This window comes from Sceloporus occidentalis, unplaced genomic scaffold (assembly GCF_023333645.1).
Source record: "Sceloporus occidentalis isolate IW3139 unplaced genomic scaffold, rSceOcc1.0.p SCAF_72, whole genome shotgun sequence".
Lineage (NCBI taxonomy): Eukaryota > Metazoa > Chordata > Lepidosauria > Squamata > Phrynosomatidae > Sceloporus > Sceloporus occidentalis.
Genome location: NW_028317052.1, coordinates 173,023 through 317,201, shown reverse-complemented (window position 1 = coordinate 317,201; position 144,179 = coordinate 173,023). Strand labels below are relative to the sequence as shown.

Below are 144,179 nucleotides of genomic sequence, written 5' to 3'. Positions count from 1 at the left end.
GGTGAAATTTAACCCGTTTTAATAAATTCATTTAGTTATGTTAAAAGTTGTAATGGTCATAATTCCATTTACAGCTGGTATTTCACTTAGACAAAACATCAATTTCAATCCTTAGTATGTTAAGTGATTAAACATTAGCAGATCAGTCATGTTATTCTTTCCTCTGAAAGTTTTAATTACATAAAAACAACAGAGAAACTTTTATAAAGTTTCAGTTTCTATGGCAACAAAGCATCAATGCCTGCATTTATGTCATATGAAAATTACTGCTAACAGCACCATTAAGTGTCACTGATGTGTAGCCCTCACTAGCATATTTTCCTAATGATATCTTGATGTAATTTATTGTTAGAAAATGCAATTGCCACAGCATTAGAATTGCGTGAAGTTGGAGTAATATTTTGCCATCCGCTTTTTCATTTTGTTTTCATTGCTTTTTTCATTACCCAGGTCCTGCTACTCTGACGCAACTCTGCCGTCTCTGCATCCGCAAGTGTTTGGGACCATCCTGTCTTAAATTAGTGCCGAAGCTACAATTGCCAGAAAGATTAGAAAGATATTTACTGTATCGATAGGACTTTAAATAATATCTCCATATGAATATACATGCAACAGAAAAATCTCAAGGGTTTAGAATTAGTGACCCTATAGGTGGGGGGGCTAAGGTACTAAAAGTGAAACTATAACCAAATTAAGCATTGCATCAATTTGATACTATAAATTTTTGGCAGCACACATTAATGCTAGAGTTAGTAAATCAATCTGTTAATCATATTGTGAAGGAGAGATAAATGCTTCTCGCGATACTAGATCCAACCCAATCAGAAAACAATTTTGCCATCAATTCTTGTCATATGTGCATTAAAACTATTTTCTTATAGTATTACTTATGTTTGTATTTTCTTAAATAAAGTAATTTATATGCCCCACATTTTCATTCCCTATAATACTGTGAAAAGGAATAATTTAGAAGCAATGATCTCATAATATTATTAGGCTTAATCTAATCAGGTGGTTTGGTACTTACTGTCACTATTAATGGAAACAACACTAATTGCAAAGACCCAGTTGATTTGAATTGATGAGAAAGGACAGGTGAGTAATAATAACAACATAATTACCATGGATTATATATGTCTGCATTTCCTCGTTAAACAAATACACCCATTTATGTTTAATTTTTAAAACCAATATTGTTCAAGAACAAATCCTTTACTTCTCTCAAACAATTATGTATACATGTTTGGATTATGAGAAATCATTATTAAACAGATAAAACATTGTCTTTTAATGGCTATGTAACACACACTTCATCCTGCACAACATTATCTAATGTTTTCATGAAACAACATTGGTCCTTTTTACAGACCTTAAGGGTACTATCTGCCAGCTCTACGGAGATCTTAAAGAAACATGGGCATGAAAGGGTTAAAAAAAGCGCCCACTAGTCACCATCCCCGCAGGGCACAGAGCAACAACACCGTAATATATACCTATTTACACATTACCCCAAAGCTTTACTTGCTGCCACCACCAAGTTCTATTTAATGTTTAAAAATACCTAAGGAGGCTTTGGTGACCCCCAGAATTATGTAAAAGAAAATCCAATTTAGCCAAAACAGTATAATAACAAAATTAGAAAAGTGATGACCCTGACTATCCCCATAAACTATGAATTCAATATTAGTGCACAAAGACATAACTGAATAATGTATGTTTAATCTGAATTAAAATGGTGACAGTATTTATACAAAAATAATGATACAAGAAGACATATACAAAGAAGAACAAATACAAAACAGCATTAAAATAAAGGATTCAACACAGAAAAGCGTATGTTGAAGGACTTAACGGAATTCAATGAGCTTCCATCAGTTTTCCATTTTCACAGGAATGATCTAGTCTCTGGGAGATGGCTTTGGTGTCACGGGGAAGGGGAGCAGCCCGGGTACTTTACTACCCTCTTAATGAGTAAGGTCATAAAGCCTGATGATTTTAAAATGTTATATTTTGTTATTGTATTTTGCACGATAATAACTGGGTCAATCCTGTCCCTCATGTTATTACATACAGGTACCAAATATCCCCCATCTTCATATGAGCTAGAGACCCCATTTACCCCCCTCATGCCATGTATCCAATGATGCTGGATGGCACACACTGAAGATACTAGGTGCTGCATCCCCTACGTAGTTTTATGGCACCAAGAAAAGAATACCTGGCATCTTTTCAAGATGCCCCACTTGGATGTTTCTCATGTTCCACTGACTCTACGATCAGTAGAGTCAGCTCTGAAAAACTCCCTATAGGGAAAATTTGCATAAATAGCAAACCAGGAAAACTGTCGTTATAAAGGACATAGTCCCATGGGGGGATATACCACGGACAGAGAAAAGAGTACAAGAGTATAATGAAAAATAGAACAAATTTCTTGCATAAAATAAACGGACAAATATATAAAGGCTAGCTCTCTTGCAAGTGGCTCAGGGTGGGGGTTACCCGTTATGAACTCCTTGCACAGACGGTATTTGCAGATAAGGAATAGTGTGTAAGGGCAGGGTAAATGAAATAACCTCTATAATAAAAATAGCAGGGGGGGGGCACAATTTTCTATTCTTGCCTAGGGCTCTGAGGGGTCCACATAAGAGTAATACCTATCTTAATACACAAACACTCCTGCGCTATATATACCCCTCCCCTACCATCCTCCAATTGTGATGCAGATCCAAAAGTGGCTCCAGCTGGTGAGTCCACGCTGAGACTGCACCTAAGCATAGGAACTAGACTTCGTCTTCAGGTGAACATGAAAATGAACACGAAGGGTGCGTTTTTGTTGTTCAGCCCGAATACAGAACATACAAACATGGCGGCGGCAAAACGTATACGACGACGAAGACACACAACACGAAGAATCTTCCTGTTCGTCTTCATCTACTATTCTCCCTGGTCCCTTCCTTATCTATCATACCTCATCTACGCAGCATCGCAGGGGTTAACGAAAGCGAAATCCATAGGTTCGCTATCATGGGTTAAAGGGTCGTGCGAACGACTCTATTGGCCTCCTCTGGCATCAACCAATTGGTCGTTCGTATGGACATTTAACTGTTGGCGCAGGCCAGCAGGGAGCTCGTCTGCCATCCTCCAATGAAGTACAGGTGTACTTCCAATAAATAAATAAAAGATAGTACCATAATAGAAGCACATGTTAAATATTTTACCAAAAGTGTGTAATGTTTTTCCAGCTTTTCTTTGTCTTCTGTCGCTCCAAAGAGACAATAGCAGGTATTATTACATTTACTTTTAGGCTTCCAGATAACATTTACAACAGGATCAGGCCTAAGAAAAAGATTTTCTGGCCAGGTTGCCTTGTTAATTCTTGCTATCCCTTGAATTTTGCATTAAAATGTCCTTTGTGGATTAAATTTCAACACCCTTCCTGAGAGAAGCTGAAGTGGTCCAGTAACTTCCCCCCTGTTGTTATTATTTCCACTGTTTTCCTATACATTTTGGACTCCTGACTCTTACCCACTGAATCTTATTACAACACTATACCTCTTATATCTCTATTTGTATCTACACCTCCTATAATAACTGCTTTCTTTGCAGTGCCCGCCATGCTTCTTCTTACATCATTTTGTGTCATCTGCAATCATTGAGACATTACTTCCAGTCAATGATAAATAAATTAAAATGAGTGGCCCGAGGAAGGAACCCTGAGGCTTCCACTTCAGACCTTTGTCCAGCTGGAAAACGTGCTTTTTTTTTTTTTAACAACCACCCTCTGTAATCTGTCTTGTAACCAGCTCCCTAATATTTTTTTCTTGTCCGATATGCCTTATTTTTCTCAGTAACCTATTGTATGGCATGGTATCAAAAGACTTTGTAAAATCTAGGCATATTACATCCACTGCATTACCTTGGTCTATATTGAAACTTGCCATTTCATAGAAAGCCAGTAAGTTTGGTCCATAGTTCCCAGCTTTTCTTCTATCCAATGGCACATTTCCATTTAAAATTGATTCCTTAAAAGTTGATTATACATGCTTGCCGATTATTGAGCTAAGTTCCCTATGTACCTGAGTAAATCACATCTGGTTGAGGAGTTTTATTGACTTTCAGAGTATTTAATCGCTCTAATATTTTGGCCCGTGTCAGCCATAAATATTTTGGTAGGTGGCAGTGAGGTCTCCTTTATGTGTGGAATCCTTGACACAATTCCTCGTGGGAATAAATTGAAAAGAAAATGAATGATTCGTCCAAACCGAACACAGGAACAGGCGAATATTTGTGGAATACGAAGATTTTTTTCCCAACGAAGACGAACACGAAGAGTTGGCAGGTGCCCAAGTCTACCCTCTACACCTTTTTTATACTGATGGTGTGAAGATATTTGTAGCCTTAATATATTGTGCTTAGTTGTGTTCATGCAGAAAATGACTTTATATTTAAAAAAAAAAAAAAAAAGTTTTTTTTGTGAAAATTTCATTATTGCAGAAAACAAAAGAATGCACAAAAAAAATATATTTGAATATATCCTAGTCATGCTAGAATTCAACAGTTCATTTTTGTTTTATTTTTAAAACATACATTCAATATTGAAAAGAAAATATATTTACTAATGAAAGAATAAACTTATTATTTTTACAGAATAATTAGTTGTATATAATCATGTTAGTGATATTGAGTGTTCATTATTATACGTATACATATTATTATGTAACATATATAACAAGTGAAGGAAGATTAGGCTCTATCTGTAATTGTGGGCCACAGGGGATGGAAGGAGGGGGATGGGGTGTTCTTACTATCTATACGCCATGTTCGCTCAGTGATTTTATTGTAGTAATCACAAAAATGCACAGAATTCAATAAAGCTGATTTTTAAAGATTAATGTTCATGTGTTTTTATTTATTTTTTAAATATTGCAGAAAGCTCTGCAACTGATCACTCCTCTAATTTGCTTTTAGGAGGGCAAGTTCAAACAAGTGAACCAAAAGCATTTGTCAATGTGTTGAACACATAATTGCCAACAGGAGCAGCACAAGTAAAACAGATTAAAAATAAAGATTTTGGCCTGAGAGTATATATATATATATATATATATATATGTCAGAGTAGCCCAGGGGGGCAATTGGCCCCCCTTCTTCCCCTTGCCAGCTCTGCTTTTTTGCCACTTTCTGAGCTGGCGGGTCCTGGTAGCATTCATTTCAGATCAAAATTAGTGTGCTCATTATAAAAACTATTTTTTAATACATATTAGGGTTTACTCTAATAGCTGCATCAAACTTAACTGCTAACTCTTATGAGAATGGCCCGCTTGGCCCTGGATACCATATACTTATATATTGCATGTTACCAATTTAACTATGTAGTGTACTTTGCAAGAAGAACTCCCACGACAAGCACTTTGTAAAGGAAAGCTTCATCTCCACTTGCCTGCAGTTCACACTTTAGTGAATACATGATGTAACTATCTGCATAGAAAATTATGTAATAGCATATATTTTTTGTAGTAAAAAAATAACCAAAATGTATATAACACACAAAATGATTGCACTGCATTTTGTGTCTTCTTGAGACCCGCACGTTGTTGTTTAAAGCTTGAAACACTGTAATTATGTAATTCTATACAAAGCTGTATGGGCGTTGTTAAAAAAACATAATAGGATTCTTCGGTGAATCAGCATTCTTTTCAAGGTTGTTTTTGAATAACCTAGGGCATATTTTGCTTGGCTAAGGTTGTCTAACTGGAATACTGCTTTTAATCCCCCGTCCCCCTCCTTCTTTCTTTCTTTTTTTTTTTTTGGCATAGTAATATTTTTTTAAAAAAAACAAAATACATGAAAGTCAAAGCCTGAGGATGATTGGTTGTGGTTTTTAAAGGATATGACATCAGAACAGCTTTTTAATTCGTTTCAGAGTTTGTCCGTCTTACTTTTTTCCCCGCTGCTAAGAGATTTTTGTTGTTGCTTAGAGCAAGCTTAAGCCAAACAGGTACTTTGCTCTGGTCCCTCACAGAGCTGCATCGGTCCCTCTGGACTGCATGACTTACTTAATACATCACTTGTGTAACTAAGCATTTCCATTCTCACTGGATTTTGGACTCTAACCGAAGGCAACAAGGAGGAGATACAGTTTCTGCTCAACATGGATGGAAGTGCGAGCGGTGATCCTTCGCAAACATACGTCTCAAACCCATTGATGAGCGGTGAGTATACTTTTACATAAGAAACCCGACCAGATAATCATCTAAACGCATAATGGGAAATATTGTTGTATTCTATTAAAGGTCGTAAAGCTTGTATTTGAAATTATATATTTTTTATATATTTTTATATTATATATATATATATATATTGTATATATTATATACTTTTTTCTATTGATACTAATCAATGACTAACACAAATTGTAAATTATTAATAGTTAATTTCTTCATATTAAGCCTACAAAAAGTTGCCATAGAACCAGTCCTAAAAAAAGATGAAGGCGCTTAAAAAAAGCCCAATAATAAACAGCCAATAATAAACAGAGTCAGTTCTTTATTATTATATTCATATTATAATATATTTTGTGAATATAATGTCACTTAAAAAACAAAACTGTCACCATTTCTTATCGTATTGTTCATTTTTGTACATAGAGCAGGAAATCAAAGGGATTTTAGAAGGAGATTTTTTTTTTCTAAAAACGATGAACTTTTACAGTTGACGCCAGATTTCTTCATTACAAATAGATCACATGAAATGAATTTTAACTATATCGCTGTAGACTTCATTTTATACATGTGTACGAAACCGGATTCGATTATGTACTTTGTTTATCAGACACATTTATGCATCCCCTATTTTTTTTTTAAGGCTGTTGGCTATATGAAATGCAGACCATATTCCCCTTTTTGAATGGGCTCTGATTATAGAATTGTCTCAGCACTGGCTGGAGAGAAAACCACGTCCAATTGTATGATCTGAACAACTTTAATCTGGGGATATTACCAAAGGGATTTAAAAAAATACATTTAGCCTCGCCCTTGGGGAATGCCAGATTAATTACCTTTGGTTGTATCTAAGTCATTGTTTGTTAATGATCACAACCAATTTGTGTGAGATGACATCTCATTTTAGAGTGATGTGGACATTGTGCTATGGAAATAATAAATAAACATTTTAAATAAGGCTTATAAAGTGTTTTCATAAAAACATAAACCAATCGTGTTCAATGTTTCTAAGTGAAATGATCCCGATAAAAGCAAACAAATACCGTCACCACAAAGACCATGCCAGTTTTGGCCCAAACCCAAGATACTTCATTGTCCATTCCTGCCATTAAATATTTTTGCTGGTTGGCCCCATAGCAGCACTTTGGGTTGTTACCTTTCGAAGCATAACCTTTTGTGTATTTTCAGTTTCTATGTAACATGTATAGAAATCTATCTATTTATTATTATTATTTATTATTTATTTAAAAGGAAAACTTCTGCATGATAAATTATTAATGCTTTTCCAGAAGCAATACGTGGGAGGTGCCATTGGCTACTGGCCCACCAGCATTTGCCCAGTGGCCCCAATGGCTCATCCACACCTAAATGCAAAGACCATAAATAATAACCCTTACTGTTTAAATGTTCATACATGGTTTCTAAAGACTATGGACAACCCCAGACAGGTATTTGTTTTAAAACCTAGAGAAAAATCTCCCCTTTATTATCTTAAGGAGCCTATTTAAGAAGAAAAAAAAACAGCTAAAAATGTGCTCATATTATTACCTAGGATTCACAGAACTAACGACAGCATGCTTTCTTTAGGCTGGATTCCTGCCATATAGATTAAAACGATAGTTTGTTTTGCATTATTTACAAGTAAAGCTTGTTCTGCAAGTCACACAATGCACATGTTTTCATTAAGTAGATTACTGGTTTTATGAGCTGGCATTAGCCTACAATACCACACAATTCATGAGAATGATTCAGTAACACTTAGCAACATCATGGAATATGCTTTACAATCATGCAATATTTTTTATAAGACAAACTGGGATATATTAGACTTGTGCAAATGGACCATTGTTTTTGGTCCATTAGTTTTTAGTCAACAAATGTTGGTTTCTGATGGTCTCTCTCATGCTCTCACATTTTCTCACATTGTAAGAGACCAGGAACCAGACTGACGCAAAAAATCTAAAACGAAAAATATCCTTTTGAACAATAACAAACGTAATGCAAAATCGTAGTCTGATAAACAAGATGGTGTCAGGAACCAGAACTGGAAGCCAGACGAGTGGGAATCGGGAATACGGAAGTAAGCGGCGTCAGGGTACAATAGCCACAAATACGGAGCCGGAAGGGTAGTCACACGATGCCAGGTCATACACAGGAAAATCAGGAACATGGAAACACACATGGTACCCAGAGCCAAACACAAGGGCAATGGAATCCCACAGGCTTCAAGCTAATATAGGCCAGAGCAAGATGGAGTTTCAAAGAACCCCCCCCCCACTGCACGCAATGAAAAGGTATAGAGCCAACAACACTAGAGAAATCTCAAGTGTGGCTGTGAAACCATGACGCATCTCTTATACTCTCATGCACTCTCTCATGCTCTCTGAAAGGCTCCCTACTTTCTCCTCCGACCGATTCTAAGCGGTCGGCAGAGTAGGTATGGAGACATTCAGAGAGAGCGTGAGAGACAGTGAACGAGAGTGTGAGAGTGGTTGAGAGTGTGACAGTGAAAGAACCAATGACATTCAAATGAAAACTTGGAGCTCTTTGCTTCATTATCCAGTTCCCTTCATTTGTTGGGTTCTCTTCTCGTTTTCAGAGATTCGTACAAATTGACAAAATTGGCAAATTGGGTACAAGTTACGAATCTGAACATCACAAACACAGTGCAACAGAGCTAAAAAAAAAGGACATATTGATAATCCAGCGCCTATACCGCACACCAGCAGCACTTAATATCTGTGCGTTTTCCTCTTCCACACAAAAAACAACAATCGTTAAACAATACAAATAGTGATATAGTGTTCAGTGAAATAATATACATATATATATATATATATATATATATATATATAGTATATGTGCTTCAAATCTGTATGGTAGGTCCTTGGTCCAGATGCATGCAATGACCAATCTTTCCAAAAGAAAAGAAACATTCTAATCAGCAGAGAATCGTATATGTGAAATGTAATAAAAAATTTAATCCTTACATATCAATTTGAAGTTATCAGCATCTATCATCTAGCAGTGATCTACAGATGAATGTCCACAAAATATCGACAGTAATGTCTAGAGAAACAGAAAATCTGTCCACAATGTAAGGATTTCAATAGTGTTGCAACATCCCCGCACTACGCATTTCACCCATTCCGGGCTTCTTCCAGCAGTTTTCTTGTGTGGAAAATGCACAGCTATTAACCTCAACTACACAACGTCTACACACCTGACTCTAGCATCAGTTGTAGGCTATAGTCTTTACCCCTTAAGGACCTGGTTGTTTTCATTTTTTGTACCCTTCGTGATCAAGGCTGTTTTAACATTTTTGCGGTGCTTGGGTTTAGCTGTTATTTTCTTTCGTTTCGTTTAGTGTACCCACACAAGTTGTATGTTGTTTTTTTCAGAACAAGAATATTCTTCAGATACCATTTTATATATATGGACAAAAACGTGAAAAACCACCCCAAAAAACATAAAAGAACATGACGTTTCAGCACACTATAGAGTCAATAGAGTCACTCGTACAGACTTTTAAAATCCTGGTGCCGAAACTCAGGCTGGGAGACCGCTGCAGGGCTTAACGGTCTGAAGGGCGCCGCCATCTTATGAGAGGCGAAATCTCTCGCAATGGCGCTTGTGACCTCTCTCCAGATCGGTCACTGTGAGTCCTGTGGTGGGTTTTCGGTGTCGCTGAATACTTCGCAATAAAGGCATTTCAGCTACACCATTTAAGGCTAGGAGGCGATCATTGATAACCTCCTAAGCGCTTTTAAATCAGATGTCCGCTTTCATATTATATTATATATATGGTGGACGTTAACGCCCCAGGGAATGAGCCACACTGGACCTCCGCTGTAGCTTTCTGAAAAGTAGTGCAAAAACAGGAGATTGTACACTGGAGTCCTGGAACTGAGTACTTTTTCCCCTACAATTAATCAATGAATATTAAAGTACTTACAAAGTGTGGCTGTATGGGATTTTTTTGTTCTTGTTGCTATTCTGTATAGTGTGTATGTGGGGGGGTTGTTAAAAAAGATCTGCTCCCAGAGCCATCCAGTCACCCTAGGCTAAGGGATTTATTAGGAAGGTTTTCACAGAGGTTCCAGAAGAGGTTATGATTTCTTTGTAATGGAAACTTCTCAGATCCACAGATGTGCACAGAGCACATTACAAGCAACTGTTTACTTTTGAGAAATGCCGAAAAACCTTTAAATCTTAATTTAGAATCAATCAAAAAATGCATACAAACGGGACGGAAATCAGACTGAGAATATATTTTTTAAGGACAAACTTAAGACATTTTTTTATACTTTGACAAGTTACATTAAAAAACAATGCTAAATTTCCAGATAACATATAAAGCAAAATGGTGGTTTACTTGCTCTTTTAATAATGATTCAGTAATAAGATACCAATTATTATTATTTATTACTACATCAAATTATGCATCCTATACATTTATTGTAGGCAACTTTTTCCAGTAACCAGCACCAGTCCCCTTTTGGAATCCAATTCTCTCTGAGTCTATCAGTGGCATATTTTGGCCTAAGCCAGCTGGCCTAGGGTGGAAGATCTGAAGGAGCAGCTGCCCCACTGCTGCAAAACGGGGGGCAGGTTGCCCTATTGGGCTCACCAGTGCATTGCTGCCCAAATGGAGATCAAACAAGGGAGATCTCCCCAACCAGCCAGTTTAGTCACACGTCGAATGCAGGGACAGGGAGAATAGAGAGAGGAGCCCTGCTAGGAGCAATAGAAAAAGGACACTATTGACTTTCCATACACAATGTGCCAGGCTTCAGTCTAAGCACGACATCAGTGATACCATACTGCCCTTGTGGAACCGCAAACAACAGAGCTCTAGGCAAACCTTAGTGAAAATGTTAATGGGGTATCTGTAGCAATTAATAAATTACTATTTTTGTTACAGATTTTGTTTCAGACTGGTCACTTCTACATGATACCTCTCTACACGGTCGTCAAGCAGCACTGAGCAAACTCATTATCCAGGTAATTAGGAATAGGAACATCATTATTGTTTAAAAATGTAAAGTTTTGAAAATGTGAGTATATATATATATATATATATATATATATATATATTTATTGCTGTTTAGTGAAAGGGTTAAGTGAACGCTTGCTATGATGATTAGTATAATTACTCTTTAGAACTAGGTTGAGGTTCAGTTGGGACTTGTTAAAAGAAGCCTAAATACCTGCACCTGTGAAAGGATCACTTTTTGTCTTCCAGGAGAGTTTTATTGTATTAACCAGAACTGTGCTTTCTGCTCGATCACATAAGCTATTTAGTATTGCATAAGGCAACAACAGAACATCATGTAATTGCATACGGGTGCAAGTGAAAAGATAATGATGGCATCATTTATTGCTCTCAATGGAGAATAGCTCATCTTGCTTTATTAGAGGATCACACCTGCCTGCCTTTCAGCCTAATTATATATATATATACCGTATATACTGTATATACATACACACATGCACAGAAGGTGATCTATAACAACAGGAAAAATCATGATTGTGTAAGTAAACTCTTAGTAAGCCGTGCTGAAGGTGTCATCTTTAAAAACAAACCTGATTTCTGTGCAACGATTGAGACCTGGATTTTCACACCCCTGGGGTAAAGTTAGAGGAAGTGGACCTACAAGTGAAGAGACATTTGAAGCATAAAATACTATTCTCAAATATATATATATACACATACACCATGACTGCTTTTCATTATTTCCTCTTCTTCTATTTCCATAGGGATATAATGTGAACCAGATTACTTCAGATCATGTATCGCCTCTTCATGAAGCCTGCCTTGGAGGCCATCCTGGTTGTGTAAAACTTTTACTGAAACATGGTGCTTATGTAAGTATTCTCTAAGCATTGGCGACTCTACAAAACAATATATAGGGGGCACATAACATACCACAGTCAAAACTGGGGGGGGCACTAATAAGTTTCACCACTAAATCATACAACTGAATAAAAAACTAAATACATATATATAAATAAGATGCCAAAATACCAAAGTATTGCAATATACAATGATACCTTTTTTATTGTACTAACATGATACTTAAAAGACAAGGTTTTGGAAGTTTTCCTCTCCTTCTCAGGTATTGCTGAAGACCTGAGAAAGAGAGGAAAACTCTCAAAAGCTTTTCTTTATAATTTACAAATAAGTGCAGAGACAAAGCGACAGGGTGTTGTGAGCAGAGCCATAGCTAGCTTCTTTTGCACCCATAAACACACCTGCCCATAAACACACACATATACACATACATTGCCCTTACACACACCTGCCCATGCATGCTGCCTTTACACACACACCTGCCCATTAATATGCATATACAAATACACTGCTCCTATACACAACTGCCCTTACACACTGCCTTCACACAACTGTCCATAAACACACATGTACACAATGTGAGCAATGCAGCAATGTGATTCACCACAGGGCCCCTATAATGCGGAACCCCTGGGCAACCGCACTGTGCCAATTGGTCCTGAAGCTGGAGTATTTATTCAGACATTCGGCTGACCTTTATCCTCATTTGTATAACTCCCTTCATTTGTCTTTAGTTTAATTATTCCTTGTTTATGTTTTTCTTCTCTAAAAATCGTTTTATCACCCTTTTTCATATTTCAGGTAAATCTTCCAAACACTGACTGGAAAACGCCAATTTATAACGCATGTGTCAGCGGCAACGTGGCTTGTGTCAATTTGCTGTTACAGCATGGGGCAAGCCCTAATGCAGTCTGTGATGTAGCCTCCCCGATACATGAAGCATCTAGGAGGGGTAATACCTTAATGCTGCCCCTTGGGCTATCACATGCTTTGCGTGCAATATACGTTTTCACTGTTTCTGCAACCACCCGCTACAAAATTTGGAGTTCTAGCTGCTGAAGATTACAAGACCTATAAAGCACAGATTAAGAATAATGGGAGTTGTAGTCTGCACCACTTCCTCTGGTAACATTCTAAACGTCTCACTTGTCAATCATCAAAATAAATTCCCTGCCTTTATTTTTATGGATTTTCAGTGTCATCAGCTTTTGAATGAAACAATAACTGGTAGTGCCGTTGTCTTTGAGCCCAAATCTCTTGATATATGTGGGTTTATTACAAATGTTTTTATATAATGTAAAGTACGTCATTATATTATTCTTCTATATGTTTAACTTACTTACTTATGCAGCTATCAAGCAGTCACAATGTTACATATAGAGTCTTGGTAAAGCCCCTAAGCCTACTAAGCCACTAAGCCTTCTTACCACTGACTAGGCCCAGGCATGGGGTGGCAAGTCCAGGGGGATGGCAGCTCCTCTGCCACATAAGAAGGTGCCTGATTGCCCTATTGAGCAATCAGGCTCCCTTTAATACCACTACTCAATGGGGTGGTTAAATGGGAAATTACTGGTTTCCTCAACCTTCCCATTAACACTATGGAGGGCTTTGCAGAGTCACAGTTTCCTTCCTTTAAAAGTGGAGCGCCAGGATATCACATCATAGCCCAATGGCCAATAGCATGGAGGGGGTGGCAGGCGACGCTGCCCATCTAAGCAAAAGTACCTGTCTTTGACCATTTGACGTGTTGGGAGGTATATGAAAAATATGCTACTGTATGGCCTAAACTTGCTGGTTATTGAATTTGTCAATCATTTTACAGATGCAGATTTGTTTTTAAAAAAAAAGTATTTTTACTTACATTGTAAGCAGTATCCTTTCTTAATGTTACCAATATTCTGTTTTCCAGGCCACACTGACTGTGTAGAATCTCTTTCCTCTGCTGGAGTCAGCCTACAGCAATATGTGAAACACCTGGGCACCCCACTTTATGTAGCCTGTGAAAATCAAAACGTGGACACTGCTAGAAGGCTGTTAGAGTTAGGTGAGCAGCAATGTTACTGTGTTTCCGTTCTATTGACTTTGAATATTGACTCTTATTGACTTTGAATATTGAACCTATTTTTGTCAGCAGTAGATCTGGGTTAATATTGTAGACACAATAAAAAAATGTAAAATGTGTTGACTAACTCACCAGATCAAAGGCTGTCCATGAGCCCTGGTAAGCAGCTATGATTCTTAGAACCTCCAGTCTAAGCTTGGAACATTTCAGGGTACAGAAATGGGTCTACTTACATCCTGATATTTTAAGATAAATTGTTTTGAGAAGTTGTGTTTGTAATTTTTAGGGGCAAGTGCAAATGTTGGCAAAGACATGGACTCACCCTTACACATGGCTGCAAGAACTACCAATACTCACCTGGTGAACTTACTTATTGACTTTGGAGCTGACACTCAGTCCAGGAATGCTGAAGGAAAGCGACCCTCAGAATTGGTTCAACCAAACTGCCCTTTAAATCAAGTGTTTCAAAAAAGAGAAGGTAGAGTGCATGCATGAAAATTATCTGGAGCTAGTAGCCTGGTTAGGGTCAGCATACCTTATGGTTTGATTAGAATTATTGCTGGTCAAGCTAAGTCCAAGAAAAGGTTTAGAGAAGTGCGAGCCATCTAACAATATATCTTTTTCAATTTGGTATTCAGTGGATGAATTTGGCACGTGTTACTCCAGGAGCATAAAAGCATCCAGAGCACACATTATTTTGATATTTCATTAATTAATTAAAATCAATATATAACTCAATTAGTAAAAACTTTATACTAATATATATATATTTATATACACACACATATAAAGGTCCGATAACCAGATTGAAACGTCGAGGATGTTCTGTGGATTGGAATTAATTTACTCGCTCTTATATGATTTCAATTCATGTGAGTGTGTGCTTACTATGGACTTGTATAATTATACAGTATCAATACGCCATATCTGCTTATCAGAAATATTAAACAAACCCTATAAGAAGACCACCTTAATACAGTAAATTGGATTGGTGCCGTAGGCCAAACCCAGAGAGTTCCCAAATATGCTTCCTCCAAGTAATCATTTTTTTTATAATCAGGTTAATGCGCTGTATAATAATACCTCTTAATTCACTTACTATCCAACAATACTTCCTATTAATATCTTGGTATAAATTTTTTCATTATCATGCAATATCCCCCTTTTTATGTTCCATACCTTTAATGCAACACTTATATTTAACAAACTCACATTATTTCAATATTTATTTAAATATTAAATATTAATAAAACATTTATTTATCTCAATTCTACATTTAGGATGCAAGATTGTTTTGGGAATTTTCCGAAGTGCATCAACATGTAGCTTTAAAAACTTAAAAAAATCAATGGTGGCAGGATAAATTATTAATTTCTAAAGCTCATAAACATAATTAATTTTTGTAGGGGTAACTATCATTTGGAGAAACAATATTTAGCCGCACAACAGAACGTCTTCATTTTCTACTTAGCAAAGTCAGAAGTCAGAAAAAATCTTTGGCCTGATTATGAAAAATAATATTTGTGAAAATAAAACCTAAACATAATGATTAAGATGGGAACTGGCCTAGTATATCTCTGTCATTGATATATCGATAAATACTTAATAAATCTGTGTTAATCCTTTGTAGTCTTGTTTTCCATCTGCAAAAGCTCTGTTCTCACTGTAATTAAAACGTATTATTTATGGATTCTTTTCCCAGGGCCTCTGAGTTTGAAGCAGATATGTCGTCTCTGTATAAGGAAGTGCTTTGGACAAAAACAGCACCATAGAGTATCTGAGCTTCCACTTCCAGACTCTTTAAAAATGTTTCTGTTATACAGATGAATTAATTTTTTGTTTTATACTTAATAAATTAGACAAACATGGCATGTTTCTCACGGTTTCTAATATTTTATATGTATATATATATATATATATATATATATATTGTATATAAATACATTTAATGCTCTGCAATTCCTACACTCTTCAGCTCTGCCAATATTCTACAATACACCTAGGAAGTTGGACTTTTTTTTGTTCTTCTCCCTCATTATATCACAACGTGTTTGTGAAACTTTATACACGGGTCAGCAATGTATTTATCTTTACTGCTGCCTTATGCTTGGTCCAAGGCACCACCTCCTGCACCTGCCCTTGTGTTACGTATTTTAATGGTGCATTGCACCTGGGAAGACCATACTATAGAGTCTGGGGAGATCAGGGTGATCTGCCACTTGAGGCCCATGGTAAGCATGTTTTGAAAATAAAGGGAACAAAGGTATAGGGTTTTCTAAATAATGTTTAATCAACAACATAAAAATTGTAACAATAGTTCTAGATCGCCATTCTAAAATAAGTATGTCACCACTTATTAAGTAGAAGGTCTAACAATCAAAGTGAACCCCGAAATAAGGGCTACCTTGTGTGTTTATGCAAGGCCGTAGGAAGGGTGAGGTGAGAGAGGCTTTATGGGCTCGTGTGTAAAGGCAGTGTGTATGGGGAGGTGTGTGTGTGTGTAAGGGCAGTATATGTATGCTAATGGCCAGGTGTGTGTAAAGGCAGTGTGCAAGGGCAGTTGTGTTTTAAGTGCAGTGTATGTGTATATATGTGTGTTTGTAAGCTGGTGTGTGTATGGGCAGTGTATGTGTATGAGCAGTGTGTGTATAAGAGCAGTGTAGGTATTTGCATGTTTGTAAACTGGTTTGTGTAAGGGCAGTGTATGTGTATATGCGTGTTAATGGGCAGGTATGTGTTAAGGCAGTGTATGTGTATATGCGTGTTAATGGGCAGGTATGTGTAAAGGCAGTGTATGTGTATATGTACATTTGCATGTAAAAAAAAATTCTACATTGCATTTTTATTAGAACTAAAAGCAATTTGATGATAATAAAACCCAGAAAAATGATATTATATTTTTAGAATCACTAGCACATCTTATAATGGCATTTCGATTATGCCCGTAACATCTTATAACACACATCCATTTTCTTGGTATTAAAATGACTTTCTACAATTGCAAAATTTACACATTTGACTTTCTACTAAATTAAAACCACTCTTCATCTGATTGAAACAACATGATTTCACAGGATTTCTTTATATATTTTTGTATTGTTTATTATTCCATACATTATGTATTTAATCACTTATTAATCTAAAGCAGGGAATAAATAAGGGGCCCACTAGTTGCATTAATGTACATAAATATCTGTACATCCCATAGGGGCAGGAATAGTAGAATGTTGCATTACTTTTTTAGTTGTATGGGTTTGACCCAATAAAGGGTAGGGAAGGACAATAATCAAAAATAATTGTTACAATGTTACCTCGAGCTTGGGGGCTCCAGCTGCCTATTCCACTAACCTCATCATAAGTGATGCATAGTAAATCTCTCTTTATCAGGGAGTTCTAAGCCTTCCCTGTTCTTTTGTCTCATCAGATGATGGTTTGAATTCAAACAGGGGTGTCTAGATAACCATATAAATTCACAGATGTTGTAACTTGTAGTGACACCAGGAAAAGGGGAACTCATTCGTAAGGGACTGTGCTTCCTGACCTGTTAACATTTATGTTTACTATCACTGATTCTTTCATTAATTCTAAAGCTAGATAGAAGACCACAATCTTTTAAAGCCTGCATAATGATAGGCACATATTTTTATTTAAAAAGGACCATCTTTTGGAGCCCTGACATCTTACTGTGATGCTGTAAGCAAAACATATGATCAATATGAGATATGACTGATTTTGTTTTGTCTTTCAGTTGTCTCCTGTCTCAAGTTTTTGGATGCTCCCTTATGGGCCATGTAAAAAAGGAAAGAATAAAGTGTTGTTTTTTTTAATGAAATACAAAATAAAAATGAAAAATAAATAAAATATTGATCTCAGTGATGTCATTGCGACATCACTGGTATACATAAAATGTACGAAATCCCTAAAGTAATATAGTAAATAAAATAAATGTTAAAAATTCAAAAATATATAATATTGTATACATTAATATAATATAATAAAAGCCCTTATATCCCAATGCCCTAGCACTACATGTAAAAATGTTAACCCCACCATTCACTTCTCTCAAACGCCTTAAGCTAGAAGTATTAAAAATACTACCCTAAACAATATAAATTTGGACATTGTTCATCAGTGGCACCTACTGCGTATAAGAAATTCTTAGCAAAATTGCAAAACATTTTTTAGGTTTTAAAAAGGTCATTACTGGCAATCTGTGGGTTTAGGGAACTGTATTTTATGTGAGCCATGCTCACACCTGCAACTATCTCTTTCAAACACCAGATGGCAATACAGTCTCACAATTATCCACCCTTAGGCTCCTATAGTAACCTAAAAATGCAAAATGCCATTATTACAATATTCATGGTATCAGAAAAATGCTGTATTTTTTATTGATCACAGCTCTGACCTCTACATTATGTGGGAATATGTGTTGTGAAGGTGCCTCTAGACAAAGCATGCTCTTCTATGTTAAACAAAAAAATAAATGATGTCATTTTTATCTTAATAAGCAATTTAATATCTGTGTTATACTTTCCAAAATAAATAAAGATGATAACCTTCCTAAATAAAGAACTCCCATCAGCTTCAGACTGGCGATCACGGGGCGTCCCTTCCACTTTAAGGCCAAAGACCCCCTGATGACATATAAGCGAGCCGCACACTATGTTTTTATTCTGTGCATCCTGCCATACCCAGCCGAAGGCTGCAGCACCCCACCTGGAGTCTGTGATGCTGGCATTTGCCTGGTGCGCCAGATGGTGAGTCTAGGCCTGAAGTGGCTACCACTGAAATCAGTTGGAGCCCATTTTGCACTGAAGCTGGATGGATAGTGCACGTGCCAAGGAGCTATATTAAAGTGAGTCAAAAAATAAGTGTCCCTTTAGATTTTACAATACATACAAAATGGAAAACAGTATAGTGCTTACTGTGGAGTTAAAAAAAGCCTTCCAATTTTGTAGTGATGCCTATTGCCTATAAACTAGAACTGTGCTGGTCCCAGAGGATTCAAATACAACATGGTGATGTTCTAAGGCTATATTTTGTTATAAGAATACTAATCTCTGCGGGTGTTCCAACAGCCTACATGTATTTTGATAATGAGAAAACCTTAGCTGGGATATAACCTTCTGAGAGCCTCCAGGACACCATTGCAAGGAGCCCTTCTTGTCCCTTTGTTTCTTTTCCCCTCTTTATGTCCCTTTCCCCTTTTTATGTTCCTTTCCCTTATTCCCTGGCTCTTGGAAAATTACTCCCTTCTGTGTTATCATATATCAACCTTATAAATTCATCTTAACAACAGTATACAAGGAGAAATTATACTGCTCAAAAATACTATAAAAATACTATAGCCAAAATGGCTTTAAATTATCCCGTCAAATGAAATGCTGACAAGAGTTGGAAAGGTCCAGGACCCATTTAGCTTTTGCTTGACCGGCTGATGTCAATTATATGTTAGAAATTGCTAAGTATTTTATCCATCTCGCCTACACTATTAGTGGCAAATAATTGGTGATGAAATTTACCTTTGCAATTTAGAGCTCCCTGTTTGTGAAGTAGCCAGGAGGAGATTCAGAGGAAAGAAAATGTTATTTGCTGCAGGAAAATGAAGTCTTCGCATTTGATAAACCTGTCTATTCCCTGCAGAGGAATCCTCTGGCATTTGACTGTCTGTACAGTCTGTACCACTTAATCAAGAAAATGATATGATGTTTACTTAGAACAGTATAAATATAATTGTATAAAATATAACTAGATATTTTCAACTCCATAAACTCAAAATAGCTAAAATGAACTGAAGAAATAGCTTCCTAGAGGCCAAGACTGATCATCTGGCAAACTGGGCAAAAGCCTGGTGGACCAGTAACCCATGATGCTCCACAACCTTATTTTACTATGTGTATCGTACTCACTGTATTGACCAAACAGTATTACAGCTCACTGTTGTGTTCATAGTCCCAGTGGTGTAGACCACTTACCTAATTCATGGAGGATTGTTCTAGTCTGTAGGATTTGGTTGTGATGTAGTTTACAACATGGGGAGGCATCTCCGCCTTAGCCCCTGATGCCACATGTAGCTGGCAGGACTTAAAATGTGAACTATGCATGCTGAACATAGTAGAATTTTAAAGACTCCCTACCAGGGCCGCCATCAGGGGGTACAACAGGTACAAGTGTACCAGGCCTGCAGGTAGAGGGGCCTGACAACCCTACTCTCTTACCTGAGAGAGCAGGGAGGGCAGGGGCCTTGTTGGCCACACTGTCTCCACTACTGCGAGGTCATGTAGGCCCCTAGCACCAGCTCCACCAACCCCTCCCTTGGACATATGTCACTTCATAAGAGGCTACAATGTTTAAGTGGGATATTGATCGCTTCTCGGCCTTTTGGCTAAGATCAAGTGTAGTTCCCTTCGGACCGGGGGGGGACTATGCTGATCCTCTGGCCTTAGGGTTCGGGAAAGCATGGAGCCCGAGGTGCTTAAATTGCCCTGACGCAAGTCGGAGTTACCGTGTGCAGACTTGCACGCCGCTGCACACGGTAAATGCACATTTTTTGCACCGGCGGATCTTCACACTCCCTCCATCGCACCATCAGGGCATGGAGTGGAATTTATTTTTGAACCTGGCTGGGTCAGTTATGGCCCGCCCCTAAATTATTTATATTATTTATTTATCACAATGTGTTTAAGCACGTGTGTCCATTAATTTCGATTGGATTTTCACGGTCACCAAACCTTTAAGCGAGGCCACGTTCACGATTTGGTTTTTCGATTTGGCACTTTTGTTTTCGGACACTACCTTTTGGTGGTGAAGCCAAGGGGGCTACTTCCCGATGGGAGTGCCCCATGGCGATGGGGTCTCACCCTTCGGGGAGAGTCCTAAGATCCGACCCTCCCATGGGGGGGGGGAGGAATTTGTCTGGGTTCCCCTTGTGGGGACCCAGTTTCGTATATGGCTTCCGCTGCCTCTTAGGAGCACGGAAAGCAGCACCCAAAGGAGCACGCACCTCGGGCTTCACAAAAAAAAAAATTAAAAAAAAAAAAAAATTGATGGATTATTATTGTTGTGATGATTGGATATACTTTGTTTCACGTTATTTATATTGTTACACATAGATATAAGGCAGGGGTGTCCAAGTTTTTTCTGCAGTGGGCCACTTCATCAGAATTGTATACGTGCGCGGGCCGCACTCATTTTTCACTGTGAGAAAATATGGCCTTTAATAAGATATGCAGATTAAAATAAAGTAAAATGACACAAAACCTTTACTTTTCCTCTCACTGATTTCTGGGATTTCTGGGCCTATAAATTCAGGATTCTGGATAAGTAAAAATAAAATAGTTCTATTTATTTTAGGGATGCACTAAAATGAAAATTCTGGACCAAAACCGAAAATTCAGGGTTCACTTAGCCGAAACTGAAAGTGACCCCCCCCACACACTTTTAATAAAAGTAAGTTACACACCAAAATTGTACAAAAAAATTATATATTATGATTGTTAACAGCAATCTCAGGCATACCCAGATTCCAGCATGTACTGGTTGGCTGGGCATTGTATTTTTTGTCCAATTTTAGTGTGTAACCAAACTTTTATTAAAAGTAACGCACCACAATTGGACAAAAAAATCAACAAACACACTCTTTTTATACCCAGGCAACCAGTGAATGCTGGAACCTAGGCATGATGGGACTGTGATTGCTGTTAGCAATCACACTCCTATCATCCCAAGTCAGCCAATACATGCTGGTGCAGGGTGGCTGTAAGTGCAGACCCCATACTGCTGGCAGCATCAATACACAAGGGGGGCAGCTAGCCAGGTTTCAGCATGTACTGGCTGACTTGGCATGATAGGAGTGTGATTGCTAACAGCAATCACAGTCCCATCATGCCTAGGTTCCAGCACTTACACATCCATGCTATCACACACACACAAATTCATTCATTCACAGATTCATTCCCTCAATCAGACATACTCATTCACAGAACCTCCCCCACCCCCTTACCTGCTCTACAGCTCTCGATGCCACTCACAGACTTCAGCAGGGGGCGCGGCCTCCCTCGTTCTCCCCACAGAGGAAACAGGACTGGAGCAGAGAATAGCCCCTCCCACAAGTAAGCAGCAGGGCTCTTGTGATCCTGGCTACCGATCTCACGCGGGCCGCACCTTGAGGTTCCGCGGGCCGCATTTGGCCCACGGGCCGCATGTTGGACGCCCCTGGTATAAAGTGTTGCTGCCATTGTGACATAGAAGGGGATATTGATTGCTGTCTTAAGAAGCTCATGATACATTTTACTAGACCACTGTTGATTCAAACAGATTCCCATCTGATGATGTAACATCTACATTGTAATCCTATTTGATGAGGGCTATCCTTATTTTTCTTCTCTAAGTCCGAATTCATTGTGATGCGCTACCTGTTGTATCCTTTGTACACAATACAATACAGAACTTAATATAACTCAATAAATAATAATGATCTTAGTTCCAGGTGCCAATTCCAGTTCCTGGGCACCTTAAGGCCAGTGGCCACAAAATGATGTATATGCAGCCAACAACCGGATGCGCATGCACCTCATTAAATGTTTATATTCTCACAGAGTGCACCTGTTCATATCCAGCTGGCAAAAGCACACTACGATCTGCCACTGGAGCAGTGGTTTGGGTAAAGATAGGGTCATATCAGTCTTTCGACCCACCAGCAATTTCCTACAGTGCCAAATGTCCGGACCTGTGTCCACATCTGCACTATGACGATGAAAGGTCTATCAGTATAAGGAAGAAAAGACCAGGCATACCCATATACAGATGCTCATATACCTCATGTCAATCAACTGCAAAGTAAACATATATTCTCCAAACTTCTTGTTATTAGCTTTACGTATTAGTTTTTCTATTGTCTCCTTTTTTCTTTTTTATGGCATCTGATCTCTCTAGCCCTCCTATTTTCCATTTGTACCTTACGATTTAGTAATTAATTTCATTAAGTCATTAATTAAGTGGAATAACAATCAGCAGCACCAGCCTTTTCATTTAAAACTTCAAATTGGCACACTGTGAACAAATACAAAGCTTTTTCTCTTTTTCCTTTATACATGAAGTAGCACTTAGCTGATGATGTTTTATGGGTCACCTAAAGAGGAACAACACTTTTAAAACCAGTTTTCTGTGCTATAGGGTAAGTGTAGAAAGTAGAGTGATCAGAGTTTAGAATTCATCATACACTCCTAGAAATAGTTTCATGCAGTCAATGAACTCTGTATACTACCAATAAGCATCTGTCACAGACATGGGTAGAAGGTCTAAGGCATAAAAATGGAAAGCCCAGGTAGTTTCAAAGGAAAGAAGTAGGTGCATGTCAAGTGGTACTTGAGAACGCATAGGTCCTACTTTGGTGAAATCATTTGGTACATTCAATATGTCAACTTTGACTTTCCAGGCAGTTAAGTACTTTAAAGGCTGAGGAAATGAACCCACTTTCTAATGAGAGTCTCTCCAGAGATACTTAATAGGATTTGTAGGTTCCATGAGTGTCAGCTAACTCTAGCTATTTAGAAGGTCTGACGAAGTGCCTTACAAAAAATTCAATTAATACCCAAAAGGATGATTCTTAAAAGCAACCATATTCAGGGGGAACCGAAAACCCCACAATGAAATAGAATCAAGTCTTCAAAGTTTCAGTTATTACTGAAAGAATCTTTTCTGAATGATGCACTTTGATCAGGCTTCCCTTTCATGAATTCATCTCTTTTGATGAAGATGAATGCAGATCTATATGCAAGCCAATATTATCAATCTGATATGATCTGAATACTCTATTAGCTTCTACAGATGGTAGTGTTAATAAGAAATGTTTATGCTTCCCCTAACCTGCTTTGCCAATGCTTGTGCACAGATGTTCATTGATTAGTTCTACCAGGCATAATACCTCAAAAAAGGAGAAACATCAATCAGCTGCAAGTATATAATCTTAACCCTGCTCAAAACAGGTAGAATCTTCATCTCTCATGTATTCTATACTTTTGATATATTTCATGAAACTTCAAGAACTTTTAAACTTTAATCTTCATAAGGCTTGGGTTTTTGTCCTGCGTTATTTTCGTGAGGAAAAACACCAAGAAAACTGCCACTGCATTCTCCTGCGTTTTGGCGTTTTTTCTGGAGTTTTTTCTGGCATTTTAGCCTTTCTGTGGAAATTGCTTTTCTGACCTTAGGCAGTTTTTCCAGCCTTTACACGTTGGAATTGTCCCCCGGTTAAAAGGGATTAGGCTAAATGGCAAGAATTTGCCCCCTCCTGGTGTCATTTTCTTGGTAGAGTTCTACTTAAACGCCCCGGCGGACCCTTTTGTCTCTTTTCTGTGGTTTGTAAGGCATGCTTTATTCCGAATGTCTGCTCCTCTAGGAAGATTGGCCCCAAATGATGGTGCAAATTGTTTGCTGTTGCTTTTGGCACGCAGGATCCAGTTGATGCGTTGCGTATGTTTGTTTGTAATGGCATGTTTGTTCCAAATGGTGTAAAATTCAATATGAACTTTGTTTTGTGTGAAACTGTTTGTTTCCAGCCTATTTCTCGTAGGACACACAGATACTGGGTCCATCCTCTGCATTGTAACTGTGGAAAAAAAACGCCATAAAAAACGCCAAGGCAAAACACACATGGCTTTTTCATGGCGTTTTTTCTCTCCCGTAGACTTCTATTGGAGAAAAACGCCAAGATTTCCTTGAAAAACCGCCACAGAGCCCAAAAAAGCAGAAAAACGCCAAAGAGTACTGAAAAAACGCCAAACAGAAGAAGCCAAGTGGATATGGCATTGTGCGATTTCCTATTGAAGAACAGCTAACATCTGGCCGCAGCGTTTTTTCACTAAAAAAACGCCGTGTGGCTGAATTGGCGTTTTTATGGGCGTTTTTAGCAAAAAAAAAACAAGTGGAAACCTAGCCTTACTCAGTCATTCAGTAGCATAATGAATGCAGACCACCATTCTCCAATTTGAGGACATGGTTGTATGCAGCTGTTAGGACGAGGTAAGCAAATATTTCTTACACAGTGACTACTGATTGTGACAAAGATTTTTGGTGGATTTGAGGCCTTTGTTTAATCTCACCCACAATCACAATTGTTGGCTACCTTTTCAAGAGAAGACTTCCTGAAAATCTGTAAAGCGTCTATTACTTTACGAAAATACTTCTAAAGGGTACACATGTCAACAAAACCCTCTGAAGAATGTATGACTTTCAACACTAAACGTTTTGACATCTTTGGCACCCCAACACCACACAGTATATTAGGTATTAAATTTTGTTTGTGAAATACCATCATTTTCCCAGAAATATGGTCTGAACAATTCACACAAGAAATTATGAAATTAGAATTTTAATGTTTTGAATTATTTAACACATGTTAGATTAGACAAAATATTTAATATAAATAATGTGATCAAAGGAGCTGGGGTTTTCAACCTGGAATATTTTTGAATGGGTTGGGGACATGTCAGTACATGTTTATTTTAGAAATCAAAGGTATCTGAAAGGAAGCAGTTCATGGAGAATAAAGGAAGAGTTGCCATTATGTTTACTAAAGAAACATTAGTGGTGCTTGGTTAGCAAACACTGACAAGATGGGTCAGTATATGTATGAGTCTCTTACGTTATCTCTACTAGTGGTCATCCCCCTGTCTTCACTACAGGGACCATTGTGACAGTAGGTGATGTATATGAGACAGATGCAGCCATTTGTTAATTAATTTCGAGGCAGAATCACAGTACTTATACCAAGCAGACTACAGACATACAAAAGAGCCTGGCACAAGTGATAGATTTGATTGTAAAGGAGAAAATATGCGAACTAGCTCCTCATCAATCAAAATCAATTGAGCTCAGCAACAATTAAAATGTAGCAAACAAGACAATGAGGTTGCACCACATTATTTTCTGGTTTTAATGGACTACATTAGACAAAAATAGATACCAGTATGTTTAACCGTCTGCATTATAAAATGTATAATAGGAATGTAGCATTAAGATCAGTCTATTTCACATATATTTTGTAAATCTCTCTTTAAATAAATACATATCGCTGTCTGGGAGGCAGTGGTCTGTTTAGGCTAGGGGCTGCCCTAGACATAGCGCAGTGCTCCAGGTGCCTGTGTAGCTTAACTTTCTGATAAGTGCTAAATATGACATCATATCCTGCACTCCACTACTTGACAATGCGCAGTGTGGATACAGCACTCTATTAAATTTGTGCTCCATAATAGCTTCCACAGGATGCCCAATAGGGGGCAATTGCCCCTTCATTTGAAGACCTGTTAGACCAAGTTCCTAGGGGCAAGCATTAGGAGGGCCCTGTAGGGTCTCCCTGTAATCCATGCCATTTGTGCCATTTTGCAGCTCTTACTGGGTCCTCTGTGTGGAAGTGCCAGAGTATGACATCATATGACATCAGACCTGCAGAGACGTTTAAGGAGAATGGGAAGGAGCTCAGTGCCAATAGAAGGTGTGTTGATTGCAGGTAGATACTGTGAGGATTGGTAAGAAAAAGATTGAGAGGGTAATGGATAGTATTACCTTAAAATGGGTCATGTATATTTAAGCACCATGTACCTTCAGACAGTGTCTTAATGCAAAATCAACAAACAATAAAAAAAACATTTATATGACTGCCACAAAAACTCTTTTATCCTATTTCTGACAGTTAATGTTGGTTTTACGAGGAAAAAGAGAAGATAAAAGCCATCAACATACCTAGTCCAATCACACTGTTTGTTCAGCTGTAAATAAGCTTTAGTGCATGGTTATTTCTGACAATGCAGATTTTAGAACGAAAACGTCTTACCAGAATTATTATTGTTGTTCTGATCCCATATAACAAATTTAGGATAGTGACAAAGAATGCATGCTTAAAGAGATTATATATATACATATAAATATATGCAAATGTTATGGAGGTGGGGTATTTTTTGCCCCATCTTGCAACATGCACTGCATTCTGTTTATGCCCCTCATCTTTGGCAGAGCCAATACCCCATCCCACCCCATTTCCATAAAACTAAATCCGTGGACATCCGTGTGTATCGTTTGCTTATTACAGCAAAATGCGTACTGGTTCTTATGGGTTAAACACATTTTTTAGTATCTGATTCTTAAACATCTCCAAATGTACATAAAATCTATTTAAATAGTTATGTGTATGCATGCTAACAAAACCAGCTTTTTGTTCTTCACAAGTCCAGGAAATGAAAAAGGTGTATTTCATGTAGATTCCTTAATTTGTTAGATGAAAATGTACTTTGACTTGCTATATCTTGAAGATGCTCACTCGGCTGCGTGCTTTGGACATATTTACCCAAAGCGCCTCAAACATGTTCTCCTGTTCCCTGTAGAAATAACCACACAGTTGTAAAACAGAGTGTTTACCTAGCATTTTAGGTGATTGGAGATTCCAGTTTTGCTGAGACACTTTTCTTTTTATTAGTGTTTGTCTCTGTGGGTTATCTCATAGCTGACAATACTTTTCTTTCTGCTGTTGCAGATGTTACATTTAGATTTTTGCCCCTTGTTACTTGACTTATATTTTATTTAAAACAACAGACATTAACTTGCTAATCATGACTAATACATCATACATCTAATTTACCCCAGGATGCAGCCTTAGTAAAAATTAAACTAGAGAGGGGACTTGTTGTGAAACTATTACCATATTTTTCTAAATGGAGTCAATGATTAATAAGAACACTGCATGGAAAATATTTTATTTTCTCCTAGAGGGCAGAGAGGCGACATGGGGAATATAATTTGGCATTGCAAATACATTATACCGTATTTGCTCGATTATAAGACGAGGTTTTTTTCAGAGGAAGTGCTCTGAAAAATACCCCTCGTCATATAATCAGACCTCAAATAGGTCTGGCTATGAGCCGACTAAGATCCAGATCCCCCACAGCTGCAGGGAACCCGGATACTCCTGTCTCCCTCCCCCCGCCCCACTTACCGGTACTTCGGAGTCCCCAGTGTGTAGCTGGGGCAGCGTGTAGATGTGCCGCACCGGTGCCGGGAACGCTAATCTCTGACAGTCGGGGAAGGTCTGCGCGATGGACGCAGACAACCCCCGCTGCTAGCCACGCCTCCTTCCGGCTGCAGCGTAAGTGCGTGGGATCTACACGCTGCCCCGGCTACATGACAGGGGAGTCAGAAGCACCGGTAAGTTTGGGGGGGGGCGGGGGAGTGTTAAATGGAGGGCATAAGGGACTTCTGGAGGCAGAGTGCTCTGTGAAATGCCTTTTAACCCCCTTAATGCCACTCTGCCTCCAGAAATGCCTTTTTAACCCTCTATACGCCACTCTGCCTCCTGAATGCCTTAAACCTCCCTATATGCCACTCTTCCCCATAATATGCCTTTTAACCCTCTAAATGCCAGAGTGGCATATAGGGGTATAAGGCATTTCTGGAGGCAGAGTGGCACATAGGGGGTCAAAAGGCATATCATGGGGCACAGTGGCATATAGGGTTAAAAGGCATATCATGGGGCACAGTGGCATTTAGAGGGTTAAAAGGCATATCATGGGGCACAGTGGCATATAGGGGTATAAGGCATTTCTGGGGCAGATGTGCATAACTGGGGGGCAGGTTGGAAAATTTCATTATTGTACCTTAAGTGTTAGCTGCCATTGAATTTGTTTAACCCCTTGATGACACTTGCCGGTCCGGGCACATCACGGAAAAACATGTCGTTAACGACAAATGACATGCCAGGACCGTCATTTGTTAAAACGGGTAAAAAAAATCGATCCGTGACCTCGAGGCATTCAGCAACGCCATGATCGGAATCAGGGGCCATACAATGTATGCCGGCTGACGCCCGTTTTAAAAGCGTTTAGGAGGCGATCAACGATCACCTCCTAAACTTAAATGGTGTCGCTGGAATGCCTCGATCAGGAGGCATCCCGCGACACCAAACACTTACCTCTTGATGGACTGTGACCGCTCCGGAGAGCGGTCACAGCCGCAGCTGCCGGTGATCTTCGCCATCAGCAAGATGGCGGCGGCCCGGGAAAAAAAATAATAAAGATGAAAAGGTTCGCTAGACGGTCTCCAGACCCTCTAGAGAACTCTGGCTCCACTTGCAGGTTGAATACAGGTACTGCATTAAACCATGCAAGTCAATGGAGCCCAGCTTTCTAATCACAGTGTGATTAGAAAAAATAAATTAAAAATAAAATAAAATTAATAATAATTAGAAAAAAAATAGTAAAAAAACAGTAAAATGTAAAAATAATTTCCCTCTGATGTCACTATCAGGGGAACCTTCAAGTTGAAAAAAAATGTTAAAAATGTTTTAAAAAAGGCAAAAAAAAATTAAAATATATATATAAAAAATATATTTTTGTGAGCAAGTCCTAAAATTAGCACATTAGCTTAAAACAATTCTCGCATGGAAAGAGTTAAAATACTGGCATATTAAATGCCCATGGGGTGTCTACTTTTAAAAAATGTATGATTTGATGGGGTAAATTGAATTGGCCGGATTCAACAATGTCCCAATTAACACGGGGGGGAAGGATGGCCACACATCTAATTTCCAATTAAAAAAATGCACACGTACCAAATGTGTCCTTTTAGTTCCCCCCAAAAATGACAAACCCATGCATGTGGGGTATCACTGTACTCAGGAGATGTTGCTGAACAAATATTGGGGTGTCGTGTGACAGCGGCATATACCAGGAGCTGTAAATTCATACATAAAGTAGGTGTGTGTGGGAAAAATACACACACAAAAATACTACTGCAAACTTTGAAAAAATGCTGGTGGTAAAATGTGTGCATGCAAAGAGTTAAAATACCAGCATTTAAAATACCCTATGGTGTCTAGTTTTCAAAAATATATGGTTTTGTTGGGCACACTGAAATGGCCCGGCTCAAAGATGTACCAAATAGGGCATGGGCAGTGGATCTCCAAATGCCAAAGTTCAACATTGAAAAATGTGCATGCCCCAAATGTGGCCCTTTTGCCCCCAAACAGCCAGGCAAAATCATTCATGTGGAGTATCACTGCGCTCATGAGATGTTGCTGAACACATATTGGGGTGTTTTGTAATAGTGACATATACGAGAACTTTTTAATTGATACCTGAAGTAAAATGTGTGTGAAAAAACAAATGCAAAAAAATGACTACCACAAAGTTTGACAAAGACTGGTGGTAGATATGGTGCATGGAAAGAGTTAAAATACTAGCATTTGAAATACCCTGGGGTGTCTAGTTTTCAAAAATATATGGCTTTATTGGGCATACTGAAATGGCCCGGCTCAAAGATGTACCAAATAGGGCATGGGCAGTGGATCCCCAAATGCCAAAGTTCAACATTGAAAATGCGCATGCCCCAAATGTGGCCCTTTTGCCCCCAAACAGCCAGGCAAAATCATTCATGTGAGGTATCGCTGTACTCAGGAGATGTTGCTAAACACATATTGGGGTGTTTTATGATAGTGACATATACCAGAACCTGTTTATTCATACCTAAATTAAAATGTGTGTGAAAAAACAAATGCAAAAAAAATGACTACCATAAAGTTTGACAAAGGCTGATGGTAGAATTAGTGCTTGGAAAGGGTTAAAATACTAGCATTTGGAATACCCTGGGCTGTCTACTTTTCAAAAATATATGACTTGATGGGGTAAATTGTATTGGCCGGCTTCAAAGATACCCGAAATGGCACATGGGGGGAAGAATTACCAGATTTGGAAAAAATGGCTTTGAAATAGCAAAACGCTACCTGTACTTTTTGCCCCATAATGTGTAGAAAAAAGCAAAAAAACATAAAAACATTGGGTATTTCTAAACTCAGGACAAATAGTAGAATCTATTTAGCAGGTTTTTTCATTACCTTTTATAGATGAGTAAAAGATTTTTCAACTAAAAGTTAGAAACAGTAATTTTTTTCTAAATTTTTCACCATATTTTAGACTTTTTTTAATAGTAAATAATATGATACAATCAAAACAATGTCATCTAAAGAAAGCCCTTCTTGTCCTGAAAAAAACAATATCTAATGTGTGTGGGTTCAGTAAACGGGAAAGAAGAAAATTACAACTAAACACGAGCAGCGCAGAAATGTTAAAACGGCCAGTGTCACGAAGGGTACAAAAAGTAAAATCAGCCTTTGTCACGAAGGGGTTAAAGAGCCAGCACTTATCTAGGTTGATTACTCTCATTACCAAACTCTGCTGAGTAATAGACAGTAGACTAGAATTTTGCACAGTTTGAATGCTCTTAAAATGGACATTTTGTGAGGAAATCAGCCAAATCATCTTGGGGACTGCTACACAACTGCTTCTAGAATTATTTGTGAGTCATACAATTGGCCCAACATCTCACGCTACCTAACTCCCAGTATATGCAACAAAACGTTATTTTTTATTCCACAAGACATCAGTTTTAATATACTGTGAAATTTCAGAGATCAAAATAAAATGCCGTCCTTTTGAAAACAGGTAGTGGAACTGACTATATACCATACAAAATCCTGTGTTCTTAAAGTTTACCTGGGGAGATGGAGCATTGCATTCTTATTGTTTCAGTGGACCATCATTTTATTGTTATTAAGTAAAATTGAAGGAAAGTCAAGGAATGGGTAGAAAAATTAATATATCCAGACAGAGAAACCAACACGGCAAGCTCTGCACAGTGGTTGCTATGGTAGCATTAAATCAACCATATTGTTTGTAGATCTCAGGACACATATTCCTTCCCCTAGGGCCTTGAAAATGCATAATATATGATTGATGTTAAAGTCATCATATATTTTACGAAACAACTTCTCTAACACACTACTATCTTCTCTTTTGTCTTAAACAATTTTAGTTTGTTTCTAGTTTGACCAAGGCAGTAATGCTTTATAATGGAGAATTAACGGCATAAAATGTTTTACTTTCTAGAATATTTCAAAGTTGTCTTTTAATGCTAGATTCTGAAGTTCTTGCTTCAGAATAAATAAAAACAAAACAATAGCCAAGAGTTGGTATTCTATATATAAAGATTGACTGTGTTGCATATAAAGAGAGAAAATAAACAATGTGACAATGGAAATGGACAAATACAGTAACAATTCTCTGTAGCTTGACCACAACAAAGGAAATTTGACTGGAGCGTCTCTTCAATCTTTCATTGTGAATTCTTTCAGACTATAAAAGGGATTACAGTGATCAATGCTGTATCTACAATTAGTCTCATAAAGAGTGGATCAGAGTTCAAAATTTAGTTTTGTATTAAATATTTTCGTATATATATTTTGTATAAACGCATGGTGAATTTAGATACAAACTAATTTCAAATCAGTAGGAAAGAAATAAACCAACACAACCAAATTCTTGTAAATGAGAACAGTTGTCTCCTGGTGTTAAATTGTGATGGATTTCAAACTACACACCACGACAATACTCACCGAACTGTAATACTCCACTGAAGGACTGTTTCTAAGCTGATCCAGTTGGGTCAGTTGAATCCATGTTTACTATGTAATTTTAACTAGATACTTGGATATCTTAAAAGTGCAAAAACATGATCTGTGATCTGAATAAAGGACTGATAGTTAAAATTCATCTCCCATAACATTCCGATTTTTTATTGGTCTGTTCTAGTGCCAATTAAATGTGCAGGGAAATGGACCAATGGATCCGTGATACAAAAGCACTAAATCACTGTTTCTTATCTCCATACACAAACCTTGTTTCTGACATTGTACATATTTGGGCCTTTCCAGTGCCGATCTTTCACCAAATAGTGCTCCAGGCAAAAAGCCCTTTTATTGCCCCCACACGCATGCAGCATTTCTTTTTCCATACATGCCAGTTTGGGTATATATCTCTTGAGGACATGCTCCATAACTTGTGGAAGTGTCAGGATCCATTCTCTGCTGCCTGAACCATGGCTGAATTATACTTCAGTTACCACTAGTGGCCACCCTCCTCCCTCTAGAGTGAGCTGAACCTGATTATCAGGTACAGCTGCGCCTCATGAACTGAGTGAAGCCTGCCTTTATAAGACCTGCCCTGCCCATCAGTCAGGGCCTTGGCATTGAAGTTGTAGGACTGCCTTTGCTCTGAGCCGCTACCCGTGCCTGAACCCGTGCCCGAACCCGTGCCTGTGCCCGAACCCGTGCCCGTGCCCGAACCCGTGCCCGTGCCCGAACCCGTGCCTGTGCCCGAACCCGTGCCTGTGCCTGAACCCGTGCCTGTGCCTGAACCCGTGCCTGAGCCTGTTCCTGTACCCGTGCCTGAGCCGGTACTTGTGCATGATCCAGTACCCGAGCGTAAGTCCGTACCCGTGCATGAACCTGTACACGTGCCTGGCCTGGTGGTACTCCGTTCCCGTCCGCCCTGCCAGTGGGCCTCCATTCCCGTCCGCCCTGCCAGTGGGCCTCCGTTCCCGTCCGCCCTGCCAGTGGGCCTCCATTCCCGTCCGCCCTGCCAGTGGGCCTCCGTTCCCGTCCGCCCTGCCAGTGGGCCTCCGTTCCCGTCCGCCCTGCCAGTGGGCCTCCGTTCCCGTCCGCCCTGCCAGTGGGCCTCACCGTTACCTGTGCCTGAACCTGCCTGTGGGCTTACCTGCCAGTGGGCCCGCACCCGAGCCTGTACCTGTGCCTGAACCTGCCTGTGGGCTTACCTGCCAGTGGGCCCGCACCCGAGCCTGTACCTGTGCCTGTGGGCTTACCTGCCAGTGGGCCCGCACCCGAGCCTGTACCTGTGCCTGTGGGCTTACCTGCCAGTGGGCCCGCACCCGAGCCTGTACCTGCACCCGAGCCTGTACCTGTACCTGCACCCGAGCCGGTACCTGCCTCAGCTCCCGTCTCTCTGCCTCAACTCCCGAGCCTGCACCTGCCTCAGCTCCCGTCTCTTTGCCTCAACTCCCGAGCCTGCACCTGCCTCAGCTCCCGTCTCTCTGCCTCAGCTCCCGAGCCTGTACCTGCCTCAGTTCCTGTCTCTCGTCCTATCCAGTCCTGCTACTCTGTCTGTACCTATATCAGTGTCACCATGCATAAAGGGGTACAGACAGAGTTCCCCGTATCCCCTGCACATGGACTCCTACACGACCTGCTCGCCCTGGTCCTGACAGAATGCCAAGGCCATACAAAGGAGTCCGCGGGGATGACTGCAGTTCTGGAGGTACTGGCGGAGTGTGTACTGCAGCTGTGCAAATCTGTGAGGTCTGTGATGGAAAGCGATCGCACTAAACAAAAGCCTATGACCAAGACCAAGGGCAAGAAAGCTCCACAGAAGAGCTGTAAGCGCGAGCCTCTCACCAAAGAAGAGAAACAAAAACGGCGAGAGGACAACTTGTGTTATTATTGCGGTGAGACCGGTCATAGGATAACATATTGTCCGTGGAAACCTGCTAAGCCACCTGCAACCCACACTGATCAACCCCGTGCCCAGGAACCTGTATATGACACCAGCAACCCGTCACAGCTGGAGCACACCCTGCCTCTTCCGCAGCCCGGTGAACCAGAGGTTTCTCATGTCACGGCACCAGGTGAACCTACACCTTCTGAAGCCATGTCAGAGGAACCCCAGACCATGTCTGATGACCCTGACTGGTCTGACATGGACGATGCTCATTCAGAGGATGATATGGCATACACACCCGAGCTCCAACATACCACGGGTGTTTGTGCGGTTGGTACTACCACTCCCATCACTCCTAGGAACCATAACAAAGAACCCCAGACCGCTAGACACTCCCTTGGGGCCCCCGGTAACGTCCTGGCATCCAACGGGACAATCGTGCACAGGAAAGACCTGAACCGCTACGAGCAACTGCTGCGCGATCAGAGGTCTGGTACACCCTCCTACGTTATAGCCTCCACCCAGTCCAGTCCTGGTATTATCCAACGCCAGGTAGAGGGACTCTGTGTACAGGGGGAATTCCTAACCCCTGGCGAATGCAGAAGTCGGACAAGACAAGCGCTTCCCGGAACCATCGCATCTGCGCATCCAGCGGCTAAGGTCCATACCTCCCAGGCCAGCGCACCTAAGGCCATGTCATCAGAGTGTGTGGTGGCGTCTAATGGGACTGTCGTACGTCGGGGTGACCTGCACGTTTTCGAAAATGCTCTACGTGCGAGAAGAGCTTTCAGCACCATCGGCTACTGCCACACCACTATCCTAGGAACGCCCGGAGGCCGCTCCTTGAGGGGGGGGTACTGTCAGGATCCATTCTCTGCTGCCTGAACCATGGCTGAATTATACTTCAGTTACCACTAGTGGCCACCCTCCTCCCTCTAGAGTGAGCTGAACCTGATTATCAGGTACAGCTGCGCCTCATGAACTGAGTGAAGCCTGCCTTTATAAGACCTGCCCTGCCCATCAGTCAGGGCCTTGGCATTGAAGTTGTAGGACTGCCTTTGCTCTGAGCCGCTACCTGTGCCTGAACCCGTATCCGTGCCCGTGCCTGAACCCGTGCCCGAACCCGTGCCTGTGCCCGAACCCGTGCCCGTGCCCGAACCCGTGCCTGTGCCTGAACCCGTGCCTGTGCCTGTTCCTGTACCCGTGCCTGAGCCGGTACTTGTGCATGATCCAGTACCCGAGCGTAAGTCCGTACCCGTGCATGAACCTGTACACGTGCCTGGCCTGGTGGTACTCCGTTCCCGTCCGCCCTGCCAGTGGGCCTCCGTTCCCGTCCGCCCTGCCAGTGGGCCTCCGTTCCCGTCCGCCCTGCCAGTGGGCCTCCGTTCCCGTCCGCCCTGCCAGTGGGCCTCACCGTTACCTGTGCCTGAACCTGCCTGTGGGCTTACCTGCCAGTGGGCCCGCACCCGAGCCTGTACCTGTGCCTGAACCTGCCTGTGGGCTTACCTGCCAGTGGGCCCGCACCCGAGCCTGTACCTGTGCCTGTGGGCTTACCTGCCAGTGGGCCCGCACCCGAGCCTGTACCTGTGCCTGTGGGCTTACCTGCCAGTGGGCCCGCACCCGAGCCTGTACCTGCACCCGAGCCTGTACCTGTACCTGCACCCGAGCCGGTACCTGCCTCAGCTCCCGTCTCTCTGCCTCAACTCCCGAGCCTGCACCTGCCTCAGCTCCCGTCTCTTTGCCTCAACTCCCGAGCCTGCACCTGCCTCAGCTCCCGTCTCTCTGCCTCAGCTCCCGAGCCTGTACCTGCCTCAGCTCCTGTCTCTCGTCCTATCCAGTCCTGCTACTCTGTCTGTACCTATATCCGTGTCACCATGCATAAAGGGGTACAGACAGAGTTCCCCGTATCCCCTGCACATGGACTCCTACACGACCTGCTCGCTCTGGTCCTGACAGGAAGCTTCTGTTGCACCCCTGTCTGCTGCCAAACAGACTTTGAATGCTTAACACATGTATCCACCTTGAATCTTAACCACATTTTCTGGGCATGCTGCCAAAAATGCAAATTATAGCTTGTTTAAACCTGTATGACTCCCATATAAACTGAAATTTTGTAATTACATCCATAGCAGGCAAATGAATAAACAAATTTAACAAAATCTTAGCAGCTTTGAAATTCATTTTCGTTAGTTTTTCAGAGATGCCCCTCGTTTTCGTCCATCCAAAAATCACCCTTAGCTATTCTCATGACTTGCATCTATCATTAACCACTATCACTTCTTCCCATTCATGCATCAAGGTGTTTACCCATGCTGTCATTTTCTAACCCATTTTGTCACACTCTCTCCCACTTACACTGAATGTTCTCTAAAAATCCAACTGGTCACAGAAGCATACAATCTACCCTTGCAATAATCTCAATCTGAAAGAAATCATCACAACCCTATCTCAATGCCACCAATTTCTCTGCATCTAACTTGCTACAGTCAAATCATCCTCACCATCCTCTTAATATCTTTTAACCTTATTGTCAAATTGTATGTTGTTAAGTTCAATGTTATATTTAATTTTCAGTGTTCTCTGTAGTTGTATGGAATCTTCTGGCACTTTATAAATGAATGTGAAGTAATTTAATATACGTCTCTAGTACCAGGAATGATGGGTCTTACGTTCATAGTTTAGCTTAATAATCAGTAATAGGAATATTTTCTGTGACTCAGTGTATACTCTTGGGGCTTTTATTTTAATAAAAAAAAACATTAAAAAGTTGACAATTACATAAATAGGTAACATTAATATGCTGAAAACCATGAGACGTTTTACTTAAGGCAATCTTAAAAAGCATCCAAAAATGCATAACAAGTTCATCAGTGCAGAAATAAATTACAGAATATGTTATTTATCATCATTAAAACCTCCCTTGTTTGGGAATCCTTAAGCAGATACGCAATATACCCACTGGGCTAATTTTACATTCTAGGCTAATAATAAAATAAAGGGTTTTTTGACTGCATTAGATAGAACATTAGAGAGGAACCTGCTACAAGAACTTGCACTGCCAACCTGTGTAGCACATCACAGCAGCACATTATATACAGTCTATACTGAGTCTTTACATCAGGAAAATGGGAAGACTATAATTCTATGTTAGTTGCCTAATTGATGAAAATAACAGGAGGTTCTAAAATATTTTGGTTTGTTAAAGCTAGATTTAATGCATTTGAGAGTTTGAAAGTTACTAGGAAGCAGGTCTTGCAGGTATAGTTGTGGAAAGGGTCATGAAGAAAGTTGTCACCATAACTGCTATTGAACGCCCTGGGGGGGGGCACTTTTTGAAATATATACACAAAGGTGCTCTGTGACTTGTCCGTGGAGCTACAGTAAAAAATATTGTCTGAACAATAAACATAGCCTAGGGCAAGACATATCCAAAGCAAAAAGCTTTAAAGCAATGTATCTGGGAATCAAATGGCATCAAAGAAGCTTTCATCTGTATGTCCATTAAACAGAATTGGCTAAGTTTTAGCAACTTAGTGTAACAGAGCAGAAAACTGAAGGTTTATTTGAATAACCATGCCAACAAGCTTCACACTATATGAACCTTCTTGACTGTAATGATCCTTCCATCAGTTGGAGTTAAATAGCAGATCTTTATGCAACATCACACACAATTTGTACAGAAAGCATCAGAAACCTATGGGAATTGTTATAATACATTTTATGTGAAAAAATTGGGGGTTCGGATTCTGAATATATATATTAGTATGCCCTGAGTGAAGGGTCATGAATAATGGTGTATAACAGTTTGTTTTTGCCCCAGGCGTGATTAAGCATCTGGATATGATGTCATGTGCCAACTTTTCCCCTCAGAAAGAGACGCGACTCTGGGAACATTATACTATATTTGGCATTTGTCATTGAATAACTGAAATATAATATATTACAAGCTTTTGGTGCTATCTTGGTCTCTTCTTAGGAAATAGTATACTATGGAATGCTGTGCTGGATATGTTGGTTAGATAAACCATCAATCTTCCTTGTAACCAGCTCAATGAGCTCCTAGTTTTGTCACAGAGACCAGTAGCAACAACCCATTAATGCCTGTTAGTTTTGTCACATGACAATTTAGCATTCCCAGTAAATTTATTAAACAGTCAACATTCTAAAGATTTAACAACTGTTTCTGTGCAGAGCAAAGACGTTCAAAAGTACTGAGAATGGTGCTGTATTTGGTGAGTGAGTATACAGGGGTCCTCCTAAAATCCAGAGATGTGTTCGTTTGATTAGTTGATCATACGCTAAAGGCCTGGAAAATACCATAAAATCTAAAAACTATGTTTTCAGTAAAAGTTTACGCAAGTGCCCGGAGTTCTACTTTGGGGGACGGGGGCAGGAAATCCCGCTGACATCGGTGGAAGGTCCCGCTGGTGTCACAGGACACACAGTTGTTTAACCGGGAAATGGGCAGGGAGTGGGGCATCGCTATCATGGCCCTGAGTTTTCTGGTGGCGAAAACATGGAGAGTTCCCCGGTGTACTGGGTGGACCTTTATGTCTAACTATGCCCTTTCCCATCCCTTTCACGTATTTCGATGGCTAGAAATACTCCTATGAGAAGCTGTTTCTGGATACAGAAAAAGAAAACAAAAAAAAACAAACCTTCTTATCCTCTATAAGAAGGTGATGATCTTAGAGAAGGGGTGATCCGGTGCATCCTTAAGTATGTATAGAACTAACTTGTAATTATCTCTTAGCCTGCAAAAACATTAAGCAACAAAATATACAGATAAACAACTGTGGCTGGGAACAATTCACATCTTTTTTTTTTAATTATTGTAATAGAACTAAAACTATGTTAACATCTCTAAAATATATTTTTTTGAACATTTCACCATTACACACTTAAGGTAATAGAGATTCACAGAAATTAAAGGAAACAAGAAGCACATAAGCACGTATTTGGTGGTTACTATGCAGAAAAAGATAAATATAGCTTACATCTCCAGGGCTACATAATGTGTAAGACGCAGAGGAACTGAATAGCAGTGTCGTTTTAGAGATCTGACTAGGAAATTAGCAGGAATACCCTATGTGATTAACTGCTCTAATGGTAAAAAAAATATATATATATTTTTTTTTATTTTTTTTTATTATTTTTTTTTCCTTTATGCCTTTAATGTAAACCTTTTTCACAAGCTAAATTACTGTACAATGCAGATATTGAAGATACACAGAAACAAGCATCCTGAAATCAGAAACCCAGGAGTCCGGGTAATAATAAAAAAAATGGATAATGTCTTTAATGGATAACATGAAAGTTTAAATAATGAAAGCTTTCAGAGTCCTGTGGCTCCTTCTTCAGACCATAGTTAGCAAATAAATCACATATGAATAAAGTATTTAGGGCTGTCATTCTGTTGGTTTTAAAGCAGTTATCCTTTCAAATCAATGCATGGTTGTTGTCTCTACCAGTAAACGCCTGGTGCTTCATGTGTTGTATTAAGAACATTTTATGATTTGCTAGGGACCACCATATCCAGAGGACGGAATGGGTCAGCGTTTGATCCTCAGTTTGTCGATTTCGTTATATATATCACTGTCTTCAGGAGTAGAAGTAATCCCCAGGCACCCTCAACACTTAGACATTTGTCTTCATTTTCCATGCCCTGCTTTTTCAAATACCTCGCAATTCTCAGGCAATCCTTCTGTAATCCCACATTTATTCCACACTTGGGACTGTTTAATATTTTGCCATGTTTTGTGTTGCTTTGATTATTGGGGCTATGATGTCATTGTACAATTCCCTGGTTTGTTTTGATGGTTTACTGTTTTATTTAGTGACTGTGCACGCATGTTACGCCTATACTGTATATACCTAGGAGCTTCCCTGACCAGGCTGCCTGGAGCTGTTTATCTCCTGAAGGAGTTGCTTTGTGAGGGATGGGGCTAGCCAAGCACATGGGCAGGGCTATCCAAAGCGAAGGGTGTTTTTAGCCATGTGATGAGGAGAACTAGCTGCCAATAAGGGTCCCAAATAGCATTGAATTGTCTGGGAGTGGGAGGAGAATAGGGCATGGAGTGGGTATGACTAAATGCTGCTCCTCTGCCACTGAGAGAAAAGTAAAGAGAGCAAAAGACGTACCCAGGTAAGTTGGTTATGCGATTTATGTTCAGCGCTCTCACAGTATACCTTGTATATACTACAATGAGGGAATTTAAACATGCATGGGATAGGCATAAAGCTATCTTGGATCCAAAATGTGACGGACAATACCGCCAAACTGTGCTTCCTTAGCCCCAGATAACACTCAGGAACTCCACCAACGAGGAACAGTAGAATCCACAGAGGAATGGGGTAAAGCAGGAGCAATGTTTGTAGCTCAATTCCTCAAATCACTAGGCACACACTTAGAGGGGACTGGGAAGCTGAGAAAGGAGCTTCCTCATGAATCTTCCATACCCCCCTCCCAATCTCAAACCTACCCTGATATGTCCATGACCCCTACACATCACAACTTCTTTTGGATCAACAGCAAGTAACAGATGTGGGAAAGCCTGTCTTTTTCAGCCTGCGTAACTATGTAACTGCAAGCCTGGATCCCCATGTTTCCAGCCCAAGGTAGTTCCCATTAGACTTGTGCATTCGTCTTCGGGCGAACATGAAAATGAACACGAGTTTTCGTGTTCGTTCCGAAGACACGCCAAAGAGAAGACAGCGGCAGTAAAAACAGAGCTGCGTTAACCCCGTATTAACCCCTTAACCGGAAAAAACGAAGAAAAACCGAACACGGAGAATGTCCACGAATATTCGCCCGAAAAGAAGACAGGAACGGGTGAATATTCGCGGAATACGAAGATTTTTTTCCCACGAAGACGAGCACGAAGATGAACATGAAGAGCCCCCTGGTGCCCAAGTCTAGTTCCCATCACACAAGACCAAAGATTGATGAAGGTGTGAGTCTTTACATCAGGAGAAATGGGCAGAATAGATGGTTCTCTGTTTCGTGAAATAAATGCCATGAAACAAAAAACGTTTCCAAGTTTAACTTTTGACAACGTTTACATAGCTTTGTATTAGTCATTTGTATGTATTAAACACACACCCTGACTCCTTATCATACGGCCTGTGGTGGACAATACAATAGTTCCATCATAATCATCCAGCCAATTGCTCTAAACACTGAACGTTTGGGGAGGAACTGAGTATTGCGTAAAGTATTAAGTATCCTTTGCATGAATCTATGGGCTCAAACACCATAATACTTTTTTTTTTATTAAGCAATATTCCATTTTCTATATTTTCACTTTTAAAAAAAAATAATGCTAACCTTAATTTGAAAAAGAAGAAAATTATAAAGTTAAGTTCTAGTGACATAAAATATTTCTTGCATATGAAAGCTAACCAAACAATTTTTCGTGTGCAGTGATTAGTTCCTGGCTGCAAAAATCTGTGTATTATGCAAATTATGTCTTGAAACGAGGAAAAACAAATGGAATGAGATATTAACTAGATGTTCTTAAATGTGAATTATTTGATTTGACAAGCGCATTCTCATTTAATTCTAAAATACAAGTTTATAGTTTAATTCTCATTTTTATTTCAATTTATTTTGTTTTTCAAAACATGTGGAGCGGATTAAAATGTGTAAAGGGAGGGTATAATAGGTTTTCTGCTTCCAATAATTTTAGCCTTAAACAACAAGTTTGAGTGGTTAGAGGTGTGTAGAATTAAATATTAATATAAACCAAATATATCCATCCTAAACGTTTCTCGAGGTGGAAATGAAACCTTCCGCATGTGTGTACAAGATGCATACACAGGTAGATTGTTCCATGCCACCCTTTAGACATATCCAAACTACTACAAAAAATATATAAACTACTAAAAAAGTATTCAATAACCCATTCTGCATTTTAACCTTTTGGTTTTTGTGTACACAATATGTTTCCCGTTGGCAAATGAGTTGGAACTGATTTCCGCCCGGATGATGTTCTAACAAATTCAATATTTAAACAACTAAAGTCAGCTAAACCTTCCATAAGTGTTATCAAACTGGTGTTATAGACTCAGTCTCTCTCATGGAACTGATGGTTCCCTGATCCTATTTTTAAGGGCCTACTTGTGCTACATACACACTGTAGGTGACATACTTTGTGTGTGATCAGATAAAAATAAAAAATTCTGTGTTACAACTGGAATAAGATTTTAGGTCGTACCACATTCCCAGTGACTGTTGAGTTAAAGTCACCCTCATATATTTGCAACATATACATATACAGTTTGAAGACACTCCATACGGAAGGTTTAGCTGACTTTAGTTGTTTAATTGTTGAACTTTCAAACCAATCACCCAATATTGTTACAAACATTTTGCCAAACCCAGTTAGACTGCGCATAGCACAGCAAGCTAGATTTATAAGGCAAAATCCCATGTGCTCATATCTGAAAGCCTACCAAAAACCACCCATACGGGAAGGTTTCACTAACATGACAAATTCTGCATTCAACTACTTTCTAACTGTGTTAAAAACAATTTGGTATTGGTTTAAATTGTTGGTGTATAATCAAAGGCTTATATAATGCTTTCCATACACCTTGGTTTCAGAAAGTTGCTGCATCTGTCAAACAGAGTAAATAACAATGTCATTTCAGGAACTGGTTTCACAGCAGGAGGCAAGTTCCTTTCTGTGTTCCAAATTCTAGAAGGTCTTTTCATAAAAATACAAAAATCAATGGAAAAATTTGTTCCTTTACCGCAACACCTCCAACTCTCAAGAATGAATTGGCAAGCTACAATTCATCTGAACAAATCCCAATAGACATTAAGTGCTGCAAGAGTAAAGTAATTGAAGAAATTATTTTCCTGGGCAGAAGCACTTAATGCTATACACACAGTCTTTAAATTAGACTTATTTACTAGGATACTTCAGTTATTTTAACAATGTAGGGAGGTTTTTAAATGTCTTCCCCTCAGTTTTAAAATATGTTCACGATAAGGAAATATTATATATATGTATTCATTTATGTAGCAATTTAAGTTTAAAGGTTTTTCACTGAGAAGAAACAGAGTGTTCTCTTTATCTAATGTCCTGAAATGAAATGACACTGAAGATCTTTTTGAATCTCACAGTGAATTTGGGTTATCAATGAAGCCTCGGCATGGCACATGACAAATGATGATGAAAATCAATGACCAGTCGTCATTTATGTTGTCCAAGTAAATCGAAAATTGTAAACATCTAAGTTTTCATGGTGTTATTCAATTAGCTCAAGGATTTACTTGAAAAGATTTTTTGTAAAGAACCAATTGGGAAGAAGAGCTAAGAGAGATTGTAAAACAATCATCAGGAACATTACTAATTACTAATTGTCATGATGATTACTCAACATTTACAACTTTATAGAACTTATAGGCTAACACTCAGAATTACATAGACTTAGATTCCCTGCCACAGTGCCATGTGCACTAAGGTCTTATACAAGCTTAGGAGAACACAACACTCTGGCTAGGCTGTAAGAGAAGAAACCAATGACCTTCAACTGTATCTCTTTTCTCTATAATGAACTGGGTTGACTCATCCTGGGCCCTCACTTTTGAATCTCTCTCTATATTTATAATATTACAGATGGAGGGAGCCAATAAAGTGTTATCTCAATACTCCCCCTCCCACAAAAAAAAATACCATTGCTATGTCATGCTTGGAACAGACATATCATTGCAACAAAATGTTCATAACTCTAAACAGATTATTTGATAAATGCATTTCTTTTTTCATATGAACAGCCTTGCAGCCCACAGGTAATTCTACCAAGATCAGGATTTTCAACTTTTTAGAGTTGTTCTGCCATGTGTTCAGACATTCAAGATGAAAATGGATTAGTAATCTGAATCTGATCCAGCACAATTTTCATTTATTCTATAGCTGCAAAAATTACATATAAAAAATTTGGATGCCTACCAGATGATCAGCGATTGGATTTCAGGCACAGCAGATGTAACAGCTGTTACTATAGAAAGTAATTAGTGTTGATGCAAGAAAAATTGTTAAGTAAAACATTGGTCATTGATTTATAGTATCTCACAAAAGTGAGTAGATCCCTCACATTTTTGTAAATATTTTATTATATCTTTTCATGTGACAACACTGAAGAAATTATACTCTGCTACAATGTAAACTAGTGAGTATACAGCCTGTATGTCAGGCTCTTTTCAGGCTGTGGAGCTGCTTGTCTCGCTACAGTTCCCCTGTCTCGCTACAGTTCCCCTTTCTCGCTGTAATCCATTCCAAGATTTCTTTATGCTCTGTCCTGTAATTCTGATTCTATGATTCCAGTCCTGCTCTTAGCTTCAGCTTCTGTTTCCTTTATAAGGTATTCCCTCACCCGTTTGTTATATTTGTCGCAGTCTGCAGTCTCCAGGTATGCCTTTATCTCTGTTCTGTGTTGAGATTCAATGTTGAGTATCAGCTTAGTAGTAATTCAGTAGACAGGGTTTAGCTCTAGGACCCACCAAATATTGGGAGTACTTTGGCGTAGTGGTGGGCTAAGCATACTATGGCCATAAGATGTGACTGAATCTCTAATTGTTATCTTATAGTCCTAGGCTAGTCCTGTATTTATGTGTGTCAGTCTTTTATGTGCTTTTTGCCTTCTCTTCCCTGAATCATTTGAGGATTTCGGTTCCTTTCTCCTCTCCCCATGTCCCAGTTTAAGATATCCTATCCTTGCTTAAAGGAGAAGCGTCTGAGGATCTCAGCTCCTTACTCCATCCCTTGTGTTTCTTTCCTTGTTCCCTGTCCTTTGTTGTGTCCTGTACCATGTATGTCTTGTCTGGTTAAGTTTCTTGCTTGGTCTCCCTGCTTCTTGCTGACTCCCACGTGTATCCCCCTTGCTGGCTGAATCCCCTCGATGTCGAGGCGTTAAGCAACACTGGGATACGGCATCAGGGGCCATGTCTGGCCGCTCCACGGGGCATCAACTCGTCTACAGACACCAGACAAGCCAGAAGGCTCATGGTGCTGCCACAACCATAAGGAATTGCAAATAAGGTCAACAATAATCACCATTTGTCTCTATATCCACTTTATACATGAATACCTTGAAAGGATATGGATATAGAGGCAAAATGTGATTATTGTTGACCTTATTTGCATGTGCTTACCCAGAATCCCTTGTGGTTGTGGCAGCACCATAAGATTTCTGAGGGAAAAACAAGCCTTCTGGCTTGTCTGGTGTCTGTAGATGAGTCTTTAATAATGCTTCTACTACCCCCTTAATTATAAGTAGAAGGGTTTTCCATCACCTTTACCCACCATAACTTATGTAATGGTATTTTTCGTGCTACCCCAAGCCTCAAGTATTAAGCCGGGGTGCTACATTGCAGAAACGGGGCTTAAGCTGTACCTTAGAATGAACCTACACAGAAGCTTCATCAAAAACCATGAGGAAGACAAATATTGCACCCCCGTAGGACATCATTTCACACAGAATAATCACTCCATCCAAAACCTGAAAATGAAAGTACTCAAAGGGAATTTCAGTAAAGAAAAACATTTGAGATGAAAATGACTCGTGTAATACTCCCTCCCTCTAGACTGTATGCTGTTTGAGCAGGGCCCTCCTCACCTGTTGTTTCTGTAAGTCAATTTGCTATGTTACATACTACTTGTTATGTCCTGTCTACCCATGGTACTGCACTACGGAATTTGATGGCGCTATATAAAACAATAAATAATAATAATAAATAATAACATATTTCAACACCATTAAAGAGGGACTTAATGTGGATTATGGTTTCCTGACACACTACCAGAACTTAATATGAACATTCATCTTAATGTCCAATGTGTGTCTAATTGCTGTTGTATCTCTGATGTGTTAATGTGTTTATTGTTTTCCCTAAGTTTATTTGTTCTGTCCTTTGGTTATCTCTCCACCTCTCTGCATTTTTCACCTCCAGGCCAATTATTTATGACACCCCACTAAACCCCCACCCTACCCTTCTCTAATACCATCACTTGTTTTAAGTTATAACCTCTATCATGTTGATCAGTATTCCTTCAGACCTGATGAAGGGAGGATAACTCTGGAAAGCTTGTTTTTTAAATATTATGTTAGTCCAATAAAAAAGGTATCACCGCATACTCTGCAATACTCTGTTTGTTTGTTTTTTCATCGTGTCTACTGGACTAATACGGCTTAATCCATTTACATTATATATATATATATATATATATATATATATATATATATATATATATATATATATATATATAGCCAGACTATCTTCGTTCCTTGAGTTTTTCATAGGTTTCTTGAGAAGACTAGTGCCATTCGTTAGCACAATAGTCAAATTCTACATAAAATCGTTTGCTGTTTTTTAATGAGTTCATTTGTTGAAGTCCCTAGGTATTCTTATTTGCAAACTACAACATCAATGCCATTAGTTACCTACTAGCTCAATAATAATATCCTATCAAAACAATCCATTAGGCCTTAGTTCCCTGACAGAGCTTAAAAGCCACTGAACTAAACCTAAAATAATAATTATAATAATACGTTTCTATCTGTGACAGAGTCTTCTGCTGAGAAGAAGAAAGGAAAAAAATAAGGAGAATTTATTTTCATGAGCCTTTACATAGACCGGATGCTGTGGGCACAGACAACCGCAATAATAGCTGCATTACAAATGAAACATAGAAAAGGTTAATTGCTTCATTAAGTCTATGAGTTTGTGCCGTGCTGTATTAAAAAATAACCTTAGGACACAATAACATCAGAGAGCATCGGAGACTGTCAGATTCATGAAAATCATTTCAAAGGTCAGTAGAAGGCACAATTTCATTTAACTTTTGCTTGTTCTACCATAAATGATGGCGGCGAAAGACAAACCTATTGAAGAGATATTCTGTATACCAAATAGAATGTCGTAAAACTTTAGCCTTTAACTGCAAAGCTTCACATTGTAGTTAAAATAATCACAAGGAAAACTATCTGTCATTTGATTTTAATTATCCAGAGCAGGGCTATAATTAATATATTTAATTTAATCATACTTCTACCTGCTGATTCACCCTCCCACCGAGGTGCTCGTGCTTTTCCAGTAATTTGTGTATCAATGTTTTATTTCTGGATTGAAGATGAGCTGTTGCTAGGCAACAGGTAAAACTTAGTGGGAGCGAAACATCGACTTTGCTGTATCTTACTTTGCAGTCAATTTCAAAGACGTTGTTGGGTGACAAAGTCCTCAAATAGCAACGCAGTGTTGTTTACTGGGGAAAAAGAATCATTAATATTTATATGCAGTGCAGTGCGTACAATATTTTGTCAGCTTTTTCTTTTGCTAATACTATATACTATACTATACAATTCTTTCTACAGGCTCATGTATTAAAAGGAAACAGATAAGATGGGATTCTACAGACTTACAGAATAAATTCAGTATAAATCACTATACAGTATCACATTCTGTAAATTGATATACAAAGTTTCAGCACACAATGACGCAATTTCGTACTTCAACATACCTCCAGGCATCACAAGTGGCCAAAGAGGAACATTTTTGTTTAAAGCGGGTATAGTGGTTGGCATGGCTACAGGGCATGACTTTGTCAGGACTTCTTGTGTAACATTGAGACCTATTGAAGTATTCATGTGATTGAGTACAGCTTTTTGAAGTAGAATCAAGTATTTAATTTAGAAAATGTAATGTATAAAAAACTTGACTTGTGCCTTCGTTTTCAGGAGAATTTGAAAACAAACACGAATGTTGGCAGTGGGTAAACTGGCGGCGAATAAACATCCATGAAGACGAAGAAGCACAATATCTCCTTGCTGCCTTCCCCCATACAAGTCACTGCCCCTAGTCTACCTTGTCTACGTAGCATAGCAGAGGTTAACGGGGATCCATAGGATCGCACCAGGAGTTAAAGGTCCATAAGAGCAACTCTGTTGGTCTTTGGCAGGGAGCTAGCTCCTCTGGCATCTTACAGACCTCCTGACGTCAAAGCCAATGGTCTCCCCAGGCCAGGTTTTGGTGTCAGGATTTAAAGGCCATAAGAGCGACTCTATTGGTCACCACGGGCCTTTAAAATTGTAATCCTGGCGCAAAAGCTATTGGTCTCCCCCCTTTGCCAGGGGGGACTAAACCGCTTTGAGCAACTTGGCCTCGAAGGAACATGCATTTGAGTCCTTCTGGCAAGGGGCAGGGCAAGGTACACCTCAGAGCAACTTGGCCTGGGGAGACTAATGGCTTCTGCATCAGGAGTAAAAGGTCATAAGTGCAACTCTATTGGTCACCGCCAGGGAGCTCGTCTGACATCAACCAATGAAGAGCAGCTATCCTATGCCAGAGGAGGCCCCTGCCGGCGACCAATAGAGTCGCTCCTTACAGACCCTTAAAATCCTGGCACCAAAGCTGCATCATACTGTTACCGCATTAACCCTGTATTAACCCCTGCTAGATAACCAGCTAAAGAAAAACACGAACATGAAGAATGTACACAAATATTCACCCGAAAAGAATATGGGAACGAAAGAATATTCGTGGACTACAAAGATATTGTTTCACAAAGACAAACATGAGGACTTGGTCGGCACCCAAGGCTATTAAAAAAAACAAAAACTACTCCCTCATGGTGAGAAGTAGGGCCGGACACAGGACCATCCACTACTTTTACCACCTTATTATGTATTGAAGCGGTATACATGTTGCTGATTGCTGGCATAGTTACGCTGCATTATGGGGGATATATAAATTCATAGAAGGGGATCAATTATTCAGTTATACATACCGCACACACGCACACTGCACGTCTGATCAGCAGTATGTAAATTTAATATTTGCCCTGAACAAGTGGCTGATATTACCCTATTTAAGTGTTAGAGGCTCAGTGTCAAACTATGAGAGCTCTTTGGTATGCAGGTATACATGTTTTCAGGTCAACTTGAATTATGGTCATGTCAAATCATACTTCTAGCAGACACGAGGCTGCGACTTTTATCGAGAGTAAACATATTCACTGAATTATATATTTCTTGGCACATGTTTCATGACTACACTGCACACAAGCTATCAAGCCATCAACTAATTGCTTAGAAACATGTATATGAGTGACACATCTGGTTCTGTTTCCTTGTGAACATAATGTATTTTGAATCCCACAGGGCTAGTGGTTGAAGAGAAAACAAGTCACAAATCTTGTACATTAAACTAAAATAGAATTCAATGGCAGATAGGAGCCATTTTGCCTGCATTTGTGTTCTTGGCATAAAATGGATTTGGCCGATAGAGATTCAGGTAGCCATGGAACCACACCATGGCTATATCTGCCAACAACAGCAGTGGTTTCCCGAGAAGTAATCTGTGTGCATGTCTATCGTACTATTTCCTTCCTCTTTAACGTAATCAATAGTGGAATCAGGCTGGGATTCAAAGTCTTAATTGTCGCATATAAGAAACATGGATTTGATAATAACCATTCAGCACATCTAGTCTGCCTGTTCTTTTTCTGTTGTAAAGATTCAAACGTTATATGCCTATACCAATGGCCTAATTAAGCTATGGATGTTGTCCTGGCTCAGCACAACCTCCATTTACTTTGTGTCATTAAGATATGGCGTCATATCCTGGTGCTCCATTTCTTAAAGGTGTATGGCACCTTTTATTGCATTTAGGATGCCAACCAAGTAGGGGGAAGCTGGGGCTGCTGTCCTAGGTCGAGCTTAGGGCAGCACTCCTAGGTAAACACTGCACCCAACCTATACATACTGAGATCCTTTTTTGAATATAATGAATGCATCAATTTGTTTCTAAGTGGGAAGTTTTTTATTCATGAATAAAAAAAGAAGAACATCTTTCTGTTGATTGTTTATGTCTTACTAAAGGAGTTCTAGAATTCCCTTGACTATTTACTATTCAAATGTCTTCATTAAAAATGAGAAAGTGATAAAAATATCCATGAAAATTACATAATAGCTTTTAAAATAGAACCCACATGGCAATATCTGACAACAGCTCCTTGCCAGCAGTTCATAATTATAGAAGGATGTGGGTTAATCTGCATTTGGTAATTGAATTAGCATGTTAAAAAAAAATAAAAACAGTATAATAAATATTTAACATTTGAGAAGCTGCAGTTGAAAAGTTTTGTGCGTCATCCTATCCAGTGGCAACTACCATTTTTATTAAGGATGATTGAGTAACATATTTAAATTAATTCTCTTTAGAGGCCTGTGACCACCCACCTAGCATAAAGGCAGCATATGATGTCCAGAAAGAAAGACAGAAATGGATAAATACGTAATAAAAAATGAATATGTAGTAAGAACATGCAAGAACATACATAAAGTAATGCTAAATTCACCCAATCATTCTGCACGGGTATACACGGGTCTTACAGAATAGTTGAGCTTATTAAACAGGAAACATAAATGCTACACTTTTACCCTCATTATATTCCATTTCTCCTGAATGTTTATTTACAACAAATAAATGCCCCAAGGATAGCAGTTTTTTGTACTGTATGCACTTGACTTGTAATATTTGTAATTTATTTGTAATGTATTATTAATTCCTTCTCAGCTAAGTGAACAACATTGTGTTTCGTAGATTAAAGAGGGCTTTAGAAATAAGTAAGCATATCGAGCCAAAAAGTGTCATTGCATAATTTATAACAAAGTCACTTAGATTAATGGTTTGCATTTTTCCAGCTTTATCACACCTTTGACCCATTTTGTAGAAATAAATAGGCAATAGGAAAAGACTCACGCGAGCCTAAAACATGGAATGGGGTAAAAGACAAAAAGGTGAGAGTTATACAAGTGGCAATAATTTAAGAGGCAGGTATTGTATTCATGTACAGACGATAAGCCCAGACAGGGAATCACCTAAATAACAATGTATGAGCATTAGGAAGTACAGAAGTACTTCCAAATAGAGATTGCAAGGCAAAATTAGAAAGTCGTTGTTTTTGGGTTTTTTCGTGTTTGCTTGTTTTTTTGTTTAACCACAAAATGTACTTAACACAATACATCTAATACCAGGCTTCTTCACTGATTTTTTCAACCTATTTTCTATTCCCCTCAACAATATTTTTTTTTTGTTCAGAGGCTGTGGGCAAGGGCACAACAGAGTGGCAGGGAATCATTGAATCTTTTCATATCTCTCTTCCTAAGTGTCATCAGTTTCTGTCAACAAACTCTCAGTACCACATCCCTGTTATTTTAGCACAGACATCAATTGCTCAATTGTCTTCTGCAAAAAATTCTCCAAAGCCTCAAAGTCATTGAACTGAATCAAGGAAAGCGTTAGCTGCAAACAAAGACAGATATTTCTGCTAAGTATTTAGAAATATACGGCAATGTTACCACAACCAATGTTGTGCGAGCAATGCAAAGGCAACCTTGCGGGAGTGCGCGGGAAATCTGCAGTTCAGGTAAGGGGGTGGGGGAGTTTGTATGAACGAGTATGCGTGATTGAGGGAATGAATGAGTATCTGTGAATGATTAGTATATGTGAATGAGGGAATGAATGAGGATATGAATGAGTGAATGAATGTTTCTAAATCATCTTTGCGGGAGCGGGCGGGATTGGACACATATGTTGTGGGAGCGGGCGGGAGTGGAACATACACACGTTGCGGGAGCGGGTGGTAATGGTAAGAAATTCAGCGGGAGCAGGCAGGATTAAGAAAACAGTCCCACGCAGGGCTCTTCATTGTACTTTCCTGCTCATAGGGATGGCATGATTATTCATCCCACATAAGTTGTTTTTAAGTTGCTGTTCCTCTTTGGTGGGAGCTAGTTCTTATGGCCATTATAATGATTGGATGAAGAGAAGATCAGGTGAATTTGATAATGAAGACAGGTGACAATTTATCTTAAAAGAAGGAAATATGGACAATGTGAATAATCTGAATTTCCCATACAAAAAAGGCTAGTGGACACCTTTATTTCAAAATTCAACAGAACAGCCTTTTTATTAGATCCTGGGAACAACTGAATTAAAAAAATATTCAAAGTGTTAAATCTCCAGGTGCTGCTATGTTTCAGTATTGCTTTATGTTGTTTTATGCAGTGTCAGATTATAACTTTCTGGGGGCCTTAGGTGTGGGCATACACAGACACACACAGATCCATACACACAAGCAAAACACATGTCATTACCTCTCATGCATCCCTGTACTGGGATATTGAGAACTTGGGCCCCTCACAGCTTAGGGGCCCTAGGCATATGCTCAGTGTGCCTAAAAAGTAATCTACTGTCGTTCAAGTTAAAGAGAGGTCTCTAAGGCCACCATTACTATGGATACAAAAAACAAAATACTGTCTGCGCTTCTCACCCTAATAAAGTTGGCAACAAATATACAAACATAATATAAATGAGAGGTTTTGGTTATATGAATTGGCCAAAGCATAATTAAGCTCACCCGCCACGTCAAGGCACACTCTCAATAGGGTGAGAACCTACTCTCACCTCCTACATAGTGGGCACACAAAGCAGTTTATACTGCTACCAAAACCAAATTAATGTGTTGGGGGAGGTGCAATTAAACCTCCTCCCATTTAACCCCTGGACAGCAAGCTGCAACCAGACTAATGAGGAGCCAACAACCTCAAATATGTGCAAACAGGGAAAAGAAAAAATGTCGGTGCGCTAAGCTAGTCTCAGGCTCAAATAATACAAATGTATAATATGAGGCCTACCAAACAGTGTGAGCATGCTGCAAATACAGTGTGTTGGCTGTACAATGTATACAAAAAACAAAATACTGTATTTTGTTTTTTGTATACATTGTACAGCCAACACACTGTATTTGCAGCATGCTCACACTGTTTGGTAGGCCTCATATTATACATTTGTATTATTTGAGCCTGAGACTAGCTTAGCGCACCGACATTTTTTCTTTTCCCTGTTTGCACATATTTGAGGTTGTTGGCTCCTCATTAGTCTGGTTGCAGCTTGCTGTCCAGGGGTTAAATGGGAGGAGGTTTAATTGCACCTCCCCCAACACATTAATTTGGTTTTGGTAGCAGTATAAACTGCTTTGTGTGCCCACTATGTAGGAGGTGAGAGTAGGTTCTCACCCTATTGAGAGTGTGCCTTGACGTGGCGGGTGAGCTTAATTATGCTTTGGCCAATTCATATAACCAAAACCTCTCATTTATATTATGTTTGTATATTTGTTGCCAACTTTATTAGGGTGAGAAGCGCAGACAGTATTTTGTTTTTTGTATACATTGTACAGCCAACACACTGTATTTGCAGCATGCTCACACTGTTTGGTAGGCCTCATATTATACATTTGTATTATTTGAGCCTGAGACTAGCTTAGCGCACCGACATTTTTTCTTTTCACCATTACTATGGAAACAAATGAAGCTGAACAATGAATAGGCATCAATCTAGTGAGTAGTGGATATATGTAAGCTCCCTCAAGCAACTTCATTACCAGGTCACATCAATACAACAATAAAAAGGAGACTAAAGCCTGTGCGCAACTATTGTAAAGTGTAAAATGTTCATTGAACTTAAATACAAACCATTTAGCCCTGTGATTCTAACTCTTTGTCTTAAATACTTGTTTACATTGTGCTGATAACTCGTATATATATTTTCAGGTTCATGCTCAGGGGGACACGTAATCAATACGTGTCATGAATCTGTGTGACATTTAGTAGGGGTTTTGTTGCTCTTTCCCACAATTCCCTAACGCCCAAGGTCCATTTCTTTAAATAAACACTTTCTCTTCTCGCAGCTTCAGGGGATTTATGTTTTGCATTGTTTTATGCTCCAAGACTCTGATTATTCAGTTTGATACATGAAATCAACCTATTTTGCCTCTTAAGATTTTATCAGGTTCTGCCTCTTTTCATTATACTGTTCTAACACTCATTCTTTCTACCGTGCCAGCTCCCTTCATTTACAATCTTTGCTACATCCAAGGTCTCTGTGTCGTGCGTGCTTATCTATCTACCATTAACTATCGTGTCTGGCAGCATTTGTGTTTGATGAATTTGAATTGTTGCATCATTAGTGATAGGAAATGTATCTCTGTCCTGTTACCCTTTTTTAGTTTTACATGCCTTGTGCATATTGCAAAGCCTAAAAGATGGACAAAAAAACATGAAAACCTCCACCTAACCTTTGTATAGAAGTATAGAGTTTATATTTGAATAATGATCACATTTTATTTACAGTGATCTGTTGGAGGGTCAGAGGTTTAGATGTAACGTAAGGAACGTCCCTTCCTGCCCTTTCAATATGGTCACATCTTTGGTTACCACTGACCAAACACCATTTCAATCCTTATCTTAAAATGCCATCTGTGACTGATTGCCTGATTACACATTGTTTAATCTGTTTTTATTGTGTATAGCTACTGCTTTGTAAATCCACAAATGATGATTAAAAAACGCAGACAACTTTGCTCTAATGCTTCTGTTGCCATAACAACTTGGTTTTGAAGCATTCTCCTCGCATGGGTATTAAGCAGCTCTGACCATCAGACCGGAGGATGAGCTTAGCAACAGATATCTCCAGTACTCACCAGTTTCGTATGATAGATGATAAATGATAGAGCAATAGCCGTTCTATACCTTATATAGAAAATGGATGGAATTTACATTTCTTATCTTTTGGAAAAATATATTTTGGAGGTGATGTTAAAACATGTTCAATGTTTGTCTTACATTCTCCATCATACTGTACTGAAAGATAATTGGTACCTCACAGGTACGCTTACACACACACATGCTAACACAATATACTAACACACATCATACACTACAAAAATGCACATTCCACCTTCATATAGTTATACAAATTCACGCTAACACCCTACAATAACATTCATTCATAGATGCATGCATACAGACATCAGTTTAATTAATAACTATAATTAGCCCTTATTTATTAAGAGCTAACATACCACAGGGCTGTACGATTTTACATGGCCGCGTGATGCTTTTATAGCACTCTATCTAAATTCAAATTGACTAAAAGTAACAGACAACCCAGCTTTTAGCTTATATTAAAGATTGTGTCCCAATTTGTAGTGCGTTGGACAGCTTGTTATGTAAATTCTCCAACAATTCTCAATTCTCCTTTTGAGGTCTATAAACTCCATAACCTCATCCTCAGTAATCTTTCAATGATAGAATTATGAAAAATATGAATTCTTCCAAATGTGTTTCCTTTCTCACATTGAATAAAGCCCAAAAGATACAATGATCACAGAGAACAAATAAAAGACCCAGTCCTCCCCAGACGACAATCAGTGTGGGTATTCTTAGAGCATGTTAATACCGAGCTCCTGAGCCCCCACATGTAAATAACCGAGATAACAGTAGTGTTCCCATCTGCAGAACAGTATCTCCCTTGACCACAATTAGCTAAAACTATTTTTGTAATTCTATAAACCATCCTTTCAGTTTATTATATAATCTTTTCTAATATTCACATGTTTATATAAAAGACACCTGCTTATAGGAAGAGATTTGCTAGGCTTCATGATATCATTTATATAAATATGAATAGCCTTTGTGTTTCCAGAAAACTGTACGTGCAGTGTTAGCACAAAAAATGTCTTAAGCATCTTTAATATACCCACTAGGGACCCCCTGCTGTTTCCCATCTAATTAAAGAGGAAAGCAGCAGTTAAATAGCTGGCAGTACAGCAACACTGCTTGCCAGACCAATCTAAAAGAACACACGCAGAGACGTTGTGAAACCGCGACTGGGCACAAACCTTATTTCTAAAACCAGGAAAAATATCAACTCCTCAACTGTATTTATTCCATCCCTAAGTGTAGTTCAGGGTTTTCAGTTTCTAGGATTTTTGTACTTTTAATTTTGAAAAAGTCAATTGGTTTATTGTTTTTAATGAATGATACCTTTATTCTGAAAAATATTATTGGCTATTTTTAAAATTATTATTTTTATTTCTAATATATTATAATTATATGCATATAACAAGAATGCATATTAGCGTATATATTTACATTCGTGAAAGAAGAAGTTTGTGCTCCAGAAAAAAAGGTACCGTTTAATGGACAAAAAGCTAGGTTATTGTTTTCATCATCCAATATTTTATTACAAAAAGAAAAAATATGTTATTAAATAAAATTGTTATTCCTGTATTGATCCCAGAGAAGAAGGAATCCCTCAAGAACATGTTTGTTAATTTAATTTACCATTAAAAAAAACATTTTATATTAATGGTGACTAACCAAATTTAAATATGGACTGTTTAAAATATAGATATAAACTTATAAGTTCAGAAAAAGAGACTCTTGGAAATCACGTTTTGAAATCATGGGCCTAGATCATAAGAACCCCCTGAAATTCCTTGTCCATTTTAGGTAGATTCATGTTTTTGCACAGTTGATAAACATGTTCTACTTTGTCCTGCATTGTTACTTTTAGGGCCATAGAACGCTGTACTGCAGACATACACACCAACATTCTGAGCCCTTTCGAAACAGATTTTGCTCCAGGGCAACCTTCCTCTAGTAATGAATCAAGGGGCTTCAGCACTTTAGACCTGTTTCCCTAGAGTAAATACACCAATGCCCTGCACCATCTTTGGTTCAGGTGCCCCACCTATGATGCCTGCTGCCGCATGGTATGAGAAGGTTCCTATTAACCTAACAAAAAGTGTCAGGACATGTTCTGCCTGCATAGAGGGAGCTTATCACTGAAATAAAGTATTAGTTATTATTTGCAGTAGGTAGATCTAGGCCCTCAAAACTCTTTTGTAGCAGCAGATCCCATTTTTGTATTTGCGAGCAGAATCATTTGGACCATTTAGCCTGTCTGTTTTCTGCATTAAAGAGTCAAACCTTAATTGGTCTATATTACTTGAATGTTTCTATTGCGTTACTGTAATTAACCTCTACCACATTCTTAGTCTAGAGATGTCAGGAATGACTGAAGCCTCCGCTGCCTTATTCTTCACTCTCTGCCAGACCATTGTTTTGAGAAATGATTCACATATGATCGCACCCTTTTTGATTATTAGTTCATTTATTTTTTGTTATAAGCTTTGGAAGGTATTTGTGTTGAAATGACTACATCTGTAACTATAGTTTAACAAAAATTGAAACAAGTTCTGTATAAATAGGGATGCAGCAGGGGATGCAGCATTTTTTCTGGTGTCCTCTAGGTCTGTCCTCAGTGGGCTCCTTCAATCTTAAACCCTTTCTAAGGCGTAACATGATGCTGCCTTTAGAAAGCTTTTCTTCTTTGGTAGTAGGTGCTCTGCAACTAGCACTGATGCTACTTGGCTGTTCTGGGTGATTTTTCATACACCAATCAGGACAAGGCTCTGTAGCATATAGTCCACTAAAGAACTCTACCTCTATCTCCTCTGGACATGATGGGCCATGATTATTGGAAAGACTATCTGCTGGTGATGGTTCTCTATTTTTCTCTCCCTGATCTAGCTCAGAAAAAATGTGCTCCGGCTCTGCTTCTGCTTCCTCATGCTGGGAGTTTAAACCAAGGTCAACCACATCTCCCCATTCCGGTTGTGGAACATGATCATCAGGCTCTGACATTGCACCCAGCTCTTCTTGAGGATCACACTTAGCTGTAGTAGGCTATTCTGGAGTCAAAGGTCTATACTGTCCCTCATCATCCTCTGGCTCATAGGAATTAGAAACAGGATGGAAACTCACTCCTTCATCCTAAAATGGGTCACCAGAAATATTGACTGAGAAAGATGGGTGCTCCCAAGCCACTGTCACCTTCAACGCAACAGGATGAGATTCTAGGTGATTAACTTCAATGGTTTCTACCATCACCACATACTCCTCCTAGTTTATGATTCTGAACTGATTCGGATCAAGATCTTAAATATCATTGTGAAGAGGGTTCTCTGTTGATTTTTGCTTCTATTTGCTTATTGGAGCATCTTCTGACAATGCAAATAAAATGAGCCAGAGGTGTCACTATTAATAGAGAAACGCATTACATCAAACTATAAAGGTTGCAGAAAGGCACACAGAGTAAAAAGTAACTTGTGAAAGAGGCTGTAGAGAAGGGTTTAAAGAGGAGAGAGTATTTGCATGCCTGTAGATCAAGACAAACTTACATATACTGTATATATATATGTATATATATATATATATATATATATATATATATATATATATACACACACATACATACATACATACATACACACACACACATATATATATATATACACATATATTTTCAACCTTATGTAATATTCGACCCTTGACTTGAGGACAAAAAAGCTGGTCAGATAAAGAGGACAATTAAAATGGTATATGATGAGTTTTGCATTGTTTTGTGTATTTACCTATTGAGGTATCACTGGGATATGTCACATATGAAACACAATGGTGCAGTTAGGGATAATCGCTTCCATTGTTCAGCTAAACTATACCAAGAACATGAATACTTCTGAAGGACATATTACCATCTTTTCTTCAGCATTGATGAATAAAGTGCTCCTCGCAGCTTTATATGTAACATTTTTGGCTACCTTTATTGACCGTTTAATTGTTTTTATAACAGTTAAGGACAGGAAGCATTTTCAGCTATTTTGCTATGTCTATGTTCAGGCATAATTGCCTCTTTCCTATTTATTCACCCACATTCTGTTTTTTATCATCACAAGTAAGGCTTTGTTTTGCAACAATATTCATACATTTATCAATTCTCACGTTGCCATTTCCTCATTAGCCTAGTCTTTTTTTAACCCCTTAAGGACCAGGCTCATTTTTCGTTTTGTACCCTGTGGGACCGCAGCTGTTTTGACACTTTTGTGGTGCTTGTGTTCAGCTGTAATTTTCTCCTCACCCATTTAGTGAACCCACATAAGTTATATATTGTTTTTTTCAGGACAAGATGGGCTTTCTTCGGATACCATTATTTTGATCGTATCATCTTATTTACTATAAAAAAAATAAAAAAAACATGGTGAAAAATTGAAAAAAAACACATTTTATGACTTTTATTTGAAAAATCTTTTACTCACCTAAAAAAGCAAGTAAAAAAACTAGCTAAATAGATTCTACTACTTGTCCTGAGTTTAGAGATACCCAATGTTTTTATGTTTTTTTGCTGTTTTTTGTAAGTTATAGGGCAATAAGTACAAGCAGCGTTTTATGATTTCCAAATCTTTTTTAACAAATCTGGTCATTCTGCCTCCATCTCCTCTTTGGAATATCTTTGAAGCCGGTTAACTCAATTTAACCCATTTAAACCATATATTTTTGAAAACTAGACACCCCAGGGTATTCCAAATGCTGTTATTTTAACCCTTTCCATGCACCAATTATAGAACTACACTTTGTCAAACTTTGTAATAGTATTTTTTTTTTATTTTTTTTTCACACAAATTGTACTTTAGTTATAGATATACAGGTTCTGGTATATGTCACTGTCAAACAACCCCCCAATATGTGTTCAGGAACATCTCCTGAGTACAGCGATACCCCACATGCATGGGTTTGTCAGATTGTTTGGCTGGTAAAAGGCTACTTTTGGGGCATGCGTAATCCAGGTGGTCATTTGGTCATTCTGCCTCCATCTCCTCTTTGGAATATCTTTGAAGTCGGTTAACTCAATTTAACCCATTCAAACCATATATTTTTGAAAACTAGACACCCCAGGGTATTCCAAATGCTGTTATTTTAACCCTTTCCATGCACCAATTATAGAACTACACTTTGTCAAACTTTGTAATAGTATTTTTTTTTTATTTTTTTTCCACACAAATTGTACTTTAGTTATAGATATACAGGTTCTGGTATATGCCACTGTCAAACAACCCCCCAATATGTGTTCAGGAACATCTCCTGAGTGCAGTGATACCCGACATGCATGGGTTTGTCGGGTTGTTTCAGATTTAAAATGCCACATTTGGGAAGAGCGCTTTTTTTCTCCATTTTGGTCAGTCTGTACCTATGCCCTATCTTTGAGCTAGGCCACTCCAATTTACCCCATCAGCCATTTTTTTTATATATTAGACACCCCTTGGGTATTTGAAGTGCTTTTATTTTAACTCTTTGTTGAGATTTTTGAGAAATTTTAGCACTTGCTCAAAATAATAAACTTTATTTTTTTATTTTATTTTATCTTTTTAATACTTTTTTATATTTTTTTTACACATTTTGCAATGTACTGGATGGTTCATCTAGTGACATCACTGCATAATTATTTTTAAATGTTAGCACATTTTTTTAATTTTTTTTCCATTTTTTTTTTTTTTATTTTTTTTTTTATATTTTACTAATCACATAGTGATTAGAAAGCTGGGCTCCATTGACTTGCATGGTTGAATGCAGTACCTGTATTCAACCTGCAAGTGGAGCCAGAGTTCTCTAGAGGGTCTGGAGACCGTCTAGCTAACGCTATCATCTTTATTGTTTATTTTCCCGGACCGCCGCCATCTTGCTTGATGGCGAAGATCACCGGCAGCGGCGGCTGTGACCGCTCTCCGGAGCGGTCACAGCCCACCCAGAGGTAAGTGTTTGGTGTCGCTGGATGCCTCCTGATTGAGGCATTCCAGCGACACCATTTAAGTTTAGGAGGCGATCGTCGATCGCCTCCTAAACGCTTTTAAAACGGGCGTCCGCCGCCATACAATGTATGGCGGCTGTTGACGCCCCGGGGAGGGGCCAGACATGGCCCCCGATGCCGATCTCGGCGTTACTGAATGCCTCGACATCGAGGCATTACAGTAACGCCGTTTAAGCGAAGAAAGTGATCGTTGATCACTTTCTAAGCTTATTTTATTTTATGACGGTTCAGGACCGTCAAAGGTCATTTAGCGACCTTCATGTCATGACGGTCCTGAACCGGCAAAGGTCGCGAAGGGGTTAAAAAGAAATGTTTTATTTATTATAATTACGGTAAATAGTGTTATCTTTGTTTTACTTCCCTTTTGGAGAGCAGTACAATGATGCTCTTTTTTTCTAACTTTGATGATATCATGATGATGCCATGGTGGTATCACTTAGATCCCTTTAAACCTGCCTTTGTTATATTTTTTGTGAATTAAAATAAACTTTATTTCCCTCTCTTCTCTTTGCCACCTCCCTCTGTGGTATTGGATGGAGTATTCAGGATGAAGGATTCAGCAGCCCCCTTCTGATCGCACTGTGTAGTTCAATCTGTGTGATTTCTTTGATGTCTCCTTACTCACTGAGCTATATACCACATTGGCTTGATTATAGGCCGCACCCTAAAAGTTAGGTGCTTTTTTAAAGAAAAATTTTGATTCTTAGTGTAATAGATATGCTGCCACTCTGCCCCCCCCCCCGAGATATGCTGCCACGGTATATTAAAAAGCCCTTGTTGCTGGTTAACCTTGCTCTTCCTTCAGATAATTAATTAATTTATGAATTGTTTAATCATGCATTATGCTGAATGCAGAAGCATTTTTTCCTCCTTCTTGGAACATTTTGGCATGCGTTTAGAAGGGTTTTTTGTTTTTTTTACCTGCATGGATATCAATGCCATTAGATATATTATGAACTCAATAGATGCTGTTTTCATCCTATCTAATTAACCTCATGCTTCTGGTTGTTCTGTGGCAGAACTTAAAAGGTCCTTGTTTAGTTAATAAGGCCTATTTGCCGAACAATGTTTCTATGGGATAATAAAATGTTTTCTTTAACACACTGAGATAAGACATGACAAACTATTCTTAAATGTTCACTATAATGAAAGCACAGGAACAGCCAGGACCACAGCAACAGCAATCTAATAACGTAATACTAATAAAATATGATCGAAATTCCCTTTTAAGCTTTTTACTAAATAAAAATGGTTTTGACGGTTTAAAAAAGTAGACCTAATGCTTGCAATAATGAGTTTTATTAGTTATAATTACCTCCTCTAAGCAGATGGGCTACAGCAGCAGAAGACCACACGGGTGCCACTCCTGTCAGCTAAGAACAGGAAACTGAGGCTACAATTCGCACAGGCTCACTAAAAATTGGACAATGGAAGACTGGAAGAACGTTGCCTGGTCTGATGAGTTCGATTACAGCTGCGACATTCAGATGGCAGGGTCAGACTGTGGTGTAAACAACATGAAAGCATGGATCCATCCTGCCTTGTATCAACGGTTCAGGCTGATGGGGGTGTAATGGTGTGTGGGACATTTTCTTGGTACACTCTGGGCCCCTTAGTACCAATTGAGCATCATTTAAACGACAGCCTACCTGAGTACTGTTGCTGACCATGTCCATCCCTTTTAGACCACAGTGTACCCATCTTCTGATGGCTACTTGCAGCAGAATAATGTCACAAAGCTCACATCATATCAAAATGGTTTCTTGAACATGACAATGAGTTCCCTGTACTCCAGTGGCCTCCACAGTCCCCAGATCTCTGGGATTTGGTGGAACAGGGAGATTTGGATCATAGATGTGCAGCCGACAAATCTGCGACAAATCTGCCATCATGTCCATATGGACCAAAATCAGGAATGTTCCCAGCAACTTGTAAAAAGTATGCCACAATGAATGAAGGCAGTTCTGAAGGCAAAAAGGGGTCCAACACGGTACTAGCAAAGTGTACCTAATAAATATATATAGGGGTGCTTCTGTGGGAATTTTTACCCGTTCATCCAATAGAGCATGCACGAGGACAAGATGGCCTGGCTCGCAATCTCCGTTCCAGCTCAAAGGTGTTTGACAGAGTTGAGGTCAGGGCTCTGTGCAGACGGTCAAGTTAATTCACACGAAACTCATCCAACCGTGTCCATAAAGACATAGCCAGAAGAGTTTGGTATGGAAGCTTTTATAGCTGCAAAGGGAGGACCAACGTCATATTGATGTCCATGTATTTAGAGTCCCTGTAGGTGTAATGGTCAGGTGTGCCGATACTTATTGTGTGTGTGTATGTATGTATTGATATTTTGGTATTTTTAAAATGAGCATAACAAGGTCCTACAGTAGGGAATGCAGTCTACATCTTATCCAATTTCTTGGACACGATTGATAGGCAGTATAAGTACTCAGTTATTCAATGACTATATATATTTTACTCCTGCAAAATATAAATCTTATCGACGGATTTTTAAAATAGTTTATTCCATCATTGGAGATTCAAATACATTATCACAAGAATACATAGTAAATAATTTATATTTCGAAATATCTTTCAAAAAATATATAAAGCCGTGTAGATATTAGCAGTAACATAGTATTCAGAGAGTTCGTACAAAAATAAAGTACATTGTTAAAGAGGAAAAATGGACATTAGATATATCATATTTACACTAGTAAAAAGTAGTCTATTATGCAATTATGAGTACTTTTATTAAGATCGTAACTTTCAATAGCAAAGTGCCTAATAGGAAAATAATACATTGCTGTTACAGGAAGAATACATTTATTACAGAGTTAAACTCATTCTCAACAGAATATGTTGTGTGATGTTTTTCTGGCGCTCCTGGCAGCGAAAATGTAAACCCTAATTTTTTGGAAATCAAAACTGCGGTCGTTCTTGTAGCAAATTACTTCCAAGCAGCGAAATAGGCTAGAATCAATATTGGCTTGAATTCAATGCGCACAGTACATAATTCATCATTCAATGTAGTAGCTGCACATCATTCATTCTAATTGACTCAGAGATGCAATAAAAGCACACGTTAATATTTTGTTCACTCTGTGAAGTACCTGAGCAGAGCTAAATTGTGAAAGAAAATGCTGTTATAAAGAAGAAAGTGACAGACCTTTGGAATAAACCCGTAGAGCTAGGGTTGATTCACAGATTAATTACAGTAATTTTGCAGTTTCTATGATTTCTATAGCAAATTAAAGGTATATAATGTAGAACAATGGCCAACATTGATTTCACAAATCTGAACACAGTAAAAGCATCAGATCTTATCAGAATGTTGATCATCTTGTCAAAGGTAAAGGTACAGAAAAGTAAATACACCTTACATTTATTTTTCACAATAAACCGGTTAGAACCACAACATTTCTTCCGCATAATTTTTTTCCAGCGCATCTGGACTTTTAAGAAATCCGCTTTCAGTAAGTTACAAATTCTTGACTGGCACGACCTGCTTGCTCATAGTCATTACAACTGCATTGGTTGACCCAGTGTTTACTGAGATCAATGGGTTCTTAACTAGATCTCCTCTACCGATCTGGAAAGAAGGCGAGTTTTACTGATTGAGTTTTCCGTCTGAACTCAATGGCTGATCGGTTGGTCGACACGTTCAAATTCTCATTCTGGATATTTCCCCTACCCTCAACCAAAATGTATTCTTCCTGTAAGTTAATACCTTCTTATTATCCATAAATGTACATATGCTATATCCATACAAAAATACTTTTAACCATTTAATTTACAACTATAGCCATGTGTGTGTGTGTGTGTGGTGGGTTAAGTCTTAGAATTTAAATCCATCTCTCATAGCAAGGTTCTGTGAATGTGAGTTCTCCGGTACTCAAGCTCACATGTCAAGTTATATATCCCAAGCATTTTAAAAGGTATAAAGATGGATACTTTTGCTTAAGGAGCTGTGGTTAGATATATAGCAAGGGGGCAGGGATTAAGGTATTTAGATAAATCCTATCCTAGAATATTCAGACAGCAAAAGAACAAAAAATAAATAAATACGCCTATTGTTACTAAACATCTTGAGCTTATAGAAGAGGGACACAGGTATTTGGGTCTCTCTCCTAAACATGGACACTTGGGAAGCATGACTTAATATGCAACTTTTTCTTGCCTCCTATCTCCTACTTCCCTAGTTTCAAATTAGCAAATGTGTTTATTTTTGTAAGAAGTTGTTTAAAACCAACTGAACCGAATGTTCTTTTAAAAGTTAAAAGCCTTTTTAAAAAAGCTTTACCCAAGACAGCACTGCGGGCTGCTATAACGAGAAATAAAAGCACAGCTGGATTGGATCTTGGTAGAAAGAAAAGGTATTGAGTATATTTATTTTAATTCATACAACTAGCATAGTGTTACATTAATTAAATGGCAAAAATGTTCCTTAAAAGCCAACATTAAAAATAAGTGCATTTAAAACAGTCAAGCTCTCGGGCCACAAATGTACATCATAAAATCATACTTTTTAAGAATTATTATGCTATAAAATCTCAACAATAATATTATAAAGCAGGTCTTATTAAAAAATAAAAGTAAAAATTAAATATTTGCTAATGATCACATTACAGCCAAGATTTTTAATTTTATGTGGCTAACACTATTCATATTGGTGCATTTAAAATGAACACTTGCGATCCCTATTGCATTTGTATTGTGAATTTAGATGTTTTAGATCATTTTCCACAGACCTCAGGTAGGCAATGTGATTAGAAACACCGAAGTAAGAACCTGCTCATTCTCCTGCAGAGAACTGAGATGTTATCACTGATAAACAGAGACAGAGGACTCCATTCTAAAAGTACTTTTATGTTACCATAAAAGCAACCCCCTCCTCAAATATAAAAGGAAAAAAGTCTTGGAACGGCTTTTAATTATTAAAACAACTTCAAAAATAATATAACCTAAAGACAGCTATTGGCTCAGTGACACATTAAAACAGTAGTGTTATATACATCATGGCAATATTATCTTAGTAAATAATTATATGTAATATGATAAATAAAACCTACTTTTTACATCATTAATAACATAACAAAATAAAATGTAATAATACTTAATATCCACAAACAAGTACAATAGGGATGCTTCACATTTTTTTATTCAATGCAACGATCATATTTGTTTCTTTATATGTCTATCTAGCCTATAGTTATGGCACAGTCTACAGCAAAGCTGGAAAGGTGGAGAATTGAGGTGTGGGTAAACCCCATAAACTAGGAAATGTGGGGTCTGCAGGGGAGGTAACCATTCACGTCACTGACTTCACTATGCATTAGGAAGGCCCAGCACCAACTAAGCTCTCCTGCAAACTAGGCATGGATTATTAATGGTTAAATGCAGGGAGATTTATTGAAAGTTATTTTAAGCAATATTTGCTATGCAGTTATTCGGGCTTGGCTCTGTCCTTGAAGAAACTGATCACTCAAGTTTGTGATTCACATTGTATAAAGATCTCAAAGGGCTCAGACTCACCTGGCAGCTCCCTTACAGTCTTAGCCATGGCAAATGTCAACGTGAATGAATAGAATCCAAAGTAAATGTGAATAATCAAGTGGGTGAATGATCGCAACCCATGAAAACATTTGAAGCTCGCGTAATGTTGCCCGCTATAGTAGAAGTAATTGTCCTAGACTGGGACAGGAATACAATTCAAATAGTAAAAAAAAAGCTTTAAAATATTTATTAGTCTATATTATATTATTAGCAGCAGGAAACTGGATAACTAACTGACCTTAAACATGGTGAGCAACCAAGCAAAACACCAATGGGACAAGAGATATGATATGATCATATCATTAAATCCTTCTTCACTAACTATTCAAGATATTCAGATCATCTAAACTAATGAATCAGTGCATAGGGCTAGCTAATCACATATGTTAAGAAAAGCTTTGGTTTGTAATCAACATCGTTAACCTTATCCTAGATGAATTTAGTCATTTAAAAGCTCTATATGTGCATTTATATTTGATTACTAATGACAAAGCTGAGTACTTTATATGTTTATGACGGGATAATAATAATTGTTTGTGTCATATTAATGTAACAATTACATTTATTTGGTTAATTTAGCCTTACATTGCCCATTGTCGTTTTCAATTTCCTCTAAAATCAAGCTTTTTTATGTGGTTTAAAGGTGAATGGGTAATGAGAGCTTTTTCTTGTCCATGATGCACACTCCTTGTCATTAAGGTAAAGAAACCCGAAGAATTCATGTTCAGCATGCAGTTTTAAAGTTGTTGCAGGTAGTAAAATTTAGGGTTTGTGATATATGATTTCCAGGTCACATTTTAGAGCTCTCTTGAAGCATACGATTGTTCTCTGTCTCTGAACAGAGTTAAGTGTGTGTTTACTCAGTGCCTCGATAAAATATACTCTTACTGGCTTCTTCTATGGAGTCAAATAAACGATTCACAGTTTTTTGTTCCACATATTTCTTTCTTAGGTGGTTGTGAACCTTATTTCAGGATGTACAAGGCAACTTTGGTCATTTCTTAATAAATATAAGTTTTGGGGTTTTTTTAACATTAACCGCTTTGGCCTTTTGACATGTACATGGCAGCAGCAACAATAGCAACTAAAAAAGACAATAAAAACGCTAGCAAATGCTGAAACCAGATGCAGTGTCCAATCTGTTCCTCCAGTCTTCTGTTCGATTCTAAGAGTTGATTTAGCTGGAAAGTAAAAAAACTGAATATGATGAAACATTATGTATGTGTGTATATCCATACATACATTATATATATATATATATATATATACCAATTTGCTCAATTATGTTATAAGATGACCCCCCAAAATTTGATTATTAATTTAGGGAAAAAAGAAAAAGCCTGAATATAATGTTTTACTAGTAAATATTAATTTAAACTATGATTGAGAAAATTATTTTTTGTTTTTATTTCCTTTTATTTGCCAATCTGCCCCCCAGATATGCCTTATACCCCCCTATATGCCACTCTGCCCCAGATATGCCTTATACCTGCCTATATGCCACACTGCCTCAATGATATGCCTTTTAACCCCCATTATGCCACTCTGCATACAGGGATGCCTTATATCCCCATATATATATATATCCTCACACTTTTCTTAAAATCAATGAGAGGCCTATAATTGCTACTTTACAAAAAGTAGTACACTTGTACATCATAAAAATCTATGTACATGCAACACAAGATTAATTTGAATGATGAGGTGTATTGTACATTCAAGGACATGGCAGAGTAAAAAGCAGCAAAAAGGAACCATTTGAATGTAATATGTAATAAGGAACCATTTGAATGTAATATGTAATAAGGAACCATTTGAATGTAATATGTAATAAGGCACCATTTGAATGTAATATGTAATAAGGAACCATTTTAATGTAATATGTAATAAGGAACCATTTGAATGTAATATGTAATAATGAACCATTTGAATGTAATATGTAATAAGGAACCATTTGAATGTAATATGTAATAAGGAACCATTTGAATGTAATATGTAATAAGGCACCATTTGAATGTAATATGTAATAAGGAACCATTTGAATGTAATATGTAATAAGGAACCATTTGAATGTAATATGTAATAATGAACCATTTGAATGTAATATGTAATAAGGAACCATTTGAATGTAATATGTAATAAGGAACCATTTGAATGTAATATGTAATAAGGAACCATTTGAATGTAATATGTAATAAGGAACCATTTGAATGTAATATGTAATAAGGAACCATTTGAATGTAATATGTAATAAGGAACCATTTGAATGTAATATGTACATATGACTTACTATGGTTGCTGATCCCGTTTAGACACCTGCCAAGAGACATTAATATCTAACAAGGTGTAAGTGCAATATTTACCTTAAAACTTAAGTCATCGTTGCCTGATAAAGATCTGTTAAACAAATTTTCCTTTAATGACAACGTGTTGGGTTTGTTAGTTTCAAGAACATGGCACCTTAATCTGTGAAAACACAAAATAATGAATTAATAGACATATAACCCTCCAAAAAAACGCAAACACCAAGACAAAACGCGACATGTTAAGATCCTTTTTAAACTGCATGCCATATATTATAAATCACATTGGAGCCAAAGATGCCAAACACATAGATGAAATATCTACCAGGATAGACGTGTACCATGCAAACACACACTGTGTGCCTGTCTTTGTAACACGTGCTCGACGGTCTTACCTTTTCTTTTAATAACAGGTAGCAACTACGGAATTAATACTGTTTGCCGTTTAGATTTCTTATGACAGTATCTGTGACTGTAATACCATGACTTGGATTCCATCTTATTAGCCAGTAAGAGCACAAAGAAACTTTGAAAAATAATAGTATCCAGTCTCCTAATGTTTCAAAATGTGGAGTGATGCGGGATTACAACTGATAACTATATGTATTGTAAACAACATTCTGAACTCCTAGAAGAGGGACAGGAGAGAAGAGGGAACAGATGGATTCCTTCCTTTCCTTCCCAAAAGGGTACATTTGGTATGCAGCATGCACAGGTGTATTTTAATTAATTCAAAACACCCTCTATGGTCATGGATACAGATATGTTGACTAAATATACCTGAAACTTTGTTTGTATTAATCAAATTGCACTTGAGAAAACATCATACAAATAATATAAATAATACACATCATGTAACTGTATCAGTATTTTAAAAGGAATCAAGAATAATAATAAAAAAAGAAATATATCATGTGTATGACCAGCGAGAAAGCCTTTGGGGATTGTAATCTGGAAAATATATGCAGACAATAAACCCAATAAATAATAGTGACCCTGTCCATTTCTAACCTATAAGTAAACACTAAAATTTCCATTACAAAAGAAAAAAATATTTATTTTTGGTATTGTGCCATTTGTTTCTGTGTCACTCCAATGGATGGCATGCACTAAATAGGGAAAAAGCAATCTGCCCAACCCAGTCTGTCCGTAGTCCACCACAACCGCTGTAAAGTACATGTGCTCATGTCGGCTACAGCTAATGGCATTTGGGGGCCATCTCACATGCACCACGTACATGTTATGCCCTCTTCTTGTTTGACTATTGCAACAATCTTTGTCCCATTCTACACCCAAGTGATACTGTTATGATTCATTTGCGTAAAGCATACAATTATTTTTACATTTACTCAATTAGAAAAAAAAAATGAAAATAAATAATGATGAATAACAACGACAAGTTAATGGATTTCCTTCAAAAAGGTCAAGCAGAAAGAACTCCAGGCCATGTTGGTGGATCGGCCATTATCTTGTTTGCCGGCGCACGCACTGGTTTAGGAACATGTCCCGTGGCTTTCTGAAGCTGTTTAAGTATTAAAATGAATTCTCACTGTGTGAAATGACCCGTGAGAACAAAATACAACAGGAAAACAGTATTGCTTGAGAGTTTACAGAAATGAAAAGAAAAAAAGAAGAAAGAAAAGGAGAGTAAGTATAACAATTGCCAGTGTGGTAAACAATGTTAAAACACTGAGTAGTAGAATGGAAAAGTGTTGTTTTAATGTCCCAAGAATGTAATATATATTACTCAGAGTCACCCAGATCAATGTCACTTTGGAGGGTATATGGCAGCTGGAGTGGAATACTAGCAATCACGTTTCATGGATTTTGTTTACCCTTATCATGTATTCTCACCACCGTCTCACCCTCTCTCCGAACACGAAACAATACGATTATTTATTAATCTGGGGAGTACCCCGAGTTATTCCGCTACCAAAGGAATGCTAATATTGGTTAAAAGTGCACACTGGAATAACCGTAGTACACAACAAACAACATGCACTAGAGAGCAAAAGAAAGATGCAATAGAACACACACTGCATACAGAGAAGCTGGAAATACCCACTCAGATCGCCAGCGTTCACGACAAAGATCAGCCAAGCCAAGGTCTGCATTAGTGTAGCATTTTGGACAGACAAAAATCACGGTTTACATTTATTCCAGCTTTGTATACAAACCAGGTGTCAATCAAAGCTAAAAGAGTACAACACGTATGTAATGTAACTGAATCCATTCCATTTGCAGTCACAAAATATTTTCATATAGTACTTTCGGCTGTATTCCTGACATATTCTGTATGCATCAATATGGTTATTTTAAATCTCACTAACGAAAAACATTATATATACTTTTAAACTTTTTTTTTCCATTCCATTTATTCATTACAGATAGAATACCATAATGGAAAGTTTTGATTTGAAGCTGTTCCAGCGATGCCAACACATGCTCTATTTAGGGCCACTATTTAGCCATGTCTTTAGGACTGATGCAATCGGAGGACTTGTGTAGACCTTAGCTAGACTGAAACCTCTGCTAGTGTCCCTAAAAGGAACCTGTTATCAACCTGACAAGACCCTCATCAGCACTCCCAGTATCCCCAGTCATAACCAAAACACACAGTAACAGGGTTATAGACACAATGACCACAAGACAAGCAGGGATGCAGCAGTAATGTTAGACGAGGGAGAAGGGGAGATGAAGTGTTTTGCTGGGGGGGAGACAGACTATATGAGTAGAGTGAGAGCAAAGAGGAATCCTGCAAGGAAGGAGAAAGGCAAGGAGTTTTAACAAAGAAGCTGTAAATAGGGTGACAAAAGACAGGCAAGAAAGGCTGCAGGAGGAATATGAGCTGGAAAAAGGTGATATCAGGTGCAATGGCTGCCAAATTAAAGTGGAGCCATTGTAGGAGAACAGACACCACCCTGTCCTACCAATACCTCCACAAGAACAGGGTCTGCACAGGGTAGGTATGTGACCCTGTCATACTAGTGTCAGACCCTTTAAACTATACACATTCTGTATTATTACAGAGGCAGTCATGTTGGTTTTTGTTGTTGTTTCTTTTTAACCCCTCCATGTGTGCTTCACCAATGCCGCTCTGCAATCACAATGATCGTACGCACAGCTGAGTTGGCTGAATATGTGTTCCCTAATACGCAAATGCTTTGTTGTTACTGTAGAACTGTACCTATACTAATTTCTAAAGAAATGTTCTGGGTAAAATATTTGGCAAATAAACAAAGCAGGAAGTTCTTGAAGAACTTATTTCATTCATTGTTAATTACTTAATGGACCTCAAACAATTTCAATGGAGATTCTCTCTCTCAGAATGCAAGGATTTCCGAGGCTGAGGACACAGAAATACAGCTGACGAGGCAGGCAAGCACATCTTAAAACCAGAGCCATCTCCACGTTATCAGCCTATTCATTATTACTCAGTACATTTAATTGATTTAAATTCAAATTTATATTTTTGGTTACCAAGCTTCTCATAATCCAAAAACGGTCTAATTCCTAAATGTATCCATTTCTGCTAACCAGTGATTGTATATGGTAACCACTACATGTGTTATATATGTCTTTGCTAACCTATGTTTTTGTACTAAAAAACTATACTAACTAGTTCTATAGAAAATTATTATTATTATTATTATGGCTACATAATAATGGATAACTCTTTCAAAATGCATTTCAAATGCATTTGTATATACAGATACTGTGCAATGTCAGGAATGAGCCGAGACTTAACATCAGCCCCGGCATTTTAAGCACAGTGGCTGATAAATCCCATTTATGTGGCCGACACAAACTACACGCTTACATCCACTGCCAAGACTTCCGTAGCATGTAGCTAGCAGTGAGTGGGCCGCAGAGCAAGTCCAGAATTACAGGTAAAATAGACAGGTGATAAAAATGGCCATGCTATGTGTATATAATATTTAATATTATGGTAAAACGTACCGATGTTCCATGACCTTATTCCGAGGCACCTCTTTCCAGAACTGCGCTAAATCCTGCACACTGGTTCCACAAGACTGCTCCATTTCTGCCGCCATCACTAGGAAACGATCTTGTAGAGATGCCATGAAGGCTTTTGGAAGGAAAAACAAATGTAACATAAAGATTAAGCCTTGAATACATTTTTTTCCACACATTTATGCAAAATCCTTATAAAAGAGGCACAAATTTGCTCAGGAAATCCATACAAGCGCAATGCAATCGATCAAAAGCGGAGTTTATGATGACAAGGTCGTGAGCTTTTCTGCTTTATCAAATATACAAGATAAAGGGGAAAAAAACATTTTAAATTACTTTAACCCCTTCACTTCCACATATTCTTCACTTTTTGAGAAATTACAATGGCACCGGATGCCATTAGGGAAGCAAAGGGGTTAATACACCTACAAACACAGGTTTCTTCTCACCTGAGATCATAAAAAGGTTTTATACCAACAAATATTGCAATCAAAAACTGAAAAAGGGATGATTCTGTGTGAGTTACATGTAAACAGCATGCTTGTTGTTTGGCTGACAAGATGCAGAAACCAAAAGTGTGCCCCCCCCCCCCACCAGCACAGGTTTATTTATTTATTTCAAGTGTACTCTTTTTTTGTTGCACTTCTGAGCATTATTATTTTTTGTGTTTTGTCTACAGTGCCAGTGAGCGTGAATACGAAGACTTTTTGGTTGAAGTGGTGGGTTTGGCCTCATGGCCAGGGAGGAGCGGAAATGTTTTGCGCTCCCAGAGCACTGCCAGTCAGGGAGCCGAAAAAGCTCTTCCCCTTTTGGCTTGCTATCGCACAAGGCGTCTGGCTAGATGACCTAATGTTAACATAAATAACATTAAAAATAAAAAAAAATCTGGTTGCATAATCAACGCTGTTCAGATGGTAACAAACTACCCAGTATAATACAAATAAGCTGTGGGTAGGAGAAATACATATGGGGTCTGTAACAGTATATTTCGCTTGTACTTTCACTTGTAACAAACAGAAATATTGTATCAAATGAACAATTATTATAGGTTATTAGTATTCTGGATCACAGCATAAATCCCCAGATTCTAGTTAAAAGAAAGTGAAAAGAAGTGCTCTATATATTTTATGAATGTTAAGCCGCTCACCAGCGTGGAGGGACACCACAATATCCACCGTAGAACCGGGTTCACAACTACTGTTACTCGGCTTCACTCTGTACTTATCAGGGGCAGTTGTTCTCACCTAGAACCAAAAATGTGTTATTTTTTCTCCTTTTATCAACTAATACGTCTGCCATAATAAAGCAACAATCGGCTTATAATCAAGAAAGACACCACAAATAATGCATTTAATGATAAGACAATCAAAAGTGATATGAATCAACGTTTATCTCGCCTGCCATTAAGACCACAATCTCATTTATTCTATGCAATTAAAAAAATTGGTTTTACAAGATTTCATGATTGAATCTACATTATGCAAGGAATATAAGTATATCCACATAGTAAAGATCACATGTTAAAGAGAAACCACTCATTTCTTTCTTATGTACATTCTACATTTGAAATACATCTACCGATAATTATCTCACATATATAATGTATAATATTTCTCTCCCTCCGCAGCTGATCTAAGTCTACACAGCCAATTCAGGTGAGACTTTTCACAGAGGATTATAAAATAGAATCCAATGTTACCTTAAACGCTACTGTGTTTTTTGTCACGTTATTAAGGACAATTATGCATTTCCGTTCTCCACTTTCCTTGGACCCAAAATGCAATTCTTCCGCTGGACTGAAAGAAGCGGAAAAAATAAATCAGCTCTTTGCAAGATAAGGTAGGATTAAAAACTTGTCAACAACAAAATAAAATGGACAGATGTTGCAACAGAGCCTATTGCAGAATGTTTCAAGACATCAAAAGTTTTCCCTTTGGGAATTTAACTTTGAATGTTGGAGAAAAAAAAACCACAAAACACATCAATACAAACAGCTTTTGCTGGCAAACAAACACATCAGCAAAATACAGAGGCACATATAAGCAAGATGCGACTTTTTAAAGCTGGGGTAGCATGATGTCAGCAGTTTCTGAAACTTCATAGACAACTTCTGAGTAAAAAGAATGTTGTAAGCTGTTGTGCTCTTTAACCATACCTAATGTGTAATAAAGGTCCCTTAAACACAGTCGCAGGCTTCTTGTTGTTTCTATGATGCTTAGAGTCCATCTTGTCCCAATCCTCGTGTTTGAAATGGTCTTCCGTGCAGCTCATCTGCATCAATAGGAAAAAGAAAATGCGGGACTCGGATTAATGGAGTATAGTCAAGAAAAACACCGGACAAGACCATCTTAATAAAATGTTAGTAAATAGCCAGACTTTCTGTCGCATATCAGAATGGGACAGTTACAGGGCTACAGAGATCACACAAATAGGCAAAGTATGGCCCCCCCTTCTGCTACACTTAATCGAGGGGCATAGAACGCAAGTAATTTCATAACTCCGGACAATCAAGCGAAGGGCTGGTATCATTCGGCTTAGGTCTGACCCAGAGTCCCAGTAATAAAGCAGAATATAACGCATTTGGTTGACCGTACCATGATTTAAGAATTTGCTAAATGATCACTATATAACTATAGAATAACCATATAGAGATCTTTACATCTACAGAGCAGCTAATTCATGCAATTTGAGTGAAAACTTTACTTTAATAAAATACCACTGTGGTCATCCCTACAATATTAAAAACAAATGAATATAATAATCCACTAAGAAATTAAATTCACTTAATTCAACTTATTTTTAGTGCGTTTAGTTATTTGTGTTCCTCCATTCTTTTGCCTGTTACAGCCCAAAAAATGCATTGATTTGTATAGTTAACATTTTTAACACGTCACGCCTCGAGGGTGGTATACATTTTGAAGAAAAAGAATGAGGCGTTGCTACACAAAACCCAAGTATAAATAAACTGAGCAAATTTAAACATACACGAAGAACATACGCCAAGTAACGCTTTCGGACGAGAACCAAATGGCTTTCAAACTCTATGTAGAGCGACAGGCTCTGCACACTGGTTAATGCCTTTTTGAGGTACATTATATAGGTATTTTCAGCAAGTCAATATGTGTTTATTTCTCCCAATGATGTTCACATAGATATCACCAAAACACCTGAACAGTAATTTGGTTGGCAGCAATACGCTATGCAAATTTTTTGCATTCTCAAAACTCAAGTTATTTTTCCATCAATTTATTTCACTGTCCCTGCTTGTCAGTATTTAAGTTCCAGGGCATAGCACTGTACTTATCACAGAATAAATTGGGACAGTCGGTTGACTCAGTTCGGCGCATGCACAGAAACCGGAATTGCTTCCTTTACCACTACCCTATTTATATATAGTGGTAGGTAGTGTCTGTTATTTTTATGGAAGCCACTGGCACCTATGGACTATATGAAACGTCTGCCACAAAGACTGTTACGGCTTACCCCTGCCGTTAAAGGGACACTGTGGCTATCACATGATATCCGAGTGGTCCCTTTAAATTTCTTTGGCGTCCCCCTTGGAAATGCATGTGGGCGTTTTGCAGAATCCATATGCATTTCCCCCTCTATTTGGTGCGCAGGAGATGTATAGGATTTAAACACATCACCTGCAGCAAGTTATAATCCAGTACCAGCGCTGCCTTGGCAAGTTTTCTTGGGCAGTCTCATCTGAACCCCCCCCCCCTGCACATGCGCAGGAAGCGCTCCCATTCATTTCAATGGGTGTGCTATGGGGCCACTGATTGCATGCTTCAAGCAAAGAGGCACATTTTTGCTGCAGCTCTCAAGTTAAAACAAACAAAAAAAAAAACCTTTAAGAGTAGCTTTAACATATTGAAGAATACATATTAAAGTACTTCGATATGCATTCTTTGTTGAGGAGTCTCGCTTTAAATCAGGTTGAGCCGCTGGGAATTTATGATAGTGGGCTTATGCCTCTTATTCTGCAGGAATCATCGTAATTCGGGCAACTCTATGAGTCCCACCAATGACGCTCAAAAGTATGTTTCATACTCGCCAAACTGCAGGCTTAGGTGGGCCACTGGCTAAATGTCTGTAGTCAGGTTAGAGATACAATATATCTTAAATATATATTCATAAGGTCCTAGTCCAAGAATACAAAAAAATGCCAGAAAAGTGTTACATTATGCAGTAACAACGGCGATTTGATAATCTAATGGATCCGTGTTAAATAAGAAAAGAAAATCAATGTAGTACAGCTTTCTGTGCACCCAGTTATATAATGCTTGATTTCTCTAGTCTGTAAAGATGAAATAAGTAACCAACATACATTAACAAATCTACAGGCTTTTATTGCACAGCTGAACACACAGACATCATGTCACTATAAATCAGATATAAGGTCAACATGGCATGGAGTATGACAGGGGTATGACGGATTTAACAATGGATTAAAATAAAGAATGCCATACACACATGTGAATCATCAAATACAGTATATACCAGGGCTCCACAACTACAGTTTTCGAGCGCCACAAACGGGGGATAATTTTCCGGAGCACAGACCTCAAAATTAAAAACTCAATTTGTTTTCACAGAATTTCTGGCCTGTCCGCAGAACTCTGGAATTGCGCAGAACCGTTATGCAAAACGATATGCAGTAGATGAACATGATTTGCATTAATTTCATCACAAAGGAAAAAGCATTGAATTAACAGATATTTTGATTGTTCACTGGATATACAACAATTACTATTCCAAACATTATGAGATTATGAGATCTGTGTTAAACCTGCACATGTCTACCGTCCATCATCAATGATTCACTGTCAGTCCAATGTAGTTTATGCTCAGCCAATATTTATTAATATAAGCCTTTTTCTTTATCCCTATATTATGCTCACGATGTAGTAATAATAGCAAAAAACTAAACGTGCCATTTAGGGGAGGGCAAGAAGACGAGAATCATGAGGTGGTGTTGTCTACATAATTACACTTCCATCGTGAGCCAAGTGTTCTATGAATTATAGGTATAATATGTGGACTGTGCTGTAAACATGGCAGGAAAAACACTGGAATATTAAACTGTGAATGCTGCAAAGCGGACAATTACAATCTTTGGGAGATGCACAAAGCTCTTCATTCTGAAAGACAAAAAAATAAGTCATTTAAAACCAATAAACATTAAAATAGTTATTCTGAATTTAAGAAGTGTGAGGAAGAAATGTGTAACTGATTTATTACACATGCCCTAACACACAAACTGTTCTCAAATTAAAAACAGATTTGCCCCTTAAAATCAAGCTCAAAAACACCAATGAAAGCAGCAAAGATCGTTACCGAGGCTCTTCACAAACCAGTGAAGGAGAAACATGCAATTTAAGAGCTGAGCAATCGTGACACAATAAATCTCCCAGAGCCACGTCAAAAGTCAAAGCCTAAAATTCTGGTTTAAAGTTAATTAAACTTACTGAAAAATCACTGGGTAGGAAGGAGTACAGGGAGACTGGGAAACGCCAACACCAATAAAAAGGGTTTTGGGTTGTTTGTTTTTGCTGACAAGGTCATCTGGAGGTGTCACTTGTCATTAAAGTAGTGCGGGGCACTTGGTATCAGACTCCGCAATAGGGGACTTGAAGATGCTGATCTGGTATGAAACGTGTAATTTGTGTTGACACGTCAAGTGCCCAAATCAGCTGATTTTAAGAATAAAAACTGCCCCCCCCCCCCTTCTAAACAGCACTTACCCAGGCAGAGGGTTCATTAATGCATCCCATGACCTATCATACCCATCAGATTGTAACTGGGCTGATCGGGAGCTAATTAGTTACATTTGTTTGATATGGTATGGCTGCTTTGAAAATCTGCTACACTTTGCAAGGGTATGTTATACATATTCACAATAAAGTATTTAGATGCCATACGAATGCATGCTCCTTGTCTTTTTGCACTCCAGTCAGCCTGTTCAGAAAAATAAATAAATACAATAAAAGGAATGCTTTAAAAATAAGAGAGAACGGCTCGGATTGGGTCATGCCGAGTTACGCCAATACCAGGCAGTTCTGCTTCTATTATCAGCATGAAGCACACGGTCTATTTATCTAATCAATTGCTCATTTGTCTGTAAACATTTCTTAACTTGAGTCATTACCATTACAATTCCTCATCACACGCTGCCCTTGTGACAAAGCTCTCTCGTTGCTGCACCTCTCTGTTCCTCTTCCCCCAAACCATCAGACAGACTGTTTGTAGGCTGGGTATTGTGTGACTGCTATAGCAGGGAGAAAAGAAATGAATAAGGAAATAGGAACCTATATTATGTAAATTATGTATTTTTTCCCAAAAACAAGATTTACGAGAAACTTACGGTTTGGTCCACAAATTGACTATGAGCCTTCCTGATTTTCTTTTGGAGAGTTAAGAAAAAAAACAACCCAAAGCCGAGATGTACATATAAGGAGAAAAGGTGTCTGCGCATGTTCAGTGTTAGTCGTAGTAGTGTACAGTAAGACAGATAGGATAGACCAGTGCGCATCCTTCTTTCCTTCTTTGCCTTCAGAAGTCTTTCTTCGTGAATACATGGTAGATTTTCTTTACATTAAAGATGACCAGCAGCTGCATGGTGTTAAAAGTAGTTACCCATCGCTTAAGGAATTTGAAAATCACAAGGAGAGAAATTAGTCATAATGATTTGGGTGAACAAATGCGACAGAACAGACACGGTTAGTAAATATATCATAATTCTCAATGGATTAGATTTTATCTCTAAAGATGTATTATATATTGGATACAGGGAGCCCCCCTCCATCCCCTTCTGTGAAACTCCCCGACTTATTCATACATTATGCAGAGCCCACCCCAGGAAAAGCTAGCTTGGCCCTGTATAACATATAGGTAAATAGTCTCCTCAAACATTGAACTATGCATTATACAGGGCCATCAGCTCAGTCATTGTCAGAGAAACTTGTTAGTGTCGGCCCTTCATACAATGCCTCTTAGCCCTCCCCACTATATGTATGTGCCCCTCTTCAACATAAAAAATATGCGTGTGGGGTATAATCAGGAGATGTTGCTGAATATAACTAGTGTCATTGTTCAGCAAAGAGGAATCATGGTTTAACAAACATGGTAAAAATCACAAAGAAAATCTGGTCCTTAGCTTATAAAAACACTTGGGCCGGAAGGGGTTAAAGAAATCTGAGTAATTTAGTATGAACTCTGCCAAAAATAAAGCACTTCCCAGAACTAAAGCTGCCCTCCTCCTCCTCGGTCAGACATTTCTTGCCGCTGATTGGCTGCTAGAAGCTACCCAATCAGTGACAGCAAAATGCTTCCATTGAAATCAGTGTTGTGATTTTCCATATATGCCAGAGCTGGAGCTGAGTTTTTGGGTAGTGCGGAAAGGGGCAATGCATATAGGTGATCCTGCAGAATTCCCTCATGGACAACATGAAAATTTAAAGGGGCCGCACAGCTCTGCATTAAAGTGTATACACCGGCTGGCGTAGCCTTAAAAACCACATCTCTCTTGCTAACAAAGCAATTGGTCTTAAAAGATATAATCGCGTTTAGTATGTCTGTGTATTTTTATATCAAGCATTAACAGATTTACAATATAACACATGGGGAGGAATTACTGCAGTTATATACAGTTTTTAAAGTATAGTGGTTTACAGACATTCATACAATGGATACGAACGCATTTATGAAACAGCTTCCCGCCCAGTAGAGTTTACAGTCTCAATAGAAGTAGGGGAGGAGGCAAGTACAACTTACAGTATTGTATGTATTATATATATATATATATATATATTATAGTATTTACATGGCGTGTGCCAGTTATACAATACCATGTTTAGAAATTCAGCGCAAGTGTTTATGAATCCAACTGACACACTTAACAGGTAGATGTGTAAGCAAGGCAGGGAAGCAGGAAAGCGCTTGCCATCTCCAGGTCTTGTGTAATTATGCAAAGCATGGGAAAGCAGATTAATCAACACATCGTTTATAACAACTTTCAAGTGTCTCCCACAACCTACTGATGCCGTAGCAATTCCATCCCTTTTTATACGATAATTTTCATTTAAGGTCTTAAAATCTGCTGTGATTGATTACCTTATTGATTCTAGGCATCCTTGTACAGTTCCAATATGTTTTATTATTATTATTATTATTATTATATCAAGCAATGTTTTGGTGTTGACTCACAAAACCTACGTAACAGCGAGACGACGTGGCCATATCAGGAATCAATACTGAAAACATTGTTGGATTCGAAAATTCCTTTTTCCAATCCTTGAGAACTTTTTTAAGGACTGCATGTTTCTACCTGCCCCATAAATTGTAAACTCAAGAATCAATGTAACAATCTGCTTTATCAACCTCACAGAGACACAAAGTCAAGAAACAACTGCGGTAACACTCGTAATGCTTTAAATCAAGTCATTGAATAGCTTGTTTTACAAAAGAAATACTCGCTCTGTTCAATGTCCATCCAGCTAAAGTTATAATGATAAGCAGAACAAAGTCAGGTGATTTGTGGAAAACAACAGAGGGCAAAGTCTGTAAGACTCTTTTATATCAGAGTGAATAAACACACAATATTAATGACTTAATAGCGTTTGCACCCCTATAGGTCACTCCCGATCTTCAGGTACACGTCGGACTCAAACATTACGCACAATGACTTATAACAGGTAAAATCAAATGAGCCTAAAGCAATAAAAGCTTATATTAAAAAAATCACTCTTTCCTGGCATCTTTAGTCAATGACGATACCTGGGCCAGCACAAAAAATATGCCTCGTAAAAGGCTCCATCTTCAACTAAAGACTGCATTTCCCCCTTGAGCTAATAGAGCAACATCCATTTGTCTCCCGTACTGGCCAGACAGGTCCTGATACCCTTAAGTGGACTAATGTTCACAGCATAAGAGGTACAGACACATAAGCTTTCAGGATCTATCACACATGTCTTCAAAATACCTTTTTCGGGAGCAATACTGCGATATATATATATATATTATATATATTATATATATATATATATATCACAGTATTGCTCCCGAAAAAGGTATTTTAAAGACATGTGTATATATATATATATATATATATATATATATATATATATATATATATATTTCTGGTAGGACATAAAAGTTGAACCTATTCACCTTTTTTGTCCTGGCTGCACTCTCCTCATTTATAGCCGAGTCCACCGTGTCTCTGGTGTCAGACTCAATCTCTTCTTTACTTTCACATTCATCCTCGCTGGTAATCGGACCATTTTCACACACTGGTGTTTTAAAATCATCATCGGGTAATGGTGGATAGCTATACTTGAATGGATCCTAAATTTAAAGACAATCAGAATTATTTCTTAGTACCGTTATAATAAATATATACAAAAAAAACCCTTTGGCTGTTCTCTAACTGGACTGGTTAACAAGCAGGTAAAAAATATATATAAAAATAAACTATACCACTTTATAAAAGCATGTGACACATTTTCTAACTATGTATTATATTTAACAAGGTTGGTTTTAGCAGGCAGACTACTTACCTGCGGTGCCATGTCGGAAGGCAGGTGTATGCGGCTAAATGCCCCACATATATTTTTTGTTGCTGTAAAGCACCCATGGCAGCTGGATGTAAATATGAACTGAAAATGTTGAGTACATATATATATATTCTTACAAAGATCTGACACTGCGGGACTATTGGCTTACTTACTGTCCCTCCCATATGCGAAGGCAAGTACTCGGCACTGATATACTCCTGGATCTCACTCCTGTTCACAAATTTCAGCATGTTTATAGCTTCCGGACCAAGCCAGCCCTTGACAATTTTAAAAGCAGCTGCCAGAAAGAAACAAACAAACTTACTTATATACTGAAAAAAAGAATTTCCTAAAAGAAATCCACAATTAGTTTAGAAAAACACCAGTTTAATTCAGTGCATCTCATTTATGTCTTCTGCATGCCAAACCGGCAAAACAGCCACCACATTAGCATAATACTCACTAATCCGGCGCCTACAATGTATTAAAAGGTTCGCTAGGACTCGTTGATATCAGTATAACTGGGGCATGGAGCTTAGGAATGACGGTTGCTACTAACTGTAACTCAGAATGATCACTGTAAATTGGCTTCAACCCAGCAGGCGGTGGAAATCTTCAAGTTGAACTTCAATTTAATCACGCGGCTGCATCTGTCACTTTCCACACAAACAGCGAAAATGCTCATTTACCCCGTGTCAAAACTTGTTTCTATCTAAAAAATTTGTACCGCTCAAAGTGCTCAGAATTCATTTCTGGCAGAACTTTGACATTCTCTGTTCATTCTTCACCGCTACTAAACAGTTTGGAATACGAACAACACACCCAGAGTCTGGAAATCCCAAACTACTGCCTAAAAGTTACATTAGTAAATTAATTGAACAAAATGTTGGGCACACTGAAAAATTCACAACTTTCCATAATTATCTACAGATTTACAGAGCACCATCACATCGAGGACTTTACAATAGATAACAGGACATAAGTTGCACGAAGCACATAAGACAGAAATGTATGATGAGTAGGACTCTGCTCAAATTCATTCGCATTCAATCTATTTTCATGAACTGTGTGGAAAATACACACAGAACTTACCATTCATTATCCACGGCATCTCAAAGATTACAATCTTAGCTGTAAGAAATAAATTGTGAATAAATTAGTAATGGTACGAAATCAGGCATACATACAATCTTTGTATCTTTCAATATTCTTTCAGGTCTGGAGCAGAATTTAGAGGTGAGGATTATTTCAGACAAATAAAATAGGCAGTTTAGGCTTTAAATATAATCTTGTAAATTACAATTGTAGCTGGAAACGGTCAAATTTAAATCCAAATCTTCATAGGCGTACAGAGGCCCTTTATCACTCCCATCACTCCTCTGTTCCAATAGTACGTTGTGTTCGCTAATCCAAGTTTAAGTTTAAAAGGCCAATTGACCAATAGGAAACCATTATGTTACAGCTAGAAATTTCCTTGCTTTCCATGAAAACAGCTAACTTTTAAATAAATAGTGCATATCTTCAAAAGAAATAAATGAAGGCATGCAAGCTCTGTTCGACACAAAGGTCATACATCCACTGTAACACAGAACATGCTGTGCAAGTTTCTCTATATCACATGAGGTTTATCCGAAGGGAATACCCTGAACGTGGTTGAGGGGATTTTATCCTTCTGAACTCGATCAAGCAATACTACCACCCACCGTGTAGAACGTCATAGAGGTAACTGGAACGTCACCTGTGTCAGCATAAGTTTGAATTAACATAGTTGTGGAACAGCCAACTTCTCTTATGACCTACTCAATCTTACACACACACACACACACACACACTATAAATCACAATCCATATGGAATTTTACTTACATAGGTATCTAGGGTAGTAGATCTTAAAACAGTTGATGACAAATTTCACAAAATCCATATCCTAAAAAATAAATAAATAAATAAAGAAAGAAAGAAAGAAAGAAAGATTTTGTAATCTGCCTTTTAAGATTAGCACGGATACAACTCATCCTTGTTGATACTTTACTTTTTTTTTTTTTTTTTATACCGTAGGAACCCTGTACATTTTTGGTCACCAGCGGCACATCCCATTGCCTCCTATTATTTACAACTCAGAACATTCCTGTTAAATGAATATCGTATATTTTTAACCCCTTAAGGACAATGGGCGGTCCCTAAACCCATTGAAAACAATGCATTTTGAGCCCATACATGTACGGGCTTTGTCATTAAGGGGTTAATTTTTATACCATAGTATACGGTACTACAAGTGCAGCATAAATGTATGTATGTATGTATGTATGTATATATTAATTCATCATCACACGCACCACGCAAGAAATAAATTCCCATTTCTACATGAAGTATGTCCTTGAGGCACTGTCCCTTTTTTAATAAATATATTACTTCCACTTCAAAAGGCACAGGAAAAAATTATCTTTTTATCTTTGCAAACTAAAAACCCAGGAGGATTACAAATGCAAATCCACATTATCTCAAGAACAACCTTTTCTAATGAACCCACTTGCAATGAAAATCATGTTTTATCTCTTGCATTTAATATAATACAGCTCATTATTATGCAGTAGACATTGGTTTGAGGAAACCACGGACTGCCAAAGATTACACAAATAACCCTTTCTTAACTTTGTTTGCCAGAAAATATTATAAAATGGCAAAACGGGAAGAAAACCGAGTTCTCTAAATCTATTTAGAACTAGGAGCATGAATTACTGCATAAGGGAATAACCTACATCAATACATATTTAAAAATGATTCTCTAGTGAGATAGAACATAAGCAAAAGCAAGGGTGAAAAAGCAAAACAACAAAAAGGCATTTCAGACATCTCATCAGAGTTCTTGAATGTATATAAATTTAAACTCTATAAAAAGGTTTTCAATTGTCACTGGATCTCAGGGTAAGACGTTGCTATACAGGTTTGTGGTACATTTGCAAAAAATACCTTAAGGCAGCATGTTTCCCATTTTTAACTACAACCAGAATCGCTGTTCCACATTCCTACCGCTTTTCTGTCACTGAGCTGCCTTCTGGGAATGTTGTCCCCTGCAGTACCAGCAGGACATTTGCGCTGTCCCCTCCCCATCCACAAGGGCATTCGAGGTGTCCCCTCCCCAACCACAAGGGCATTCGAGGTGTCCCCTCCCCATCCACAAGGGCATTCGAGGTGTCCCCTCCCCAACCACAAGGGCATTCGAGGTGTCCCCTCCCCATCCACAAGGGCATTCGAGGTGTCCCCTCCCCATCCACAAGGGCATTCGAGGTGTCCCCTCCCCATCCACAAGGGCATTCGAGGTGTCCCCTCCCCATCCACAAGGGGCATTCGAGGTGTCCCCTCCCCATCCACAAGGGCATTCGAGGTGTCCCCTCCCCATCCACAAGGGGCATTCGAGGTGTCCCCTCCCCATCCACAAGGGGCATTTGAGGTGTCCCCTCCCCATCCACAAGGGCATTCGAGGTGTCCCCCTCCCCATCCACAAGGGGCATTCGAGGTGTCCCCTCCCCATCCACAAGGGCATTTGTGCTGTCCCCTCCCCGACAACAAGGGCATTTGTGCTGTCCCCTCCCCGACAACAAGGGCATTCGAGGTGTCCCCTCCTCGACAACAAGGGCATTCGAGGTGTCCCCTCCTCGACAACAAGGGCATTCGAGGTGTCCCCTCCTCGACAACAAGGGCATTCGAGGTGTCCCCCTCCTCGACAACAAGGGCACTAGTGCTGTCCCCTCCCCAGGTTACCGAACGCAGCTTGACATTGGCCCAACTGAGAACCTTGTGTGTTCTGTAAGTGTTGAGATGCACCTCCCTGCATTGAACAATGTTAAGAAACTATCTGGAGTATACAGATTACAGACAGATCCATCAAACTATGCATGTGGTACATGGGGTTGGCTCAGTAGGAACTTCTCAGGAGTATTTGCTGCCTGTAATGAACGATAGTATATATTACATCACTTTCTGGTCTTCTCGGTCACCAATAAGACACATCATTGAGAGAGAGGAGAATACAGATGTGTGTCATCAGCAGCCCATACCTTAAGACCGCATTACACTAGCAAACCAAATACATACGCACTATTTCCATTGTATATAGTACTTTATAGTCAATGTATTCATTCTGGAGGAATAAAACACGGGCTACACTTATTGAGCAATAAGAAATGGGTATCTTACTATGTTGCTAAGTCCACATTCAGCCATGTCAAACACCACTGTTAACAGCTTTCCCGGCTCCCTTTTGGCATAACGCTCCAACCAAAAAGCAACACATTTCTTCTTGTCTTCGTTTGTTTTGGCGTCACGTATATGGAGTTTCACTCTGAGCCACACTAGGATTGAGACAGGAACAAAAAGTTAATGAGCACATGCTGCCTGGCACAGAAACCACCGCATGATCTTTGAGGATGTTTGCAAAAGAAATATCTACTGAGAAAACACATGAGCTGGCATGACTCAAAAATATATTAACACCTTAAAGACGGAGCTGTTATTTTTTGTACCCTTCTCGACAATGGCCGTTTTAACATTTGTGCGGTTCAGCTGTCATTTTCTTCTTTTTCATCTACTGAACACACGCACACACAAGTTATACATTGGTTTTTTCAGGATACTATTATTTCAATCTTTTATAATTTACTATAAAAAGCAACAAAAGCTAATGAAAAAAACCTGGTAAATTAATTCTAATATTAGTTCTGAGCTTATAAAATGTTTTTGCAAGTGATAGGGCAATAAGTACAAGTAGCATATTGCTATTTCAAAACTATTTATTTTCAAATCGGGTCATACTGCCCCATGTCCTGCAGTGTTTGGGACATATCTCAAGTTCAATTTACCCCCATCAAAACATATATGTTTGAAAATTAAACACCCCAGCCATTTCAAATGCTGGTATGTTAACCCTTTCCATGCACTAATTCTACTACCAAAGTTTGTGGTAGTGGGGGTGGGTTTTTGGCTGAACCCCTCAATATCAAAGTATGTCAGCCACACCATTTAAGTTTAAGGGGCAACTAAGCTTCTTTTAAACTGGCGCACATCGACGCTCCATGGAGCAATCAGACCGGGCCCCCCTGCTTCAGATTTCGGTGTTGCTAAATGCCTCGACATTGAGGCATTACAGTAACACCGTTTGGGAGAACAAAGCCATCTTCTCCCAGGCACAGAAATTGCCAACGGGATGTTTTCCCGTGACGTGCCTGGCACATCAATTGTCATCAAGGAGTTAATACTTTATAAAATCTCAAATGGTAGAGAACAACATTTGGGCGCTGTTTGAATTGCAGACTGTAAAAGCATGGTACACGGTTCCCTTAACCCCTAAAAATTCATGAGTCCAAATGGGGACACATTTGCTGCACGGTGTGGCTGGACGGAAGGAGGGTAGGGCAAGACCACACGTCTACTTTACAGTGCTCAGCTTCAGGAGTCACGAGGAGCTCACAAGCAGGCGAGATCAGAGGAGCTCTTTAACTGGTCCTTGACACTGCTTAGCGGGACATCGACCGGAAATCTGGATTATCCCGTAGACACTTGGGAAGAATGGGTTCATCGCGCATGTGAATTAAGTCTGTACTTCCATACCATGTGAATATCTTACTCATTACTAGCAGATGGACCATTCTAAATTTCCAATAGTATACATATGAACAGCCCCACATTTTCTGTGCACATTTTGTGCGTGATTATGTGTAAATCTTGTGTATAGGTACGTAAAGTGGAGCATTTAGAGCAGGGTTGCCAGTTTTACGACAGACAGGATGGACCAGTTAGTATCATCCAGTCCGGGATTATTTTTGAAGCCTGCAACAGAGGCACATACAAATATACACATGTAAGACCTCCTAACAAAGATAAAAAAGAAAAGGAGTAAGTGCCTTGGGTATATCCTTTTAAAAAAAAAAATAATAATAATAATAATAATTAAAAAAAACCTTACACATCTTATTGCCTTCTTTGTCATATCCATGCAGATATGTGGCACCGATATCAAAACACCACTTGGGTATCACTGATTCACTCAGATCTGAAATAAAGCACATGTTAGAATGAAACCATTCAATCTGCTAGGAAATAAACCATCCTAAATACTATGTCATAAGTCAAGGAAGGACAACTATAACTGATCCCTGTCTGAAAATACAAAACCATCTCCAAGTATCCCGTGTTCCAGCGAAAGTCCCTACCATCTTCACCGTGCGTCTGCTTAATTTTATTGACATAAATCTAAACCTTTTTTTCTGAATGACACAATGAAATCTGAATCCACTGTACGAAAAGCACCCCGCTGGGTTTTGGTATTACACGATTTAATAAACTAGACCTGTTTGGAAAGTGGCGTAGCTACTGTTATGTTTAGAGACAGCTACGGTTCAGCGAGTAACCGGAAATTCTGATTTCCTGGCGCCCCTTATTAGATGACATATTCAGAAACAAAAGTAATATTGAGTACCATTAGGGCTGCAACTAACGATTATTTTAATAATCGATTAGTTGGCCGATTATTTTTTCGATTAATCGATTAATCGGATAAAAAAAACAATATGCACATTTTTCGTTTATTTAAAATAATTTAATGAACTGGATGTTAAAAAACAACTTAAAATTTACATTAACATTCTTATTTTGTTATGATGTAATAAAAAACAATATTTTCAAAGTACAAGAACCCAAAAACAATATTTATGAAACAAAATAACCCCAAACATTCTGAAAAGAGGTGGACTATTACTGTTCAAGAAACTGTGCCCCAGCCCTGGCACTTTGCCCCAGCCCTGGCACTTTGCACCCAGCCCTGGCACTTTGCACCCAGCACTTTGCACCCAGCCCTGGCACTTTGCGCCCAGCACTTTGCACCCAGCACTCAGTACTTTGCCCCAGCCCTGGCACTTTGCACCCAGCACTTTGCACCCAGCCCTGGCACTTTGCACCCAGCCCTGGCACTTTGCACCCAGCACTTTGCACTGTGCCCCTGCACCCAGTCTCCAACTCTGCCCTGCACCCACATTCTGCCCTGCACCCACACTCACACCCTGCATCCCCACCCCCACTCTGCCCTGCACCCAGTCTCCTGCCCTGCCCCCACACTCACACCCTGCCCTGCATCCCCACCCCCACTCTGCCCTGCACCCACACTCACACCCTGCCCTGCATCCCCTGAAACCCCCTCCCCACCCACGAAGCGAACCGCTCTGTGCGAATGGAGCCACTCGCACAGAGCGATTCGCACAGACATGAAGAATACGTGACGCGTTCCGGAGGTAAGTAACTAAAAGAAGGCGGAGACTGCAGAAGCGGGGAACGCTCGCGGAGGTAAGTAAACAATTAATCGATCACTCGATTAATCGATAACGGAAATCGTCGACAACGATTTCTGTTATCGATTATTATCGATTTTATCGATTCGTTGTTTCAGCCCTAAGTACCATTAATACTTTTAGTACAAAAGATGCAAAATATTACTTGTATATTTACCCATTTTAAACAGAATTTGATTTAAAAGTGTAATATACGCGTTAATAAATAGTTTGTGTAACTGGTGATAATAGCGCCATACTGGCGTTGTGGTGATACTCTGGGGTATGTTCTGTTGAATTGCCAACTTGGTTTATTATACGACTCTCTGCTACTATTCTTTTTCTGTAGCCTACAGCATCTGTGTTAGCTCGGCCCTCACAAGAGGGTATTTGGAAAGGGTCCCTCGCTACCACACTTTTCGGTGAGTTGTGCAATTCCTGCATTGGGAGTCTCTTGAGTTCAGTGCTCCTTAAAAAAATCAATGAGAAACGAGAAAAGAGGCTTAGAGATAATCTGCAAACGGAGAAGTTGCTGACCACTCATCTTTCAATGGTCTTCTGAGAATTATTATTATTATTATTATTATTATCCTTTATTTATATAGCGCCAACAGTTTACGCAGCGCTTAATACAATACATAAATTCAAGGGATATGACAAGACAAGAATTGACAGACTAAGACAAACCGATACATTTGGTGGAGAGAGCCCTGCTCGCAAGCTTACAATCATTCCAGAATTTAGCTTCTATTGGAAGTTTGCAACTTAGCCCTCGGGGAATTGTGAAATCTTTGTAGACCGCTGTCTAAAAACAACCTTTTCCCACTTATACAAAATAATGATGTTGATGGCCTAGCTGAAAACACAACAAATTGAAGAGTGGGTAATCACACAGGTTCCTGAACCATTTGTTACAGATGGAGTGGAGTAAAAAGGTCAGCGTTAGGCTAGGTTTCCACTTGGGTTTTTTTTGCTAAAAACGCCCATAAAAACGCCAATTCAGCCACACGGCGTTTTTTTTTGCGAAAAAACGCTACAACCAGATGTTAGCTGTTCTTCAATAGGAAATCGCACAATGCCATATCCACTTGGCGTTTTTCTGTTCCACGTTTTTTCAGTCCTCTTTGGCGTTTTTCAAAATCGCAGCATGTTGACACTCCGGCGTTTTTTGCAAGGAAATCTTGGCGTTTTTCTCCAATAGAAGTCTATGGGAGAGAAAAAACGCCATGAAAAAGCCATGTGGGTTTATTGCCTTGGCGTTTTTTATGGCGTTTTTTCCACAGTTACAATGCAGAGGATGGACCCAGTATCTGTCTGTCCTACGGGAAATAGGCTGGAAACAAACAGTTTCACACAAAAAGTTCATATTGAATTTTACACCATTTGGAACAAACATGCCATTACAAACAAACATACGCGACGCATCAACTGGATCCTGCGTGCCAAAAGCAACAGCAAACAATCTGCACCATCATTTGGGGCCAATCTTCCTAGAGGAGCAGACATTCGGAATAAAGCATGCCTTACAAACCACAGAAAAGAGACAAAAGGGTCTACCAAGGAAATGACACCAGGAGGGGGCAGATACTTGCTATTTATCCTAATCCTTTTTAGCTGGGTGACAATTCTAACGTGTAAAGGCTGGAAAAACTGCCTAAGGTCAAAAAAAGCAATTTCCACAGAAAGGCTAAAACGCCAGAAAAAACTCCAGAAAAAAACGCCAAAACGCAGGAGAATGCAGTGGCAGTTTTCTTGGCGTTTTTCATGAAGAAAATAACGCAGGACAAAAACCCAAGTGGAAACCTAGCCTTACTTGGAAGGATTACATGAACTTGTCAAAGTGGTTCCAGAGTTAGTTCTAGAACATTCTCTGAGGAAGTTTTTGGTAGAAGGACATTTAGAGGTTAGGGGCACGACTGTACTATCATTCCATAAAAAGGTCTGCTTGTTAATTGTGCATAGGCTTTGAATCAAAAAACATACTTTTACGGATGAAAGGGGAAAAGGAATAATGTTTGCTTATATGTATGCCGTACAACGAGAGAGAAATAAAAAGCAGAAACATCAAAGCTCCGAGCTACTGATCAAGCCTATTTTTTCTAATTCAGGACACTGAAAGACACAGGGGACTCCATGCAAGGGGAATTTTCTAGTCTTAATTTAAAAAAGGAACTGAAGGGCAGCTTTGGAAATTCCATGTTCATATATTTTTAATAGAGATCACACACACATCTGAACCTTATCTAGGGAGTACATTTCAACAATGTGTCAGTTAATAAGAAACCGATGTCTGAAAAGTTTTTGAACATTTTGCCAACATAAAAATGTTCTGTCAAATGTTGGCGGACCACCCAAGACATTTAGAAGTAACAGCCATTTTGATAATGAGGTTTATAATGTCATTACACATTATCATACCCAAGTACCCCGGTGAGTTTCTGCCGCAGGAAGAACTTGGTTTGCCCTCTATAACATGTAGTTAAATCAGGGAAATCTCGTCACCCATAAAAATAAGCATTACAGGGCCAGCCTTTCTTGCTGGAGATATAATGTACAGTTAGTGAGGTAATGGAAACTCACCTGCCAGTGTATGCAGGAGAGATATAAACAGGGATTCCTTAAAGTCATCCCATAGATTTAGCTATACATTATGCAGGGCCAGCTCAGCTCTTCATGAACGTAAAAGAAGTTTGGGTTGGGTCTTTATAATGCATAGACAGGTAAGAGAGCTGAAAGAGTATTGTCTGGTTCAGAAATAAATCCACTTTGAAGGAAGAGCTTAAACTTAAAATAACCCATACAATCTTTCAAACATTTCCCAAGTGATGCTTTTGGTTAAACATATATTATATATATATATATATATATATATATATATATATATTCTGTGAACACCAGATAGGAAAGTTAAGAATTTCTACCATTTATTCCTATTTCTTTCCTCCACTTCAGGCTTTCATCAATCATCTTCAGTGCGTCGTCCATTACGTTGTGCCTCCACAGCAGATAACTTTCCAGCCAGGTGTCATCCTTCTGCAGTCTTTCCACATCACGAGAATCATATCTGTCAGAGCTGTCTGGAGCTGCATGCAAAAAAAAACCAAGGCATTATTAATATGTGAAGCCATAATTCCTCCGAAGTAATGGAGAGATCAGGTACCAGTATTACAGGAACATTAAATCAATTACATTTTGGACACCTTATAAACAGCAAGAACACAAGATAAAGCCTGTGTCACTAGGTACAGAATACGCTAACATTTTAGCGAATAGCCTAATGAAATTGTAGATTTTTACCAGAATGTTGCAAAAGCTGCAGCAACACCTGCATTGTACCTGAGAAACGACATGGTGTTCTTGATGCAAATTGAGTAGTACAGAAAGGTCACCATGCATGATTTACCCGAGACTGATCACATCAATTCGGTAACTAGTTTTTATTCTGGCTTTAGTAAAGTACTCAAAAAGTATTTTCTACGGGTTTCTCTATACTCCAGAGCAGTGGTGCTATTACTACTACTACTGCGGATTCTAAGCAGTTAATAACCAGCAGGAAAGTGCTGCCGCTGAAACCACACGCGGGTGCCGGCCGCAGGAGATGGGAGGCAGGTAAATGTAGAGAATCTCCCATGCATTCATAAGGGCAACACCACAAACATATCTAAGGAGACTTCTCAGCTATCACATGTATTAAAGTGTATATGATATAGGGATGAGTGTTCTGCCCCCTGCCTCTAACATATAAGTAATAAAAACTAAGGTTATGGGTATTTGGCCCATATAATAAAAAAAATAAAAAAAATAAAAAGGTGTGGGAAAAACTCCCAAGTTTCCTGTCTGGTCCTGCTTTCTATCCACACACCACAGTTTACAAGACAATTGACCTCCCCCCTAAGCTATTTCCCGAATTATAGAAAGCTGGACAGCAAGACCCCCAACTTTTATTGATGCCGGGAAAGACAGAACACAAGGCAAAAAGTGAACATAAAATAACACTACAGTTAAAAATAACAACCATTGCTTTAAAATAACAGATTTTTTTCAAACAAATTCTGTGAATTCAAATTCTTATTAACAGAGAGTCTTTGTGATGAGTATGGCCCTAACACAGCAGAGTATTATACAGAAATTAAATGTGACCGCTGGTTCAGAATCACACAGGGGAAAGAATTCTTCATCTATTAATAAATGAACCAGAATAAAATCCTGCTAATTCAATTGGGGGGGGAAACTAAATAACAAAAAGTCCTGTCGTTCAGGAATAGGTTCACATTCTTGGTCGAGTTGTAATGTAGAAAATTTAATCAAAAGGATTTTTTCACTAAAATATGAGTTTTAATCCTGTCAAAAGTGCAGACAGGAGCCCTGCTGAACCAGAGAAAAGCCAAATAAAAGTTTAAGCCATCCTGTAAGAGCCCACGGTTCCAATTAAATGACTTCAATACTAAAAACATTAACAGCACATTTACATTAACAAACATCCATCAACCTGTTATTCAAGTTCTCTAATGTATTTAATCATATGCAGAACCAACTCTGCAAAAGTAAACAGGTCTGCTTTATTTTCTGAATCCTCAATTTATAGTCTATCCTGGGCATTAAAAGAAAATTGTTAATGTTATCAAGATCAGTGACAAGAACTTTACTATAAATCCTATATATATATATATATATATATATATATATATATATATACACACACACTTAACTTTAATACATACTTTTGATCAGGTTCAAAGGCAGCTATAAAGGTTTCAAACATAAAAAAGAAGGAGCTTTGATGCTTATGAATGTGTTTGAACTGGTCTAATTGCATGTGTTCTAGTAAACTGCTAGCAAAGTCATGCCATCAGATCTTTTCAGAGAAATACACCCCTTGTCAGGAATAGCATTAAGGAACCCTTCCTATAAAAGTATCTGTCTCCACTGTCAAATTAAAAAGAAGTGAATATCTGAAGGATATACCGTTTTCCAGAGATATGGCCTCTATGATGATACACAAACCACAGCAATCTTGAGCACACAAGTTCCACTAATTTTCATGATTAATGTCATTCATTTGTTTATTAAATGTCATAAAGAATACACTTCAGGGACACGTACCTTGCAAGTATTCTTGATTAAACTTCTTCCTCGTTTCTTGTATTAGCTTGTCCTTTTCCTTAAAAGGAAAAAAAACCTGATATGAATAGATTTTTCATATTTAAACACATTTATTACATTTAATAAAATAATTTATCATCAGTAGATGCTTTGTATCATATTAATAATTCACTAAGTATTGCAATAAAATATTTTATTATAGTACAAATACCCTAACATAACATTCTTCAGCCATATCAACAGTGAAAGCTGGGAGATTAGAATATACATTACCATTCAAAGGTTTGGGGTCATATAGAAACATACTTGATTGGGGGGGGGGGGGGGACACACATTTTGTCCATTCAAATAACATTGAAATGGATCAGAAATACAAAGCAGACGGGGTTTATGTTGTAAATGACTATCGTAGCTGGAAACGGCTGATTTTAAAGGAATATCTTCATAGGTGTACAGAGGCTCTTTATCCCTCCCATCATTAGAAAACCATTTTGCAAGAGATGTCCTTGTTTTCCATTATGAAAAGCTGACCCAAAACTTTTGAATGGTAGTGCATGCGCCTCCGATGAATGGAAACAATGACCCAAGCTTCCAGGCAGTTTGAGACACAAAATGTCAGCTGTTTTCTTGAACAGTCGCTGTCATTGTTATTCGCCTTTACTTGTTAATATAAGAAGGAATGGCAGTGGGTTGTTGACACTGCAAAAAAGAGAACATGTCTGAATATGAACTTTATTGCAGGGTTCAAATTGAAGTGTGAAAATACATTGGTATGCTGTACCATATACCGTATTTGCTCGATTATAAGACGACCCCCAAAATCTAAATATTAATTTAGGAAAAAAACAAAAAGCCTGAATATAAGTCTACCCTATAGAAAAAAACGTTTCACTAGTAAATATTAATGCATGTAAACTATTTTTTCATATCTAATAAAAGCTATGATTGAGAAAAATATATATTTTTTTCATTTCCTTTTATTTGCCAACCTGCCCCCCCCAGTTATGCACATCTGCCCCCAGGGTTGCCACTCTGCCCCCAGAAATGCCTTATACCCCCTATTTGCCACTCTGCCCCATGATGTGCCTTTTAACCCTCTATATGCGAGAGTGGCATCTAGGGGGTTAAAAGGCATATCATGGGGCAGAGTGGCATATAGGGGGTTAAAAGGCATATCATGGGTGTCAGGACTCGGGTGATCAGGTCAGGTAGGAGCCCATGCGCAGGGGATACTTGGGCTTCAGTATGTAACCCACGGTGCATGATTATGCAAACAAAGACACCACAAACAGAAATCCAGGTAATGCAGTGTATTTCATGTATATAACAGGACCAGCAAATAAGGGTAATATAGTCTAAGCAAGTAACCGGACGTATGGCAAAATAAAATACAGGTAATAAGTCTTTTGGCAGGGAGCCCGCTTGGAAGGGCGCGACAGACAGAGAGCCCGCTTGGAAGGGTACGAAAGGCACACAGCCCGCTTGGAAGGGTACGAAAGGCACACAGCCCGCTTGGAAGGACACAAAGCAGGGAGTCCACTTGGAAGGGCACAAAGCAGGGAACCAGGAACAGTACAGGTGCAGAGCCACAGCAGGAAGGTCCATAGACTTCAATACAAAGGCCCTCACTGAAGGGCAGGGCAGGTTCATAAAGGCAGGGCAATCCAGGTAACAAGGCCCAGCTGGATGTAGACTAGGGCTCAACCCAGGTAACAAGGCACACCTGAGTTCTGAGTGCTCCAGAGGGCGGAGGGTGGCCACTAGTGGTTGCAGATGTAAACACCACAGGTATAAAAAACCCATGGTTCAGGCAGCGAAAAATTGGTTCCTGACAATGGAACGGCTAACAGCAATCACACTCCTATCAAGCCAAGGCAGCCAGTACATGCTGGAACCTGGAAAACGAAAAACTAAAAACACCCAAAAAACACGTAAGGTGTAAGGTGATGGTAAAAGAATAGGAACCAAAAATTACTTCTCTAATGTATCACTGCCGCAGCCCAACCAGAACGCTCCTCTCGGCGTTCAAACACGTAACCAGCAAAATTCGGGGCGCATGTGTACATAGAAAAAAGAAATAATCTTATAGTGTAATATTGTCAAGAACAAGAAGCTATGTAAAAGGTGTCAAGAACAAGAAGCTATGTAAAAGGTGGAACCTGGGGATGATATGCGTGTGAGTACAGCCTCCCTACGCCATGCTACCACCACCACCCACCTTACACATCCATGCTATCATACACACACTCATTCACAAACATTTAAATACTCATTCATTCCATTAATCACACATACTTCACACATTAATCACAAAAACCCTCCCCCACCCCCTTACCTGAACCGCAGATCTCTCACTTGCAGACTTCCGCAGGGGCCCGGCTGTGTGAGGAACTTCTCTGGCCCCGCCCCCAGAGGAAGGAGGCAGAGTTATGTGACACTCTCCTAGCTTCCTGTTCTCCTTCTGCTAGAAGAAGAGACGCTGCTCGGGACCAAAGCACCGGTAAGCAGCCTGGCAACCTAATAGAGGTCTGATTATAAGACGACGTCGATTATAAGACGAGGGGTATTTTTCAGAGCATTTGCTCGGAAAAAAACCTCGTCTTATAATCGAGCAAATATGGTACTATATGTAAAAAAAAAAACCAGACTGCTGCCTTTTTCATCAGCATCTGATGGCATTGGGTCTCACATATAATTCCAACAAGTCTACATCTGCTTCTTATGCTTTATTACATGTACAGGATGCCCCTATTCCATCGAACATACGTTAACAATATGATGCAAACAACTGGGTTGTGGGATTTAAAAACAGAGGGGCTTATCCATAACAGGAAGTTTGTGAGAGGGTTGCAGTTTCATCTTACTGACTTCATTCTACATTTAGATGTAAACCCCCCCCGGGAGCTCTTGCGCAAGTATTGCTTGTATGTCACACTTCTTCCACTTCTCTCAAGCATCTCTACCTCCTCCTGATGTTGCTACAGCTTAGTATAATCGTAAGTTAGCCTCAGTCCTAGATATAGAAGCTCCTTTGACTGTGTCCCACCACCCACGCCGTCCATCACAGCCATGGCGTTCCACAGAAATCTATTTTATTTAACCTCCTTCCTTTCCTATAACCCTAAACTTCTGGTTAACCCTAAACGCCAACATTTAACAGCCTTCTCTAACCAAGTTATTTAAAAAACAAAATTGACACCATCAGGGATAACATCTTCCCCCATGGCGTTAATCATATGGTACGCTTCCTCACCACAAGCCGTCCTCAACTGCTTCTGTCCAGTCACTCCTACTAAAGTGTCTGAGGTACTCTTGTCCTCCCACCTCACTGCTCCTTCACATCTTCTACTATTACTTTCTGATGGCCTTACCCCCACCAGTATCTTTAATCTCTCTTTTCCCCTGATGTATTCCCATCCTCATTTAAAACATGCCATTATCTCTCCCATCCTAGAGAAACCTTCTCTTGATCCCACATCCTCAAACTACCATTCAATTTCCCGTCTCCCATTAGCATTTAAACTGCTGGAAGAAGTTTCTCACCACAAATGACCCTCTACAACAAGTCATCCTCACCTTTAAAACAAAAGGCCACTTCTCAATATTTATACTCTTGGACCTCTCTGCAGCTTTTGGCACAGTCAACCACCCCTTTCTTCTACAGCAACTCCATGCTCATAGCATCCATGACACAGCTCTTTCCTGGCTCAAATCATACCATTTACACCTCGTCCCTTGGGCAACTTATAACTTACTGTATATTCCGGCGTATAAGACGACTTTTTAACCCCAGAAAATCTTCTTAAAAGTCGGGGGTCGTCTTATACGCCGGGTACTAACCGAGTACCGAATACTTACCCAGCCGGAGAGTCCCACGAAGCCACAAATCTCTAGGGGAGGGGTGAGTGGAGAAGCCGCCTCCCCTGGGCCGGTCTTCAGGGCCACGCCGAGGTGGGTGCAAGATCGTGATCTCCCCAACTAGCCCTGATCAGCAGGGCTGGTTGGGGAGATCACGACCTCCCTCTAACTAGCCCAGCATTACGGAGCTCGAGGTCTGGCACTTCAGACCTCGGCTTCCCTGCTCCCTAATCACTACGCACCGGCTATTGATGCCGAGCGCGGTGATGACGTCATGTCCGGGCGCTTGGCATCAATTGCCGGCGCGTAGTGATGAGGGAGCAGTAAACAGAGGTCTGACATGACAGACCTCGCGCTCCAACGACAGGATGGAAGAAAGAAGATAGAAGATGAGAAAGGTAAGAGATGGGGAGAAAGGGGTGTGAGTGCAGTGTATGTATGTTGGTGTGAGATGGTCAGTGTGTTTGTAAGCTGGCATATATATATATATATATATATATATATATATATACACACACACACATACATACATGTGTGTATATATATATACGGTATATACATGTGTGTGTGTGTATATATATATACACATGTGTGTGTGTATATATATGTATATGTGTGTGTGTAAAGGCAGGGGTGTGTGGTGAGGGCAGTGTATAAATGTGTATGTATTGACAGGCGTATGTTAGTAGGTGTAGATATATATATATATGTGTGTGTGTGTGTGTAAGGGCAGTGTATGTATGTATATGTCTGTATAACAACCAGCCAATCACCGTTAAGGTACATCGCTTGCCGTGATTGGCTGGTTGTTGTACGCTGGGGAGAGGGGTAGTCTTATACGGCGAGTATAGCCCAAACTCTATATTTGAACTGGAAAAGTTGGGGGTCGTCTTATACGCCCAGTCGTCTTATACGCCAGAATATACGGTACTTTGGCTTTAATAACATCTATATGCAGATGACACTCTAATGTACATTTCCTCTCCTGACTAATTAACTTCTCTTCTAGCTCGCCTCACTGACTGTCTTTCTGGAACAGCATTGTGGATGGTGTTGCATTACCTAAAGCTTAACATCTCAAAGATTGAGCTTATGGTTATCCCACCTATCAACAACTCCTGACATTTCTGTTACTGTTGACAATGCCACCATCTAACCAACAGACCAAGTTTGCTGCCTTGTTGTCCCACTTGACTCTGCTCTCTCCTTCATCCCTCACATCCAGTCTCTCCCCAAATCCTGAAGCCTTCCCCTGAAAAACATCTCTCGAATTTGGCCATTCTGCATGGTAGAAATCAATATTGATCCAATCCTTTCTGATATCACGTCAGCATTATTGCAACTCCCTACTAACTGGTCTCCCCCTCTCCCGCCTATCACAGCTTCGATCCTTCTTTAAAACTGCAGCTCCTCTTTGCCATTCGCACCACTGGCTGCCCAAACCTTCAAGAATCAAATTCAAACTTCTGACCCTGACCTAAAGAGCCTATAACATCTCCACACCCCCTTATATCTCTACCTTTTTATCCAAGCGGACCCACAACCGCCCTCTTCATTCCTCTCATGACTTAGTTGCAGCCCTAGAAAGAAGTAACGATTATTTTAATAATCGATTAGTTGGCCGATTATTTTTTCCATTAATCGGATAAAAAAAATGCAATTTTTTTAAGTTTAAAATAATGTAATAAAAAACTTACAATTTACACTTTCATCTCTTTATCACAACGGCATTTCTCTATTCACCTTCTTTTTTTACTGACATAATAATAAAAGCGACAAGAACCCAAACACAGTGTTTCTCAAACAAGGTTTTAATACAAAGTTATTAGTAAATATTAATTCATATTTTTATATTTAATAAAAATGTAAAAAATATTTAATAAAAAAGGCCTTGTTTATATTTTTTTTTATTTACCAAACTGCCCCTAGTTATGCACATCTGACCCCCAGCTTGCCACTCTGCCGCCAGATATGCCTTATACCTCCTATATGCCAGAGATTCCACGGTGCCCCCTGATATGCCACTGTGCCCCCGATATGCCTTATACTCCTTATATGCCAGTGATATGCAACTGAGCCCCCTGATATACCTTTTACCCCCAGATATGCCTAATATCAATATGCCTTATACCCCCTATATGCCACCGTGCCCCGATATGCCTTATAACTTCCAATATGCCACTCGCCCCCATTTATGCCTTATACCTCCCTATATGCCACTGTGCACCCTGATATGCCACTCCGCCCCCCATAAATGCCCTGCACCACCCTGAAATTCATTATACAATCTGATTCACCACTCTGCCTCCCCCAGATATGCCACTCTGAAATTCATTATACCCCCAATACACCACTCTGCCTCCCCCAGATATGCCACTCTGAAATTGATTATACCTCCCATACACCACTCTACCTTCCCCTATACACCACTCTAACTCCCCCAGATATGCCACATTGTCTCCCTGAAATTCATTACAGCCCCATACACCACTCTGCTACCCCTGAAATTCATTATACCCCCATACACCAATCCTCCCACCTCCCATTCACCCCTCTAAATCCTCCCCCCTCCCATACATCACTCTGCCTCTCCCCCCCCTCCCATACACCACTCTGCCTCCCCCCCATACACCACTCTGCCTCTCTCCCCCCCTCCCATACACCACTCTGCCTCTCCCCCCCTCCCATACACCACTCTGCCTCTCTCCCCCTCCTCCCATACACCACTCTGCCTCCTGTCAGCAACGGAGGTTCACAAGACACCAGGGAGCCGGGTAGAGAGGCAGAGTGGCGTATGGGAGGGGGAGGAGCCAGAGTGGTGTATGGGAGGGTGGCTCCCATACACCCCTCTGACTCCTCCCCCCTCTTCATAGAAGCCCCAGCGAAAGTGAATGGTAGTAACGGAGGCTGTCTGTGCGCTTCGCGCAGACCCCCACCAGCTGACAGAGAGGATGATCCTCTGCAGGAGACCTCGATTCTCTGTCAGCCGGTGGGGGTCTGCACGATGTCCACAGACAGCCTCCGTTACTACCCTTCACTTCCGCTGGGGCTTCTACATCATGTGATGCTGGCGCTGCATCATAGAAGCCCCAGCGGAAGCAGAGGGGAGAGACGGAAGTTGTCTGTGCGCATCGCATGGACACCCACCGGATGACAGTGAGGGGAATCCAGGTCCCCTGCAGCGTTGCGGGGAATCTGGATTCTAGTGTTATAATCCGATCTCTGTTTAAGGTCGGATTATATAAAGAGAGGAGTTTTTCCAGAGCATTTTCTCTGAAAAAACCTCTTTTTAATAATCGATAAAAATCGATTCGATTAATCGATAATAAAAATAATTGTCAACGATTTTCATTATCGATTTTATCGATAAGTTGTTGCAGCCCTACTTCTTTCTTCTACTGTCATTACCTCTTCATACTTTCTCCCTCAAAAGCTGACAACCCACCTTTTTCGAGAAGCATACAACCTTACACTCAAGCCATCAAAATGACCAACAACCTCTATAGATCATCCGGACTCAATCAATTCATCCCTATACAAGCAGTCCTCTCCTGCTGTTTCACTTTCCCCTCAACCACCAACTAGCTTTTAAGTGCGTGTGAGCTGTCATACCTGTTTGTGTGTGATTTTAAATTACACTGTGTGTAATGCATGTTCCTGTAAAAAGCATACTTAAGCCACCTTGCTTAATAAATTATGCTGGAACAGCCCTACCTTTTATGCAGAGAAATTTGCCAGGGATGGTCCTTTATAATGCATAGTAAATTCAGGGAGTTGAAAGCACAATCTTCCTGCTAGCTCTCACTATAGCGAATAAACATCACAGAAAGACACTCCGGGAAGTAACCGTACAGCCATGTGCTTGTATGTAAAATGTTCCAAGAGATTGGGCTTTAGTGGTTATATTCCAGGAGCCAGAATTTTAGGGTCATGGAACACGTTCAGCGAACTTGGTTGCGACGGTTCAGAGGATATTCATACTTTATGACAGGCTGTTATGTGAATATGCTTTTCACTGGTTTTCTTCCCAGTGAGAATTGCCAGTCTGAGCTACAGAGTGACCTTGAGCTGTCAAGATGCAGGTTTTCACCGAGTGATCACGGCAAAGCCAACTTGTTTTACTTTCAGCACTGAAGTGACTTCTTCCTCAATCACTCACCTAACGACATTACTTTTCTCTGCATCTCTTATGGATTTGACTTGTATACCGTTGCCCGAATTATAGTTATTGAACTTTTATTCTCCTTATTATTCTTTATTTTATATGGACTGTATTTTTAAAAAATTCAATTGAAAATAGGTTTCACTATTTAGTTAGTAGATTACACAGATTTCTGTTTTACCTGGACAGTAGATTAAAGACTGGTTGTGATTCACTGCTGCATGGCCCAAGGACATTTGTGGTACAGCTACACCATCTATATGTTACGTGATTATGGGTCAAATAAAACAAAAAATCTGTCTAGTGATTCGCATCAGCCGAATTAAGTGATGAAAAAAGCATATACTGTACCTACATTACCTAGTGTGGCTTTACTACATTTGAAGATCATTGTTACCAACAAAGATGACCAACAAGCTTCTCTAAGAATATACAGATAATACTTCAAATACTACCTCTTCCATAGTGCTAGTGGAACCTAGGGGTTCAGTTTTTCTTTTTGGAAACAGTGGGATAAATTAAGAAATTAGAATTTTAAATCATCGTTTCACATTCTGTTCCCAATTAGGTTGCTAAATATCCAGAGTGGATCATTTGATAGCTAAACAACCAAAGAGCCTGGACCATTACATGTAACAGCAATCCTGTAACCCACATGGGTAACTATGTAAGGTTATATAATGGGATTTATTTTAGGTAGCAGGCGCTTTAAAATTAACTTTCTATTTAAAGCCAAAACTAATTCCATGGCGTTACAGAACTCTTTCATTGTGATACATGGTATGTGGGAATTAAGGGATTTACTGCCATGCATGTTTGTATATAGGACTAAGTGTCTTATGAGGGAGGAGAGGTATGTGAGGCATGGCAGTTTTTGGCTCCACATGTTATTGAATTCTATGCTGTACCAATGATATTGATGAACTAAATAAAGACTGAATTTGAATCAGATGGAAGTTACAGCCACTAGTGATCATTAGCTTTCATAATTACAGGGGGCCCCTTCACTTTCTAGCACCGTTGTGAAATACCAGTGAGTCATCTTATCATGGTGTGAACTTTAGATATCCTGTAAATCAGTTCCCAGAACTGCCGAATAACTGATTAGATTGCATACTTAGTTGCAAAATATACATATTAATATGGAATTGTTGCCATCAGTGATTTTAACTAAATGAACTCCTTAAAACAACTTATAAGCTTGTGCTTTTTTAGTTTGGTAGTCTGTTCTAGGAGATATTTCAATGTTGACTTAACGGAAGTGGAGATAGGTGGCACCCTATGGCGAAGCAATCGTCACCAGATCAGTGTCTTCTGCTGAAATTATCTCCTTTTTCATCACCAACATAAAGGTGGCCAGTACCAATCAACACTTTACAATGGGGAGGAATACTTGTGCAAAATACTACAAGAGGAAGATAACTTTTCCCCATGGTATACACATAAGGCAGACCAAATTTAAAGTACTTGCCTGTGTAACAATGCATGTGGCCTTTACAAAAGAGGAAGTTAGAATTATCCTAACAGGGTGTGAGGCTTCACATTAACAAGAAATACACGCTTGAGAAAATCAGTCTAGTCCCTTTGGACTTAGTAACTGTAACTGACTGCAATGTCTACTGTAATATATAAAAATATACTGGAAATATATGCACATTGTGAAATGCTGACAGACATGTACAAAATATGAGCCACAACATGATTTTGCCGAACATTGTGCATAAATAATCTTGCAAAAAGCATTATGACACCATCATTCTACACCTACATTTCCTAACCTTTGATTTGTGCCATTTGGGTGTCATTGAATGCCTGTTTCATTAGATACTGGAATAACTGCTGGACAGAAGGAAGGACGTTATAAGAGGCACTTGGTTCAAGATCAACACCCTGTACGTGTAATTTGTATTATGAACCACAAATTTTAATTTGGGATTAACTGTTAAACATGTTTTTTCCTGTAACTAAAGAAGCCCCATTTAACTAGGTTTTATTTGTTTATAAATATAAAGATATTTATAATAAACACCCTCCTTGGTACCAAACTCTTTGTTTTTGCACCTAAATCATTTTTTTTTTTTGTAACGCATACAACCCCTGTTGGAGGAGGAGCACTAATAAAGCCCCCCAATGATTATGCACAAGTGGTACGTTCTGAATCAATGTGGTGACGCACAAACTCGTGGAGTACATTGTAAAACTTGGCAAACGCATCCCCATTAACGCTAGTAATGAGGGCATATGCTATGCTATCTGCTACTGGTTTTTGTTTTGGATGAAATGAGAAGATATGCGTTTGCCTTGACATATTTTTCATACGTGGCAGCGCTTTGTACGATATAACCTTAACAACACCTGACACAGAGAAAAAGCAGCTGCAACTGGCAGGGGAATGTGGGCAAGAATTAATCGCCATGGTAACCCGATTAACTGCAAAACTGTAGGCAGAATGCTGTTGATTCAAACAAAACACAATAACTGAAGGTCATTTAGATTCAACCTGGTCCCTGAAAAGTTAGAAACCAACCTAAAGTTAATTTCCACATTGAGAACAAGGGGCACGCTGTACCATATCAGTTTGTGGCAACAGGAGCTAGGTAGAACAGGTCTGGGGGTTAGTCCATAATGAGGGGGCCCTGGGGGTACTTTCTATGAGCTCTGCTCCTCACAAATGAGAGGAAACATGTTTTCAGCCTTCAACACAATGGGGTCTATTCACTAAAGGGAAGGTTGCTGGACAATTGGAGGGAGAGTTGTAGTTTCAACTTCTGCACTTCCCTATTCATCATGAAGACCCAATGCTAGCAGGTTTCAGCAGCAAATATGGCTGAGCTGGCCCTGTATAACGCATGATTCAGTGGTTAGGAGACATTGAAGAAGTCTCAGTGATTTAACTATACATTGAGAAGCTCAATGGAGGTGGCTCTGCATAATGTTTGGTAATTTTAACTCCTTGACTTCAATATACATTGTGAATGGCTGACTCCAGTGAGCTTCTGCTGCAGGGACAGCATGGCAGAAGCTGTGTAATGTATAGTTTAGTCAACAAGAGTTCTTTAAAGTCTCATCACCCGCAGAATTATGCATTATCCAGGGCTTGCAAAGTCATTCACGCAGGAGAAATGTGTTGGACCTTCCTAATAGTAAAGTGAGAAAGTTAAAACCACAAGCCTGCACTCTCCATGTTTTTCAATCACAGTTTTTATTAAATATGAAAAAATAGTTTACGTCTGAATTAATATTTACAAGTAAAACTTTTTCTTCTTAAAGGGTAGTCTTATATTCAGGCTTTTTCTTTTTTTCCTAAATTAAATATTCACATTTTGGGGGGTCGTCTTATAATTGAGCAAATACGGTATTTACCGCAGGCAGTGTGATAAGAGCTCAGGGTGTTTGTCTAGTAGATTGGGCTAATATAACAGAGCTAGAGTACTAATGACTAATATGTAGCAACCTTAAAAGATTATATTATGCAAAACATGACCTTAAAAAAGGGGGAAAAAAACAGATTAATAACATTTTTGTATAAAATGTATATTTAATGTGATATGTTAAAGGTACGTACCCCTACAAAGAAAAAGGCGAGTGGAAGATGTTTCATTTGAAGTAAGAAACCCAATTTTATTTATATGAACAGATAACGTGAAGTTTCACCACTCCTCACAATTTACAACAGCAGAAGCCACGTGATTTATTTTAACCTCTGACTTGCAATGAATACAAAAATGATATCCGGTACATCTCTACCAGATATTAACATTACAATTGGTCTTAATGAAAGATGCACATTTTAGTAATATTCAAGAAGCTTCTTAAGATTGTCTTAGATCTATAAAACGAGATCTTTTATTTTTTTTTTTTTTATACGAAGTAGAGGGATTTTCTCATTTCTAATAGGCGATATTGGGGAAATCACTAGACTTTGAATTTATTATGTAACAAGTAGATTTTTATTTTTTTTAAATAAAAAGCACTGTATTTATGAAAAGTATTTTTTTCTGAGCCATTATTAAAAGCTTTTGGGAGATGGGAGTTCACCCTTTAAGGGAAGTTGGGCTCATTGGAGAAAAAGCGGAGAGTTTAGCATAACAATTTCCGCTCTTGGCTCCGACCTTATTTACCAAACGCAGCCACCTTCCAGCAAAGAGTAGAAAATAAAAGCATGCAAATAATGCGAACGGAAAGTTATTACTTCCATGGCAAACGTATCATGTGGGGTTCTAATCAACATAGAAGATGTCACCTATTTGCAGTATACTTTATTCAAGATGCCTTGAGGAGCCATTAGTGATCTTGTAGAATTACACCAAAGCACGTTATCAGAGCAGACACCAGCTTCACTACAAAGCACCTCAACGTAACCAATGGACCCCAGCTCTCCGGCACACAGAGATAAACCGTATCACTGCCACACCACCACCGGGATACAGGGTGTCACCGGCACATACACCATTCTGCCACACCAGCTTCCAATATTTATATTATATTATTATTATCTTTTATTTATATAGCGCCAACAATTTACGCAGCGCTTAATACATATATTCAAGGGGTATATTCAAGAATTGACCGACAAACCGATACATTAGGTGGAGAGAGCCTGAATGTATATATTGTATTCTGGCGCATCGCCCTATATTATTGCCACAGTAGCACCTTTTATGTTACATAGTAATTTTGTGATGCACTACTTGCCATGTCCTGTTTCCCCTCTGTATTGACCCGCAGAATACGACGGTGCTGCATAAACCACTATTATCACTCCAGTGATGCAAAGCATTTCAACGTCACCAACTGACATATATCAGTGTCACGGCTTGAGTGTTATTTAGCGCCATCATATTCCACAGCGCTGTACAATGGATAAACAGGAAACAATGCAGAGTATCCCACAACAGTTCGGACTTTTACAGAACCAAGAGGTGAGAAGGCCCTGGCTTACAATCCATCTGAGTAACCATGCCGGGTCACAACGCTGCGTACTTATTTACCCAGTCACATCACCCGTGGAGTTCCACAGACTTAGTGTCCCCGCGTCACCCGTGGCGTTCCACAGACTTACTGTCCCAGCGTAACCCGTGGAGTTCCACATAGTTACTGTCCCCACGTCACCAGTGGAGTTCCACAGGCTTACTGTCCCCGCGTCACCCATGTTGTTCCACAGAGTTACTGTCCCCACGTCACCTGTGGAGTTCCACAGAGTTACTGTCCCCGCATCACCTGTGGAGTTCCACAGAGTTACTGTCCCCGCGTCACCTGTGGAGTTCCACAGACTTACTGTCCCCGCGTCACCTGTGGAGTTCCACAGAGTTACTGTCCCCGCGTCACCTGTGGAGTTCCACAGAGTTACTGTCCCCGCGTCACCAGTGGAGTTCCACAGGCTTACTGTCCCCGCATCACCTGTGGAGTTCCACAGACTTACTGTCCCAGCGTAACCCATGGAGTTCCACAGAGTTACTGTCCCCGCGTAACCGGTGGAGTTCCACAGGCTTACTGTCCCCGCATCACCTGTGGAGTTCCACAGACTTATTGTCCCAGCGTCACCTGTGGAGTTTCACAGACTTACTGCCCTGCGTCAGACGTGGAGTTCCACTTTATCAGTGTCACCTGAGCTAGGACGGGCTACAGTCAGAGCACCACCGACGAGTGGTCATTTATCCCACTAAAGACTAAATCTATTTTGCGGTCACACCACTTGCTTCCCATTTGTGTCAAATTACTGTCACTAGCCTGGATTTTGCTGTCTTTTTTTCTAGCGGCCCCTTTCCAGTTACATACACATAATAACAACAACAGGCTGCGCTACCACAGCCGTGCGGTTATTATTTACTCACATCAGCCATCGTTATCGCAGCACCTCGCGCCCTCACAGCTGCCCTCAAGCTGAGTCCTTCCGGCTTCACTGACACAAGCTCTAACTGTGCGTGACGCACAGGTCCAGCCTCCCGTCCAATGGGAAAGCGCCTGGCTCCGCCCCCTGATCGCCTCATTACCTGAGCTTTGAATACGTCTGCGAGAGGTACGACGGCGCGCGTGTTAAGCACTGCCGGGTAAGCGAGAGGTGAGGGCACCGCGCGACCGGCAGCCTTCGCTAATCCTGCTTTACCCAGCAGGCTTTGCGGCTCGCGTGGCGGGGATTCTGCTTTCGTTGTGCGAACCTTCTCGTAATTAACATGAAAATGCGAAGAAATGCAAAGTTGACATTCTGATAAATGTATGGCGTTTCCCTTCACATCGTGTTTTGGGGAGGGGGAAGGTTTTTGTCGTCAAATGGGTAATATGACTGTACTTACAACGACGAGACACGCTATTATTGACCTGTCTATCTAATGTGAGCCTGTTACCCGAGTAGCCTCATTTTCATATTGTTGCGTTGACTACAGCAGTCCCTTACTCATTACACCCTGTTGGGTGGGGGTAACTTTTTTCCTTTGTATTTATATTTCCATGTGGAGGGGTGTGATTACTTTTTTCTTCCTTTAACCGGGATGTCGTTTAACTGGTGGCTCCCCTGATGCCGTCATGGTGACATCACTATTGCTGCTTTATGAAAATAAATTGAAGAGTGAAATGGTTTCCCGCATATCTCGGTAATCCGGGTTCTGCAGTTACCGATCATGCTGAGACCCCTAGCAGTGTCACAACTAGTGATGTCCGGATCATGAACGAATCGTTCATTTGATCCGGTTCTTTTTAGTGATCCGGATGAGTCGGTTCACTAGACTGAACGATTCGTTTGTAGCGGTTCAGTCTGTGAATCATGCAGCTGTAACCTGATCCTAGAGCTGTGAGTCATCTGCAGAGCACTCTGGGGTCAGGTTACAGCTCATTAATTCACACAGGAACGATGACTCATAGAGTCGTTCAAAGAGTCGAATGATCCGAAGAGTCGAATGAACCGAAGAGTCGAATGAACCGAAGAGTCGAATGATCCGAAGAGTCGAATGATTCGAATCTTACAGGGATCCGGATCTTACAAGGATCCGAATCTTACAGAGATTCGAATCATTCAGAGAATATCACTGATACCATACTTTTATAAATAAATACATTAATAATGTTCACACTGCCCCCAGGATTTAGATTCCCCTGAGTTTGCCCCCCTTTACCTATAACTGCACCTACAGTTAACTTTATTAAATTAATGAAATTAACCCTCAGTCATCAGCATAAAATTAACCCTTATACCCCATCAACCATAACTACCCCTGAAATTAACCGTAAAGTTCCCATTAACCATAACGGCCCCTGAAATTAACCCTAAAGACCCCATTAACCATAACGGCCCCTGAAATTAACCCTAAATACTCCATTAACCATAACTGCCCCTAAATTAATTGCATGTACTCCAGATAAATTACCTAATAAATTGGTATGGTTGATGGGGTCTTTAGTGTTAATTTGGGGGCAGTTATGCTTAATGGGGTGTTTAGGGATAATTTAGGGGCAGTTATGCTTAATGGGGTCTTTAGTGTTAATTTAGGGGCAGTTATGCTTAATGAGGTGTTTAGGGTTAATTTGGGGGCAGTTATGCTTAATGGGTCTTTAGTGTTAATTTAGGGGCAGTTATGCTTAATGAGGTGTTTAGGGTTAATTTGGGGGTAGTTATGCTTAATGGGGTCTTTAGTGTTAATTTAGGGGCAGTTATGCTTAATGAGGTGTTTAGGGTTAATTTAGGGGCATTTATGCTTAATGAGGTGTTTAGGGTTAATTTGGGGGCAGTTATGCTTAATGGGGTGTTTAGGGTTAATTTGGGGGAAGTTATGCTTAATGGGGTCTTTAGTGTTAATTTGGGGGCAGTTATGCTTAATGGGGTTTTAGTGTTAATTTGGGGGCAGTTATGCTTAATGGGGTCTTTAGTGTTAATTTGGGGGCAGTTATGCTTAATGGGGTGTTTAGGGTTAATTTGGGGGCAGTTATGGTTAATGGGGTGTTAAGGGTTAATTTTAGGGGCAGTCATGGTTGATGGGGTGTTAAGGGTTAATTTTAGGGCAGTCATGGTTGATGGGGTGTTTAGGGTTAATTTAATGGTGAGGGTTAATTTAATTAATTTAATAAAGTTAGCTTAAGGTGCAGTTGCAGGTAAAGGGGGATGTAAATCCTGGGGGCAGTGATTATTAATGTATTATTTATAACAGTATGGTACATTCTCTGAATGATTAGAATGCCAATGAAGGCAGAGAGTCGTTCAAAGATCCGGATCTTACAATGATCCGGATCTTACAGTGATCCGGATCACTGTAAGATTCGGATCCCTGTAAGATCCGAATCTTTGAACGACTCTCTGCCTTCATTGACATCACTGGAGGCAGGGGGGAGGATTCATAATGAAAGGGGCGGGGCCAATCGTTAGTGTGCCTGCACGGAGTTACTGGAAAACAGTAACTCCGTGCAGACACACTGAGTGATCCGAAGATCCGGATCATGAATCGGATCATTTCAGTGAACGAATCGAAATGATCCGATTCACTTTAATGATCCGAACTTCCCATCACTAGTCACAACTACGGTACCCTGACAGAACCTTCCTGCGAATGCCTGTCAGTGTGATCATGCGCCACGTGACGTTACATTGTCTCACAGCCAGCAAACACATCATACTGTAGTGTCCTGTGGGCTTTCGGGGAATTTGGGGAGAAAGAAGTTGCTAAGTTTAAAGGGACAGTGTAGCCCCCCCTACATTAATTATCTAGGCCTAGGCGCAGGGTCAGATGACAAGCCCACCGACGCCCTGCTGCACAACAGGCTGCCTTGGCACTGCCGCTATAGACTGCGTTGTGCATTGAAAGGTGCGCCTTTTTATGCCAAGTGCAAAGGGGCGACTGGGGGCACGGCTTGGGGTCAGGCCTAGGACAGCGACCAAGTTAAATACACCACTGCCCTATATATATATTACTATGCATATTGAACCCCAATGCATTTTAGTGGGTGCAAATTGCAAGCTCCCCCCTCTTCTAAAGTAAGGATAATTCACTTGCTGCGCTTGCTCGGTTTTGTCCTCTTTGCAGTTAATTGGCGCTAAGCACCTGTAGAGATCAATAGGAGCAGCAGTAGCTAATTGCACATGTGCCAGTTAAATAGCAAGCATGCATGTGATTGGTCATTACCATGACTAATGCCGTTGGTACCTGGGGTCGTGTGGCGCTCTGATGTCACATGGGTTTCTGGGGGGGGTTTGTCTCTCCGTATGTTTTCTGGGGTTATTACAGTCCTGGGATGGCTGCTGTTGATTGACGACAGTAAATAATACACCCGCAGCTTGCATGCAGTAGAATTCTATAGCTTACTGTGCATAATCGCAGCCTCATCCGCAACATTTTTTGGATCTGCAGCGTTGAAATGTTCCAAGTCTTCCATATAATCTGACCCTAAAACCAAAATAATAAATATTAGCTTTTTCAGGACCTTCCCAAATATTCTAGTGTGTATTTTAAATGAGCTCCTAAAAGATAAAAGTAATTCAGAGAATGGAAACTCACGACTGGGGCAGGAAAATGTGTCTGACCTCCCCTATAGTCGGTAGATCCTTTCCCCGCCTCCTTTTCGGCTGCTCCCTGCTGTCCCCTCCGTTGTTCAGAAGTGCTGCCGCACGGCTGAGCGTTACTTCAGAAAATCCAAATCCAGCGAAGACTTTAATCACTATAAATTCATGCTCCACACCTACAACTCTGCCCTCTCTCTCACCAAACAGCTCTACTTCTCCACTCTCATATCCTCTCTTTCTTCCAACCCACGACGCCTTTTTTCTACTTTCAACTCCCTTCTCTGTCCCTCCACACCCACACCACAAACCTCTCTCACTGCCCAAGATCTTGCTACCCACTTCAAAGAGAAGATCGAGACTATTAGAAAAGACCTCTCTTCCTTACAACTCCCTCCTACACCACTCAACACCACTCTCTCCACTCCTACTATACTAACTGCCTTTTCCCCTACAACCGAAGAAGAGATAGCCACTCTTCTTTCTTCCTCTCACCCAACAACCTGTCCCCTCGACCCCATCCCTTCACACCTCACAAAGTCTCTATATCCATCCCTTGGTCCATTTACCCACCTTTTTAATCTTTCTCTATCATCTGCAACTGTACCATCTGCCTTCAAGCATGCGCTAATCACACCAATTCTAAAGAATCCTTCCTCAGATCCCGTCTGTTTGACTAACTACCGCCCTATCTCTCTGCTTCCTTTTATCTCTAAGCTGCTTGAACGGATTGTGTACAACCGCCTCATTAACTTCCTCTCCTCTAATTCCCTCCTTGACCCTCTACAGTCTGGTTTCAAACCCCTTCACTCTACTGAAACAGCTCTAACAAAAGTCTCCAATGACTTGCTCTCTGCCAAAGCAAAAGGTCACTACTCTATTCTAATTCTACTGGATCTCTCTGCTGCTTTCGATACTGTTGATCACCACCTTCTTCTAGACTCACTTGCTTCTATAGGCATTCGAGATACAGCTCTCTCCTGGATCTCCTCATATCTGTCTAACCGTTCCTTCTCTGTCAACTTCTCTGGCAAGACATCATCACCCCTTCCACTTTCGGTTGGTGTCCCCCAAGGTTCAGTCCTTGGCCCTCTGCTGTTCTCTCTTTATACTTCCTCTCTTGGCAAACTAATCAACTCATTTGGCCTCCAGTATCACCTATATGCAGATGATACCCAAATCTACCTGTCTTCTCCTGATCTCTCTCCATCTCTCCTGTCCCGTATTACCAATTGCTTGTCTGCTATTTCTTCATGGATGTCACAACACTACCTGAAACTTAATCTTTCTAAAACTGAACTCATTATCTTCCCTCCCTCCATCTCCACTCCACTACCTGAATTCTCTATCACCATTAACAACACGACTATCTCTCCTACTAACCAGGGCCGATGCCTTGGGGTCATCCTTGACTCAAACCTCTCCTTCATCCATCACATTCAGTCCCTCGCCAGATCCTGCCGCTTGCACCTAAAAAACATCTCTCGTATCCGCCCATTCCTCACCCAAGAATCCACAAAAACCCTTGTTCATTCCCTTATCATTTCCCGTCTTGACTACTGCAACACTCTTCTGGTTGGCACTCCACTGTCTCGACTCTCTCCTTTACAGTCTATCCTAAATGCCGCTGCTAGGCTCATCTTCCTTGCACGTCGCTCCTCTTCTGCTTCCCCCCTCTGTGAAACCCTCCACTGGCTCCCAATTACCTTTAGAATTAAATTTAAGATCCTGGTACTGACATATAAGGCCATCCATAATACTGCTCCTCCGTACATTTCTGACCTCATTAGCAAATACTCTCCTACTCGAACCTACGTTCCTCCCATGGGCTAAGGCTCTGCTCCTCACTCATCACCTCTTCCTTTTCCCGTCTACAAGATTTCACTCGAGCTGCCCCATATCTCTGGAATCTACTCCCAACGAACCGTCAGCATTCACCCTCCCTCCCGACATTCAAGAAACATCTAAAAACCCACTTCTTCAGAGAAGCCGCACCATCTTAGCTGCTAGAACTTCCTTGTCATCGATACAACCCCCACAATACCTCTCATCCTTTCTCTATGCCTTATGTTTGTCACCCCATTTCCCTCTAGATTGTAAGCTTGTGAGCAGGGCTCTCTCCACCAAATGTATCGGTTTGTCTTAGTCTGTCAATTCTTGTCTTATATCCCTTGAATTTATGTATTGTATTAAGCGCTGCGTAAACTGTTGGCGCTATATAAATAAAGGATAATAATAATAATAATATTCAGGCTTCTTATGGTTCCTCTAGGGAAGCCTGAGGAACGGTCAGGAATCGCTCTAGGTGAGAAGACGGATCCTTTATCCAAAATACTTCTGGTCCCCAGCGTTTGGGATGCGGGACGCTCAACCTCTGTTCCAGGGGAACTGCTTTTAGCATGTTTAAAATCAGCGCATTGGATGATCAACAATAATGATGTCACCAACACTTTTTAGAAACCTTTTAAACAATAAAAGAAATGTTCACGTGTATTTGGACAGATGTATTGTGGGCAGAGTCTTTCATTTAGTGATTATTTCATTATATTTAATGCTACATAATTGTTTAGATGATTAAACCATGAAAGGCAAATATTTTTCAAAATCATTTAAGGAAGCTTAGTTAGAATGCCACCTGTTGATTCCCGAAAAAAACACTCAGAGACGCTATTGAAGTTCCAATTCCAAAATGTACATTGTCCTTTGTTGTTAAAATAATATTTAAACGTAGACTGGTATCTGTGTGCCGCGTTACATGGATGGGTTTGTTCGAGTGCATGGCGGGAGTCATATGCTCTTCAGTGTACTGTATGTGTGCTTGCAGGAGAAGTGGGTTGAGCTGCTGATTGGCTGCCTTAAACTGTCAAAACCAGTGTAAATAGTAGATCACTTGGGGAGCTCTGGAGCTGCAGCTTCTTCTAGAGATATCAGAAACTTCGAAGTTTTATAGACATAACTTGTTGTATAAATAGCAGAATAGCCATTAAAATAGCCAAACCGTATGCTGTAGATGACTTTAATTGTCTGAAATTGTCTATATAATCCGCATTGATTGAGATTTATTCACCTTTGTGATAAATGCAATACCTCTTTTAATTTCTAATTTCTTTTTTTAAGGCTGAGACCCATTGGAACATGAAGCAGCGCTTTTGAGGGCAATGGAAACAATGAAACCGGTCACTGAGAAACGTGAAAGAGTCCTGACTTACAACGGGGAGGTCATTACATTTCAAATATCCCAAACTGCAGACGGTGCAAAAACCCACGTCTTACGCTTCTTCAGAAGAACCTTCAACTCCACCTCTGGAAAGTTCACGGAAACTGCTGCCGGGCAGTACGGTTTTCCAGCTGCTGTGTCTGCCGTTGAAATTGTAAATGCTGCTTGTGTTGCGGATTTTCGAAGTGGGCTGAAGGCCCCTTGTGTACTGCTGAACTCAAAGAGTAAAAAGAGAAGTTCAAGTCAGTCGAAAGTCCTCATGCTTGTGTTGCACGGTTCCAACGAGATGGAGTGTTGTATGGAGATCTCAGCAGATGCTGGAATTCAACAAGATGTTCAGGTGGCTGATGGACCAACTCTGTTATGGAGACAACAAGAACGCCTTTTCTATGCCTCGCCATCGACTTCGGGAGTTAGTACAGCTCCTGCCAGTTTTGCTGCCTTTCACTGGGTCGGCTCCATAGAGGAAGAACTAATTATCGTAGGAATAAAAAACACTAACTGGGGGGACGAATCAAGCTCATCCGCTGCTGAAAGGACACTTAAAAGTACTGAGTTTATGGTATATTCTGTTCCAAATAATAAAACTATATCCGGTACATACTTTGTACCCAACGCATACAGCCGTGTCATACGCTGCTTACATGTGTGCTCTTTACAATTAGCGGAGGGAAATTACGAGACATCGGTCGTAGCAGCGAGCGATAAACAACTGATCCTGTTCCGTAATGGAGTCCCAGAAGAGGTCTGCCAGCTCCCTTTTGAAAATCCTTGTAAGCTGCAAGTTGCATGCGCCAGCCGAGGGGATTTACTTTTTGTTGTTTTATTTGCTTCTGGTGACGCCTGTGCAATATGGAAGGACAGCTTGAAGGTATTTTCTCTTAAAACCTCGCTTTATTGCTATGGAATTTAGCAGAAGGGACGGTTATCCGGTTTGCTTACTTGCATTTCCAGATATTTCATTTTTAATTGAATTGATATATTTTGTATTTAAAAAAATATATATACTCTGTTAGTTTTCCAGTAAAAGTAAGCCGAATATCTATATGCGATTATGATATGTAATACATATATATATATATATATATATATACTGTTCAGTGTTAACATATATGAAGCACGGACTTCTTGTATCCATCTGTGTCTAAAGGCCGTGCCTATGGAGGGCGAACATGTTTTAGCCTCTGCTGGAGGCCTCTAGGACTGGTGGGCTGCACTGAAATCACTTGGATGCATATGAACGAGGCAAACAGATCTTATTTCATAACTGTGTCCAATCATTTTCACTATGTCCTCTAATAGATTTTCCCAAAGATGCCCAAATCTATCGGCTTGGATGGAGGGTCTGGGCGTAGTGCTCTGTAATAATCCTGGTTAGTGACGGCAGCAGAGATTTGTAGTCGGGAAATATTGTGTGGACTGAGCACAAGTTCTTTCTTGTCCCTTGGAAAGCATGGCTGTGGCCCCCATGTGCACAGGCACTATTGTATCCCATGCAGTTTCTTTTCAATGTGGTCCATGAGATGTGAATTGGATTTGAGTCAGCGGTAGTCTCTCTCCTGCTCGCAGTATGTGATCGCATCACTAAGGTCTCGTGCACCAGGTTATGGCCACTCATAAACCAGTAAGCGACATGACGAGAAATACTGTGCCAACAGATGCCCGAGTAACGAGTTCCAGGCTAGTCCTTGCCAGAAAAGCAGGGTGTTGGTCGAATTAATGGTCGAATTCTCCTCAGAAAGAGTTTTCTTTATTTTAGATCTTGCGCATAATCGAGACAAGGCACACAACAAACAAAAGTCGAAGCGTTGTCTAATTACATATTTTGATTACATGGTTTATATAACTTCTTATACTTCTTATCTGCTTCTAATAGCATGCATCATTCTGATTGGTTACTTTTCAAGCAGGTTACACCTCTTAGTAGATATGTTGGCGCAACTCGTGCATATGTCATAGACTAGACATTTTCTACGGTCTTGGTCAGCAATAATATTTATGATAACATAAGCATTTTTCTAACACGGGGTCCAGTACAGGTTCCCACACAGGGTCAAAATCCATTGTAAGTAAAATGCTTCTGCAACTGCAGCTTTTCACTTCACTGGCTTTTCACAACCAAATGCACATAGATGGCACGTTGGAAAACTTAATGCAGCGAGCAAACATATTGCTTGGTAGCAAGAACTGGCTAAAGCAGGACGAGACGTCCCCTAAAAACAAATGTTAAATTGGTACTGCAATTATTGTTCTCATTTGCGAAGGTAGTAACTGAAGGGCCGGGTGCGATGAAACGAAGGGCCGGGTGCGATGAAACAAGCCACAAAGACTCTTCTTGTGCTTGCCAATGTAGCTGCGCTTTATTTTTTTCCGTGTGGCAATGTGTGTCTTTCCGTGTGGCAATTCCGTGGATCATGTAAGTGATCCTGGCTGTATTTAGGCAAGTGGGTTTTTCTTTACCTATTAATAGCATTTTTCAGATTTTTTTTTTTACTTTGTTAACAAAAAACTCCAGCACTAGCTGCCACAGTGATAGAATTAGTTTCAGCTATTTGCTGCCCTGGTGACAGTTCCTGTTCTGTTGACTTTATGGATTCTCCAAGGAAAACATCATGTACGGTAGATATGTTTAAGCAAACCATGAAATGCAACTGCGTGTGAGAAAAGAAAATGAACAAGAACATGTCTGTTACACGTTACAGTAAAACACTGAAGCCAAATGTCTGACCTTTCTGTTAAGTCAGTTAAACTTATTGAACTCGCTTTGGGTATCCATTTCTGCAGAACTTATTACAGTGCGACCATATAATAAATACTTTACATTTCCTGTGCGACAGGTATCTGCAACTTGGCGACACGTGAGGGATATCCTGGTGGATGATTTTCTTGGCGTGGGATTTGATCAAATACTTACGCTATTTATGGATGATCCATCTGCTCTGCAAGAATTCACATTAACAGACTGCAGTGAAATTAACTATCCAGTAAGTCTAATATTCCCATACCTGGGTAACTAGTAGCCTTTCGGTTGTTCTACAACAACTCACATCACTCTCAGCCGGCTCCAGCCATTGCATTGTGATATAAATTGTAGTTAAATGAAATCTATTTCATAATCATAAATGATTTTGTATGTTTCCTATGTTCTGCTCTAAACTCCAGCTCTTCTGCTTACAAGCATAATTTTAACCCTCTGGTGGTTGTATGTCATTTAGTATGAAAATGTGAGGCAGGGGCGCCCAATCTGCGGCCCTCCAACTGCTGCAGGACTACATCTCCCATCCTCCTCAGCCAGCCTCTTAGCTGTAGTCCTGCAGCAGCTGGAGGGCCGCAGGTTGGACGCCCCTGATTTGAGGGCATATATAGTTTGAGATTTACTATAGATGAAAAGTAGTAGATTGAAAACTCCCTTTTTATATAAAGTGTTCTGTTCAACAGCTTGAAAAGTCAGCTAATGGATTAAGATGATGTCATTTTTTGAGGAATAGGTTTGCCTATAGACTATTTTAATCATATTGGATGCTGCAGTATAACGACTGTGATCCATAATGTACAGCTGATTAATAATGTGTGGTCATTTATTGGGTGTAATAGTCATTTCTTGTTGCCCTGTGCCAAAAGTGTTTGGACGTCATGGTTTTCTTTTAATGTTTAGGCGGACACGTTAAGTAACAAAGAACCGGCTGAAGAGGAGTTTCATGAAAACCGCTTCCGCACTGTTCAGGCACTGGAAGCGAGATTGCAGGTATGATTTCACATTTAAAAGTGCTTTTCCACCCACTGAAGATATTCGAAGGCTGTAACAGGACATTGACCTGTTAATGCGGGATTATATTGGTTGTATCCCTGTTATTAGGTTTTCTCTGTTTTGTTTATCTTATTGATATGATAAATAATGTAATTTATACATTAAAACATATTTGCTCAATTGAAAGAAGACCCCCCCCAAAATTTGAATATTAATTTAGGAAAAATGAAAAAGCCTGAATATAAGACGACCCTATAGGAAAAAAGATTTAATAGTAAACACTAATTCACATGTAAACTATTTTTTTATATTTAATAAAAGCTATGGTTGAGAAAAATGCATTCTTGTTTTCATTTCCTTTTATTTGCCAACATGCCCCCTAGTTATGCACATCTGTCTCCATTTATGCGCATCTGCCCCCAGATTTGACACTCTGCCCCCTCAGATATGCCTTATACATCCTATATGCCACTCTGCCCCCCCTCCCAATTTACCAATGCATCCCCAGACTTGTCCCTCTTGCTTTAGACTCCCTCCCTGGTGTCTAGTGGGGGCAGACGGTGAACATCCGCGAAATGCGCTTCTACCCAGCACTTCTGCAGGGCTTCTATAACTGAGCACCGGAAGGAGGATCCAGGTCCCCTGCAGTGCTGCGGGGGATCCTCCTCTCCCTGGCAGCCGGTGAACATCTGTGCAATCTGCGCAGACAACCTCCGCAGGTGCCTAGAACTTCGGCAGGGGCTTCTATTATTTTTTGGACTGTAGCATGTTGTATTTTCACCCTTGTTTCCATCTATGTGTATTCAGAATCACCGTGTGGTGTGTGTTTAAATGTTACTTCCCTAATCCCTTGACTGTGTGTTTTCGTCATTGTTGAATGTGCGATGAGGTAAGTCTAGTGTTGAAAATAGGGGAATGATTTATCAAGTACCAAAATGTTGCTCTGTGTTCAGCAAGCTGGGGGAAGATACCCTACTGTAAGAGCTGCCAGGTGATATTAGCACCCCTTCCACTCCATCCATGCATAGGTATCTCTGGGAGTAGGAGAGCCCCTAGGAGTCATGAAACTTGTCAGTCCTAAAGTTCTGCTTCATGTCTCAGAAAAATTCCAAATGTTGCAAACCTAAGCGCCTTAGCAACAGATGTATCCAATAAAGAACATATTAAATGTATGAACGAGTACGAACATCAATAAACAGTTCCAATCATTATGGCCCCCATATGTTAGGGAAATCTCAGATTGAAATGCTTTATAAGGTGAATCCACAATTCCGTTATCTGCTGCTGGAAACTTTAGCAGAAAAGTAAACCAACCGGCTTGCCATTTGTTTAACACAATACTTTGTCTTAGTTGGAGTCCCCCCCCCCTCAGGTTTCCCTACACAATCTGAAAGGGATAAATCTAGTTTCCACAGTTCCAGTATTATGTGGTTGTCCCTGGTTAATTCATAGCCTAACCATTCCTCTTCGTCAAAGGTAGATAATACATTGATCAAGGTTTATTACTGAGGCTTCGCGCAGATCCCATAGTTCATTACTGTAATCAAGTGCACATGGAACAATGCAGGGCATAATCAATGTATAGGTTTTATGTTTTCATAGATATTTCAGTGTTCTGAAGCATATATTCGGTGTCAGGGGTATTCTATATTTTTCTTACAAACACTAGTCAGTATTGGCCGCCAAAATCTATATGGTGAAAATGCCTTATTTGTTCTGAAAGAGAGCGCATGGGTCCTCTATGTGTGTAGAGATTCTCCCACCAGGGGTTGAAAAATATTTGTTGATTTTAGAAACTCCTCAAACACATGCGGCATCCATGAAATAGAATTATATTCCAGCAATCCAGCAAATCTGTGGTCTGGCAACTAAATGGTTACGATTGTGTGACTTTTGCACATAATAATGTGTTTTGCAGGATTGTGCAATACTCTTACCACTAGAACTGACCTATTGCTACTTTTATTTTAAGAATAATTAACGTTAGTACAGCATATTCTTGTAAACAATGTTTTTCAAGAAATATTAACTGGCACATTTTTCATGAAAGATGAGATTTTGACCAATTTAGAGCAATATAGAACTTTTTTTTTCTCAAATGCACTTCTAGGATTTAGACATCTGTCCAAATAGATACCAACATTTTTCTTTTTCCCATTACAACTAGCCTACCTCAGGCATTTAATAATGCACCTTTTTGGAGTTCAGTATAGAGGGGTTTATATTACATAAGGATGAAGTAGCATTGTGTGCAACCACCTCCGATTGTCCTCACAGAAATAGGCAACCAACAAGTGATTCTTTAACTATGACTCATGACATTACATTTATTTATATAGCGCCAGCCGATTATGTAGCGCTGTTACAACAGAGTCAATAGAATACTTTAAAATCACACATCATAGCAAACTGGTATAAAAGAAGAGGGCACTGCTCTTGTGAGCTTACAATCTAGTCGGTGGTGAAGTGGGAAGTGACACAAAAGAAGAGGGCTGCTTGGATGATGAGGATGAGTTGGTAGAGTCAGGGTGATCCGGAGAGGGTGTTGGTCAATCAGATGGCTTGATTTGGATGATGACTGAGAGTGCTAGGAGGAATGGTTGTACTTCTTGAAAAAAGTGATTTATTTCAGAGAGCTTTTGAAAGTCATGTACGAGGGAGATTGAACAAGGAAAGGAATTCCAGAAAAGGGGTACAGGTGAAATCCTGAATTCTGGGGTGGTAAGAGAAAATGAGTGTAAAAGAGAGACTCGGGTCATAAGAGGAACAAAGAGGGCGGTCAGGGGTGTATTTGGATAAGAGGGTAGAAATGTAGGGGGTGTGGAGTTGTTAAGGGTTCTGTAGGTCATGGTGAGCCAATGCGATTGGCATAGTGAAGCAACAGATGAGGAACGGTGACTGAGAAAGATTAGTCTAGCTGCAGTGTTGAGGATGGATTGGAGCGGTGGGAGAGGGGGGATCAATTAGTAGGGAGTTGCAATAATCAAGATTGTGATATCACAAGGGAGCGGGTTAGCATTTTGGTTGTTTCTTGTGTGAGGAATGTGCAAATTCGGGAAATATTTTTCAGGTAAAGGCGGCAGGATTTGGTGAGGGACTGGATGTGAGGGATGAAGGAGAGAGCAGAGTCAAGTGTAACACCAAGGCTGCGAGCTTGGTCTGTGGGTTGGATAGTGGAGTTGTCAACAGTGATAGAGATGTCGGGAGTTGGGGACAGCGAATGACTGAAGTACCATAAGCTCAGTCTTTGTGATGTTAAGGTTTAGGTAATGCAATGCCAGAAAGATAGTTGGTGAGACGAGTTAGAAGAGTGAAATGTCCGCAGAGGAGATATAGATTATGGTGTCATCTGCATATTGGTGGTACTGGAAGCCAAAGGAAGATATGAGTTGTCCAAGTGAAGAGGTGTAGATAGAGAAGAGTAGAGACCCAAGAACTAAGCACTGAAGGAACACCAAGAGATAGCAGTAGTGTGGAGGAGCAGGTTCCAGTGAATGAGACAATTAAAAAGTACGGTCAGAGAGGTGGGATTTGGACCAGGAAAGAGCTGTGGCATAGACATGAAGGGTTTGTAGAAGGAGAGGGTGGTCAACTGTGTCAAAGGCTGCAGAAAGGTCTAACAGTATAAGTAGTCACAAGTGGCCTTTTGTTTTAGCAGCATGGAGGTTGTTAGTGATTTTAGTGAGTGCGATCTCAGTTGAATGCTGTGAAGAGAAGTCAGATTGTGGATGGTCAGGCAAGGATTATATGTTGATCTTTCCAGTAGCTTTGATACCAAGGAGAGCAGGGGAACTGTACTGTAGTTTGATGGGGATGTGGGACCAAGGGAAGGTTTCTTTAGGACGGGAGAGATAATAGCATGTTTAAATGAGAATGTGCCAAACTTTTACGATAAAGGTGATAAAAATGCTAATAGAATTGTCGGGTTGACTTTAGTGAAATTAAAACATTGAGACAAGTTTGCATTTTCTGTTTTCGTTGCTGATTTTTAAGAAAGCCTTTTCCTGTATGAAACATTTTCATAAATTTACCACATAGAAAACTTTCAAAATCCAGGGCTAAAGTCGCCACCTAGCTAGTATTTTAATGGGAGTCTACCCAAAAACATAGCTCACACCTAGAAATAATTCTAAAATAACAAAATAAGGTTTAATCCCATGCTTTCTGCGCCTATTGAAATATTTTTTTCAACAGCTGATGACTTGGAAACGGCTTTCTGTCCTTTCTGCCCAGAGGCATTTATACAGCAATATTCAATATGTGTCCATAATCAGATCTGGCTGATCTAATCATATCCTCTATGCATGATGGCTGCAACATATCCGCTTCCACAGTATGTGAAGACTACCCATGATAATACTTTCTCTTCTGCATATAAATAACTTTTTATAATCTCAGAATAGTGGCATAAATATTTTAAATAAGCTTTATGTTGTGTTAAAATGTTGAGACATCATTTATGTTCCTTCGAAATCATCAGGGGACAGGTATTTTTTTAAGGACCGCCTACAGCAGAGGCATCGGTTTTAGTGTTTGTTAGTTATATTATGATATACTACTAGTTATATTTGATGTGGACAAACCTACTACAAAGGAAACGTTTGCTAAAATGTGTCACAAGAGGCGTCACATCTTAACAGTGTTGCGTCAAAATAAAATATTGCAATTTAGAGCAGATATATGATATGTTTGATTTCTTATTGTACTGTTTCCCTACCAACATGGGTTTCCACATTATCTACTACCATAGGAATATATATTGCACAGTGGCAAGAAAAAGTAAGTGAACCATTTGGAGTGACCTGGTTTTCTGCATTAATTGTTCATAAAATGTGATCTGACCTACATCTAAGTCACAATTATAGCCAAACACAGTATACTTAAGCGAATAACATAAAAACTTAGATAAATATCATATTTCATAAATCTATACTTAAATGCTGGTAATTCCAAAGGGTTCACTTACCGTATTTGCTTGATTTTAAGACGACCCCCAAACTAATTTAGGGAAAAAAGAAAAAGCCTGAATATAAGACTACCCTATAGGAAAAAAGTTTTGCTAGTAAATATTAATTCATGTAAACTATTTTTTCATATTTAATAAAAGCTATGATTGAGAAAAATATTTTGTTTTTATTTCCTTTTATTTGCCCACCCAGTTATGCACATCTGGCCCCAGAAATATATAACCTCTTATTTGACACTCTGCCCTATGATGTGCCTTTTAACCCTCTATATGCCACTCTGCCTCCAGAAATGTCTTATACCCTCCTATATGCCACTGTGCCCCATGATATGCATTTTATCCCCTATATGCCCCTCTGCCCCATGATATGCCTTATACCTCTATATGCCACTCTGGCATACATTTCTGGAAGTGTGTGTGTGTGTATATATATATATATAACTGCTAACGGCAATCACACTCCTATCAAGCCCAGGCAGCCAGTACATGCTGGAACCTGGGGATGATGATAGGAGTGTGATTACAGCCATGCTACCACCCCCCCTTTACACATCCATGCTGTCACACACACAAATATGCATTCATTCCATTAATCACACATACCTGCTCATTAACCCTCCCCCACCCCCTTACCTGAACTGCAGATCTCTCACTCGCAGTCTTCTGCAGGGGCCCGGCTGCTTCCCTTTGCAACTTCTCTTGTCCTGCCCCCAGAGGAAGGAGGGGGACGGAGTCATGTGGCGACTCTGCTGGCTTCCTGTTCTCCTGGTGCTAGTACAAGAGATGCTGTTTGGGACCAAAGCATTGGTAAGCAGCCTGACCCCAGCAGACTTTTTTTTTCCCAGCTATTTGAGGTCTGATTAGAAGATGACCTCGATTATAAGACGAGGGGTATTTTCAGAGCAAACCTCGTCTTATAATCAAGCAAATATGGTACTTTTTCTTGCCAGTGTACATATAATCAGAATTTTTCCATATAACAAAGTTTTTTTGATGCCAGTCTATCAAAGACCTAGGAATTTTATTTTTACCAAGGAAAATAGATTTCTCCATATTGGTGAAATAAAAGGCATCGCTTTGAAGGCCCCCATGGAACAAGCAGTTGGTGATTCCTGATACTAATTTTTAAGAGAAATATTTCAAAACACGCTACCCGTCTATAGTGGTAAAGTGATATATATATATATGTGTGTGTGTATCTGTGGCGTATGTGGTTATTTTATGTTTGACTCTCTTCTCCCGTCCTCAAAGGCTGGTTTGCTGTCACTTGAAGAATTGCAATATGATTTGCAAGTGAAAGACAGAGTCTTCACGTCATCGTGTGAGGCCTTAATAAACATGGTCCAAGGCAAGGAAGGGACTGTGCAACCTGAAGAGAAGGTACAAGACGTGCAAGCGGGAAGCAACAGGAGAAAATTAAGATATTGCCTGTGAAGTCAATGACGACTTTAAAACCATTTAGTAATTTTTTTTTTCTATTTGTATGATTATGTTTATCTTCCAGATGTTCTCTTCTCTTACAGGAGGGTCTGGTTTCTCTTTGGGATGATGATGGGGGAAATTGCCCCTACTCGGCCCCTGTAGATACATGCTTCTCCTCTGCCGTTCCTGATTGTTTCGTCGAGAAGGTGTGGCAGCGTATTATTGATGATGTACTAGTAGTTGGTGTGAAGCTAAATAGTTCTGTATCTATGTAAGTAACATGTATAAGCCGTGTATTTTGATGAAATAACATTTTTTGTATCACTGCAAAGATTAATTATAATTAATATTTAAAATGATTCCTTGTATATCACCCTACCAATACGTTTTTTTCTTTTATTATTAATTGGAATGCATTGTTGTTTTGTTTTTCTGCAGGTTACTGTGTGATGTAGGTTTATCACTTATAATGGATGAAGAACTAGCTCCACTGTCCCCAGTTACAATGTGTCAAACTAATGTGCTAAAATTGGCCCTCAGCTCCTCTCTGGTTTCTGCCTACCAGGAAGAACCATTGGCAAAAAACCAAAGACTCTCCTGCTACATCAGGGATAATCTTTCAGGGGACTGCTTAAGAATACCATGTTCTCCATCCTATCAAAATGATTTGGAACACACAGTAACTGCTGTCACAAAACTGTCTCCACTGTTGACACTTAATAACACTAGTTGTGTGTTACTGCTTCACGCCAGGAGGAAAAATCAACCTGACTCTTTGCTAAGAAGCAAGAAGCTGATCGTACCATGTGGGAAAATTTCTCTAAGCCTTGAAGATGTTTTAAAAGGGAACCATACAGTAAATTTATTTGAACACTGTCAAGGTAAATTTATAAGATTCAGTAGAGAGTTTCTCTAAATTATTCAACACAGCAGGGACGCAATCCTTTTTATTTACTAGCTTCAGAAACTGTTTAAAAAAAAAAAAAGAAAATTCTTGTGTGAACGTATTAGATCCACTGAGAGTTAAAATATGCCAAAAACGCATATGTTGTAACTGTTTCTGTATAACGGTTACCTATGAAAACATAAATAATGATATGCCAACCTTCCAAAGCTGTTGTACCAGAACTCCCACAGACCTCGGCCAGCCTCATATGCAGCCATGGGCTAGTAGGGTTTTCTGGGAGCTAAAGTTTAGCACAGGGATGGATTTACATCTCTGGACAGGAGCTAAAATGGATCTTTCCTACCATATAAAAAAATGTGATAGGAACAATCTGGTCCCCAAATTAATTTTAATGTATGTTGAGTCCATTTTTTAGACTCTGGTGCATTTTTCTCCAAACAAATGAGAACAGTCATTCTTTAGTTATCGGAGTTCAAAAGAATTGGTCTTATGTCTTATTTAACTCCTCTGCCAGCTGTCTCTACTGAAAGCAGAAAAGGCTGGAAATATTTGAACACCAATCCCATATATTTTATTGCAAGCTCATGTGTCCATACACCACACCAGGGGGATAACTAGAAATGTATGTGCCATCTTTGCCCCCTAACAGCTTGTCTGTGCTCCCAAACAGCCTGCCTATGCCACCACTTTTGTTGCTGCAAATACGGTATGGAAAAACAATAAATTTTTTTACGTAACAAGGGTCATTGTCCTTTTATTTTATGTAACATCATATTTGCTTTGTGCAGCAGTGAAATCATTGGCTTTGGAGTGAAGGGAAACTGCTGACTTGTTGAATGAGGGAACAAAAGCAATTATTGTGAAATCTCATGAATGTAATGTTATTTTGTTTTAATCTGCCTTTAGGTGAGGACAGCGTGGAAGATATTTTTGCTGTTCTATCTGCATTTAAGAAACAGTCATTTCATCTCTTATCTCCTGACTGTACTTTGACATCAGTGAAAGTTTGGCTGATGGGGCAAATGCAAGGGGCGCCCCTAAAGCACATCCCAGAAATCACATGCATTCGTAAACCAGGACGCCTGCAGGGTACACTTTTCATCTGGAATCTAAAGAATCCCTGTGAAGGAATTCTTACCGTGTTTTACAGGTATTGATGTTTATGAATTTATTATTCAGTGAGCTTTCTAGACCTGATGTTAAATGCATATGAGAGTCAATTTAGTAAATCTGTGCCGTTATTGGAATGAATTGTTCCCATTTGACTCCTCTCCCAGGTAGACATCTCTACTGGACATGTGCAGATGGGCCAAAAAGGCTTCAGACAAATTTTTCCCGTTTCCTGCCCATTAGTTTCTGGGAAAATCTGAGGGGCATTTTAAATTTGGAAACTAAATTTGTTGTCTGACGCCCCGATTTGCTCTCTGAATGTCTCCATACCTTCTCTGCCATCTTGGTGATAGTTCACGCAAGGTTATTGTACAGCAAAATGGCAAAGCTTCCGGTGAAGTCCTCTTCCTGATTCTCCAATCAAGCAGAGGACATCACCAGAAGCTCTGCCATGTTGACAGAAGTACACACAAGGTTGTCTTAGGGCAAAATGGCGGAGCTTCTGTGACGTCGACTCCCCTATCCTCCAATCAGGGGGAGAGAGGACATCACCGGAAGCTCCACTATTTTGTTGGAAGTTTATACAGTGCTTTGTTAGGGCAAAATGGTGGAGCTTCCGGGGACGTCCTCAACCCTGACCCTTCATTCGCGGTAGAGGATGTCAGACGAAGCTCCACCATGAATGTTATCTAAATGCTGATGTTTTGCTACCAAAACTAGGTTATGTTGTAGTTATATCATCTCAACAACACTTTGAGAACAGCGTGAGAGTGGCTGGAAATAGTTATACATTGAAACCTGCCAGAATATGGAAGACATACTTCTGCTCTCTGTTTAAAGTGCTCTAAACAGGTTTATACCTAGTAAGCACCTTGGAAATGTGAGCCAAATATTTTTTTTTTTCTCTTTAGTTACCATATCACACTCTCGGTAAACAGTTATGTTACCTAACTCCAAGGCTAGGCTTTTCCTGTTGAGATTTTACGCTGGGACACATAAATATGCAAACATTACCCTTGGTCTAAGCCTACTTAATTTTTAAGGCGTTTATCCTGCATCTAGTATTTGCACCATAACTCTTGGAATACTGGGTGTTTCATACAACAGTGATATTGCTACAAAAAAAAAGAATTCGTTTTTTTGGCTCAGTCCTACCAAATCACAGAAGGACAAAACATTATAGTTTTGGCTTTCCCTATGGCATTATTCACAGGGGATGTTTAGTACAGTAGGAGACATTCAATATTTTTTGCACCATAAGTACAACTGGTAGTAAATTTGCAGTCGTCTTCATATTTTCAGACTGTAGTATAACTGTTGTGATTGCATTGTTTGTCAATTCAATATCTGTTTTCTTATATACAGAAATAAATGTGAAAACCGATAAGAACCATTCAACTTATGCAGTTTGCATGTTTTTCCTGATTCCAAAACTCAGACCTGAATCAGTCTTTGCTCTCATCTTTATGGCTGTCCAATGCATGTTTATTTTCCCTCTCTGTTTTAACATCTACCACTTTTGCTCGGAGACTGTTCCACTTATCTACCATCTTCTTTACATTACAGCTAAACCTTTGACCCTTTAGTTCTTGATTATATATGTGTGTGTGTGTGTATGCATATATTTGTTTCCCCCTCTGGCTTTAGTAATGTGTAATATTTTAATTTTTTTGTAGAAACAATTCAATATTGCTGCAGTGCCTTCACAGTCTAAAATCTGTTCTTCCTCCAACATGTGTGATCAACACCACAGTGCCAGAGGGCAAAGACTGTCTAACTGCCAGATTGGCACAGTCTCTTGAAGAGGAGCTGCTTGCCCTTAGAAGCTCTGTATCTTCCGCAGAAAGTATACTTGAAAAAGAGTCGAGATGTAAAAAGAGGAACAAAACCTGTAGCACAATAGATTCTTTGTCTGACACGAGGGCACGGGTGCAGCAGTACAGACGAGAACTCCAGACTGAGCAGATGCAAAGTGACCTGGAAGCTCACCTAACTGTAGATGGTGATCTGCACAGGCAAAACTTGCTGGAAATAGCAGAAATTCAAATGAATTCTGACAGCCTTGCATGTAGATTGGCTAAAATGTAACATGCATGCCGAATTCATTGTCATTCGGTGTTCTGTAAATAGTTAAAACTGCTTAATGAAAGTGTCTTTAAACAAGACTCACCTTGGCCAAAGTAATATGTGTACCATAATCTGTATCAAATGCTATATCTTTAGAGTTTTAGTACCAGGTTTGTGGTAATGTGTAATTGGAATTTTTATTTTTACGATAAAACATTTACGATGTGTAGCAAGTTTTGCTTTAGCATCAATACACAAAATAGAGCAGTTAAAAAAATAAATCATTATATCAGAACTTGAGAATTACTCTGAAATTCATATATGTTTTCCTGTTTTTATGTTTGGGGTCATTTCATGCTGCACAATAAATTTGGTGCCAATCAGATGCCTCCCTGATGGTAATGTATGATGGATACATTTTCACTCCTCAGTCCAGAGCACCTGCTGCTATTTTTCTGAACCCCGGTTCTTGTGCTGTCATCAATAGTTGAGTCACTTGGCCTTGTTTCCACATTGAAGGTTTGGGTATTTTGGCCACAAGTCCCCCATAAAGACCGCTTCTGACCAGACCTCTCCCGACCGTAATATTGGGTATACCAGGGTCCCACTGTTTTCTGACAGTGCTGAGCTGATGGCAGTGCTGGACATCTTTCAATCGCAAAGCGAACTAACCATGATGTGTCTTTCCTTGGTCAACCACTGTGTCTATGTTCCTCAATATGCCTGTTTCTTTGAGCTCCTTTAAAATAATTTGGACAGAACATCTAAAAACCCATTTGCCTTGACATTTCTGCGTGGAAGAGACCTTGCTGATGCGTAACTACCTTGTGTCTTGTTGCTGTGCTCAGTATTGCCATAGTGTATGACTTTTGAAATTAAGCCGTCTTCAGCAGCCTCACCTGTTAGTGACTTTGGTTGTTCACCCAGTTTTATTCTGCCTACACGGCTGTTTTTTTTTCAGTCTTTTAACCTACACATAGAATTGATAATCAGTAGCATTTAATTGTTTAATGTAGGGCTGCAACTAACGATTATTTTAATAATCGATTAGTTGGCCGATTGTTTTTTCGATTAATCGATTAATCGGATAAAAAAAATGCAAATGCTTATTTTACTGACATAATAAAAGCTACAAGAACCCAAACACAGTGTTTCTCAAACTAGGTTTTAATACAAAGCTATTAGTAAATATTAATTCATATGTTAACTATTTTTCATATTTAATAAAAACTATGAGAAAAAAGCCTTGTTTAAATTTTTTTTATTTACCAAACTGCCCCCGGTTATGCACATCTGACCCCCAGCTTGCCACTATGCCCCCATATATGCCTTATACCTCTTATATGCCAGATTCCACTGTGCCCCCAATATGCCTTATACTCCTTATATGCCAGTGATATGCAACTGAGCCCCCTGATATGCCTAATATCGATATGCCTTATACCCCCTATATGCCCTAAAATTTATAATACCCCCATTCACCACTATAACTCACCCATACACCACTCTGGCTCCTCCCCCCTCCCATACACCACTCTGCCTCCTCCCCCTCCCATACACCACTCTGCCTCCTCCCCCCTCCCATACTCCACTCTGCCTCCTCCCCCCTCCCATACACCACTCTGGCTCCTCCCCCTCCCATACACCACTTTGGCTCCTCCCCCTCCCATGCATCACTCTGCCTCCTCCCCCCTCCCATACTCCACTCTGCCTTCTCCCCCTCCCATACACCACTTTGGCTCCTCCCCCTCCCATACATCACTTTGCCTCCTCCCCCTCCCATACTCCACTCTGCCTCCTCCCCCCTCCCATACTCCACTCTGCTTCCTGTCAGCAACGGAGGTTCACAAGACACCAGGGAGCCGGGTAGAGAGGCGTATGGGAGAGGGAGGAGCCAGAGTGGTGTATGGGAGGGTAGCTCCCATACACCCCTCTGACTCCTCCCCCCTCCCATACACCGCTCTGCCTCTCTTCCCGGCTCCGTTACTGACAGGCACTTTCACTGCAGCTTCATAGAAGCCTCAGCATAAGTGAAGGTGAGTAACGGAGGCTGTCCGTGCGATGCAGACCCTCACCGGCTGACAGAGAGGATGATTCTCTGTCAGCCGGTGGGGGTCTGCACGATGCGCACAGACAGCCTCCGTTACTGCCCTTCACTTACGCTGAGGCTTCTATGAAGTCAGTAACGGAGTCGGGAGAGAGGCAGAGTGATGTATGGGAGGGGGGAGGAGTCAGAGGGGTGTATGGGAGGGGGAGAGAGACGGAAGTGAGAGACCGGCCGACAGTGAGGGGAATCCAGGTCCCCTGCAGCGTTGCGGGGGATCTGGATTCTAGTGTTATAATCCGATCTCTGTTTGAGGTCGGATTATATAAGGAGAGGAGTTTTTCAGAGCATTTGCTCTGAAAAAAACCTCTTTTTATAATCGATAAAAATCGTTGACAACGATTTTCATTATCGATTATTATCGATTTTATCGATTAGTTGTTTCAGCCCTAGTTTAATGATGCACCTAAATATATAACTACAAAATCCCTGACTTTGTGCAAGTGTACCTTTTGGAAGCATTTTTTCACACCTGCCTAAAACTTCTGCACAGTACTATATATTTGTGCTATAAAACCAAGTATTTACTGTTAATAAGACTTATCACAATCTCCCACTTGACATTCTTTGAACATCAATTCCATTAAAAACATCTCAAAGTCACAGCTGGGAAAAACACTCTTATTCAGGGGAAAATGTTTATTAAATATTTTGCTAAAAGCAATTATGTAACCATGTCTCTAATGTCTGGATTTTCATGAAGCAGCCTTGAAGGGGCCAGAAAAAAACCCCTTGATTGATTTTTATATTGCTTGCACTGAATTAATTTTCAGTGTATTCTACTGTGTACAAGTGATAAATGAATCATTCTTATACCTGGAGGGCAGAATTCTCTGAGCAAATAATGTTGAAACAACATAAATTCAATAAACAGATACTCTCTCGTATGCCTTTTTTTGTGGATGAACTGTTTTAATCTAGGTGCTAGAGGGGTCTTAAATCTGTTTCAAATACCCACTGACATAAAAGGTCTAAAGACAGAAGGCTTTGGCAGTCTTAGAGACTATGTCTATCCTGTAAGGGCACTTTAGAAGAAGCTCTCACTTTATACTTCATATTCTGACACCGACCAGTTTGGGACGGGCAATGCTGGAAGTGACAACTGAGAAGCCAACAGCATTTCAAGTGTCAACCAAGGAAGATGTGGGACTAATATTCCTGTCTCATAACGCGCAGATGCATAATGTTTAACGTAAGACTCTGCTAGAAGGAACCTTAGACTCTAGAAATTTAGCAAACACAGAGCCGAGTTCTGGATGCCCTTCTTTTTAACTTTTCTAAACAATCCTAGTTGCAGATGCTTCTGAAACAAGACAAGATGTTGCTATGTTACACTCAGTTTTCTAGTAAAGCCAAGGACAAATAGTATAGAAAAACCTGTAGTGAATTGAAAAATATCAATAATATCCATTATAATGCCAGCCATACACTTAGCATTGAAATATTCTGCAATGTTAACCTTTCACACAGATCTGACAATGTGAGCTAATTTTTCATAAAAGATGCCAGTAAAGTTTCAGATCTTTACTAAAGAGAATTATAATGCCTTTGAAAGAGTTTGTGTAAGAGGACTTTGGCTCCCACAGCCAAAGCCCCAGGAAGGGGGGATTTTATAATTCAACCCCGCAAAGTTCCTAGGCAAAGCAATAACCATGTCTTGGGATTTTGAAGGAATATTTGCCCGAAGCACTGCTCAAACTTCATATGGAAGCTTGGAGGAGGTGGTGTTGAATTCAGGATCTTAAGAAAGAGTAAACGGAACCAGAAGCTGCTCCCATCTTCTGAAGACCAAAAAACCCAGGTGTCGACAAACATTTGCCATACCCTTTGTAGTTAAACCAACAGGTTCCCGGTTATGGTACTGAGAGGAGTGTCTATGCATAAATACTAGAAGGGTATGACTGGTAGTATGTAGGCCAGGACAAAGTCATTTCATGTAATAAAGCAGCCCAAAACAGAAAGAGATAGTGGCGTATTCTGGCCTATATTCTAATATCTGTCTGTACACCTGCCTCACCTTCTGCAAAGGAGGAATCAAAGGAGCTAGGCCAAGACACAGTCCGCCTGCTGATTTTGATTTAACCAACGCCTGGTCCTCCCACAGCTATGTTGCAGCATCTCATGGTTGCTCTCCCTTGTTCCCCTCCACCCTCTTCTAGGCCTACCTGTTATATCGGTTTTGGCATACCTTAGACCAAATGGACCCTTAATATCTATATTTCTCCGTTCCACTAATCCTATTCATTTGCCCCTACCACAATTAATATTTCATATTCTGATACATCAAACGGTGAATAATGTGGTAGCAAGATGCTAAAATATTGACTTTTCAACAGGGCGTAACATCCATTGGTTAAGAAGAGAAGCTGCTCATTGCCTCCAGATGTGATCAGTCCAAGGCACAACCTCTTGAATAACTAATTGTTAAGAAGTGACACAGACTTGACAGAATTTTACATTAGCTATGTCTGTTTAATCTAATTGGAATTTCTTTATAGTAATTTGTTCCCAAGCCTACTTGGCACTTGTTTTGTTTTCTCTGTTTTGGTAATAAGTGACTTACAGGTTATGATTGAACAGATTGCTAAAAATATGTTATTTAGGTTTTATTTTATGTTTTCTACACCAATTCAATAATAAAAATTAAAAATAAGGAAACATGTCTAGTGGTGTATGATGCTGCCAATTTTTCATCACAGGCCCAGAGCTGTGTAACAGAGTTTTTGGCATAGAACAGTCTATGGTAATGAAAGCCTTGTCAAGTTAACTAAATAAATACACTCCTCTGATTTAAGCAAGATTTGTGGTTACGTGTAATTTGGATAGGTAGTAACGGCTCTGTCCCAAAGATAATGGGATTTGCCACAGAAGACAATATGTCAGCACAAACATATACATCGTGGCTACAAAGACCATTATAGCATAATACAAAACAGAATTAAAACCAGGTTTGTAGGGCTTTAATTATTAGGAAAACGTAGAATTAGAAAATTAAATGCCTACTTGCATTATGAAGCAATACCTGCATATGGATTGTAGTCAGTAATAAGGAGCAGTTCTAAGGAGCAATTACCATGGAAACCAAAAATATATTCCTGCTCTACTAAATATATATATATATACATTCACTAAGCACTTTATTAGGTACACCTTGCTAGTACCGGGTTGGGCCCACTTTTGCCTTCAGAACTGCCTTCTTTCTTTGTGGCGTACTTTCTACAAGGTGCTGGAAACATTCCTGAGAGATTTTGGTCCATATGGACATGATGGCATCACACAGTTGCTGCAGCTTTGTTGCATCTCCCGTTCCACCGCATCCCAAAGGTGCTCTATTGGATTGAGATCTGGTGACTGTGGAGGCCATTGGAGTTCAGTGAACTCATTGTCATGTTCAAGAAACCAGTTTGAGATGATGTGAGCTTTGTGACATTATCCTGCTGGAAGTAGCCATCAGAAGATGGGTACACTGTGGTCATAAAGGTATGGACATGGTCAGGAAAAATACTCATGTAGGCTATAGCGTTTAAACGATGTTCAATTGTTACTTATGGGGCCCAAAGTGTGCCAAGAATATGTCCCACATACCATGCCTGAACCGATGATACAAGGCAGGATGCCAGGCAACGTTCTTTCAGTCTTCCATTGTCCAATTTTGGTGAGTCTGTGTGAATTGTAGCCTCAGTTTCCTGTTGTTAGCTGACAGGAGTGGCACCCGGTGTGGTCTTCTGCTGCTGTAGCCCATCTGCTTCAAGGTTCAATGTATTATGCGTTCAGAGATGGTATTCTGCACACCTTGGTTGTAACGAGTGGTTTTTTGAGTTACTGTTGCCTTTCTGTCATATCGAACCAGTCTGCCCATTCTCCTCTGACCTCTGACATCAACAAGGCATTTTCGTCCACACAACTGCCGCTCACTGGATATTTTCTCTTTTTCGGGCCATTCTCTGTAAACCCTAGAAATGGTTGTGCGTGAAAATCCCAGTAGATCTGAAATTTCTGAAATACTCAGACCAGCCCGTCTGGCACCAACAGTCATGCCACGTTTAAAGTCACTTAAATCTCCTTTCTTCCCCATTCTGATGCTCGGTTTGAACCTCAGCAAGTTGTCTTGACCAATGCAGTGAGTTGCTGCCATGTGATTGGCTGATTAGCTATTTGTGTTACCAAGCAATTGAACAGGTGTAGCTAATAAGTTGCCAGTGAGTGTACATACAAATATTGCACATGTATATATACATATACAGAAAGAGCCATATTAATCTTGAGCAATTACCATGGCAACCAGTTCAACGATTGTTCATTATTTACATATATGCCACAGAAATCCTTGAAAGTTTCACATAGATCAAGCTCACACCCCCATGTTTTGTCTCTGATCCTGAATGTGTAGAAATTCTATAATGCATATCACACGATCATACGAGGCAGGTTGCAATTTTTTGCCGACAGTGAAGAGAGATTTTTAGCACAGTAAAGTGTCCCAGTTCATTGGTAGAAAACAAAACCCAGCAATTCACATAACCAACTTTCTCATTGAAACATATTGATCAAGATTTTAAAAGTTGCAAAATAACTGTAACCTAGAAGAATGTGTCATAAGACTTTATAATGCCTGTATAATGACTCATTTTTATAATGAGAATCCAACACATTTCAAGTAATTTACTGACACTCGAGGAACAAAAATTCCCCAAATGATTGAATTGCTAAGTTACATTAGCACGTCTTCACATGGAGACGGAGTCAGAAGTATCCGTAATATACCATAATGAGGCAGAATATGTATTTGTAGGCGTCAGCGAGAAACTAGTTATCCCTGACATTATTTACACGTTACATTTAGTAACAAAAGAAAATTGCGGTTGCCAAGACATTTTTATATATTTCAGATATTTTTTTGTACTGCTATTATTATATGAAAAACAACTTTTGTGAGACGGTCTCCAAGACATTACCTGCCGCACTGTTATATAAAGCCATTTTATCTGTAGGAATCATTATAAAATGTTCTAATGCCTCTTAATTCTGGAGTTCCAGACTCTATCCTATGAGGTATTATATGGGTAACCACTACAGGGCCCCCTGCTGGCATGTAATATGTCAACATGACAACTGGCATGTAATATGTCAACAGGACAACTATGTCATGTCAACATATTTTTTTAGCCCTGTTTCAATTGAATAGGATGTTTTGTCACCGTGTCCACATTCTCCATGTAGGAAAAATTAAGTTTGCTTCACTGTCAATGTTATAATAAAATCCGAACAGTTCCTTAAATATGGAGGGACCTCTTATCTTTAATAAGCTACATATCACTTTTTTTTCAAGGACTACCTCTTTAAGTAGACTTTTATGAAATGGGTTCCCCATCTTCTGTATCAACTAAATGTACAATATTTTTATTAGCATTTTATCTCTTTTTTTTTTCTTTTCATTTTTGCAGTCAGGAGCATATGGAACATATAAGATATCTATCAACCCTCGTAACACTTTAAGAACGTGTCAAAATATTTGGACATTAGTGTGCAAGCTTTCATGGAATTACCCAAATGTGAGCATCTGCTGAATATATTTAACTCTGTTATGTTTTTCAGATTTATTCAATTAATGCTCGGCGTTATAACCAGGGGTGGGCTGGCAACATCCAAGTTCAGGTAGCCCAATAATAAATCAGCCCCGAAAAAACATTCTGCAGACAACAAGCAATGCATACTATTCAGTCTTATCCAGAACACATTTACAGAATCGGAAAACCCACGGATTCAGTTATCATCTAAGTCTTTATTACTTATTTATTAACCCTGCTGGCTGTATATGTCATTGTAAGTAAAACACATGGAAAAGCTTCAGGTAGAAGCCTAAAATAATGAAATCAGAGCATCCCTTGGGGCAGTTGCCCCCATGCCAACTCTCCTTACTTATAATTGTGTATGTATATATGGCAAGTGGTGTTTCTCCTTAAATTATATAAAAAAAATTTAAAAAAACTTTAAATTAATATTAAATGGTGAAGATGATAATGCCAATTTTATTAAATAGCATTAATATCCTCATCTCTCTTGCATCCAAAGGGGTAACACACAGTTAATGTTTATCATTTATTCGTTACATAAAGAATAATGTTCTAAAGTAAAAATAATATAAAGTTTTTATTGGAAATTTTTTTATAATGAATTAAAAATTTGCCCTACCTTTTTGGAATATATTAATGCCATGTCCTGTCTGTTTGGATTAAAGTCCTTACTGGAAAATGGACACTTTATTGTGCATTACAGAGCATTATCAAAAACTGACCCTATTCCCCGGTATGAAAAAAAGCAGAGCTGTAGAATATTTCTGTCACCTTTCGTTAGCATGAAAAATCCAGTTATGACCTTAACGAGTTTAAATTAGCACAATGTACTTTAGTATACACTCGTAGGCCATTTTGGAACGTGGCACCATCGTCTCAAGCTGGAACCCTGTAGCAAAGAACATTTCTGTCAAGATTCGTCAGTTTAATCTGAATTCTTCTGCATTGTTATGCTTGTGTGAACTATTTTTGTTAAATATAAGAGTTGTCAATATTAATATAATGATCTCTCATAGAAAGGCTCAATGCTGCGTTATGTTTAGGTAGTGCAGCGTAATACTGTAATACTGTATATCATTTGGTATTGAAGGGTCTGTTGCCATAATATGTATAAAATATGTATAAAAGTCTTTAGTTAACGGAATATGCATTCTTTGGTTTGACTGGAAGGGAATATCCAAACAAATTCCAGGCATTTAAATATCTTCAGTATAAACATTCAGATTGTCCCCTCTTAGGCTGATTTTATAAGCGTGAGACCATATAGAATAACACAATATAACACAATAACACAGATACATTGCTCTTGTATCTGTATGTCAATCGCTGTATTGTACTTGTCGTTATATGTATCATTTTCCTCTTTGTACAGCGCTGCAGAATCTGTCGGCGCTTTATAAATAAAGTATAATAATAATATAAGTACATTTTCTGTCTAAGCAATGGTCTGTGCTATTACATCATGTGAAGATTTCTCAGTTTCTATGGAAAAAGCCAATCAGCACCTGATTTTAATTGACAAATAAGCATCACCTGAAATTAAAAAACATCTGACATTTAAATATTAGGAATTACGCTTAATGTAAAAAGCTCTTAATTGCATTTCTAATTTATTTTTTCCAAACCTTGCAATTGATCACTCGTGAAATCATTACCATTTTGTGTAACATTCTAAAGTTCAAAGACCACTGTTGTGTAGATAATTACACCCCTATAAGAATAATAGGTCATGGATGTACTGTATGTGATGATGTCATCAAGTAAAAGGTTGTAGTGGTCAAGACTTTTAAGCTATGTACTATATCAGTTTTTTTGTACAAAATAGCTCAACTATGTTTCACAAAAGAATGCTAACCCCCTAAAGAGATGATCCTGTTAACACCAGAAAAGTGAGATCCATATTTCTCATTAACAGAGTCCTCTTGAGAGCTCATCGAGCAAAAAAGGAAAATTAAGCAATGTTCTGTCAATGTTGCTCATGTACCCTTGGTATTATATTTCTTATTTATTAGTGCATTTTATGTGATGTTGGTTTGTTATACCAATGATAGAATGCAAGTCTTAAGTAATATTCCTTGTTTAAATTAAACCTTATTGATTTTCTAAAGTTATCTATTTGCCGGTAAAATGGAAATGCACAAAGCTTGACATTGAAATTATATATCTTGAAATAATATTGAATTTGTAAAATGCTTTACAGGTCAACTTCACTGTACGATGTGTTTAAATCAAACTAGTTCTAGACAATTCTATATGGTTAAGTGAAAAATCTTTTTCATTTAATCATTTTGTTAATTATATACATATATATATATATACCCCAGGAATTAAAAAAAATGAAAGCATTGGAATGGTGTCTCCCAGCTCAAATGTTAGATGTTAATGTGCTTCCCTGCTAGACTTGTGCACATGAACCAAAAAGATTCTGACACATTTTTCGTTTTGTTTTTTATCCATTCGTTTTCAGTTTGGACGAAATTTGGAGGGCTTGTTTGTTTCACTTTTTTCACTCTCACATTTCTCTTAATTTCCCCCTACCTTCTCCACCAACCGCTTCCATGTCCCTGTGTCCTTTTCAACATCTCCGCTTCTTGTCTTGCCTCCCTTTGTTCTTCTCTATTCTTTCTCGGTCCGTGTCTCTTCACTGCATTCTCCAGTGTTCCTGGAAAACGGTGCAGACACTGTGTGCCCCATGGGGACAGCCTCTACCCCATTCCTCTAATCAGGGGTGAGGTTGTCCCCATGGTTGGGGAAGCACTCTGGTCAGGTCAGGTTAATGGAGTGGATAGCAGGCAAAGTGGACCAAGAAAGAAGGCACAAGAAAGAAGCCGGAAGAACAAGAAGAGGGAAGACAAGCAGAGAGGTTGCAGAAAGAGACAAGGACATAGAAGTGGTCGGCTGGGAGGGTATGGAGACATTAAGAGAGCGTGAGAGACTTTGAGAAAATGGGAGTGAGGGCCGTTTGTTTCATTCGGGGCCGGCCCTTGTTTACAGACATCTTATACCAATCCACAAAATTGGCAGGTTTTGTTAAAATTTAAATCTAAAGTCTATTCCCTTTTCCTTTGTGGAAAAGAAACGATTGCAGCCACTGCAGCCACCACTGTCCCCCTTTAGCACGTGCCAAGCCGCCGTTGTTTTCCCCTAATTGTACAGTCAAGAAGTTTATGTAGTGTGCAAGCAGCTGAAGAAAGTCTTAAGGCAGACAATAAGTTTGGAAACCAATGCGATGTAATTAAAAAGAAAAACCTCCATGACCAATAACTTGCTGTTGTAGTCCTCTTGTTCCTACATACACTAGCCCACCTTCAGTAGTAATTACTGATTGAAGGTTTTATTTGGTTTCATTTGAATTGGTAAAAATAACTAATTTGTATGTTTTTAAACCAAATGGTCAAATATTTGCTTATTTTTAATACTATGAGACTATTACACTTACTGTACATCAGCTATTTCCTATTTTAATATCACAATAGAACAAAGCAACATTATAGTCATATATTAATAATTCATCACTTCAATATTTTTCCTGCGTGCCTTTCCTCCAGAATGAATACATTTTCAGTAGTAAATACTAATAATTGTTGTAAAATAAACAAAATGGCTAAAGCACACTCTCATCAACGAGGCTGATTAAATGCCCTGCTCACAAATATAATTGATCATTTTTTATTTCTTTGCCTGCAGTGCTTTCATTATCATTTGAAATTGAGATTGAGCTTGTTACAGTTTTTTTTTTATGATTAAACTATAATGAATGCCTTTTACTGGAGGAAAAAAACTGAAACGTGAAGAAATCTTTAATGAACATCATACCTACAATGCAATGTATTTTATTCCACCGATAACACTATAATACGACTTTACTTCGAAAGTAACAACGGGGTTCATACAATGAAAACTAAGTTGCACAAGTATGTGTCGTGGGGCGGACTAGTCTAGAAGCGCTGCGTAACTTATTGGAGCTATATAAATAATAATAATAATAAGGTCGGTAGGCAGTTTAGTTTATGAGACAAAGTAGGATTCAACATGTAAAGCTCAAAAGTAAAGAAAACAAGATTTCTGGGGGCCCAGAGGAAGACTGAAAATGATAATTCCGTGAGCTATGAAAGATGTTCCATGAGTTTTCGTTTTAAACCTATGATGAATTGCTGACTTCAGATTTGTTGACTTATTAGTTGTTGCGTCTATAGGAGGATGTTCTGAGATCAGATCCCAAAAACACCTATTTACAACTGAACAGAAATACCAATCCAACTACATTTTACATCATTGCCACTTGAGCTTATGGTCTTGTCCCATAGATTGCGTCTAAATGAGTGTCTTTACCACGAGTAAGACTATTATACTTTATATAACTATAGGTGAGGTACAGTATATAAAGCTTCCTTGGACTCCTCACAGATATTTTGTTGTGCTTATTAGCCTGTTATTTTATACAGACTGCATTTTCCCTTAAGCTCATTAGGCTGGTGTAATGAATGACGTATTATATAGGACCAGCTCAGCCCTTTCGCTGGAGTAACTTGCCAGTGTTGGTCATTCATAATTGAGAGGTGAGGGAGTTGGACCCACAAATCTCCTGCAAAATCCCGTCAACTTTCCTTTCAGTTAATCAACCCCATTGGCTCATTGACCAATATCTGGGTGCCCCCAGCCAATATATTTTAGCCAACAGGTTAAGGTGTTGGGGGGAAACATCGCATAAAGTAGAACGGTGAGAGTGGAGAGTATGTTTGTGTGCACCTAAATGTGTGTGCTTGTGAGAAAAGTGATCACCACACCGTACAGATGTGGCCCCGATGACAAGCCACTGCCTTGTACACACAGGGTTGGACTGGCAATCATGAGATGGCCGTGGCATGTTAAGGCCAGAAGCCACCTGGTGACATAAGTGGGTGAATATGTTGTTCTGCACACTACACTTTATGCTGACGCAGCGGGTCAGTGTGTGGCGCTGCCCGGTGTGCCGGGTGGCTAGTCCAGGCCTGCTTACAAATCTGTAAATGTCCTCACAAAAGAGTCTACTTTTAATACGTTTTTAAGTTTGTATAAACATTAAATGATGGCTCATAAATTTTGTTTCAGAGAGAAAATCATCTTTAGATAGAAGACAAACGATGATGCAAGGTGAAATAACAATAGCTCTCTAGCCTATCTACAACACACATCATTCTTGATTTAAAAGCTTGTCAGTGGTCCTGTGAAACCCGCTTCTTCACATTTATGATTTATGCTTTTTACCCATAATAACAAGACAGTTATGATAATTCTTCTCCGCATACAGACTCTTGAACATTATAACATTTGTGAACAATTTTGTATGCAAAGGCTCAAAACCCACAAAAAAATAAAATAATTCTAAAATAAAGATGATCTGGAAAAAAAATATCTTTTACCACACTAAGCTTTATTGAAATTGAACAGATATTTTTTATCTTAAATATTTTTAACAGCAAGTGTAAAATTGCAATTTCCTCGTTAGGCTATACAGGGCATTTTCTTCTTAAGTAAAAAATACTGGTAATTTGGTTTTTTGTTTTTTTTTTAATATGAATTAAGGACCTGAACCAGATAGTTAGTCAAGAAAAGATTATCATCAGGATATGAAAACCACAGTAACAATTTTTAAAATTCTTCGGTTAATTAGTGTTATCTGAAATGTCATTTTAAGAAAGATATAAATAGGATTCCTGTAAACAAGTTTTGACACGCTACCAAAGGAGCTTCTGTATCGGCGGCAGTTACACTGATGGCAGTGATAAAGCTAGTCTGAGATACATCATTTCAAAGATATAGTGGTACAAACAGAGCCGGGGTCCTCATAAACAACAATATATTCCAAGGCAGACATTTTTTCGGCTGTGCCATTGGAGACACAAGGACAATGATTATCCATGGTCCCACCGACTCCCAGCCATACCCAATGTTGCATTTCTGCTTTTTCTCCACCATGTTGCTACCTGAGCTTGGGCTTAACGCAGAACATAGATCTGGTTTGGGTTTTGTTTCTATTTTGTTGTTACACATAATGTCTATGCCTAGGGATGTTTCAGATTTGAATCCTGACCTGCGTACAGAACTATGACACTATTAGAACAATGGGGAAAAAATGCAGTTTGGCACCTCAAGTTTCATGTAAAAACAGCATTTGATACATTAGAATAAATCCAGTGCACTGTTAGAAAAGCAAAACATAAGACAAAACAATTTGAATAAAAAAAAAAAAAGACAATTTGGGCATTGTCATTGCGTTTTAAAAGTGTTGAGTTGCCAAAGAACCACAGAGATCACACAAAAATTCAAAAATTACAATATTAAAGTAAAGCAAGATTTGTTTTCAATCCACGCTCACAAAGATATTAAAGTATAAATCTTTTATATATATTTATATGTATTTATATATATAAGTAGAAATAATTTACATAAACACGGAAAATAACCGCTTGTGAAATACTATTTACTAACACTGTGATGGAATGCACGGTAGCAGTAGAATTCTTCCAAGTAAAAAGGCAGTAATTCCTTAAAAAAATTGGTCCTCATCTCAAACCTTTGGCTACCGTCAATATCAAAGTGGCAATGATATTTTCCACTATGCAATGTGATTACATGGAAGATTTAGATTTTTGTATTTATGATTCGTTTTTTGAATTTTTGACTAGCGGCAGTGTAGGTTAGATTGGCCCTTAACAGCCTGCTTGTTTAACAAAGTTTCCGGGAGT

At 39.4% G+C, this 144,179-nt stretch overlaps 4 protein-coding genes across 4 annotated transcripts in view; 3 read left to right on the top strand and 1 right to left on the bottom strand.

Moving 5' to 3' along the window:
• LOC149286044 (ankyrin repeat and SOCS box protein 11-like) overlaps nt 1-575 on the top strand; it is an 8,808-nt gene extending 8,233 nt beyond the window's left edge. The window contains exon 7 of the mRNA XM_089494388.1: nt 451-575. Coding sequence (XP_089350514.1) covers nt 451-575 — 125 coding nt within the window. The remainder of the gene's footprint in view (nt 1-450) is intronic.
• Nucleotides 576-7,648: 7,073 nt separating this feature from the next.
• LOC149286043 (ankyrin repeat and SOCS box protein 9-like) lies at nt 7,649-15,961 on the top strand. The gene is made up of 8 exons (XM_089494394.1): nt 7,649-7,666; nt 8,609-8,642; nt 11,143-11,222; nt 11,979-12,086; nt 12,874-13,024; nt 13,982-14,116; nt 14,421-14,612; nt 15,837-15,961. Exons 1-8 carry the CDS (start codon nt 7,649-7,651, stop codon nt 15,959-15,961), a joined length of 843 nt encoding a protein of 280 aa, XP_089350520.1.
• Nucleotides 15,962-67,614: 51,653 nt separating this feature from the next.
• Nucleotides 67,615-94,891, bottom strand: LOC149286042 (motile sperm domain-containing protein 2-like). The gene is made up of 14 exons (XM_089494393.1): nt 94,837-94,891; nt 92,655-92,810; nt 88,377-88,463; nt 86,612-86,766; nt 84,281-84,341; nt 83,508-83,546; nt 82,589-82,713; nt 82,030-82,206; nt 75,014-75,129; nt 74,558-74,654; nt 74,006-74,102; nt 72,844-72,973; nt 68,944-69,046; nt 67,615-67,761 (listed from the first exon to the last, which is right to left on the bottom strand). Exons 2-14 carry the CDS (start codon nt 92,716-92,718, stop codon nt 67,615-67,617), a joined length of 1,398 nt encoding a protein of 465 aa, XP_089350519.1. The 5' UTR covers nt 92,719-92,810; nt 94,837-94,891.
• A 20,604-nt stretch (nt 94,892-115,495) lies between these two features.
• On the top strand, nt 115,496-129,795 carry LOC149286041 (Fanconi anemia group B protein-like). Its single transcript, XM_089494392.1, has 9 exons — nt 115,496-116,425; nt 118,392-118,542; nt 118,613-118,635; nt 119,228-119,299; nt 125,520-125,648; nt 125,792-125,961; nt 126,129-126,565; nt 127,504-127,747; nt 129,384-129,795. The coding sequence occupies exons 1-9, from the start codon at nt 115,496-115,498 to the stop codon at nt 129,793-129,795; spliced, it is 2,568 nt and encodes an 855-aa protein (XP_089350518.1).
• The last annotated feature ends 14,384 nt before the right edge of the window (nt 129,796-144,179 follow it).

Bases quoted from the DNA above. Each gene is read 5' to 3' on its own strand.
- LOC149286042 (XM_089494393.1), bottom strand. From the start codon at position 92,718: ATGGACGACGCACTGAAGATGATTGATGAAAGCCTGAAGTGGAGGAAA. The intron at 83,547-84,280 runs GTAAGTAAAATT...TATTTCTTACAG, and splicing joins CTACTACCCTAGATACCTAT to CTAAGATTGTAATCTTTGAG. The intron at 69,047-72,843 runs GTACGTTTTACC...GTGTTTTCACAG, and splicing joins AATAAGGTCATGGAACATCG to ATTAAGGTGCCATGTTCTTG.
- LOC149286043 (XM_089494394.1), top strand. The intron at 8,643-11,142 runs GTCGGCAGAGTA...TTTTTGTTACAG, and splicing joins CCTCCGACCGATTCTAAGCG to ATTTTGTTTCAGACTGGTCA. The intron at 13,025-13,981 runs GTAATACCTTAA...TCTGTTTTCCAG, and splicing joins ACATGAAGCATCTAGGAGGG to GCCACACTGACTGTGTAGAA.
- LOC149286041 (XM_089494392.1), top strand. From the start codon at position 115,496: ATGGAAACAATGAAACCGGTCACTGAGAAACGTGAAAGAGTCCTGACT. The intron at 116,426-118,391 runs GTATTTTCTCTT...CCTGTGCGACAG, and splicing joins TATGGAAGGACAGCTTGAAG to GTATCTGCAACTTGGCGACA. The intron at 119,300-125,519 runs GTATGATTTCAC...CCGTCCTCAAAG, and splicing joins CACTGGAAGCGAGATTGCAG to GCTGGTTTGCTGTCACTTGA.